Consider the following 121,896-nt stretch of genomic DNA (forward strand, 5'->3'; position numbering starts at 1 on the left):
ACTTCTATTTTGATAGGTTAATCTCTTGTTTGTGTTAGCAGGGAGGGTTTTGGCCAAGTTCCAGGGCGGGGAAAGTAGTACAATGTTACAATTGTTATGGGGAGTGCTTAATTAATGAACAATGTGTTATTAGTCTAAGTGTGATAATAATTCCAAGTTTCCCCCATTAGCCTGTCGGGTTTCCCTTATTTTCGTAGCCATTCAAATACTTCTTTTAATTAACTTGAGAAAACAGTCTGGAATAAACGACAATCATGGTGGCAGCCGAACTCCACTTCACCAAACTTAAAACGTAGAGGCGACATGTATGATTACGCCCCCTCCCCATACACACATTGGAGAACCAGTGATGCGTAGTTTCTACTAAAAAGGCTTCCTTGCTGGGATAATTGCGCCCTCTCTTGGCACAGCTTGAGGCCCACACTGTTTACAGATTTCAAGGTCTTAATTCATGGACTTGAACCCTTGGCCCCTTGTGATTAAATGGAAATATTTATTTTTTTACCATCTGTTATGTTTCTATTATTACGTGATGTCGTATAACTGTCCCATTTTGCTCTATTAGGTAGATAAAATTGTTTATCGTTAGATTTGTTTTGTATATAATTTGCATTTTTCCGTCTATAGGAGTCGGTGGTTGGGGAATTTAAAAATCATCCATCAGAACCTGCTACACTGAAATCACCGAATGCTATGAATTGCCTGGAGGTGATTCTGTGTACGACAAGGCAACCTTCATCAGTGACGTGGAAAGTCGGCCTTTCTGGATCGAGTACAAAGGGGGCGTTGTCACTGTCACAAAGGGGAGCGGCGGAAGCTTTCATGAAATGGGACGCTGATTTGCACCTCATGAAGGCGCACGGTCTTGTATACGTTGGAATTTTGTACTTACGAAAAAACATCGGCTGTCGGACATTCTATCAGTTTTGCCCATAAATTTGCAAATCAATTAAAGAACTGCCTCTAATAATTGTTTTATTTATACATTGTGGCCTCATCAATTACAAAACTGCTTTCTATGAGGGCTCTGATACGATTTTGAACATAATTAATTAATTGGTTAATTAATTAATTAAAACAAGGGGTATAAACACTGTAAAACACAGAGCACAACTAAATCTAGCAAGTAAAATGTAAAAGGTAATACATTAAAATGACTAGGTATTACAAAACACCATACAAAACACTAGCATTCCCTCCGCCCAGGAGTTAAAATACAAAATAAGTATATTTTAAAATAAAAATGTGAGATGAAACATGGAGTAAAATACGGAAAACAAAAACGAAAACAAAAAGAGAAAAAAGATAAATATCTTCAAATATCACGTGACAAAATAACTCGGACGAAACTGGTAAATACGTTAAAACTCACTAAAACTCTACAACCGACTTGCCAGATAAATACCTAGCGCTCACCCCAGAACTCACATCCAGGACCTGCTTGGACCGCTTTCCAGGACACCATTGTGAGCCCGATGTAAACCACTGAATATGTGAAGTTTACAAATACATAAACAATCTTAGTCCATCATATCTCAAGTTACCCTTTGACAAACCATGTCACCCTGCTGATACGTGTGCCAAGACAAACGGATCATTACATCTGTCCACTGCTCCCAAGACCAATGCTGCCAAACTTTTCAGTACCTTTGGACTATGGGTTGGAACAAACTTACAACTGTTCAGAGAGGCAAAAACGCTTAACAAACCTCTCCTTAATTAATTAAAATCTTTTACATGTTGTCTACCTGTCCCAAATACAATGTAATTTCTTTAATATAAGTAGTATTTTCTATACTGTAATATTGTTTTATTAGGTTTTCTATGCACTTTCATTAAAAATTTGTCGGAATAGACATTTTCACCTACTTGACTAAATGTAATCAATACCACCACTTGTGGACCGCCTTGGCCACGGTGATCGCGTATATCTTTATGGGTAGCTTCAACCATGTGCATGGATATTTTCTTGGTAGTAGTATCAACGTGATTAGACCAGGACATTTATTCATCAAGAGTAACTCCAAGATATTTAAACAAATAAACTCTTTCAATGGGTTAATCACCTAAGACAACCTGCACGTGGGAAAATGTTGGTAATCTTGGACGACAGCCAAAAATCCTTTTTTTTATTCACATTAATTGTCAGTTTGTGGCTCATCAACCATTGCACTAAAGACCATTCTTCGTGTCATAATTAATGTTATCGGGAGATGTGTCGTCAAACATTATCATAGTGGCACTGAGATACACGAGGGCAAACTTTTAATGAAAACAATGAAGAGACGGGGGCCGGGAACGGAACCCTGCGGAATCCCAACATCCAATTTCATTCAGATGTAGCACCATCGATCTGCGTGGCCTGCATTCTTCATGAAAGGTAAGATTCAAATCATTTTAGTTCTTATCCTCTGACTCTATTTTCATAGTTTAGACAAAAGAATCTTATAGTAAACTGTGTCGAATGCTTTCTTAAGATCTAAAAATTAGCATCCGTTAACTTCCCATTGTTCATAATTATTGTTAAGGATGTGATCAGTGATATCTAAGACTGCTGTTTGAGTGGAGTGACAGGTTCTAAAGTCTGATTGCTCAAACCTAAAAAAATCAGTTCTTGTTAGGAAATGTGAAGAGCTGATCGTTTACTGCTCTTTCAAGAAGATTTTCAGGTTTGGGCAAGTATTTTTTAGACGGCCGCTCGTTTTGCTGTTTGATGGTGTATTATTTACCTCACAAATCTCTGTCTCTCTATAGGCGACACAACTACTCGACACGACGGCACGACAGCTCCTTTGCATTAGAGAGTTTCGGCAGAAACCCGCCGCGCGCACCCTAAACGTGAAGTCGAGATTTCGCTGCCGACGTCATCCATTCATGCCCACCAATTTTGCGGTGTGACGGCCACGGACACGTTTAGACGCAAAGAGGAGTTGTTCCACGTACGTATTGTGTTTATGTAGTTTTTAACATTTCTCTAGCATTTGTACCAACTGACAAAGATTTTTCTGACAGTTTAAGTGCTGTAGGTTGTTAGCCTGTGGAAAAGAAAGAGAAAAAGTACAGAATTCATGCTTCATCACTCGCCCACAAGCGTACTGATCGCGCTGTCGCCTTCTTGCCATTACGTTTGTACACACACGAAGTGTCACGTCATACTTCGCATCGTGCCGTCACCTATCGCGTCGTGCTGTCTTACGTACTTTCCATGTTGCATTTTTCTGCCTAAACGTCACTCCTCCCGTCGCCTGTCGCGTCGCAGAGTCATGCTTCGCGTCGTATGTCGTGTCGTGCGTCGCGTCACAAATTACATCGCCTGACGCGACGCAGGACACGAGTCGACGCTCGATGTGTGGACGCCGAAATACCCATCCGAGAGAAGAGGGAAGACTATTCCATACATAATGCTTTCTACGTAAAGGGTTCCAATACTTGTCAAAATTCTCAGCCACTTTTCTGCTTTCCCATTAAGGGACCCGTGGCTCGTACTTTTTCCAAGGTAAGTGCAATCTGCTTGCCACGCATAACTTAATTGCCATCGTTGTTGAAAGGTTAATCCACTGATTTGAAACGAGCCATTCAAACAGATTCGACAACAAAGGACGAATCGCTAAACATTTTAATCCACGTTTAACCCTTTCAGCGCCCCCTTCCGCTGTTCCTACAGCGAATGTCTATGATTTTGTACATTTCCATAGGAAATGTCCAATGTCTCCAAACTGACACATTCGCTGTAGAAACCCATGTAAATGTCCAATATTCAACTTCACTGTCATAAAATTTCTTCTTTTCCCTTGCATCGGCTTCAGTTCAAGTATAGAATATGTGAAAAAGTGACAATGCGCCGCGTACCCACGCTAACTAATTATTGCACATCGAGGGGAAATTTTACCTTTTACGGAAGCATGCTCGGAACGTGAGACGCAAAGGTATACAAGACATTCATGTGGCTAAGGTCAAGGGATAAAATAACGTTACAGGCTATAGTAAGTGTTCAGGATAGGGAAGGGGGGGGGTTCCAGTGTCATCGGTCGGTTGACTGTCTAGCTTGAGTACAATTCATGACAAAATATGTAGGTTCCATTTTTTTATCCGATTTTGGTTGGATTACGGATCGGTCTTGTACATGAATATGAATGTACAAGAACTCTACGTGTACTTTTATGCAGGTGTACATGCTGCTGAAGGTGAGGCACAGGCGTTCACATGGCTTGGTTCACGGGATAAATGAACGTTCTTTACGAGTACTGTATGTGCTCAAGGTTGGGAGCTCTCTTTTGGGGGGATGCGTATACCATCAGCTGCCTGAAAAAAACAACAACAACAACAACAACAGCAGTACGGCTGAAAAAAGTGCCAAGTCCGGAGGGGTCAGGGAGGAAGTTCCTTTCTCTCTAGACCTGGGAAAAGAGACGGATTTTATTCATCTCATTTTTGATTTCATTTTATTTTTATTGAGTGAAAAAGGTCGTTTCTAGAAAAGACCCATGACCCGAAAAGGCCACTGAGTTCGTCGCCTGAGGCTTATTTCTTCGCTTTGTTTTGCTTTCTTTTGAAGGCCGTTTCGTCTCATTTCATGCGTGACGTTCACACAGGCATCTCACGCATCTTTTATATGAAGGCCTTTGATACAGTTTGACATGACTGGTTATTGTAGCATTAAGTTTTACTAAGTAATAGAATCCCATTCATTAACACAGGAAAGCAGGGGGGCGTCCTCGCATAAAGTAAACGCCTCGTGTGCCAGAGAGGTTGAACTGCAACGTTCTATGCAGCAGATCGGCTTAAAAGTTGATTGTCGAACAAATAATATCTAGCGCAGAATCAAAATAAAACAATACACAGAAGGTGGATCGCACCTTTTTAAACCCTCCTTTATTTTGGACATAATCAGCTCTGAGAATTTAGACTGGATTAGAAATCACAATTAAGTAAATAGTCTTTATCATAACATGAGTGCTATCCAGTGGCAAGTACAAAAATTCTCATGATTACAAGGCACCTGTTTGAGGTCGTTGAATTTAACGCCAGTAACTATGGAGCCCTGTGTTGAGGCAGGAGTTGGGGGCAAGATAGGTTGGTAGAACGATTCATCTTCGCTTGTCCTCTACGGTGGTTACAAAGCGCTGAGAAGAGAAAATTAAATTTGAAAAAATGTGGAGGAAATACTTCGCGGTCATGGACATGCAAAGCATCTGCTGTCCTAATCCACTCTCGAACTTTTAGCACACTTGAAAAATAGTCTTGACCACGTTTTGGGGCAAAATTCAGCTATCGTTTTCATTCTAAACCTTGGACACTTGTCAGAATTTTCCCCCCAGATCTATTATACCGTACGTCTGGGTTATGGTTAGAACGAACTAACTGATCCCAACAACCTTTGTTCAAAAAATCTCTGAAAACATCTTTTTACCAAATATTTTTATTAATTGTTCGTATTTTAATGTAAACGCCTCTTTGTTATGCATTGTCTGAATTTGTAGTTTTATTTTTAATGTATTAAAGTGAGCGTCGTTTGTATTGATATATTGTAAAGTGCCTTAGAGCCCATTGGGATGAGGGCGCTATATAGAAATTTTAATCTAATAATGTGATCATTAACTCTGTACACATGTAGACAATTAAACAACGGAATTCCAACATCGTTGACTGTCTTTATATCATAATATGGTGTAACGTGTCGTCCCAGTATAGTTACCCATACCGGAATTGAAAATCTCCCAGAACTGGTAAAGCGAATCAAATTCACTTTAATTTGTGTAATTCTCTTTTTATGCGGAAATGTTAGTGCGCCGTAATGCCAGTTTATTCGCATTCTTTGTGCATTTGTTACTCCCACAGAGGTGTTTTATTGGAATTCATTTGAAAGAATACGCGGGTTAAAAACCTGTAGACGACCAGTTTGCCATTGCCCTCAGTGCCCGTGTACACTCTGTATGTGCTTTTAAAAAGGGGGATGGGCAGGGTTGAGCAAGGACCTCCGTGTCGTCTTCTCCTCATCGCTGGACCATTTCTGAGGCCGACACTGCTGTGGGACCGTCGATGCTTGAGAGTTGTGGCTCCATGACGAGGCTAAATTCCTGGCTTCTACGCCGACCTACCTACGTGTGGCCCGACAGCTGCGTTCCTTTCGCCAGGACACTGGCTGGGCGGGGCTCTTCCTGACTTTTGGGGGCTCTTTAAGGTATAAAGCTAATTATACTCGCCAAATATAATTTGCCTCGTTCTGACCATAGAAATATTTTTGTCTGTTATTCACGGTATTTTGCGTGAAACGTTTAACTTACAAAGAAACTGGATTTCCTGTGCTTTCATTCACTGCTTTGCTGATTTAAACTTATAAATTAAATTCACTTTAAATTATTTCCTTTGGCTTCTTTTCCCATATTTCTAGCGTCCTCGTTTCCGTCTTTTAATTTCTGTCTGCCACACGCTCGCCGCACGTAAAAGTGTTCGACTTTTACCCCCCATCTTCTATGTATACTTACAACTCTGGTGATAATGTGATGTCATCAAACTGGGAATCAATACAGCCCACTAATTTGTAACTGTAACAAACACTGTCCCTCTGGTTTGTAAACATTTTAGACACACACTTATAACTTAAAATGTCTCTAATCAGGATAGTGTCAAGGTATCTTCGCGCGGGGAACGAGGTGTTAGCGCTTTAGTAATGGGAGACCCTGAGACGCTGTGGAACCTTTCTTATGCAACGAATTTGCCTATTAGTTACACTACAATTACTGTAACTAGTCATGAGTGTGACACGCGGTATGTCCACACATAGATGTCCAGACTGGTTTTAAAACAGGGGTTTATCCTCTTAAGTAATGGGGTATTAATTCGGGTTTGGAAAATGAGGAACTCTTGAGTCTTGTAGTGCACAGTTCTACAAAAACGAAAGCCGCGCTGGGTCAACTTACTGACTAGAGCTGGGCTGGCGTGCTAATTATCAGCGAATATGCAGTGTCCTTGATTTTCAAAGCCATTACAAGTTCCACAACAAGTTGACCATGCACGTCGATGTACCTTGATCAACTACATTATCTGTCTCTGAGTTGTCACTTGTTGCTGTCCGTGCTTGTGGCCCTGTGAAAAATGTGCGCGCACGTTACCCCTTTTCAGACTCGTTGAAGAAGAATCACTTGATGGCCCATTTGGTTGGCTTTCTTGGCATGCACTGTTTTAATGGTACTCTTCCCTTGAATTGGACCATGGTCTCGTCTGGAACAAGGTTTTGGCCAGATCTGTAATGACGAAGAAAAGAAGTATATATTGTCTGAAAAAAAATCGAGGGACCTTTACCATTGTCACGAGTAGGCCTATCGTCCATACTTTGGAAAAATGAGGGTACTGTGGTAGCCCTACATGTATGGCATTTTTACGTGGAAATACAACTAATTGCCTCGAGGAAACCGATTTGTCGGCTTACAAAATTTCATTCTCCTTTACAGAACTTACCCTTTCTAAATCACCGCAGTTTACATTTGTCTGTGGAGCGCAAAATGGTAGGCGTGGATTTTTAAACCCTCTAATTAACTAGCCATGCAGAATATGCCTTCACTGAGCAACCATGTCAGAACAAAGTGGCTCAACTACAAATAACATCAATTCCAATTTAAACACACAGTTCCAAAAGTCTTCAGAAATTGGAATATTGTGCATTGGGGTTGCACTGTTTATTGGAAGCTTTTGCTGTTTGACACAAGCCAGGTGTGTGTTAATTTGCAACAGCTATCACCCTAGCCTGTCTTGTCCATAACATTTGTTGAAGCTACGAAAAGAATTGCCACAGTGGCATAAATTCCTAACATAAATTGGGACGGGGGATATACGTGATTGCACCCATGAACTACACCAGGAACGAACCATTGTTTTGGACAATTAAGGCACAAACTGTACGAAACAACGAAATATGTATCGGGTTCACCAGTAAATACGTTGAAAATTATAGGCATTGTTGTCCACATCACTGGCATCGCCAGCACAAGTGGAAGACATGTCAGATGCGCTATCCACCAGCAATTCTTGCAAAATTTCTTCATTTTCTATGCTTCGGCTGCAGTATTCGATATTACTCGAATGTGTGATAAAAATGGTAATGCACTGCACACTAACGCTAACACTACTAAAAAATATTAGAGTAACATTTTGATTTCATGGTATGTGTTGAATGTTTCCACTTCAAGAGGTATTAATGTTTTATTAAGCTAATTGCAGGTGAACCTGGACCTAAGACTGTCTTAATGTTCACGTGGAGTGCTGCTTTGAATGGATACTTTATTAATACCGTGACATAATTGTGCTCCTTTTTTAGTCGTCTAGGCCCCTATATAGTATCTGACGACACTGCCTGTCGTCAGACAATCAATCACGAATGGATGTTAATGTGAGGGCGTCCTTACGTCTTAGAAAAACTTTCTGGCTGGATGGCTCCAAGGGGTTGAAATTCTTAGTGCTCATTTGGCACTGTGGGATAGAAAGGGTGGCCATATTTTGTGCCTTTTTGGCACAGTGGTACCCTTGCAAAGGGCTTTGCTTTTATTCCGATAATCTCAAGGCCGGGAGAAGGCAATTCTGTCCATCCAAGTCCTTGGATCTCCCGACCAAGATTTTTAAGAATCTGGCATGCATGAAAACCTACTCATTATCACTACAACGTTTCTACTCAATCACACATACAGTTTTGTTTAGCCATTTGAAGATCAATGCGGTCAATGCCACGGGCATGTCAGCCGACGTGCATCGACCACATCATTAGAAAAGTATACTTTCTTAAATAAACTGAATTAGTAGGCAGCACTGAAAGAAACAATTGTTTCTGATTTACACAAAGTTGATTTCAAAATGGCTGCAAGATATTTAGCTGGAATGCTAATGTACAATGTACAGCGAATATTTGAATGTTGCGGGCCTTGTATTTGCTAACGATAAAGAAATCTCTCTTTTTGGGAGGGGAATTTTATACTATTGGCCGGCTTACAAAAGAAGTAAGACTAACAAAAAGTGGCCCGTCCAGAGGACATAGGGAGCAGGTTTCTTTCGAGATCTGTTTTTTCCCATTTTCACGTTAAGGTGTTAAAAGCAATAAAGCATTTAATAAACAGTGCTTTCACCTGGACTCGGTTGCGGGTTCTTTCGCTGGCGAAACAAGGCTGTCGTAAGTAAAAAAAAATTCTTTTGACCCTGCGCCGATCAATGACCCGAATACGCTACTTGGCCCACTGCCTGAGGCTGATTATCCGCTTTGTTTTGCTTTCTTTTGGGGCCGTTTTGTCCGGTTTTCATGCGTGACGTCCGTACCATCATTTCACGCATCTTCTATATGAAGGTATCGTGCGTCGATAACTCTTGATGTCGTTGAACGGGCCTTGACTACCCTTGCATTTTTGCAGGCTTTGAGTGAGGAAAAAAGTATCGACCTCGACCGGTATACGAACAAGGTCTATAGTTTGAATCTTATTACCGAAAGTATCTCCAATGCCAGAGATCGTCCTGATCATCCTGACGCCAGTAGATCATCGTGACTTGAGTGGTCATTGTAGTACGTGTACTCGTCGATTACTGAAACCTCATTTGAATCACGTGAGGGGGCGTTTGAACATAAAGAAAGGCCTTTGTGTATTAAAGAAAGGATGCATTGGAATGTGCTGTCTTGCAGGTCGGCTTAAAAGTGGATTGGGCAAATAATATCTAGGGCTGTATCAAAAGTAAACGATTAATACTGTAACATCACGCTGTTTTCTTCACGATCGCAAAATAATGGAAAATAAGCAACCAGAGAGACAGTTTTTGAGATCTATTAAAAAATAACGCAGAATGTGACAAGAGGCAGTTGAAGGGGATGCTAATTAAGAAGACTGAACTTACAGAAACCAAACTCCGCAGCAGTGCAGGCCTGCTGGTACACCTACCAATGACTAAGATAATGAAAAGAACCTCACACAGACCACGCCCAGTCCCAAGTCCACACTGGGTTGTGGTTGTTTGTTTTAATGCATCATCATCCTCAGAGGCCATTCTTGCTTCTCTAGGAGGGTTCGATGCTAGATTCCATTGGTCCACCAGCTTCATGCTCTCCTAGCTGCCGTAGTCACCAGTTACCGCGTTGTCTGAATAGTACGATTCAACCTTTCATCCAGTCCACCAGACATCTGATGGTGAGGAATTGTGCCAGTTTTATAAATTCTAAGTAACTGACATATTGACTGAAATACTTGATCAAAACGTATGTTCTCTGGCACACCGAATTGTGTGAAATAACCAGTGATATTTGGACATCAAACACTTCATGTCATTTACTTGCTGATCATTAAGACATGTTGAACTTCTCTGAACAAAACAAAATTTGCACCAAAGGACATAAAAATACATAGAGATGGATAGATGGATGCCTTAACTTTACACTTGACATTATTATAGATATGATCATTTTTGCCGAATTTACACAGGACCCCATCAGCTTCCATCCACAATGCACCACGGTAAACATTGCGTTACGTCATTATGTTGTAGGTCTACTGTTGTTACAGGGACTTGCAAGCAGTTATACGGCAACGTAGTCAACCATACAGTGAGGTTGTCAACTTTACACGTGAGTTAGACAGTCAGGTGACAAATTCAATGAATGAAGGTTCGTCCAATACATGGCCATGTCAAATGTCCAATCCCTACACACTCCAGCCTGTTGTCACTAAACACATCCCCTCGATGTCTGAAAGGAATTCCTAAGATACCAATATAACAATGACCAACACAAAGGCGGGAGGGGGGGGCTCCCTCTGTCCTGTAGTTTGCGTCATATAGTAAAATTCATCGCTGTCTGAAAATCTTTAAGCTCTGTGTAAACTAAAAAAACACCGCCCTCAATAGATACTATTTGCAAATTTAAAGCTCGAAGGCTATTTTGACGAAAACTGGCCTTGAAACCCAGCCAGTTGTTCATTTTCAGTGTCCTCAGATGAGCATCTGATTGCACCTTACAGTGAAATTTTCGGAGGCAGTATGTACAATTAGTTTTTGTCAACATTTTTGACAAAACTTCGGTCGTAAGTAAGTTGGTCTTTCATGAAGGCTATTTGCAATTTACTTCCTATTAACGTATACAAGAATATGACCTTATAAATGTTAAACTCTGTACAAACTATATGGAATCCTGCTGTCGTGTTTCGCGTATGCGCAGACACAGGCTTTACGAATTCCTGTTGATGTTTTATTGTTGGTCTATGGACCGAGGAAGAAATTAGAATTAGGAGATTTCGCCACAATACGTTATCCTTCTCTCTAGTCACAATGATATACCTGCCTGGGGAAATACTCATAAAACCTACCTCGACAGATTATTTGTGATTGGACTCGGAAGAAATCCTTCAGTTCAAGAAATGGTTCTAGCTTAAACGATCACTCTGCCCCGTTATTTGTTAAAAATAATACTTCACGATCTGTAAATATCCCTTGTGTGCTCTCGTGTATAATTTAAAAAAATCTCTGTCTCCCAACGTAAACCCTCATTCTGTTCCAAACACTGATATCCATAATAATGACACTGGGTCATCCAACAAGCCTCACCTCAATAAAGTTGGATTTTTAAAGTTTTTCTTGCTATTTTGTTTTATTCAAAACATATGTAATCTCACACCAGTTTCAGAAATTAACAGATCTAGAGTAGAGAACAGGACCAGCGGTATATGACGAATTTCACCCAGCGAATAAGTTATTTGAGTTGTTAAGTTCAGGGAAACGTTACAGAGTAATTATGTGTAATACATAACGGTTTAGAAGAAGCTTTTATCCAACTGCAGTCAGGGGACTGAATGATACCAAGTAATTTGTTATTTTGCTAGTTTCGAGTGTTATACAAATTAACTCCTTTTATTGCTTAATTATTTATTGTTATAAATATGTATTTCTTAAATTTCAGTACTCATTGTATTTCAATGCACGAGAGGCGAGGCAATTTGTATTGTACACGTATGTATATAAATAGCAATAAACCAATAATAATAAAAATAATAATACAAAACTGCTGCAAACTGCTTGCTGACTACAATGACCTAAAATACAAATACTCAAAATATGGATGGCCTGACGTTTCGATCCTAGCAAAATCTGTTCTACTAGGATCGAAACGTCAGGCCCCCCATACTTGAGTTTTATTGTTCAAAGAGCTTTAAGGATCCAGGCTGGAGTACGTGTACAATTAGGTTATTCCAAAATTACCAACAATCTGCCCATACATACATGATATCTGACTGTATATAAACATTTCACCAAATATACCGTACATACCAGGTTGGTTAATATTTCAACTAATGGCAACTAATAGTAACAGTATGTGTTCTCCAGCCTATGGACAGATAAACAGGCGAGAGACAGATGAACACAAAGCACGTAAATAGCTGTAAGGCAGTAATCAAGGCCGCTATTATCCCTATTATAATGTTTTAGCATGTAATTAGAGAGTAAGGTTTAAGTTTTCTTGTGAAGCTATGAAGAAGTGGATAATGATTTAGGAGAATAATCCAGACTATTCCAATATTTAGTGCCACGTTGGATAACGCTGTTCCTGGACAAGGAACTTCTACAAACGCTAACATGAAGTTTGTTACCAGCTGTACTGCGAGTATTACAGGAATTAATATTTGGGGTTAATGTAGAACATGAATAAAACATGCACGTAATGCATGATTCATATGTTAATGTATAAATTTGCCTAAGTTGAGATAATACAAGTCAGTGAGTTTTAATAGTTTCAAATTGGGTCCAGTGTGTGTTCAAGAAGCCCAATTCTTGCAATTACCTTCATTGCTCGTTTCTGTGGAGTAAGTAGTCTATTGCATTTAGGAGTCGGACTACCCCAAGTCAGTGTTGAGACATTCAAATACGGTAAAATAAAAGCGTTACATCTATACGTTTTGGTAATATGCTACTGCGAAGACACTGACTGTTCATACTAGGCCTACCAATATTTTTAAAAAGATTTTTCAACTGTAATGTAGCCAAAATGCCTTTGCCAAGTTAGATTTTCATCAATTTGTGTTCCCAAATATATGGTGTTCTCTACTCGTTTGAGAGTAGTATCATTTAAAAGTTTTCCCTCCATGTCAGTTGCCATTTTTTTCACCAGTGATGCACAACGTGGTGATTTTGTATCCCCACCCTACTTTTATTTCTTTGAACATAGATGCTGTTCTAAATAGTTTTAGAATCATTCGCGGGTGTCCTATGCACCCTGTAACCATGAAATCCGCGGAGAAACCACAGGGAAAGGTAGTAAGCTTTGAACCAACAGCTGTTCTATCTTTCAGTAAAAAGCCACATGGAATAGCCTCAGGCTTAAGTATGACCTATTCGGTATATCCAGCACGATATGTGGGAAGGGGGGACCCCCTAATGTGAAGCACAAGCTGTACACCCTTAGGCTATTGTGCCTACTGCAACCCCTGGAAATCTGAGATGAATTCTAAAGATTCCGTCATCACAAAAGAAGACACAATAGAGGGGGGGTCTTTGCATGAAATGATACTCTGCTGCCAAGGTATGTCTAGAATTACCACGTTAACGTGCCTAGAAGGCCACAAAGCTTCAAAGAGGCCCGAAAGCGTTTACAGAGTTAGGTCGTTTATGGGTCACAGACAGGGCCTGGGCCAGCCAGGCAGCCCTTGTAGAAACAGTTCTTTGATATCTGCAGATGCAAGATATTTGTACACATACCCATGGGAATTGGCCAGACTCTCGTTGGAGTGTATTTTTTTCTGGGTAAGGGGGAAGCCCCCACATTTACGGCGACGGAACAAGGCTGTCAAGCATGAACAGATGTAGGAATAGAGGGAGGTCATTGAAGTTGGCCTTATTATTTTTTTTATCAACTATTTAGCAAAAACTGTTTCTCAAAAATCACCACATGCCTCAGCCCAGGGAAAAAAATTTAAACTTTTCCCACGCGTATTCAACTATTTAAAGTATGAAAAATAAGCCTGAACCTGAAGCAGAAAGCGATTTCGAGCACTTTGAAAATCATGAGAATATCAGAAGCACAATCGTTATTTGAAATAAACAATTACGTTACGTTTTATGCATTAATTGTGATGGTATCTAGAACTTAACGTAAACTTTAATAATACACTGTGGGTATTAGCACGTTCCTGCCCAAAGATATAAATTCTCATCTAACCGCTAACTTTGTACACAAATATAGTCAGGATAACTTTTTAAACAAATTGCAGACATCATCATTGATTGTCATAATTGGACGTCATAATTTGGTCTTATAATGTCGTCCCAGTATGCCATTAGTTACCCATACACGCTTTTACCTGTTCCTAGAATTGGTGGTGTCAGTAATATCTACTGTTTTTTGTGCAGCTCAGTTTTACAGAATAGTATAAGAGTTTGGTCAGCCATCTTTATGCGTGGATTTTTCCACTCTGCTTACGTGATTTTTTTTAAAAACGGTAATCAATATAAACTACCCGTTTCCCGTCTAGATTGAAGACATATCAAACACAAGCTAATAAATTTATAAAATGAGAAGGAGGGCGTCAAGGATTCTTCGCGCGAGGAACGAGGTGTTAGCGCTTTAGTAATGTAAGACGAGTTGTGTATTTAACCGTTGTACTGTGTATATATATAATACATGCATTAAACATATATTTTTTTTCCAAACAACACTGAACACGAATTCGTGAAGACAGCTCTCATGCACCTACGGCCACGCAAGACTTCAATTTGTACCACTCCGTTCTTGGGGTTGAACCGGAACTGAACGACATAAGAATGGAACTTTCTCGCCAGGCACATCAACTATTCGGTACTCCTGTTCGCTACGGTTGTCGCCATGAAAATAATCCACGATATTAGGCCCACGTCTAGAGTCTAGCTCGCGAAGAAATATCATAGGAATAGTGCACAGCAAGTGTACCGCACCAACTGCATACACAAGGTAAACCGGGTCAAAGAGCCACACGGCAACGAGAGGTCCTGCAAGGCTCGCTGCTGCCATCCCCGTGTTGGTTATAGCAAACAACAGTCCAGACACTGCGGCGTAGCGGTTAGCAGCGAGTGTAAAGCACATGAATGTTAGTAGTAAACGGGTTCCACTCGCGGTAAAGAAATGCACAAACAAGGCAAAACCAGCCCAGTACATTTCACGACACGAATTCAGGAATATCAGAGTCAATCCTGCGGGACACAGCGTTAAAATCCCATAAATCCACGATCGACCTCTGAAGACAGGAAGGATGCATGAGCTGAAAATACTACTAGACACAATTGCTAGACCAAACAAACCGAATACGAGTGATATAGTTGATAGGTCAGCCCCAAAGGTAGATTTCATCCATACTGCCACGGATGGTTCAAGGGACGTCCTTCCTATGTCAGCAACAAAAAAACACAGTGCTATGTTGATGATTTGCAGGTCGCCAAAGACCCTCCATCGCAAGGTATCGCCGCCCTGAAATACTACGCTGTGTGTGGTTTTGCTTTCTTCAGAAGGCTTACTTGACAAATGAAGATTTTTGGTTCGGAAAGTTATCAAAACGCCACTAATTAGCATAAGTGTCATGGGTATAAAGATGAGAAGCACGCGGCATTCCATTAATTTGTACAGCTCTCCAGTAAGGAGTCCAGCAAAATACGTGAATGATATCCTGGCCATTGCCAGTGCCAGGATACTCCTAAACTCTTTCGATGACTTATCATACATGCATTGTATCCTAGCAAATCCAATTGGTTGGATACAGGCACTGGCTATTCCTTGAAGCAGACGACCAACTGATACAATTACAATAGTTGTGTTGAAAAGTCCGTAAATGAGGCACTTTAATGTGGAAAGAAGTAACCCAAACAAAAGAACGGCATCAAATCCACATCTATCGGCTGCCAGGCCGGCAATGGGAGAACACATCAGTTCCAGGAAACCAGTAGAGACAAAAATGCCAGCGGCTGCGATGCTCGCATGTGTTTCTGTCTCGGCAGTAGTGTTCGCGGAGACAACTGAATTGCGGGCGGCTCGATGAGTGGACGCCCAATCCCAATCCGAAAGAAGAGGGAAGACTGCTCCGTTCAAGGCACTTTCGAGGTAGAGAGCTCCAATACTTGTCAAAATTCTGAGCCACCTTTCTGCTTGTCCATTGCAGCAATCCATGACTGCTGAGGACTTCAGGATCAGGCAAACACAAAGAATAACAACTGTCCTGTGTTATCCAGGAGTTCTGTTGGTGCACTGTAGTTACATGGCCATAGATGTTAAGGCTATAAGAATTTCTGAAACGCCTGATTGGTCCTGTTGAACGGTATAGCTTTTGACGTTGAATGGAGTTGATCAATACCGTGGCAAACTTTTTCCAAGGTTAGCGCAGGCTGCTTGCCGCCAACAACTTTTCATCGTTTCTGGGGGATTGATTTGCTGATTTGTAACAAACAATTTCAACATGGAATTGATGACAAAGGAGGAATACTGCATAACTGATTCCTCGTCATGCTCCGAATCCCCGTTTAACCCTTTCAGACTACAGCTCCACAAGAAAGGTAACTACCAGCTCACCACCATAAAAGGGGTACATTTGCCCTGTGACAGATTCGAAGCATTACCATGCACTGTGTGTTACACCAATACTTACACGGGGGGACACAGTCAGATATATGAAGTTGACGGGACAAGGGATATATAGTTTTAAGCGTCAAACAGAATTTACATAAACTGACCTCCTGACCCCATGCTAAACCACACTTACCTCATCCTTATGACTTTGTAAGTCTGTGCATAAGACTTAGTTTTGAGGGGGGTTGACTTCCTCAGTCCCCCATGGAGGAAGGACACAGAAGGAGTTACAACTCTGGCACATCAAAGTGCTCGATGATCATCTCCGCCCGGTCAGACGAACAATTCAAAAATTCCAAAAATGCCTGAGTACTGCCTCGGCTTAACCGGACAAGTGAGGCCAGTAATATCGTAGCAATATTTGTGGTGTTTACTTTGGAATTAAGTACAACCTATCGCAGTGACCAGGAAACAGAAAGAAAAAAATATCTAACATTAGATTTACTTTTGTCGTTTTTAATAATTTTTTTAATGATATGATGCCCTTTTCCATTATCCATGCATATGTTTGTCATTTTACTTTGTCAATCCAAAACATCAGTTTTCAAAGTCTTTGTACGAATTTGGCTAAGACTGATCAACAACATGTTGAACATAACATCACAGGATAGTTAAGTTCAAGAAAAACAAAATGCGCTGTTTCATCACAGGGAGTTAGCACTAGATCTCATAAAATACCATAAAATGATTCAAATAAAACTCAAAATCTTACAAACAGCTTGGCTATTAATTCCCAGAAGAAGTCCAGAAGAAAAAGTTCGACAAGGGCAACAACTGCTCATGAACACTTCGGGTACACAACCTAATTAAAGCAACTGCGCAAGCACAAAATTTGATGTTGTTGTCAGATCATATCAAGCACCAACAATGGCATGAATATTTAACTTCCCATACTGTAGTACACAACGTTTTAGGGATGCAGATTACCAACAAAAAATTGCGGCGATGATCATGGGGTACAAAGGGGGAGTAGTATTCTAAATGATGATCCTAGACCAAAATTTTCTCCTATACCAACCCGACTAAAAAAGTGACATTTCCAGAAAATTAAAAGTAAAAACACAAAAACCACCCCTACCTTCCACCTCCCTCCTATACCTACACAACCCACTCAAATCAACTCCAACCAACCCTGAAACACACCCACAACACCCCACATCGCACACCTCACAACTCACTCGTGTTTTGAGTTATCGGTGCTGGGTAACGCGATAAAAACGTATGCATTATTGAGCTCGCTCAAAGAACTTGTGATTACTCGGCGGGTGGTGTTAATATTATCACTTTAAATAAATGATTTTCTAATTTAAACACTGTTAACGACAAGTATGTCAATAGCCCGAAACCAAATGTTGTCATATTGCCATAAATGTAGAGAAAAACGTTCCAAGTGTCTTAATTGTAAACATGGAATTTATAAATATAAATGCCCAGAGTGTCACCCCGTTTGCTCACATGGAAAAACAAAACAAAGACACAACGATTGTCATGAAGCTCTGTTTTGTAAACATCTAAAATATATTTCGGAATATTATTTCTCTAGGCCTAAAGTGGTATCGGTTTAAATAAATAACTTTAATGAATAGAGTTATAAAAAAACGATGACAACCAAAACATATATTGTAGTTGTTGACCACGAATTTCACAAACAAAATTGTAAAGACCAAACGTCATATATGGGTCTTTTGATCCAATAAATCTCGTTAAAGAAGAACTTATAACAAAAAGGAATACTTATGTAACGCAATGCTTTTCACCTATATATTATCGATACAAAGACGAAAAAATGCAAGCTTTTCATTGTGATACCTAAGACGACATGCTATGGCATTCTACCCAAAAGCCATTGAACATAACTGGTTATCAAATATGTTGTCATTTGGACAAAGAAATAGACGTCTTACATCAAATTAACGAACAAGTGTATACATTTATTGGTAAACAATCAAAAGATGTCATTCCCTCTAATCTTATCAATGCAAGCAAAAATATATTAATGAAGCAAGAAAAAATTGATCATGTTTTAAAGCCTGTATACTCATTTAGTAAAAATGGGCACAAATGTATGTATATAAAATTAAACACAAAAGACACAAAAATATATTAATACTCTCACTACTATCTTAGATGGAAACGAAAATCCAATCCCAAAGAAAGACCTATATGTGTATAACGGTATACGATGCGAGGCAAAATCTTTGATAAGTATCAGTGACATCTATTATGTAAAACATGGATCAATGTCTTATGGAGCAAGTATAAGAGTTAAAGCTGAGATGATTATTTTAGATTTGCTGGGAAGCTGAAACATACCTAATGATGATGAAATGAAAATTATTGAACTGATGGAGGAAAGAGATACACCTAGAAATGTTGGAGAAGCCAAAAGAATCTTGAATGAAAGTAACGAAATTAACGAAAACGATGAAGAAGAATATTAAGAGTACACTTTGCATCCATGAGCTAAAACATTAACTTACTTAGGATAACGTAAAATTACTTTTCTATCTCGCATTGAGGTAGAAAACTGATACTTGATAAATAGATATTTTATAAATAAGATTATAAAGTGATATATAAAAATGAACAAAATTTTAATACCGTAGAAAATTAGATCAGGGTCTCAAGACAGTCTCAAGCAATACATCGAAGATTTCAACGTAAACTTACCACCACCCAGAAATCGAAATATGCGTCGTTATTTCAAAAAAGACATCTTCAAAGCGATTCAAGATCACCTAAAAGATTATACAATATCACGAGATGTAAAAAGAAGATCTCAAACGACTCGTTGAAACACACGGTTTAACAGTTACACCCACGGGGCGAAACAATCGATCTACAAGACCCGATTACCTACGTGTGGTTAAATCTTATTTAGATTATGCCCAAGATTTTGCAAGAGTCGATCTAAATTACAACATCAAGATTTAAAAATAGTAGCGTCAATTTTGAATTTAAAACTAGACAAATAGTTTCAGACGTTTTACAACTATTACAACAAAGTAATACGCGACAAAATCGTAGCAACGTGGAAAGAAATCGCTGAGCGTCGTCAAATTAAAATTGTGGATTTTTTTTTTAATCCAGAACGCGGACCCGATGACGACCGAGACAAAAGTTAACAACATACATTTAATACAGAGTACACCATTGTATCGAGAAATGCCTCGTTAAACCAAATTATGCTTGAGCACAGAGACAACTTTATCGAACAAATTGAGCGTTTTGTCAATAAAGGTTCGGGGTATATCGTAGATAAAATAAATACATTTACATCAACATTGTTAGGTATGGTGACATTAGTGGAAGCAGTTATATAGAACTGAACAAATTTGTTAAAACGCCCACAAGCCGTGATTAATATCCAAACTGAAGACGAACAATGCGTACGATGGTGTCTGCGGGCTGCTTTGGGTAGCTACACCCGACACGTGTTACATTGACTCAAAGATAAAGCAGACTTTAAGATACACGAAGAAAGAACAACGACTTATACCGATGACGACGGTCTTGAATTTACGGGTATCGATTTTCCCACACCGTTGTCGCAGATATGGCGCATCGAAAAACAAAACGACATTACGCTCAACGTATTAGGATACGAACACCCCGAGGCAGGAGAAAAATAAGAAGACTTAATGAAGAACGAAGAGAATTTTATTTTATTTTATTTACAGCTTTCGAAAAACTTTGCACCGGAACAAACTTCACGTGGACCTGCTTTATATCACGGAAGAAACACAATCTGTTATTGTTGAAACAGGTTGCTTGCCGAAACCAGTCGTTAAAAGTCACTATTGTTGGATCACGGATAAATCAAGACTTTTGGGGGGAAAATCAACAACACGGCAAGATAAAATACATTTGTGATCGTTGCAATTCACACTTTTATAAGCAAGCTGACTTAGACAAACATTTTAAAGAGTGTAAAGGCGAAGGAAGTTCCGCTTGTTTTGTTGAAATGCCAGGAAATTTATATGGTAAAGAATTTCCCACATTAGTTTTTGAAAATTATACACTCAAACAAAAAACTCCGTTTGTGATTAATGCCAATTTTGAATCGATCTTAGTTAAAACGAACGACAAATCAAAGCCACAAAAACACGTCGCTTGCGTTTTTTATTATACTGTAATACGATGCGACAACCGTAAAACCGCCGAAAAGCTTTATCGAGGGCCAAACGCGAGTCGGGTATTTGTCCCAAGTCCCATGAAAGAAACCAAAAAATTAACGACATTTTTGCAAAACTCACACCCGAAGAAGAACGACAATACAATTATGCCAGAAAGTGTTGGATATGCGTACAACACATTAGTTACAACAAATACGAATGTTGGTGTGATGACCCAAGTAAGGCAGAAGGTGACGATCGGTGCTAAAATATATTAAACGTTTTTCAAAAAATCCCAAAGTTAGAGATCACTGTCACGTCACGGGTGTCTTCAGAGGCGCGGCGCATTCTTATTGCAACTTACAACTCCAAGTGGTGCCTGACGAAACGCCGATTCCCGTGATACTCGATAATTTGGAAAATTATGACGCGCATCTCATTATGCAAGGAGCGGCCACGTTTGAAGGCAATCTTTGCACAGACTTAGTTTCTTGTATTCCTAAAAACAGTGAAAAATACATCTCGTTTAGTCTTGCTCGACTTCGATTTACAAACTCGTATCATTTTATGGCATCGTCGTTAGTAACATCTTCAAAGCGTGACCAAAAGACAAACTCGATCACATCGATAAACTTGATCAAAACGGTTTGCTTTTACAGAAAGGAGTGTACCCGTACGAGTACATGGACTCTTTTGAAAAATTTACCGAAACGCATCATCCACCGTCAAAAAGTGTTTTATAGCTCGCTCAAACGGTCAAGCGTTGCTAACGAAGAATACACCTGCGCTCAACGAGTGTGGGCAACATTTGGATGTAAAACATTAGGTGATTATCACAATCTATATATCAAAACGGACACTTTGCTTTTAGTGGACGTGTTTCTGAAATACATGATATGATAGTTATAGGCTCGATCCCTCAAAGTACTACACGTCTCCAGTACTTTTTTTCGGACGCGTTGTTAAAACACAGTCGAGTTGAACTCGAGCTGAACTCGAGCTATTAACGGACATCGACAAGCATTTGTTTTTTGAAAAAGCTAAACGAGGAGGTATCTCGAGCGTAGGAGGTAAACGTTATGTCAAAGCCATAACGAGCACTTGTCTGATTACGACCCTAGCCAACCAACGAGTTACATACTTTATTTGGATGCAAACAATCTTTACGGATGGGCCATGAGTCAGTATTTGCCATTTTCAAACTTTAAATGGGTTGAAAAATAAGAAGTTTTGACACGGAATACATTCTCAATTTAGACCCCATGGGTCACTATGGGTATACGCTCGACGTCGTAGTTACATTACAAAGAAATTACAAAGAATACGGACCTTCGTAAACAAGCAAACCATCGTTTCAACCAAGATTTTTTTAAACTCGCTAATAATGCGGTAGGCCTATATGGCAAACGATGGAAAACGTTCGCAAACGTTGTAAGGCAAAAATAATGCGCGACAACAACAATCATGACGTCGTAAGGTTTAAATGCATGGTGAATAAACCCAGTTTTAAGAAAGTTATCCATTTCAAAGAATGTGACATGAGTTATATCGAAATGATGAAAACCAAAGTCGTACTCAATAAACCAATTGATGCGGGGCTTGCGATACTGGAACTGTCCAAGATGTGAATGTCCAATTTTATTACAAAACGCTAAAGTGTCGTTATAACGACCGATTACGTTTGTTGTACACCGACACCGTTGGTTAACTCGTTGAAATAAAAACCGACAGCATCGATAAAGACCTCTTGGACTTGCGCGACCAGTTTGATTTTAGTAATTACCCGATGGATCACAAGTTACACGACCCTAAAAACAAAAAAGTCATCGGTAATTTAAAAAAAGACGAATTTGGTGGGGCAAGCATATCCGAAGCCAGTTGTATACGTCCCAAGATGTATTCGATCAAACTCAAAGACAGGACAAACGTTAAAAAACCACAGGTGTCACAAAGGTCGTAACTGAACGAGACCTACAACACGAGTCTTACAAGGACTGCCTGTGTACTAAATTAACATTTACAAAAGAGAAACACAAAGCACAAAATGTTATGAACCAAACAGGTAAAAGATTAATTTTAATTAATTTAATTAAATTAATTGTAAATTAATTGTAACTAACCCCCCCCCATTCTTCACCTTAATTGGTTCCCGGCTGCAAGGTTTGTCGATTTGTACGATTATTTGAGGGTACCACTTTAGCCTAGCAGTCCAACCAGCCCTCTCTTCCCGCCTGGTGGTCGACCTAATTCCTGAGAACATAGTCGTGCTTAAACGCGGGAAAGAAGCCCCGTACTCGAGTTTGAGTTTGGTATTGTAATGTAAAAAAAATGAGACATAAATCACCGCCACTCTGGTTGCTAATCGCAGAGCCACACTGGAAATGAATGTCCGTTTTGAATCTTGAAAGGATGAGCAATTCACACTCAATGTAATCTCTTATTAAACGTTGCTGTGCCGAAGTATAGTTGTAACTTATGGAAAGCGGCTTTGTAAAGGCACATTAATTGTGTGAATAAAGAAATTGTGGCCCTTCATCAACTCTCTGTGTCCAACTTTACTGTCCCTGTTCGTCGAGGCTGTTGTATGTACTGCAGCTCAGGCAGTAAACTGCAGCCTGAACGGGACGGCATCATCGGCCTCCTAAGGCTAGACCGCTCCCTGGTGTGGGCTGGCCCGACCGGGTATCGGACTCCAAGGCTGAGTTCGGGCGGCTTGTTCCTGTATGTTCACGAACAGTTCGGTTTGTTGTTCGTGGGTCGGCCGCTCGAACGCCGGGAAGAAACAAATAACATGCAACACGGCGGCGTCCATGTACGTTACTCGAGACTTAAGTTTTGGATGGGTTGAAATCTTTTCTGTATAAACAGGAATATTCATTTCTGTGTTACGGAAAATAATTAATGTTAATGTTGCAAAACGTCCCATTGTCTACATGGTCTATGGCTTTGGAAGCCACCTCTCCACTTTTTGCAGCTATTCAAATATCAAAATCTCACGAGTTTTTCCGTGTGTTCCTGTTAAACCCTGACGAGGAGGTGGTGTGGGATCCTGTTCTGCGAACAATGTTCTTGAGTCGTGTTCCCGCCGTTCGAGTGCGAGAAAAAGAAATCCGTGTCAAGAACAGACCGCCCGAACTCGACCCAACGTTATTGTTGTCGTGACTGACTACACGAGTACGCCTCGCTAAGGATTTTACGTCATCGTACGAATGTCCATCACGATTTTATTCGAATATCATCAAAAATATACTATGTTCAGCCATTAACAGAAACAGAAACTTGGTTCAAATTAAGGTTCAATGTTCAGCCACTGACGACACCAAACAGCAGTAAGACTGAATAACTGATACATCGATAGGTAGGATCGCTCGTAAACGGTCCAGATACCAGACTGTGTAAGTCACTTCGTTGAAATAAAACAGCGTTGTCTACACGATATTTTCACAAAGTGACCTATCTCGATGCGTCAGTCCGTGAAATGGAAATTTTTAATTTCCGAGAGGTAAGCCAACATTTTTCCTTACTACGTGTTTGGGTGTCTGTGTAGGGGGAGGGGGGCAATAGCCCCCCCCCAAAGGAAAAAAATGGGGCGAAGGGGATATGCGCCCACACCCAGGATTTAACACGCCAAAAAAAAAAAAAAAAAAAACCACCCTGGACTTGTAACGCCTTTGTATGAAATAAAAGCAAACTAGCCCCACAAATAGGGCTGTGGTGGCTCTCTTTTACAATTTGTCTCATATCTGTCGCCACCACAGCCCTACTTCAAGGCATGTCTTAAATGTCTGAAATCCAAACTGAAGGATTGTCACATACTTTGAATCCTAATATCTTCCGAAATGAGAATGACTCGACAATTTTACTTACGTTACGGTTGCGTATTCCTCAGAGTTTGGACTTTTATATGAGCACCCTAAAGCTTTCCAAAGCCGTATATTTTCTGATGTATTCCGATGTTAATTTTGCAAAACTTACCATTGTCTTTGGAAGCCATCTCTCTACTTTTGCAGCTGTTTAAAAATCAAAGTCTCACGAGTTTTTCCGTGTGTTCCTGTAAAACCCTGACGAGGAGGTGGTGTGTGATCCTGTTCCGAGAACAGTGTTCTTGAGTCGTGTTCGCGCCGTTCGAGCGCCAAGAACAGGCCGCTCGAACTCCACCAGTGTGATGGTGATTCGCCTGGTATAGCGCCCTCTTGTGGCAGCGTGTTACACCGTGCCTCTACCCATGGTTCAAACCAAAGATTGTATAGCGCGGCGCTATACAATCTTTGGTTAAAACCATCTTGAACCAAGGCCCTTTTCCAATACTCGACTTGGGCTCCGTTCAGGCTTCGTTCCTAAAACCAATCCCCGGTTGTGGGCATGAAGTGTTTAAATTAAATTGAATTACTGTAATTTCTAGCTCTTTTTCATCTTATTTGATGTTCTCTGGCACTATTAGTCTAATTACTGCACTTAAAGCTTCAAAGTCAGCCAGTTAAAAACAGTTGAAGCCTTCGACGGAGCCGAATTGAGTATTGGAAAACGGCCCATGACTTACGATTACGCGGATTTCACCAGGCTGCCCAAATTACTCGGCTGAGGCTTGGCGCATGGAGTTACGCACGAGAAGTCTGGTTGTGGCTGCAGCAACTTCCCGTTGATTTTTATGTTATGTTGAGCCGAAGCCAGGTCATCCGGGTGGCTAATAATAGGATCATACGCAAGTCAACCGTCATCAGCTCATGACCCAGCTGCTGCCGTTTGACTCATTGGCGCAAGATCTCATTGGCTTAGAAACAGACAAATGTACCGATTCGACCAATCATCAAGCGCGACAGTATTGCAACACGATTGCACCATTGATCTTCATTATAACATGTATCAATGCGCGATCATAGCAATGATCGCGTCCATGAAAAAATGGCGTCGGCACAGGAGAGCCAGAGAAAACGGAGGAGACACTGTTCAGAGGTGGGAGATGTAATTAAATTTCAACCGGAGGAAAATCCTAAATGGCGTAAAGAGGAAGATAATGTTCCACCAGTGGATGACATGGTAAGGGAGATTGTAGGATTCCAAGCGAAGTGGAATCTTATGAAGGAAAAATGCAACGCTGATGTTGGGTCTGTGCAGAGACAATTCCTAGACAAATTTATCTTTCACTGCAACAAGGAAGAGGGCCGCGGTTGCGGTACTTTGGAGGACACTCAAGAGTGTCTGGCCTCGAAAAAGGACTATTCCGACTTGTCAGATAAAGAAAAAGAAACAGTGGACTTGAAAAATGCCTACGAATACTTGCTAGATGTAAAGGAAAAAGAAACGGACACAAAATCTCATGGCATGATTGAGGAATCCATGCTGAGAGGTGCACACAAAATCATCCTCAAAAGTGCACCCAAGAATCCACATCTCACTGAACCGGGGCAATACAGTGACAAACAGCGGTATACAACTTATAAAGGAGAGAAACATGAATACCAAATGCCAGACGACATGCACAGAGTCGTTAATAATATTTTAGACAGGTTTAACTCTCTGTTTGAAGAATCACAGAGTAGACTTGCAAAGTCCGATTCCCAAGGAAGCCAGACAGATGAAGCAGATGCCATCTCCCAAGGAAGCCAGACGGGTGAAGCAGAGGATTCTGAGCAGCTTTTTGACAACACATTTAAGCTGCTGAAAACTTGCAGTTGGCTGGTGTTTGAGATGCTTGACCTGCACCCGTTTGGAGATGGCAATGGGAGACTTTGTCGTTTGCTCTGCAGCTACGTGCTGTCCACCTGCACTCCTTTCCCCACACCCATCTACAACATCTGGAGTGCGTCCTCCAAAGATGACTACAAGGATGCCCTCGTGGAAGCAAGGAAGTCGGAAGCTCGTCATCCTCAGGCACTGGCCACCATGATCATCGAATGCAGCTGGTATGGTTGGAAAGAGTTCCTCAAACGTTTTCCAGAGGTGGACACTGATGAGAAGCCAGGAAATGATGCATCTTGCCCAGACATACCAGAGCAGGAGGGGCAAAGCCTTGAAGTTGAAGATAGTTCACTGGCCTCCGTCATGTCCATGTAGGCCTTAGCCCCTAGCCTACATGTACATGAATACATGTCAAAAGGTTAGACCGTGAGAGTGACAAAAGCCTGCCTGAAATGAATTGAGCGTATTATGCACAACCTACAACATGCATGTACATGTTACGCCCCAACTATAACATCAGTCCCAACTGTAGTTGAGACCTTCCGAAGTTGGGCCCGTCCCAACTAGAGTGCTATAGTTGGGCTGGCCCACCTACAGCACAGAGGTCCAGTGTGCATGTGTCCAGCATGTGCCAAAGTCATCTTCATTGTTTACAGTTGTCATGTCATACTCATAGATGAAGTGCCATATTTCAGATGAATTGTGTCAAGTGTAAGATGCACTTGGTTCGGGTTGAGAAAATTTTTATAGAAATTTGTCAACAATAGTTGGGCCAGCCCAACTGCAGCACTACAGTTGGCATGGTTGGGACTGTCCCAACTGTACATGTACATGTAGTTGGGACAGATGCTATAGTTGGGGCGTGACGTCCATATATGTACCGGCTGTACTTCTACGGTAGGCCTACATGTAGCATACTAGCCTTGATTTACATGTGTACATTAGTATTCAAATATTTGTCCAGTTTGCGATCAGCCGTGTCAGCTGATGATGAGATTGATACATTTAAATGTACCGTAGTCATGTGATCAGGCAGAGGCTGCACAGCTGACCAACGGCATAAAACTGAAAACTTTGAAATTGTGTCCTTACATGTATGTACAGGACATGTACAGTACATGGAGCCTCGCAAATGTGCACAAATGCCCAGTCACTGGTGACCATGTAGTTTCTATATGGAACTCAAACATGCACAGGTTCAGTGTGTACACAGTAGGTTGCCAGCATTTAATTTGTATTTTACATGATCAAAGTCACTCTTTTAGAAGTTTTGAAAAATGACAGCCGAAATTGCATTTGGGTCCATTTTATGATGCCAAATCATCTATCAGTGTTTGTAGACAGGCCGCTTTGCTTCGTGCATTACATGTATGCTTTTAACTTGCTTGCTTGCCAAAAAAATGTTTCCTTTAAAGTGCTTGTGGTTTAATTTTATAGCTCCAGTACTAAAGTAAATGCAAATTGGTTTTTTTTTATGGGCAGTATCCTTTGTTAAACTCGTCTGTCCTCAATAACCTGTACGATGATTTAGAACTCTGTTAAAATGAATGACTTTCATGTAGTGGGTGGGGTTAACAAGTTTCCTGTCCCCCCTCAAGAGATGTGCCGTAATGTTGCAATCTAGCAAAATAACTTGAAATACATGTAAACACATGTAACCATCTATACTCAAGCCTTTTCACGCTTTGAGATTTTATTTATGCTTACTTGCATACTTACAATTGATCCTGTACCAAGTAAATGTACAATGATGTGCATGACATGTTACATGTATCAGAGGTGTCCTGATGAATTAAGCGTCAACTTTCTGACATACTGTATCCAAAGATTTGAAGATGTGTGACATTATTAGTTATCACACAAGCTCTAGTGGGACACAGATGCACTACATTATTGTGTTTCACAAGCATGAACGTGAGAAATAATTTACATGAACATGTATCTTCAAGTAAACTTGACTTGCAATGAAGATAATCAGTGGAAACGTGCCGGCTGCTTTAATTTTACAGTAAATTTTTGTAATGCATTTTACATCGAGTTCAGACAGCTCATTATGCGGGATTAACATGAACCTTGCAGTACAGTTGTATGCCACACTGTTGCCATGGATCGACCAATCAGAATTGGGAATTCAGGTTTGCCTGAAGATAATGTCTAATGTTACTCCGATTCTGCAATTTGTACATTTTACATCTTGTGTAGTGTTGTTTTTTTTACACAATGTACCTGAGACTGGCAATGTCCAAGTTACATGTGTATGTGCCAAAGGCGACATTACCAAATGCTGCCTAGCTCGTGTCTTTCACAATCAGCAGAATGTGTTGCATTAAGATGAGGCAGAGCAATACATGTACATTTACATATATTTGTGACCTAAATATCAGTTTACATGGAGTTATCAGGTCATGTCAATAGGTACAATGTAACAGACAAAATTTACTGAAGTACATGAATCTAAATATGACCAAACTATTTTTAACTTGGAATAGTAACTGTCTACTTTTATTTTTGTAAAAAGATTAGTATTCAGATAATAGATTTTGTACACCATATTATACACAGTTTATGAATAAAGAGACAGAGAGAATTATGGCTCATGGATTGCATTACTTGTATGAGGTTTTCAGTACAGTCGGCCAAAACCTAGTAATGGACCTCAATCATTGCTGACACTGGAAAGCATGTTATGGATGTACATTGTACATATACATGTACAGTATGTACCCCTAATGGTCCTCGATCCTCCAATTTCAGTAGGAAATACATTTATACCCCTGGGGTTAAGGTTAGTGATACAGTGGTTTGATTGTAATGAATGACGCTGCATACAAGGTTTTGCAAGAGAAGTGTACATGTACATTTCTGACTGCATTTTGGGGCCAAAAATGAACAAACTGCCAGAGATTTGGCATCAACTACACTACATGTAACGGGAAGGCTGCATGCCTCTTGATAGCATCTCTCGAGTGATGAAGTGTTCTGCATTACAAGACACTCCCTGAACAATTTGTCGCTGGTCTTTATTAGCAATGCAACCATGTTTCATTTTAAAATCCCTAACAAAACTAACTTCCCAAGTTTCCTGAGAAAGGGACTGAATTTGCGACCCGTCATGTCAGTGCCAAAGGGTCCTTGTTGAAAAATGTGTGATTTCTGAAGAAAACTCTGAAGCCCCAAATGGTTTTTATTATCTTATTATCACAAAGGGGTCAGAGTGGGCTTATTTCCATTGTGCCAATTACCTGTGCACATGAACCACAGAGGGCGCCCTGTGTCCCATCACAGGAACAATGGGACGGCACAATGGCTGAGTTTGGCCGGCTTGTTCTTGTACACGTATGCTCATGAACAGCTTGATTTGTTGTTCGTGGGTTGGCTGCTCGAAAACCGGGAACAAACAACTGGTTATTGCAGGCAGTTAGAGGTAAGCAACATGCAACGTGGCGTGGACATCCATGTACATTATTGGGCTGAATTCATTTCTGTGTTAAGGAAAAGAATTTGTTAATTTTACAAAACTTCCCATTGTCTCTAGCATTATAACTTGCCATCTCTCTGGTTTTTGCAGCTGTTCTAAAATCAAAATCTCACAAGTTTTTCCGTGTTCCTGTACAACCCTGACAAGGAGGTGGTGTGTGATCCTGTTCCAAGAACAGTGTTCTTGAGTCGAGTTCCCGCTGTTTGAACATTCGAATGAGAAACCCGTGTCAAGAACAGGCCGCTGGAACTCAACCTTTGAGTACACAGGACCATGCAAACCCAGACCATCTTCAGCTGCCAACAGCCTTCGATACATGTACATGTATGTTAAAGGCTGAACGTTACACGTTTTGTCAACACAATTGTTGCAGTTCCACACAAAATAACGATCCAAAAATGCCACAATAACTGTTATAGCCTCATTTTATGAAGTACTCCTCAGTGTCAGCTAAGTGAAATCAGGTCACCAGTCTAAATACAAACAGAGGGATAACACCTGTAACTGGTCCTTGTTCAATTTTACTTTTAATCTTAAAGAGCTATATGTAGGCCTTTTTGGACCTTAATGGGGGGTGTGGGAATTTTCCCCTTGACCCTAGCCTTCCCCAACCACACAGAATTAAACAGTAGTAAAGTGTTTAGTTCTGTGGGGAAAGGTCTGGTACCGGTAGGCCCATAGCAGCTGGCTTCTGCATTGGGTTTGGCATACCTCAGAAAAACAAAGTCCAACAGCCTCTGTGCACAAAGTCCCATATGGGTGTTTAACTTTGTGTGAATGGGGAAGGTTAGGGTTAAGAACTCAGGTCCATATGTACGAAAGACAAACTTCACAAAACCGCACAGTAGTTACATGCAACTGCTTGAGTGTCAGCTTGCCTGCTGCAGCTAACCATGTTTGCATACAAAGTAGAGCAAAACTCCAAAAGGCACAATGTATGCATGGTTTGAAGATACCAAGTACCTGAATGTCCACTTGCACATGCATTCATGGACTCCGCATTAACGTGTCAGTGCCCAAACACCAGAATGTCAAGTCAGTAGTACTATGTGCCATGAATACATGTAGTTTGGGCTGTGATGTTTGAAATTTCTCATTGTCTTGCCTATTTGGAACACACTATTTAAAATTATGTTCCACCTGTTTCGATACACTTTAAAAATGTACCGGTACGCAGTGGCATAAATTCCACACCCCTGGACGGTTTGAAAGTATTCACTGTATGAGAATGAGGATAAGGTACTCTAGAAATCAGAGGGAGATCTCTGTATCAAACATCCCCTGAATTTCAGAAAACTAATCTATCAACGTCCTCCCCACCAGCCCCTGAGGTGCCCCCATAGTCATCCCCACCGCCGTGCTTCAGCTTGTTGTCCAACTTGTTCTCCTCGGCCAGGTTCTTGAAGTGCTGCAGAGATAAGGCAACAGAGAGAATCCTGAAATCTTGGGGAATGCCTCGTTAGATGTACAGTCAGATTTGAGGAATGCAATATGGTCGATCCACAATGCATGTAGTGCGCCTTCAACAGTTTGCAACCCGATGACCAATCACAGTCCGCGAAATCTTTCAACCCAGTGCATGTTACGAAAGGGTCAAGAGATTTTGTGCACTGTGATTGGTCAACAGGTTGCAAACTCTTGGAGGCGCACTATTCTGAACTGCCCGTATCGACAGTGTTTCAGTTAAATCTACTGCACTTCAGATGCATGTCAAATACAAGGTCACATCGCAACTTAAGGCAAAAGTTACATGCGATGAACAATGGTAACAGAAACGCCTTTGCTGCACTTCATAGGAGTAGCTTGAGACTTGACCTTTAGACAACAGCTTTCAGGGCTGTACCCTAAGGCTTGGAATCTCCTATACGGGTTTTTGTCTGTATGCATACATACATTCCCATATAGACTTTCTGACGATTTGCAGAAGCAAGGGGTTGCCTTATAAACAATGTCCCCCACCAGTGATCTAAATGGAACGCGTACATGTACCTTGCAATTTTTCCAAGTGGGTCATAATCCATACAAAATTACCCAACCAACTTAACACAAGAGTAGGCCTACTGACCAGGGAAATGTAGTTTTCTGTAGTTCTGCATGGCAACTACACCGACACACGCATGCAAACCAACTTCAGCCAGTGGCGCAAACGGGATCTGTTACAGGCCGAGGGGGGGGGTGACGTGGACTTGATTTCACTCCCAAAAATAACTCATGATGCTCAACCACTCCCCTCCCCCTGCTGTGCCACAAGGTATGATATAGATGTCAATAAAAAATCCCTTGGGAGGAGAGGGTCAGGCTCGAATCCCCCCCTCCCCAGTTGGGTGTGCCACTGACTTCAGCCCATCAATATGTACATGTACATGCATGCAGACCTGACTAGTCCGCACAGTATAGAGACATCAGTTGGCCGGAATGGATTTCGGCGTCTCATGTTTTCTTTTAACGTAAATGAGCTTACTGTAGCCAGAGACCCGTAATACGTGTCTGGTGATTAGTCAAGATCTGGAGGTCAAGCGGGCGTCATCTTGCATAATTAATCAGTGATATCACGAGAGGCTTGTCAGCAAGTGAGTGTCTATCTGCCTTGAGCATAAGCACCCACTTACTGGTTGAAAAAAGCCACGTTGTTGAGGAGTGTTCATTCTGTCGGTTAGTGACGCGACCACAACGCATAGTCATCTGTAAACTAGCAAAGTGCAGTTCCCATCGAAGGAACCTCCGTTGCTAGGAAAATTGCGCCCTCTCTTGGCCGTCTCGGGGCTCCTTACACAGAGAGACTAGAATCTCACCTGAGAATTCTTGAACTCCGAGTAGAGCGTGAAGAGCACGTGGAGAGCCTGCACCCTGCTCTGGTAGACAGGGATGTCTAGGATGGCGCACACCATGTCCACGTACTGGTCCAGGTCGCAGGCCATGTCGGCCGTTGGCAGCCCCACGCGCTTCAACAGCTCCTCGAACTCTGGTGGCCACTCTTGCATCAGGGATTCGATGTCCGGCATCGTTCTGTTGAAAGAAAAATAGGGCAAAAAGTAAAAAAGTGTGCATCGGTGCAGTGCCAGAAAAGCACTGGCTAAGATGTCAACGACAGCTTGGGAAAAATTGACAGATCTAGGACTTGTATTTTAACCCCTTCACGGCGGGATTATTTTGACCGTGACTGCTGGGCTGTGGTATGCCCTGAATGGAGGGCTCTGTCCAGCAGCAGGCCCCATTAAACCAGCAGCTGCATGGTGAATAGACTGTTTGTGTGGTATGCACTAATCCTCACACAACGGTGCGGTAGAAGCAGTCCTCCGTAGCGAAGGGGTTAAACTAAACACTGTTGATACCTGCAAGGTAACATCGCAGTATGAAGAGAAATCCATGAAAAATCCAGAGAGGGTTTTAACAAGGCTTGGTAGGTCTCTCTCAAATGATGTCACTTCTGCAGATTGCCACACGCATCAGCATTTGGGACTTCATATTGTCATGAAGTGCGTTACCTGTGCCGTATTTCAAAAAGCATTCGGACAACACGCGTGCAAAATTGCACACAGTCATTCATAAACTGGAATTCTACAATATTCATAAATGCCTGGGACAATTTGGCCATTCCTATTGGTTGAGAGTCCATCACATGATCGGTCTTATAAACAATAAGCCATTTGCGGGTTAAATTTGAATAAAATCTGGTACACCGAGTTATTTGATTGCATAGAAACGTAACAATTTGAATTCCCCAGACTAAAGACACTGTTGCTATACTGTGTGATTCGGGGCAAGCTTTTGCATAGCAACCACCATCTCTGGAATGGACTGGTTCCTTTGTGCCCTTCTTATCCATTGAGCAGAGCGTGTTGTTGCAAGGCGTCTCTTATGTAACTAAGCAAAAGCTTGCCCTTAATTACGGGGTATAGCAACAGCGTTTTTAGTGTGGAGAATTCAAATTGCTATGAATCCGTGAAATTAAAGAACTCAGAGTACCAGATTTTATTCAAAGGTCACTCGCAAAAGGCTTACTGACAGAGCACCAGCCAGCTGTGTGCCACTTCATGCAGTATGGTACTATACATGCTCCATACAAGGAGACAGGTTACCACTATGCATGCGAAGAACATGCCATTACATGGTTAGAGGGTTTTTACAAATATAAAACGAAATTGTTCCAAAAACTGTTGGAAATTGTGTAAGTTTAAACTTGTTTTGACTATCCGACTCAAAAAGTGTTTATGAATGGGAATAACATGCGCTTGGCCCGTCTTAAACTAATGTTTTAGACTGGCTCAAGAGAATGGATACTGAAAATGCCTGCAGCTTGAACACTATCAGTTGTGTCCCTTCTCTTCAGCTGGTCTGAAATGACTGTTACTTGAAGACTGGCTCACACATACCGTACATGTACGAAGTCCCTTAAGGAAATACTCTGACTTTTGGGGGGCTTTTTACGAAAACCCTGAAGTGCTCTCAAATATATATATTTTCAAAACAAAAAAGAAAATTTCCAAGTATGTTTTTAGGAGATATATTTTGTCCGACTTTGTTCCTACTTCATAAAAAACCAACTCTGAAAAATACTCTTACTTTTTTGAAAAAATATACTTGACAGCACTATAGGACTTTTGTAGCTTTTACTAGCTAAGAACTTAAAAGGAATACATTTTCCATTAACGGGCTGTGATTATGCAGATCTTTCAACGGTTTCTTTGTGCAAACCTAAATGATTTAATGTCCTGAAAATTTGGCAATTTGGGGTTAAAAATCATGAAATCTACAAAAACCCTGAGAAATCACACACCCCACAGCATTATTCGGGGTGTAGTCTTTGAAGGAAGTCAGTGCATATCTCCGTCCATTCAAGACTTTTACATTACATGAATTGACAGATGAGCAGATAAAACTCAGCAATTTACTGGTTTATACTGACGCACAGTGAGTGACAGTGACACATGTACCGGTACACGTAGATTAATGTGGGTACACATAGGCCTTCCCCGTGTTACAGGGAAAATTTCGTGCACTATGCTGGTGGAACCCCATCAGGACTTTTTTGGTCCTCCTAAAGTCTGTATTTCAGCAAGTATGTTATCGCCCATAACCCAGTAACAAGCATGTGCATACACACGTGTGCTCCAAAACAACATACGGTAGGGAATGACACATCCACTTCATCCATTTGGGTCTGAAGCATCTTTATACTCATACCCCCTTTGTAACAAGGTCTTTAGGACTTGACTTTTACTCTGTTTCCACAAGCACGACAGGACCCTTTAAAAGGAAATTGTGAGGATTAGAAAGCAAAGAATACCAACACTCAGGATCAAAGGTTTCTTTGATATGAGCAAGATGCTGTCTTGGAAGGGCTCTCATCTCTGGGGATTCAAGTGGATCACTTTGGTTACACCTTACAACTTACTTGTTGTAGTGGACTGTCGGAGGCGGCTTGGAGCGGTGCAGGTTGCTGATGCTCTCGATCCAGTTCTGGACCAGCTTGGGGTTCTTGCTGGCCTCCTCGATGCTACGGACTTGGGCTGCCTTGGTGGTGGTCTGCTTGGAGATGGCCCGCAGTGTGAGGTCCAGCACCGTGGGGTCTGACTGCTTAGCGCAGGGCTCGTCTAGAACCGTCAGGCCGAGGGTGTCTGGCTGGCTGTCAGGCCGGGGGATCTGGAGGATTAGACAGATTTAAAAAGGACTGCAGTGTATGGTGTTAGATGGTCACGGGGTCCCACTGCTTGGTGCAAGGCTTGTCAAAGATCGCAGGGCCAAGGGGGGTCTCCCTGATGGTTAGGCTGGGGGATCGGGCAAAACAGATTCTGGGCTGTTTTCAAGCCCTCTTAGTCCATCAGTGAGCCAGTTCTATATTCTAACAGCGCATGCTCAGTACTAGGCTATTCAGCAACAGCTACGCACGCGTCTGTCCTCTCAGTATAACTATAGCCATATGCTGAGTTTGCTGACTCATGCGTGCACTTTGTTCCCGGAAGTCTTTGGCTTTTTGAAATACCACACTGGCTCCCTGACCCAGAGATGAGGTTATGTGCCACATATGTACCTTAATGAAGGCATCGATGTCTCCCACGGCTGGAATGTAGTCAGGAATGAACGGCTTCAGTTTGTGCTCCAGCTCTATGGTCTGAGGTGTGTAGCGAGTGATATACTGGAACAGTTCCTTGATGTCAGAGCTGACGGGCAGGTTCTCGTACTCAGCTGGATCGTATGCTCTGCAAGGACGAATTTTTTTCAAAATTCTGTCAGAAATTACTTTGTCATCAAGAGCAGTTATACAATCAACACCACGTTTTTGAATCGAGACAATCATTGTCGTAGTCAATATCAATATGAATCCTATTTATCACCACAAACACTACCATCACCTCCACAAACACATTCAACACTGTCTTGCATAATGCATGTAGCATAACGTCCACCACCACACCCTTATCACCAACGTCATCCCAATCATACCATCACCAGCATCCTACTTGAAAATCAGGACCACCATTATATTATCACCATCACCATATATTATCACCATCACCATATATTATCACCATCACCATATATTATCATCATCACCATATATTATCACCATCACTATATATTATCACCATCACTATATATTACCACCATATATTATCACCATCACCATACATGTATATTATCATTATCACCATTTTCGACACCAGCTTACGATCACAAACAAGAATTCCATTACTCTAATCATCAATTGCATCAAAACCATCACCACCAACAAATCTGTCATCAGCACCACCATAACCAACACTGTCACCTGGCCGCCACCACAATTGCCTACATGCACATCATCCATCATTATCCCTATCTTTGCCACTACTATTGTCACCACCTGCACCATAACCTCAATGACTACCGGAACAACCACATTCTGCCCCACCATCACCATGATCATCACCATTGCCACCCCGTACAATAACCGTTGCCAACCCTTATCATACTGACCATACTATAACAACCATCACCACAATGACATTCACCGCTATAAACACTGTGACCGACATCACTTTCACCATCACCATGATCATCACCATTGCCACCCCGTACAAAAACCGTTGCCAACCCTTATCATACTGACCATACCATCACCACAATGACATTCACCGCTATAAACACTGTGACCGACATCACTTTCACCATCACCACCTTACCCCTCCAGAGCCATATTCCGCCCTTCTTCTTCTTCGTCGTCCTCCTCTGATGAATCGCTCCCGTCTTCATCGTCATCATCATCTTCATCGTTCTCGTCATCATCAGATGGCACCTGCTGCCTTACAGAAAAAGCCACATTATTCTACAGTTGTAGCTTCCGTTGCTTTCTCAATAGGCAAATGTATTCCTGATCAACATCACACTTTGTTTACATCAGGTTCAATGTTCAGCCACTGACGACACCAAACAGCACTAAGACTGAATAACTGATACATCGATAGGTAGGATCGTAAACTGTCCAGATACCAGATTGTGTAAGTCACTTGAAATAAAACAGCGTTGTCTACACGTTAATTTCACGAAGTGACCTATCTTGATGCGTCAGTCCTTGAAATGGAAATTTTTAATTTCCGAGAGGTAAGCCAACATTTTTCCTTACTACGTGTTTGGGTGTGTGGGGGGAGGGGGGCAATAGCCCCCCCCCAAAAAAAATTGGGGCGAAGGGGATATGCGCCCACACCCAGGATTTAACACGCCCAAAAAAAAACCACCCTGGACTTGTAACGCCTTTGTATGAAATAAAAGCAAACTAGCCCCACAAATAGGGCTGTAGTGGCTCTCTTTTACAATTTGTCTCTTATCTGTCGCCACCACAGCCCTACTTCAAGGCATGTCTTAAATGTCTGAAATCCAAACTGAAGGATTGTCACATACTTTGAATCCTAATATCTTCCGACAATTTTACTTACGTTACGGTTGCGTATTCCTCAGAGTTTGGACTTTTATATGAGCACCCTGAAGCTTTCCAAAGCCGTATATTTTCTGATGTATTCCGATGTTAATTTTGCAAAACTTACCATTGTCTATGGCTTTGGAAGCCATCTCTCTACTTTTTGCAGCTGTTTAAAAATCAAAATCTCACGAGTTTTTCCGTGTGTTCCTGTAAAACCCTGACGAGGAGGTGGTGTGTGATCCTGTTCCGAGAACAGTGTTCTTGAGTCGTGTTCGCGCCGTTCGAGCGTCAAGAACAGGCCGCTCGAACTCCAACAGCGTGATGGTGATTCGGCTGGTATAACGCCCTCTTGTGGCATCGTGTTACACCGTGCCTCTACCCGGTACCACCCATGGTTAAAACCATCTTGAACAAAGGCCCTTTTCCAATACTCGACTTGGGCTCCGTTAAGGCTTCGTTCCCAAAACCAATCCCCGGTTGTGGGCATGAAGTGTTTAAATTAAATTGAATTACTGTAATTTCTGGCTCTCTTGCATCTTATTTGATGTTCCGTGGCACTATTAGACTAATTACTGCGCTTACAGCTTCAAAGTCTGCGAGGCAATCTGATTTTTTACTCACACGGTCTCGGGAGCGGACTATTCCATTGAGTCCGTTCTCATTTTTCAGGGTTGCAGAGCCCTGAGTCCGTCCTAAAGGTATATTAATTAAAAACCAGTTGAAGCCTGAGACGGAGCCAAAGTTGAGTATTGGAAAACGGCCCATGACTAAGGCTTGCCCGAATTACTCGGCTGAGGCTTGGCGCATGGAGTTACGCACGAGAAGTCTGGTTGTGGCTGCAGCCACTTCCCGTTGATTTTTATGTTATGTTGAGCCGAAGCCAAGTCATCCGGACACAGCTAATAATAGGATCATACGCTGCAACCGTCATCAGTTCATGACCCACCTGCCGTTTGACTCATTGGCGCAAGATCTCATTGGCTTAGAAACAGACGAATGCACCGATTCAACCAATCATCAAGCGCGGCAGTATTGCAACACGATGGCATCTATTGATCTCCATTGTAACATGTATCATATCAATGCGCAATCATTGCAATGATCGCGTCCATGAAAAAATGGCGTCGGGACGGGAGAGCCAGAGAAAACGGAGGAGACACTGTGCAGAGGTGGGAGATGTAATTAAATTTCGACCAGAGGAAAATCCTAAATGGCGTACAGAGGGAGATAGTGTTCCACCAGTGGATGACATGGTAAGGGAGATTGTAGGATTCCAAGCGAAGTGGAATCTTGTGAAGGAAAAATGCAACGCTGATGTTGGGTCTGTTCAGAAAGAATTCCTACACAAATTTATCTTTCACTGCAACAAGGAAGAGAACCGCGGTTGTGATACTTTGGAGGAAACTCAAAAGTGTCTGACCTCGAAAAAGGACTATTCTGATTTGTCAGATAAAGAAAAAGAAACAGTGGACTTGAAAAATGCCTACGAATACTTGCTAGATGTAAAGGAAAAGGAAACGGACACAAAATGTCATGGCATGATTGAGGAATCCATGCTGAGAGGTGCACACAAATTCATCCTCGGACATGTCAAAAGTGTGCCCAAGACTTCAGGTCTCACTGAACCCGGGCAATACAGTAAAAATCAGCGGTATACAACTTTTAGAGGAGAGACACATGAATACCAAATGCCAGAGGACATGCACAATGCCGTTAATGTTATTTTAGACAGGTTTAACTCTCTGTTCAAAGAATCACAGTGTGGACTTGCAAAGTCCGATTCCCAAGGAAGCCAGACAGACGAAGCAGAGGATTGTGAGCAGCTTTCTGACAACATGCTTAAGCTGCTGAAAACTTGCAGTTGGCTGGTGTTTGAGATGCTTGACCTGCACCCGTTTGGAGATGGCAATGGGAGACTTTGTCGTTTGCTCTGCAGCTACGTGCTGTCCACCTGCACCCCTTTCCCCACGCCCGTCTACAACATCTGGAGCAAGTCCTCCAAAGATAACTACAAGGATGCTCTCGTGGAGGCTAGGAATTTGATTCCCCATTATCCCCGGGCATTGGCCACCATGATCATCGAATGCAGCTGGTACGGTTGGAAAGAGTTCCTCAAACATTTTCCAGAGGTGGACACTGATGAGAATCCTGGAAATGATGCATCGTGCCCAGACATACCAGAGCAGGAGAGGCAAAGCCTTGAAGTTGAAGATAGTTCACTGGCCTCCGTCATGTCCATGTAGGCCTTAGCCCCTAGCCTACATGTACATGGATACATGTCAAAAGGTTAGACCGTGAGAGAGACAAAAGCCTGCCTGAAATGAATTGAGCATGTTATGCACAACCTACAACATACATGTACATGTTACGCCCCAACTATAACATCAGTCCCAACTGTAGTTGAGACCGTCCGAAGTTGGGCCCGTCCCAACTAGAGTGCTATAGTTGGGCTTGCCAAACTATAGCACAGAGGTCCAGTGTGCATGTGTCCAGCATGTGACAAAGTCATGCTCATAGATGAAGTACCATATTTTAGATGAAATGTGGCAAGTATAAGATGCACTTGGTTCGGGTTGAGAAAATTTTTATAGAAATTTGTCAACAGTAGTTGGGCCAGCCCAACTGCAGCACTACAGTTGGGACTGTCCCAACTGTACATGTACATGTAGTTGGGACAGATGCTATAGTTGGGGAGTAACATCCATACATGTACCTGCTGTACTTCTACGGTAGGCCTAGCATACTAGCCTTGATTTACATGTGTACATTAGTATTCGAATATTTGTCTATTTTGCGATCGGCCGTGTCAGCTGATGATAAGATTGATACATTTAAATATACCGTAGTCATGTGATCAGGCAGAGGCTGCATAGCTGACCAACGGCATAAAACTGAAAACTTTGAAATGATGTCCTTACATGTATGTACAGGACATGTACATGGAGCCTCACTGGAGGTAATTATACATATATTATATGGTTTTACAGCACAAATGTGCACAAATGCCCACAGGCACTGGTGAGCCTGTAGTTTCTACATGGAACACAAACATGCACAGGTTCAGTGTGTACACAGTAGGTTGTCAGCACAAAATGACCCAGGGTCTTTTGTGCAGTCCTCTTCACTGCATTTGGTTGACTGCACAATGATGCACATGGAACAGCGAAGCACAGTTGTTGGGCAGCACAAAAGTGCAATCTGATATTCCTGTGAGGGACTGTTAGTGCAGTGCACAACACAACACAACACAGCTGTGCTTCTTTGAGGTGTTTACCAAGTGACCCAAAGAGTGACTTCCACATAGGAGGGTTAAATAGCAAATTAGGGATTTGAAAGGGGGCTACTATTATTACTGACTACTGGATACAGCCAAGCAAGACTTTTTGGTCATGCTCTTCCTATATGTACATGTACCCTCTGAGGCCCCACACAGGTGACGATCATTTTCTTGAAAAAATACAGAGAACTTTGTCGGTACATGTACTAGTACTGTGCATGTACATTAGAAAATTCAGGGGTCACTGAAAACAATGACGCATAAAACATGGGGCAGAGCTTTTGCTATAATTGAAAGGACATGGATCATCACTAATGTGGATTTTCCCCAAATACATGTATCTACAGATATGTACATGTATATGGCAGGTTCCTCAAAATATAGACCATTAGATAATGTTCAATTTTGGGGGTTCATTTTTCCTGAAGTGAACAGCAGTGAATTAATTTCCAATGTCTGATGTAATGAGGGAAGTCATGGCTGATGTCTGGAACAATGATGACTGTGTCAACCTTTCAACTTAATTGGAGTTAATTAATTAAAGTCTCAAACGTTAGCAATTTTGAGGGACATGAACTCCCTGTTAAAATCCGAGCAAACAGAATTTACTGAGGAGTGATAATCCTCGAGGATATTTTACACAGAATTATATGTGGTGAAAGGTGTTAATATTTACACATATTAAAACCATATCATGAAATTAAAAAGTACAGTACCTCTCACAATTAATCGGGTTCCGAAATAACCGGAAAAATGAAAATCCCACATGGAATTTTCGAGCACTACATGTGACAGCATTTTGGCATTCTGGAACGTTGTGCAGTTTCTGTCAAAATTATTGAACGTGATCAAAATTCTTTCAAATATGACGTTCGCAACGACATATTGTACTCATTATAAATTTTGGATGCAGCCAAACTTAAAGATAATTTTTCGTGGTCGAAATATACAAGACCTGGCAAATATGTTGGTATAGTGAGAGTGATTATAAACGGTAAGAGAATGAAGAGAGACAAACTTTTCTCATCATTTTCCGTCAATTTTGTACTCTTTTTTTTGTGGCTTACATTTTTTAAAAGTTATTTCTTAGGTCCTTTAAATACATCAGTCAAAAAATATACTGAATTCTCCTTCTTGTTGAGAGAAGTTTAGAAATCAAGTCCTCTGGTGTAAACACTTTGACGTAAAAATTTAAATGAATACATCTCCATTTGATTTGCACTGGTAGCTAACCAAATGTCCACCAGAAGTACATATTATGCCTAATTATCCCCATATAATCATTTTTTATAAATCTGAAGGTGCTAATTTGTATTTTACATGATCAAAGTCATTCTTTTAGAAGTTTTGAAAAATGACAGCCGAAATTGCATTTTGGTCCATTTTATGATGCCAAATCATCTATCAGTGTTTGTAGACAGGCCGCTTTGCTTCGTGCGTTACATGTATGCTTTTAACTTGCTTGCTTGCCAAAATAATGTTTTCTTTAAAGTGCTTGTGGTTTAGTTTTATAGCTCCAGTACTAAAGTAAATGCAAATTGGTTTTTTATGGGCAGTATCCTTTGTTAAATTCATCAGTCCTCAATAACCTGTACGATGATTTAGAACTCTGTTAAAATGAATGACTTTTATGTAGTGGGTGGGGTTAACAAGTTTCCTGTCCCCCCCAAGAGATGTGCCGTAATGTTGCAATGTAGTAAAATAACTTGAAATACATGTAAACACATGTAACCATCTATACACTAGCCTTTTCACGCTTTGAGATTTTATTTATGCTTACTTGCATACTCAGATACAATTGACTCTGTACCCAGTAAATGTACGGTGATGTGCATGACATGTTACATGTATCAGAGGTGTCCTGATGAATTAAGCTTCAACTTTCTGACATACCGTATCCAAAGATTTGAAGATGTGTTACATTATTAGTTATCACACTAGATGCACTACATTATTGTGTTCCACAAGCGTGAACGTGATAAGTCATTTACATGAACATGTACATGTATCTTCAAGTAAACTTGACTTGCAACGAAGATAATTAGTGGAAACGTGCCGGCTGCTTTGATTTTACAGTAAATTTTGCAGCCGTGCAATGCATTTTACATCGAGTTCAAACAGCTCATTATGTGGGTTTAACATGAACCTTGCAGTACAGTTGTATGCCACACTGTTGCCATGGATCGACCAATCAGAATTGGGAATTCAGGTTTGCCTGAAGATAATGTCCAATGTTACTCTGATTCTGCAATTTGTACATTTTACATCTTCTTGTGTAGTGTTGTTTTTTTTACACAATGTACATGAGATTGGCAATGTCCAAGTTACATGTACATGTGCCAAAGGTGACATTACCAAATGCTGCCTAACTCGTGTCTTTCACAGTCAGCAGAATGTGTTCCATTAAGATGAGGCAGAGCAATACATGTACATTTACATATATTTGTGACCTAAATATCAGTTTACATGTAATCAGGTCATGTCAATAGGTACAATGTAACAGACAAAATTTACTGAAGTACATGTATCTAAATATGACCAAACTATTTTTAACTTGGAATAGTAACTGTCTACTTTTGTAATTTTTTTAAAAAGATTTTACTCGGACTAGTACTCAGATAATAGATTTTGTACACCATATTATATTCAGTTTATGAATAAAGAGACAGAGAGAATTACGGCTCTTGGATTGCATTACTTGTATGAGGTTTTCAGTACAAACAGTCGGCCAAAACCTGGTAATGGACCTCATTCATTGCAAACACTGGAAAGCACATTATGGATGTACATTGTACATATACATGTACAGTATGTACCGCTAATGGTCCTCGATCCTCCAATTTCAGTAGGAAATACATTTATACCCCTGGGGTTAAGGTTAGTGATACAGTGTTTTGATTGTAATGAATGACGCTGCATACAAGGTTTTGCAAGAGAAGTGTACATGTACATTTCTGACTGCATTTTGGGGCCAAAAATGAACAAACTGCCAGAGATTTGGCATCAACTACACTACATGTAACAGGAAGGCTGCATGCCTCTTGATAGCATCTCTCGAGTGATGAAGTGTTCTGCATTACAAGACACTCCCTGAACAATTTGTCGCTGGTCTTTATTAGCAATGCAACCATGTTTCATTTTAAAATCCCCAACAAAACTAACTTCCCAAGATTCCTGAGAAAGGGACTGAATGTGCAACCCGTCATGTCAGTGCCAAAGGGTCCTTGTTGAAAAATGTGTGATTTCTGAAGAAAATCCTGAAGCCCTAGGCCTCTTCAATGGTTTTTATCATCTTATTACATGTACATGTATCACAAAGGGGTCAGAGTGGGCTTATTTCCATTGTGCCAATTACATGTACCTGTGCACATGAACCACAGAGGGCGCCCTGCGTCCCATCACAGGAACAATGGGACGGCACAATGGCTGAGTTTGGGCGGCTTGTTCTTGTACACGTATGTTCACCAACAGCTCGATTTGTTGTTCGTGGGTTGGCTGCTCGAATGCCAGGAACAAACAACTGGTTATTGCAGGCAGTTAGAGGTAAGCAACATGCAACGTGGCGTGGGCATCCATGTACATTATTCGGCTGAATTCATTTCTGTGTTACGGAAAAGAATTTATGTTAATTTTACAAAACTTCCCATTGTCTCTAGCATTATAACTTACCATCTCTCTGGTTTTTGCAGCTGTTCAAAAATCAAAATCTCACAAGTTTTTCCGTGTTCCTGTACAACCCTGACAAGGAGGTGGTGTGTGATTCTGTTCCAAGAACAGTGTTCTTGAGTCGAGTTCCCACTGTTTGAACGTTCGAATGAGAAACCCGTGTCAAGAACAGGCCGCTGGAACTCAACCTTTGAGTAAACAGGACCATGCAAACCCAGACCATCTTCAGCTGCCGACAGCCTTCGATACATGTACATGTATGTTAAAGGCTGAACGTTACATGTTTTGTCAACACAATTGTTGCAGTTCCACACAAAATAACGATCCAAAAATGCCACAGTAACTGTTATAGCTTCATTTTATGAAGTACTCCTCAGTGTCAGCTAAGTGAAATCAGGTCACCAGTCTAAATACAAACAGAGGGATAACACGTGTAACTGGTCCTTGCTCAATTTTACTTTTAATCTTAAAGAGCTATATGTAGGCCTTTTTGGACCTTAATGGGGGGTGTGGGAATTTTCCCCTTGACCCTAGCCTTCCCCAACCACACAGAATTAAACAGTAGTAAAGTGTTTAGTTCTGTGGGGAAAGGTCTGGTACCAGTAGGCCCATAGCAGCTGGCTTCTGCATTGGGTTTGGCATACATGTACCTCGGAAAAACAAAGTCCAACAGCCTCTGTGGAGAGTCTGTGCACAAAGTCCCATATGGGTGTTTAACTTTGTGTGAATGGGGAAGGTTAGGGTTAAGAACTCGGGTCCATATGTACGACAGACTAACATCACGAAACCGCACAGTAGTTACATGCAACTGCTTGAGTGCCAGCTTGCCTGCTGCAGCCAACCATGTTTGCATACAAAGTAGATCAAAACTCCAAAAGGCACAATGTATGCACGGTTTGAAGATACAAAGTACCTGGATGTCCACTTGCACATGCATTCATGGACTCCGCATTAACGTGTCAGTGCCCAAACACCAGAATGTCAAGTCAGTAGTACTATGTGCCATGAATACATGTAGTTTGGGCTGTGATGTTTGAAATTTCTCATTGTCTTGCCTATTTGGAACACATTATTTAAAATTATGTTCCACCCTGTTTCAATACACTTTAAAAATGTACCGGTACGCAGTGGCATAAATTCCACACCCCTGGACGGTTTGAAAGTATTCACTGCATGAGAATGAGGATAAGGTACTCTAGATATCAGAGGGAGATCTCTGTATCAAACATCCCCTGAATTTCAGAAAACTAATCTATCAACGTCCTCCCCACCAGCCCCTGAGGTGCCCCCATAGTCATCCCCATCGCCGTGCTTCAGCTTGTTGTCCAACTTGTTCTCCTCGGCCAGGTTCTTGAAGTGCTGCAGAGATAAGGCAACAGAGAGAATCCTGAAATCTTGGGGAGTGCCTCGTTAGATGTACAGTCAGATTTGAGGAATGCAATATGGTCGATCCACAGTGCATGTAGTGCGCCTTTAACAGTTTGCAGCCCGATGACCAATCACAGTCCGCGAAATCTTTCAACCCAGTGCATGTTACGAAAGGGTCAAGAGATTTTGTGCACTGTGATTGGTCAACAGGTTGCAAACTCTTGGAGGCGCACTATTCTGAACTGCCCGTATCGACAGTGTTTCAGTTAAATCTACTGCACTTCGGATGCATGTCAAATACAAGGTCACATCGCAACTTAAGGCAAAAGTTACATGCGATGAACAATGGTAACAGAAACGCCTTCATAGGAGTAGCTTGAGACTTGACCTTTAGACAACAGCTTTCAGGGCTGTACCCTAAGGCTTGGAATCTCCTATACGGGTTTTTGTCTGTATGCATACATGCATTCCCATATAGACTTTCTGACGATTTGCAGAAGCAAGGGGTTGCCTTATAAACAATGTCCCCCACCAGTGATCTAAATGGAACGCGTACATGTACCTTGCAATTTTTCCAAGTGGGTCATAATCCATACAAAATTACCCAACCAACTTAACACAAGAGTAGGCCTACTGACCAGGGAAATGTAGTTTTCTGCAGTTCTGCATGGCAACTACACTGACACACGCATGCAAACCAACTTCAGCCAGTGGCGCAAACGGGATCTGTTACAGGCCGAGGGGGGGGTGACGTGGACTTGATTTCACTCCCAAAATAACTCATGATGCTCAACCACTCCCCTCCCCCTGCTGTGCCACAAGGTATGATATAGATGTCAATAAAAAATCCCTTGGGAGGAGAGGGTCAGGCTCGAATCCCCCCCTCCCCAGTTGGGTGTGCCACTGACTTCAGCCCATCAATATGTACATGTACATGCATGCAGACCTGACTAGTCCGCACAGTATAGAGACATCAGTTGGCCGGAATTGATTTCGGTGTCTCATGTTTTCTTTTAACATAAATGAGCTTACTGTAGCCAGAGACCCGTAATACGTGTCTGGTGATTAGTCAAGATCTGGAGGTCAAGCGGGCGTCATCTTGCATAATTAATCAGTGATATCACGAGAGGCTTGTCAGCAAGTGAGTGTCTATCTGCCTTGAGCATAAGCACCCACTTACTGGTTGAAAAGAGCCATGTTGTTGAGGAGTGTTCATTCTGTTGATAAATGACACGACCACAACGCATAGTCATCTGTAAACTAGCAAAGTGCAGTTCCGATCAAAGGAACCTCCGTTGCTAGGAAAATTGCGCCCTCTCTTGGCCCGCTCAGGGCTCATTACACAGAGAGACCAGAGTCTCACCTGAGAATTCTTGAACTCCGAGTAGAGCGTGAAGAGCACGTGGAGAGCCTGCACCCTGCTCTGGTAGACGGGGATGTCTAGGATGGCGCACACCATGTCCACGTACTGGTCCAGGTCGCAGGCCATGTCGGCCGTTGGCAGCCCCACGCGCTTCAACAGCTCCTCAAACTCTGGTGGCCACTCTTGCATCAGGGATTCGATGTCCGGCATCGTTCTGTTGAAAGAAAAATAGGGCAAAAAAGTAATAAAGTGTGCATCGGTGCAGTGCCAGAAAAGCACTGGCTAAGATGTCAACGACAGCTTAGGGAAAATTGACAGATCTAGGACTTGTATTTTAACCCCTTCACGGTGGGATTATTTTGACCGAGACTGCTGGGCTGTGGTATGCCCTGAGTGGAGGGCTTTGTCCAGCAGCAGGCCACATTGAACCAGCAGCTGCATGGTGAATAGACTGTATGTGTGGTATGCACTAATCCTCACACAAAGGTGCGGTAGTAGCAGTCCTCCGTAGCGAAGGGGTTAAACTAAACACTGTTGATACCTGCAAGGTAACATCGCAGTATGAAGAGAAATCCATGAAAAATCCAGGGAGGGTTTTCCAAGTATGTTTTTAGGAGATATATTTTGTCCGACTTTGTTTCTACTTCATAAAAACCAACTCTGAAAAAACACTTCCTTTTTGGAAAAAATATACTTGACAGCACTATAGGACTTTTGTAGCTTTTACTAGCTAAGAACTTAGAAGGAATACATTGTCCCTAAATTGTAATTATGCGGATCTTTCAACAGTTTCTTTGTGCAAACCTACATGTAAAATGATTTAATGTCCTGAAAATTTCACAATTTGGGGTTAAAAATCCTGAAATCTACAAAAACCCTGAGAAATCACACACCCCACAGCATTATTCGGGGTGTAGTCTTTGAAGGAAGTCAGTGCATATCTCCGTCCATTCAAGACTTTTACATTACATGAATTGACAGATGAGCAGATAAAACTCAGCAATTTACTGGTTTATACTGATGCACAGTGAATGACAGTGACACATGTACCGGTACACGTAGATTAATGTGGGTACACATAGGCTTTCCCCGTGTTACAGGGAAAATTTGCACTATGCTGGTGGAAACGGAGTTGCGGGGAAGAAATTTGCCATCAGGACTTTTTTGGTCCTCCTAAAATCTGTATTTCAGCAAGTACGTTATCGTCCATAACCCAGTAACAAGCATGTGCATACACACGTGTGCTCCAAAACAACATACGGTAGGGAATGACACATCCACTTCATCCATTTGTGTCCGAAGCAACTCTATACTCATACCCAAGGTCTTTAGGACTTGACTTTTACTCTGTTTCCACAAGCACGACAGGACCCTTTAAAAGGAAATTATGAGGATTAGAAAGCAAAGAATACCAACACTCAGGATCGGAGGTTTCTTTGATATGAGCAAGATGCTGTCTTGGAAGGGCTCTCATCTCTGGGGATTCAAGTGGATCACTTTGGTTACACCTTACAACTTACTTGTTGTAGTGGACTGTCGGAGGCGGCTTGGAGCGGTGCAGGTTGCTGATGCTCTCGATCCAGTTCTGGACCAGCTTGGGGTTCTTGCTGGCCTCCTCGATGCTACGGACTTGGGCTGCCTTGGTGGTGGTCTGCTTGGAGATGGCCCGCAGTGTGAGGTCCAGCACCGTGGGGTCTGACTGCTTAGCGCAGGGCTCGTCTAGAACCGTCAGGCCGAGGGTGTCTGGCTGGCTGTCAGGCCGGGGGATCTGGAGGATTAGACAGATTTAAAAAGGACTGCAGTGTATGGTGTTAGATGGTCACGGGGTCCCACTGCTTGGTGCAAGGCTTGTCAAAGATCGCAGGGCCAAGGGGGGTCTCCCTGATGGTTAGGCTGGGGGATCAGGCAAAACAGATTCTGGGTTGTTTTCAAGCCCTCTTAGTCCATCAGTGAGCCAGTTCTATATTCTAACAGCGCATGCTCAGTACTAGGCTATTCAGCAACAGCTACGCACGCGTCTGTCCTCTCAGTATAACTATAGCCATATGCTGAGTTTGCTGACTCATGCGTGCACTTTGTTCCCGGAAGTCTTTGGCTTTTTGAAATACCACACTGGCTCCCTGACCCAGAGATGAGGTTATGTGCCACATATGTACCTTAATGAAGGCATCGATGTCTCCGACGGCTGGAATGTAGTCAGGAATGAACGGCTTCAGTTTGTGCTCCAGCTCTATGGTCTGAGGCGTGTAGCGAGTGATATACTGGAACAGTTCCTTGGTGTCAGAGCTGACGGGCAGGTTCTCATACTCAGCTGGATCATATGCTCTGCAAGGACGAATTTTTTTCAAAATTCTGTCAGAAATTACTTTGTCATCAAGAGCAGTTATACAATCAACACCACATTTGTGAATCAAGACAATCATTGTCGTAGTCAGTATCAATATGAATCCTATTTATTGCCACAAACACTACCATCACCTCCACAAACACATTCAACACTGTCTTGCATAATGCATGTAGCATAACGTCCACCACCACACCCTTATCACCAACGTCATCCCAATCATACCATCACCAGCATCCTACTTGAAAATCAGGACCACCATTATATTATCACCATCACCATATATTATCACCATCATCATATATTACCACCATATATTATCACCATCACCATACATGTATATTATCATTATCACCATTTTCAACACCAGCTTACGATCACAAACAAGAATTCCATTACTCTAATCATCAATTGCATCAAAAGCATCACCACCAACAAATCTGTCATCAGCACCACCATAACCAACACTGTCACCTGGCCGCCACCACAACTGCCTACATGCACATCATCCATCATTATCCCTATCTTTGCCACTACTATTGTCACCACCTGCACCATAACCTCAATGACTACCGGAACAACCACATTCTGCCCCACCATCACCATGATCATCACCATTGCCACCCCGTACAATAACCGTTGCCAACCCTTATCATACTGACCATACCATCACCACAATGACATTCACCGCTATAAACACTGTGACCGACATCACTTTCACCATCACCACCTTACCCCTCCAGAGCCATATTCCGCCCTTCTTCTTCTTCGTCGTCCTCCTCTGATGAATCGCTCCCGTCTTCATCGTCATCATCATCTTCATCGTCCTCGTCATCATCAGATGGCACCTGCTGCCTTACAGGAGCCTGCCGCTGCTGGGGAGCCTGGGCAATGGGCTAACGAGCCAAAGAAAAAGCCCCATTATTCTTCAGTTGTAGCTTCCGTTGCTCTCTCAATAGGCAAATGTATTCCTGATCAATATCACACTTTGTTTACATCCGTGCTTTCCTATGGGAGCCAGGTGGGACAACAGATGTGAAGTACCACAGGAAAGCTTGCATGTAAACAAGGCGCGACTTCGTCAGTATGCAGGTTAATCAGGGACGAGATTGATCAATGATAAAACTAGCTGAAAACAGCCGAAAAAAGGCACAAATTTAAGCTGAACTGTGAAAATCTCCTACACCTTTGTACACAGTCAGTGAGGAAAAAAAGCTGAAATCCAAAACAAAAAAAACTGAAATCAGCTAAAAAGCTGAGAAATCTCACCCCTGGTCTATTAATAACTAGAGGCTACTGTTTGGCTCAATTATAACAGCAAGGGTGAGACTAGAATCAGTGCAAGTCACCCATAGCAGGACTACCAGTAGCTACACACAATGCAGGATGGCTGGTCTCATATATCACCTCATTGACTATTGTATCATTTATTTGGAAATGAACCATACCCTGCATAAGCAGCAGGTGCATGACTGGTTCTCAATGCTTGGTTCATGTAATTCTGCACTTAAGCATAATCGCGGGCACAGAAATACATACAGGGCTCGTGTACCTACATGTGTTAGCAGTCACTCACAAAATGTGAGTTATCATGGGGGGTATTTCATTCAAAACAAAAAGGAAAACAAAACGAAACATAAAAACACTTGTTTGAATGGGGTGAGATTGGAAAGTCCTACATTTGCATTGGTAACTTAGAGGAAAAGGACTACATTCAAATCACTGCTTGGGATCCAAGTAAGTGCAGCAGTTCAAATTTTGCCAATGGCACTTGCAAGCCAAATGGTTAGAACACAGGAGCCATATACGAGACCAACCTCTGGCCGAGTATACCCTCAAAATGTGACCACTCCTTCACACTGTGGAAAGAATGCATCCATCGCCAAACAAGAACTCACAGTGAAAAACAACCAGTGAGCAATTAGCAATTACACAGGTGCAGAAGTCTAGGAGCCCAAACTTGATTGTCTGCTGTCTGGTACCACTTGCATACTTACGGTACATGTACATTTGTACATATGTATTATCACTTCCAAAAGTACCCTACTTTTCAGCTCTGCTAGTTACATAACTACATGTACATGTATATGCAAAAGCTACAGAGTACATAAGGGTGCTGTGCCTCTGAAGTGGAGAAAATACCAAAGAGATAGCAACTGCTGGTGCCGGTACAACTGCAGAAAGATATTTACACTGCATGGAACTTTGTGGAAATCCTTGGGCAATTAGAACATACAGGTCTAGAATGCTCTGGAAATTGTAGGGTTTCTGGTAACATTTGAAAGGTGCCAGCCACACACAAGATCAGTTGAAACACACAGATTGCCACTCATCACTCAAACCGTGAATATTCATGTTATGCTAATGTACATGTGTACCTGGGCGGGGCTTATCATTTGAGCTATTTGATAAGATTCATCCAGATCCTTACGAGACAGCCATTGGGAAAATTGGAAACAGGAAATGATTTTACAACAAACATGCAGCAACATGAACAAGGAGGAGAATTACCAAGTACATGTACAACACTGTCTGGTACCACGCGTACTAAACAAAAATGTTGCATACAGTCAAGCAATGACAAAAGGATACCGGTACCTAACATGTGATCTCTACTAAACTTGGTTCAGTATCTTAACAGTTCTCACATGGATGGGTACGTGTGCAGTGCAATGTAAAAGAAAGGTATCTGGTATTCCTCAACTGTCAGTTTCTAAATCTTGTGAACATGAATTTGTAGGACAGGTGGCATTGTTGGCACTTGTGCCAAAAAAGGAAAATCTCACTTGAGTGTGAGTCTGTCCCAAGATCTCATGTTTGCTAACGCAACAACGGCCACTGAGCTTTTTGTCTCTGGCTTCGCCTTGGGCCCAAGGACCATACATGTACTCCAGGCCCTAACTCATCTTTGGTTTTACACAGAACAACCTTGGTTACAACAGCACAATACACATGTATACTGGTATAGATGGTTGGCATGGCTATTATCTTGAAGGCCAGTGCTTTCGTTCCACAGGGCATGCACAAAGGAAGAAAAGAACTGCCCTGTAAGATGGCTACTGCGTAAAGCCTCTATACCGGCCTTAGCAATACCTGTATACCTGTGCCTCTATAAGGATACAAGGATGGCTTACGTATTAAACTACTACCTGTAATTGTGCCTTGATGTACTCTTCAAAATCGGGTACCTACATTTACATGTACCCGTAGATCAGGCCCCACACCAGAAGACAGAGACACACCCAATGTTTGACAAATTATACAATATTGACTGGTCAATACGGGCGATTCACAATAGTGCGCCTCCAAAGGTTTGCAACGCGTTGGCCAATCACAATGCGCGAAATTTGTCGACCCTTTCCAAACGCGCATTGGGACGAAAAATTTCGTGCATTGCGATTGGCCAATGCGTTGCAAACTCTTGGAGGTGCACTACTGTGAAACGCCAGTATTGAAACATGTCAAACCCCAAGATATACAGGACATGTATGTAACAGAGGGCTCAGAGATTGAAAATTGCAGAGATCCTAACTGTCCCATACTTTCAGCTACATGTACATGTACCAAGTCTGAGCAGGTTGGTGCAGGTGCAATGTACAGTGTACACTTATTACCTTTGCAGGTTCATCCATATCCTTAAGTGTAGAGGAAAAGGAGAGAGAACAAAGAAACTGTGCTGGGATTTTTTTTTTCAAGGGTGGACAGCTCTGGGAAGGAGGGTATGATTTAGTGAGGGATGGTTAGAGTATGAGGATAGTTGGTGAGGGGGATGATTAGCTTTGGGGATGGTTATGGCAATGGGGAGTAATGAGGGAGATGGGATTGTTTGCAGGGAAGGTCTAGTACAGTGTAGTTGGAAATGATGTCCAGGAGAAGATGGCGGATCGGGGAGATTGTTGTGAAATGTCCGTATGTTGTTTTACATGCAAACTAATGAGATTATTGTGTGGCCCTTCATTGACTGATGAGGACACTGTACATGTACAGTACATTATATGTGAACACTGCTATGAACAGGCATAAACACATGAGGCTGGAACCGGGATGCCCTGCACATGCAGGTACGTGTACATCATACCGGTAGGTGCTGTTAGTAATCAGAGTCGGCCATGCATTTCTCTGTTACTATGGCGGGGGGTGGGGTATACACAAATCCCCTTGGGCATTTGTTGAGTGCATTGTGCCATGCACACTCAGGGAGGCAATCAATGCTTGACACTGCAGATAGCTGATTCTACACGCAGGTAGTGAGAGCATTGTATATTAAAGTAAGTAAATACTGTACACTGACACAGGAGTGGGACTGGAAATCCAGTGTGGGTGATTTTTGTGCACTTTCAGTGAGCATGAGTAACCAAGAAAGGCCATGGCTTCTTGATTCCTTGCGTCTGAATCCCAGAGAAGACTGGAGCAGAAGAAGTTTTGTTTTTCCAAATTTAAATGCAACTGGTTTGATTAACGCGTAGATTGAGTTGGAGTGCACTGTGACAACCATTTCAAGTTTGGTTTAGCTGAATTCTCGAGGGGTTTGGAATGTTCACCCAAGCTAGAATAAATTCTGTCCAGGCTCGAGTGTCAAAATTTCAAATAAAGTCACAGAGAATGTGCAGCTCATGGTAATGAAACACTGCCTGACTCTGACAGCTTCCCAATGGACAGGCCTAGGTGATGCACATACATGTAGTCTGGATCTAGATCGGTTAATACAAGTCCATTTTTACCTTAGTTTCCATGGGACCCTGTTCAAAATCGTCATCTGTGTTGTCATCCATTGAGCCTGGTGAGGATATGCCCCGGACGCCACTGGTGTGCGGACCGCTCCCACGGGCTGGAGATGAGAAAAGTCAGTCAAGTTTAGTGGCAAAACCCTCTGGCAAGATGGGTGATAATGCACCTGACAGAGTACCAAGTTGCCTGGGGCAAACTGAGGCAAATCCATGCCCAGATACACTGAGAGTGAGAGAAAGAGAGTAATATTGTACCCGAGTTTACAAGGTTGTTTAGGGTAGGGAATAAACACTTATCTCCCTGGAATGATCCCTGGACTATGTGGACTGAACAGAAGTGATTTACAGGGAAGGAATCTGGACACAGAAAAGACTGAGCTATACAGTACCTGGGAGAGTACCAGGCTGTCTGGGGCTGGGTGTGTACTGAGATGCAACTTCCTCAGCGTCTGGGATCTCTAAGGATTCATCATAGGGTTGGTTGCTCACAAGTTTTGTCTGGAGGCAAAATAAGACAAGAAACAATGTTTTTCGGTACAAATTGTATGCAGGCTCGAGCAAGCTCATAGATGTACTGTATACAGAACAATGGCTCTAATGACTTGACTGCCAGAAAATTTGATAAATATCATCCTTTACTTTCTAACAGACAGGCCCCTAACGTTTAAAAAGCTTTGTTCCTGCCGAAAAGGCCTACGACCATGCCTAAAAAGGCTAAAGACAAGTTGTGTACAAAATCCTAGCAACCAGACACGCCTGCTGCATGCTGCACGCTAAAAATCGCTAATCACTTCCAAAAGTCGAAGCCTCTGTGAACACCAAAAACGTTTGAATTTTTACTGAGAAAACGCTTTATAACTTAGTTTCACCCTAGGCAAAAATCAAGCGTTAAAAAGTCAAATAATTGTGTAAAAATTGTCTTACACCTCGATTCTCTTCGTCGGAATCATCCGCCATCAGACCGTTGTCAGAAAGAATGCGGGTGCAATTGATTGGTCTGTTGACTACCGCAACTCGTCGTTGCATAAGTAGCATTGAGGAAAGAAGTCTATCCCAGGTTAACTTTAACACTCGTGTTCAAAAAAGCACCTGGACTGTTCTGCAATCAAGGTTGAAACAGTGCAGACGACGTGGAAACCAGACTATTATCAGTCTCTTTATTTTTCTTGGTCAAATTTTTGCGAGAGAACTTGGCTACGGCTGGTGAGAATACATGCATGTACATGTACATGCATAATGCCTATAGAACCGCCAGGGACGTACATGTACATGTAGAGCGGCAACATTGATTTCCCGTCAGCCATAGCCGAAATCGTTTTACACCGTAGGTACTCTGCGAAGCTCAGCACAATACGTATAAACGTGCACTATGGTACGGCAGTGAACCAGTGAATTTGGTAACCGAGTTCTACACCTGAACATCATTCATGTCATAGCGGTAAAATTGACGAATCGTCTCTGAATCAGCATTGAATGTTTGTCTTTATCACAGTAATGAATAATAATAATGTGTTTTATCATGTGGACTTTGCACTGCTGAAGCATAATCCTGCCCCTTAACAACAGCAAGCTGTGGGGGAGATGGCCCAGAAGCAGCACAGATCTCTTTTAAACGCAGGTACGTTTCTGGATTTTCTAAGCCCGACGTCCGGGAATAGCAGAGATCGGCGCAGCTCGCAGCCGGCGACAACCCTCGATTCTCCGGCTAATCAGTCCGACCTGAGCCCGGACAGCGCCTCCAATTTGTCGGGGACTTTGACTACACATTCACCGAATGGGGTTGAACATGGCGAGGACGCTGTCTTGGCTTTGACCTCAGGTGAAATACCGGGACCCTCGACATCAACAACCAATCCACCACCCCCACGAGCTTCGCAATCCTCGTCTACATGTACAACAGAAACACAAGCAGCGGGCCAGAGAGAGGCTTTGTCCCCTGCCACAGGCAATAAAGGCGAAGGAGACAGCCCTACATCCGGTTCGGTTTCAACCGGTGGTCGGTCGGAACAACAATCTACGAGCGGCACAACGGGGTCAGGGAACAGAAATTGTGCAAGTTCGGGTCCAGTTGTAGTGATTGTTGGGCAAGATTCGAAAGAAAGCGAGAGGTAGGCCTAAAAGGCTGAATTAAGTTGCGGTATAATTTACAAATGACAAACTTAAATACTTGTAAAGTTAGAGAAAGCACCTGTAGGCTAAGCATGACAGGCTACATGTACATACATGTACTGTAGGTACCGAGGTACATGAAGGACCCATGCGTAAAACTAGCATGACTACGGCTTATTCCCAGGGAAAAAATGTTGCATCCTGACTCCACTTCAGCATTTGTGTACAAATTCTATGGGGAGTGAAGAGAATTTTCTAACTTCCCAACAACATTGGTAAATGTTTCTCAGTCCAGAAGTTGTGTCTTTCCAGCATTTCTGTAATGACTGACTTTTATTGAGATGATATATGATGAGAAAAGTGGAGTCAGGAGGCAACATTTTTTCCATTCCCAGAATTAGGGCCTAGGGCAGTATGAGGCACAATACTGGGAGAAATTACCTAGATCCATTGTTTGCCCCCTAGAGCGTATATCTGGATTTACCGTATGAGGAAAATTTATTTTTGCCGAATTTCAAAAATTTTGTTGATTTTCAGGTGGTACATGTATAGCATGAATTATTGAATTGTTTTCACTTGATCATGTTGATAGTGTCGTCGTGACGTCACGAGTTGTGGGATGCAAATGACCGTACAGTGTCATCGTGATGTCATGAGTTGTGGGATGCAAATGACCGTACGGTGTATGTTCTTTCAAGTCAGCTGTATTTATGTCAAAGTCAAAATGGACCAACACAAAAAATAGTAGGCTAATATTCTAAATTTAATAGTAAATCACTTTACGTCCTCATGACAGCACTTCAGTAATAGACTATCAATTTTTATGTTTTTTAATAGTTGGAACTTGCGGAGTATTTGTAATAAAATTCATTATTTGTTATGACATTGTGACATCACTAAAAATTCCAAACACTAAGCATGTTGTCATCAACAGTGTAATCACGGAAGTTCTTGCTGAAAGTTTTTTGAAAACACAGTGAACATGTACCGATTGTTTCTCAAAAAGAGTGTAAAAAGAAAAATGAAGGTAACATTTTTAAAAATCACAAATCCACGTTTACGATAATGTTATTGTTATGCCCCAACTATAGCATAAGTCCCAACTATAGCTGGGACAGTCCCAACTGTAGTGCTGCAGTTAGGCTGGCCCAACTATTGTTGACCAGTGTCCGTGGGAGATGTTTCAACATTATCCAAGTCAATGTGTGACACAATTCATCAAAAATGTGGCACTTAGCCCTATGACCAATGACATGACATTTGTAAACAATATGACTTTGTCACATGCTGGGCACATCATGCACACAGGGCCTCTCTGCTGTAGTTGGACTGGCCCAACTGTAGCACTCTAGTTGGGACGGGCCCAACTGCATGTGCATAGTTGGGACTGATGCTATAGTTATCATTAATATAATAATATAACATTATCATATCTACACACGTACATGTACGCTGTATGTGTACATGTACAGTACCCGTATAATTATCATGACATCATCCCATTTTTCACACACACTGTACCCGGTACATGTAACAAATCTTGGTTTTGGCCCAGTACTGAACATGCCAAGTTTCATCTGTCTGACGTGTAGTTCTTGAGATGACTTTGTAAGTGTGTCATATGACCTACATGTATGATGACATCGTTGTGACATCACTGACTGTTCTGGGACAGTTAAATTCTTTGCTTTGACTAAAAACATTTTCTGAGAAATGTTCTGGAGCTCACCATTTCTTTCTGTAAAATTGATTTCAATTTTTTCACAACTGTACACTGTAATTAATTCTCGGTGAAAGCAGGCAGTACATCCATCCCTAATCGTTCAGGCAAATATTAGTTAAACTGGTTGCATACAATGGGACATTACACAACCACATGGATTTAATTACAAGGGTACACTGACCATGAGCGCTGATAAATTATGGGCGTGTGTACATGTACATGTGTACGGACATGTGCACATGTACATCTCTGCATCATACATACTACACACGTACATGTACACTGTATGTGTACATGTACAGTACCCATATAATGTACGTGCATACATGTACATGTACGTGTGCAGTAATTTCTGCACCGTACCGGTAGTTGGGGGACATGTACGTGTACTCTTGATTGTTCACTTACATGTACATGTATTTTCTGGGGACTGAAAACGTTATGGCATGTATGGGACAAAGAAATTGCCCCCACAACTCGGTCCAAATTTGCCTAACAAAAGAACTTCAAGTCCCCTTAACAAGTTGAGTGCCCACCCAGAGAGGCCTACCGGTACATGTACGTGTACACACACATGTACATGTGTGTGTGATGATGAGTTGGCAATGCATGGGTACATGTACATGCAGTCACTGTACAATACCAGTACATTGTGTACATGTACAGTACTACATGTACATACAATATACGTGTACATGTACGTACCGGTTCACTCTTACATCATGTACATGTACGGTACATGCAGGTCCAATTGAGCTACAAACCCATGTACATTGTATGTGTAAGTTTACTGTTTGTTGTAACCATGTTGTAACTGCACTGCTGTAGTTACAGCAAACGCTATACCAGAAAGTGTAGTACTGTACATGTACATACACATGCCATGCACATGTTTGCATGGCACCATGCATGTTGCTGAATGTGCAAACATTTGGCAGCTTCCAGTACATGCACGGTACGTTCCACAATACATGTAGCTGGACATTCGAAGCAAATGGATGTGCCCTGTTCTTCTAGCAAAAGTGAAAGTGTTTCTGGTGTCACTTTCTGAAAACTGGAAGCACAGGAAATTTGATCAGAGGTCACAAGTTAGGGGTCAGGTTCGCTTTGGCACCAAGCACAGGTACTGTAAGTTATGAACTGGATTTAACATAAATTTGTATTTGAAGCAAGTAGTGATGAGCTGAATGAGTAAGTTGTAAAGCATTTCAATGTACAGGTATATGTGTATTATGTTGTTTAATTAAATGCAAAATTATGGTACATGTACATGTACCATACATGTACATGTGTACTGGTACAGTGCATTAACATACATGGAGGCCAAGTTGAAATCCAAGTCTTGATTCTTTTGTTTGGTGTATAGATGCCATGGTTTTGGAATCTAAAGCATTTTGACAAAGGAGGAGGATTGATCAGCATACATGTACAGTACATGTTCATGTACGATATGTACAAGTACATGTCCATGTACATGTACCCATATACAAAATGTACATGTACATGTATGTACCGTATAGAAATCAACATTACAGGCATGGCATGTGACTTCAGAAAGTTGATGTCATCACAAGTATCAATGATGATCTAAGGCCACCTGCGCATACACTGTACGGTACATACATGTACATGTACATGTACACATATGTACTTGTAACAACATGCAAGTTGGCATTGCATGCATTACAGGTAAAGACATGTGGATGATACTTTATATACATGTACCTGTACCTGTACATGCACTGTAACAGTACATGTACAAGGGATGTTACGTAATCATTGTCCATTCAGACTCCATTGCGTGCATGCTGGTCAAATCCGTTCAGACTCCATTGCATGGCTGGTCAAATTATCACAGGGTGGGGCTTTATGGATTACATGTAGAAGCATCAATTACCCAACGTGCACATGTGTAATTTTGCATGAAGTCATTTTTGGAATTTTTTTTCACATTGCACTAGAGTCTGTAGATTTTAAATGGTTGGTACCAATACAAGAAGAATGTACATGTACCTATAAGTCCAGTCATCAAAGTCATCATTTTGTAATGATCTCCCTTTGCCAGAATGCCAGAAGAACATGTTGTACACAATGTCGTACTTCATTTATGTACCTTCCACCTGTTAACATGTACCGGTATTTGTACTGTACCGTCACGGTACATGGGCATGCACAATGGCAAGAAACAAGAATTTACTCGTCACGTGTTTCCTTCATGGCCTTGGAAATGATTGCTTTATCTGTATCCTTCACACTCGCTGCACATGTACAGTGTACTTTCATTTTACCATACATGTACATGTTCATGAACTGGTACATGTACATGTTTGTACATGTGTACACGTACATGCACTGTATACTACTGTACATATACATGTACATGTGATTGCTTTTTCTTCGTTACCAAGGCTTACAAGTGCATACATGTACATACAGTACATGTACACTCTAAAATGTACCGGTACTTTGTACATGTACTGCCATTTAAGACTGTAAATCCGCATAATGTGCATGTATACATTATCCGGTACATGTACAGACTTACGGGTTGTATAGCAAAAATCAGGTTTGTCTTAAACCCAAATGGTGAAAAGTATAATTTGCACCAAAAAAAAGATACTGGTACATGTATAGCTCCTACATGCACATGCACTACATGGACGGTATCGTACATCATTTGGACGGGTACACCATACATGTATATGGTCATACAGTATCATAAGACGACTTTACAGTGTATCATGGGAGTTCCTCTTTATACATATGTACGGTATACATGTATATATATATGCAAGCGTATATCATTGGCTTTTCCACAATCCGCAGGAAAGACCTCCTTTTTTCAGATCTTTTCTTCCTCTCATTAATATTCTTCACCTCAAAATCACTTTCACTTTGTATGGTTTTTCTGGAACCATTCTGTGGTCACTCTGCAATCTTGCATCTTCAAAGGGGTCAAACAATGACCCATACATGTATGCACAAGTTTGTGAACTAAAATCTGAACTAGTATCAGTGTTCAAAATAAAAACTGCATGGGTTCTATTTTTTTTAACAACCAAAACTGTAAGTACTCTTCATGTTCAAGGTGCACTCTATACATGTACACTGTACAGCTGTACGTGTACATGTGTACGTTGTGTAGGGCATTTCTGGTCTGCACTGGTACAGTGTACATGTGCACAAATTACTACAATGTCATGTACATGTACAGGTACTGTACCTACAACTGTACACGTACATGTACGGTACATGTACTGCAACAATGGCACATCAGCTCTCACCCGATCCTTCCCTTGCACCTCATTCCATTGCTCACAAAATCGTTTTGGGAAAAAAAAAACTGATGAAGCTTACGGGTACATGTACATGTACATACCGGTATACACTGTACTTCTACTTGTCATGTGACTCAGAATCACAAGTGCTGTACACCAGTGAATGCAACGTGGCAGTCAGTTACATGTACACCTGTACATGTACATGTATGTACCGGGTAACATTATATTGCGTATAAACCAATCAGCTTTCCTCCTATCCATTCTTTCTCTCCCCCCGCCCAACCGTGCACACTGCTACATGTGCATACAGTATGTACATGTACCTGTGCAGTTTTACACTGAATTAACTTAAATGTATGTATTTATTCAAGTTTATGTTTATACAATTATTTATTTATTTACAAGTAATTTGGATTTGTTCCCCTCTTTTTTTTATCCGTAAGTCAGTTTTTATTATTACCTCATGATACCTGTTTATTCAGGCTGGTATGGTCTTTGACACAGAACGTGTGTACATGCAAGAACCCGTTTGTAACCACCCGTCTTTTTTCTTGCGCCGATTGATTGGGGAAGGGGTGCACTTCAGCTTGGGGCGGATGGGCCTACAGGTACATATATCATGTATAAGTACCGGTACATGTACAAGTAATGTGATGAATTAAGTTTGTCATGTTTGTGCAGAGTGGCGCAACCTTTGATGCACAATTTACATGCACATGTGCATGTTGGGTACGTGATGTACATGTACATGTAACGTTAAGTACCGGTACATGGACATGTGCACTTTGGACAGTATTGCAGTGTGTACATGTACATACATGTACATACAGTAGTGTTTGACTTGTAAACATGTACAATAGGACAAACTACAAGCTCACAGGTACAATGTACATAGTGTTAGACTCTGACACTGTTGCACTTTTCATTGTGTTTCACTACACAAACATGCAACGCACGCTTTTACTGATAGATTTTGCCTTTGTTGCAGTAAACTGCAATAGTTGAACAGAAAGCCAACTACACGGTAGCACAACGCAGTAGCAATAATGTTGGAATTGCCCCTTCCTTTCTTCAGTCAAGAAGAGTCCCTGGATGCTTTGGTTGTGGAAGGAGAGGAGGGCGGTGCCATGACAACTGTCACCATGCCGCCTGTCAAGCAAACCAGTGAGGGGATGTTGCGGGACAAAGATACGTAAGTGTGCCCCAAAAAGTGCTTGTCTCTGAAATCTCATCTACATGTACGCTTTTAGAATGACATGGCAAGTGAAACGGAGTGAGAGAGTAAAATAATAATCAAGAAAGAAAAACACTTACCATGCAGCACTTCTACGTGTTGAGTTGGTGCGGGATATGGTAACCTACATGTAGGGAATACATACACCGTACATGTATAGTGGATTTTTAAAAAATGTTGCAGACCATGTACATTTGTTGTACCATGTATAGCCACTAAAAAGTAGAGAAATTTTTTTCTTTGTAATGTGCTGTGGTATATGTAAGTCTTGCCGAATGTGCATGAGACATTGGTACCGTATGCGACTGAAGCCCACAGCCTGCAAAATGTTGCCATTGGGGTGTCACCGACTACTTGTAAGTTTCTGCGCTTTGCAGTGCTGCACGTATTTATTGGAATATTGAATTCAATTGAATTTAAACAGATATTGAATGCTCACTGTGTCAGGAGAGATATTTCAAAAAGCAACCAAAAGTGAGATGCATTTTGCCACGATTTCCCAAACACGAACATGCCAAAAGTCTGGAATGAATACTTAATAGCAAATATGTATATGTACTGGTACCAGTACATGTACATTGTACAGAACAAACTTTATGATTGAACAACTTGAAAAGTGAGATATGCTGTACTTATTCAAACATTCTGTCAACAGTGTCAATTTGAATTTTTATTAACTGCATGCATTACCCGTATTTACCTGTAGTATTAAGGAAGTGAGGAAGGGGCTTGTTGCACAACATCTGAATTAATCCTCTGTCACATGATTGATTGATTGTCTATTGCCATGAGTTCTATTCGCACCAGTGCATGTTGGTTCGGTGCCCAGTAGCCTGTGGCAGGTTGATTACACAGTACTGTAATGTGTTAAAAATTGCAAAATATGACCAAAAACAGGAAAACACCTTTCCCATGAATTGCCGAGAGATGAAGACATCTCTCAACTCATATTCATGTACGGTATGCATGCATTTACATGTAAATTAAAAAAAGGAAAACAAAATCCGTTGGGAAAAGTACCGTAAGGCATTGGAAGTGGACAGTACCAGTACATCTTGTAGGCGACACAATGATGATAAAGTGAGGAGTGACGATGAGCAGGATCTGCTGGTACATGTACCGGTACATGCTCAGGCATTGTATAGTACCGTACATGTATGTACAAAAGTACATGTGCATGTATATGTACATGTACATGGTTAATCCTTCCAGTACCCCGGTCTTATACAGTGTAGTTAAGCAGTTTTCTGAATCTTGATCTCCCAAAACCTGCACGGTACATGTAGGCCGACGACATACACTAAGTCAGAGTGCATACATTGCTACATGTACTTTCTGACACATGTTAGAGGGTATCCCTTCACCTACATGTACAGTGAAGTGTCCATCGGGACAAATGATCTTAAAATCTTCATTATTTCCTTTTACCATGTTTACAATGGTATGTAACATGTACATGTAGATGTACGGTACAGTACATGATACTGCAGTTGTTGACAGAAGATTAACCAGTGTTGTGTTGAAGTGTTGGTACTGTTAACAAGTGTTACCCGGTATGTACATGCGTGGACATGGATGTCATGCCAGTTACATGTATGTGATAACGGTACATGTATTAATTTGCAGAGTACCAGTCAAAGATAATGTACGTACATGCTAGTACAATGTACCGGTACTAGGACCAGTGCGGTAACTTTGAACATGTTAAAGTACGAGTACTGATATGTGTACCTGCACTTTTCAAAGAATCCTCCGATTCTTTAAATATTTGTACTGATAACAGGTGTCATGTGTTCCCAAATAGACACTTTGTACCAAATTTAGCTCACAATTGAGCACGCAATCTTTCACCCAAGAGCATCAACTTAGAAAATAATATATACTTGTACATGTACCTGTCCATTGTGCATGTATACACGATAATTAAAAGTGTGCTTGAAGTTTACATGTACATGATGTGAATATCGTACAGGAAAAGGTGACAATTGTGAATGATATTTATACACATACGTGTACATGTACATGTACATGTACACGGTGTCCCAGAAAAAAAACCCAAACCCTGAGGAAAGAGGTGAATGTGCCCAAACCTTGAGATATAATTATAATGTATAACCCTAACAGCCCTGAATCCTCCAATTTTAATGTGATTTTACACACACCCTAGGGAGTCAGGGATAAGGATCTCCGAAAAGTAGAAGCTTGTATTCTTTCTAATGATACCTTGATGGTATCCCTCCTGTCATGCATGACTGAACACCATTCTCTTGAAAATGGGGCATCCGAACTCAGTTGTAACACTTTGGATAAACCAGTGAATGATTGTGTTCCGCGTGACATAACGGGTCTGTTTCCACTTGGGTTTTCTGATGACATGTCACTTTCTGTGGTCACATGGTTATTGGAAAAAGTCAATACATGTAAATGTCATTCACATACACTGTACATGACAACATGTGGATACATCTGCAGTACATGTGCATGCATCTGTACACGTGCACATGTGCAGTGCACATGTTGGGCGTCCATCCAAGTCGATTCAGCTGAGCAGTTACAATGTACATGTATAACACTCAATTCTGTTAGATTCCCTTGAGAGCGCTATACATGTAAGGGGAATCTACCTGTCTACTGTAATTCAGCTGTTTGGTGTTCAGTGTTAGTCTCCTGACCTCCACCATGGCCAGCTCTGGTTTCACCTGTCGCTTTGTATTTAGCTGAAAACCGAGAAACATACAGGTACTACCTTGAAATTTTAATGGTGTCTTCCTCAAGTTATCCTCTGGATATTCCAGAGAATTAAAGTGCTTTTGTCTCAGACTGTTTTTCCTCCGCTTTCCATATTCAGAGATGCCCATGTTTGAAACCACAGAAAACAAAAACTTCCTGATGTCTACATGAACGTACTCAAATACTACAGTACTTAATGAAGAAAGCTTGCAAAAGTATTTCCCCACTACCAGAGAAAATCTGTGAAAATCTTTTCCCACTTGTGAAAAAAAAGTGTGAAAATCTTTTCTCACGTGTGGGAAAATCAGTGAAAACCTTTTCCTACTTATGGGAAAATCTGTGAAAATCTTTTCCCATTTGTGGGAAAAATCGTGAAAATATTTTCCCACTTCCAGGTACATTGTGAAAACATGAAATTTTCACAGTGACTAATGCTTTTTCTGGGATTTTTAAGGATTTTTGTGCCAGTAGAACGGCAAGGTAGAACGCCACGGTGGAGATCCCCGACCGGCATACGGTTGCTACATGTACATGTGTAACACTGTTTGAAGTGTACGGTAATATCTCTCTGAAAATGACTTTTTCCCTCAAAACGCAAATGCATCCAATATTTGTTTCTTTCCCGATTGCCTGAGTTATTGAACACAATATAACAGACACAGTTGAATGAGTCTGCCCATAGAATGCACTTTTTTCATGTGTTCAAACATTGGACAGAAAATGACTAGCACTTACCGGTACGACCTGTACACGTGCATGTGGTCAGGTGGTTGTGCAACATCCTTTGGTCATGCACAAACAGCACAGATGTGCACAGTAAATGCAAGGGTACAGGTGTACATGTACGTACATGGTACTGATACATGTATGCATGTGTACAGTACGTTAATACCTGCATTGGACTCGTACATGTACATGTACCTTCTGTACATGTACATGTGAATACATTTGTACCGTACACAGTTGGAAAAAACTGGTATTGTCTGAATCTCTCAGCCATGGAAAAATTATCATGAGGAGATTAAACATTGCATCACTTTCAAAGGCAAATAGATGACAAAGCTGCACACGCTGATCTGTCATACATGTAACTAAAAGGGCATTGCTCTGTCAACTGTCTGATGATTACCATGGTTACAGTACAGACACAGTACTGGTACACTGTACATAACCTCTGTCTGGATCTGGGTCGGTCCAGTTACATGTAATCTTTAACTACACTGTACATACAATGTTCATGGAGCAAATGTACGGTAATTATACATACGTGTGGATTTGTAGGCCAGTTCAGAGCTCAACTAGGCTGCTGTTCTTAGCCTGACAAATGACAGTGAATCATTGGTCAGAGTGTGAAAGGATGGATCCAGAAGATCACAGGGGAGGGGGGGAGAATTGGGAAATTTGCCAATATGCATCAATTTACCCATGGAGGTACATGTACATGTACTACCTGTACCTGAGGGATACCGGTTACCAGCCGGTACACAGGCACATGTACAGTACATAATACACGTAACGTGTACCGGTACATACCGGGTACATGTACCGGTATCTTTAGGGTACTTTGCATATTAGGGCGTTTTACTGTATACATGCTTTTGGAAGGATTGCAAATGAAATAAAAAAATTAAAATGGGATGCTGTCACTATACAGGTACTTGGCAGTAATGCAATCCAAGAATACGTATTACCAGTACATGTAACCGGTAACCGGTACATGTGCTGTACCTGTACGTGTACTTAAAGTAATTTACTTCAGTGCACTTTTGATCAGTCACCAATTTTGGGGGTACAAAAATGTACATTTACGTACATGTACCGGTACTTGTTTTGTCATGCAAGTTGGATGTTCCACTTCTTTGGTGTTTGGCCGCTAATACCGTTCCGGTACATGTACCGTACCGGTGCGTGATAAGTGAAGAAGAAAACAGTTTCAATTTTATTGTTTAGTCACTGATGTACTGTACCGGTAGTCACCACCCACTTGATGCCGTTTTGTACCAGCATTTGGCCAGTTGTTGAAATTTTCCATGTGTAAATGTATGTATGTGTCACCACGATCACACATTCAACCAATAGCAAGGCACTTTGAATTATGTACGTGCACATTACTCATTACTGAGTTCTTGGTTTTATGGCACCGCACTCCCTACCGTTGTTGAGCGCTGGTGACTCCTCCCCCGTTACCATGGTTGTCCACTGATAGTCTGATACCGGGTGTGTTTGCTACATACATAGGGTACATCTACAAGTACACAGTAGATGTGCAAAATACAAAGTGTCGAGTAGCCTCGCCGGTGTTAGATGTGCACGTGGGTATACATGTACCGGTACATGTACCCCGAAGGAGATGGTTTGATCGAGTTGTTGGTAAATCTGTGCATTGCATGAATGATGCCCAGGAGAGGAACAGTAGGCCGAGTTTGATTCTTGGAAAGAAGAAAGATAAGAGCAGCATTACGCATTTAGCATGTCTGGTTCCTTTTCTTGGAAGCATGCTACAAGATACACAGTTGGTAAAGTGTACCAGCGCATGAACCGGTACAGGTAAGTACATGTACATGTACATTGTAGGGTAACCATGTACATGTACATACATGTACACCCATACATGTACTTCAATTATCTAGGGATTTATGCATTGAATATACCCGTACTAGGATGTGTGACATTTTAGAGATCAAATGCTTTATTCTTAGAATTCATAATTACATGTAGTGTTTAATTGGTTAGTTAAAAATTACTGCATTGATAAGATGCAACAGTTTGACGCTTAAGCACTTCCTGCCGGCGACCCGTTTTCGAGTACATAAACTGGGAGCCCGGAACTGGGACAAAAGAGTTGGGCCTTATAACAAAAGACCGTGCTCAGCACAAAAGACTGAGCTGCTGGGCATTTTTTTGCTCTCAATAATGGAGAAAATCCAGCCTTGTTTTAAAACAGTACACCACGGTTTGAGGCATTTAGAGCAAGCAGATTACAACTTTCAAACTTATGATTACCCACCTCCGCCCCATCTCCACCTTGTGGTAAGCACAATGTACATGTACATGTACATGTACCTTGTGCGAAGGGAATCTTGGTATTGTCACAAATCAATGTCCACAGGAGCCATTCCTCCCAGTGGTACAGTTTGGGGAATTGTATACTGCATGAACTTCAGTTGTCGTGGCACATTTGAAACAGTTTTAGCTGGGAATTTGGCAGACACTGTCTACAGACACCATCATAATGGCCAATACATTTATTTGACCATTTACAGAGCTGCTCTAGTATACAATGAAGGCACTATGACAGTAATTACAATGCTTTGTGACTGGCACTCCAATGGCTCCATCACCAAGGTTGAAAAAGCCCTACAATCCATTAGACTGGTTCCCAGTTTCAGCTGCATGGGACGCTGATCTATTACTCCCCCGGCCAGTTACATGTTCATTCATACACGTATTGTACCAGTAGCCACCAGTTCTCATTGGTGACAAGAGGCAGGGGGAAAATTAACTATACATGTAGATACACTTGTGGTTTGCCAAAGTGTGACATCATTTACAAACATACGTGTGGAACCAGAAAATTAAAAGCCAATGGTGTACTGTATGCGCACGTCTTGCGCCAATGCCTTTTACACACATACATGTACCGGTAATTGTGCGAGTGACGTATTCACTTGTACAGTACATGCACATGTATGTACATATGTACATGTACATTGTACATGTACAGTACATGTAGGTACATGTACATGTACATGCATATGTACCGGTATGCTGGCTACAATGTACATGTACATGTATATGTACTTACAGTACATGTACATGTAACATGTGTTTGCCTACCGGTATTTAGTACATGTGTGTACATATAGTATACTGGTAATGCTTGCAGTTGAATTGACCCTACATGTACAAGTGTACATGTATACATGCATACATTACTCACCATTTCTGCATGATTATAGTGTACATGTACATACCGGTATCATGTGCCAACAAGTCGTGATTTAATAGCCTGAAGTCAGCTTTACTGAATGAAAAGTATGCATTGGTTGCCAGTAATGATAAAAGCTCTGTTTTCATGGATGTCATGTAACGGTATGGTTTGTTTCCTTGAAAGTTTTATTTAACCTGTTGCTCTTTTTGTGCATGTGGTTCACATTTAATTTTTACTTTGTTTCAAATGTTTGTTTCTTTTCCTTCAGAAAGCGAAGTACCAGTTTCAAACAGTCCATTTTCCGAAGGTGTGTTGTTGATTAACAGTATTTCTTTCATTGTTATTGTTTGCATGAGTGAATGAACTTGTAAACCCTACCAGTAACAATTGTTCAAGTGTTCTGCATGCCTTACTGAATCCTCCAAATTCCATTGACTTTGACATGTCACCCTCATTTATGGTAGTCTTTGATCATTAAAATAATTAAGTTTGTTGCAAGCTCTGTTGTAAAGACAGGATAGTGCATGGTGGTACAAGTGCATGTACATGTAAGAGGACGCACATGCTACTCAAGTTATTCCTGCCAGTAATTCCATGTACATGTACATGTACCCTGTACATGTACGTACAGTGTACATGTAAGCCTCGTTCACAGGCATACATGTACCGATATATGCAAGTGATGAAGTTGTCCCCACAAATTTCACAGAATGTTTTCTATTGAACACCACTAACCTTGCTTTTCTTCCTCCCCTCTCTGTGCCTTTCCCTGGCTGTGTTTATGTGCCTCCCGTCGTGGTGTTTTTGGTTTTTTTTTACCGGATGTGGCTCTGTATAGGAGTTCCAGGCAAGCTAAAGAACGTCAAAGCAGTGAGTTGACCTCGAGGGAGCCTCTGTCCAGTGAAAGTGAAGTAGACAGTGGCAATAAGTGAGTGTTCCTTGGAACAGGAAAAAAAGGGTTTCAACATTTTTCTGTGGTCCCCCATTTCTCTTATGGTACCTGTACCTGTGCTCCCAATCCAGCATATACTGTAGCCCAGCCTAACCTAATCCATCAACTCAACGTAACCCAACCTAACCCGATCCAAACCAACCCAACCTAACCCAACCCAATCCAAACCAACCCAACCCAACCCAATCCAACCCAATCCAAACCAACCTAACCCAACATAACCCAACCCAAACCAACCCAACCCAATCCAACCCAACCCAACCCAACCTAACCCAACCTGCCAACCCCAAACAACCCATCTGTGTGATGCAAACTTTAACCCACCTTTGTCTTACATGGCCCAATTAACCCTAACCCCCTGTAATTATTAGAACCTGCTAAGCTTCAACAGTCCTTGTACGAACAACAACACCACAACCGGCTAATAGGTCAGCAGGGTTTGATTGACTTTGAGTATGGATAGTCCATGCAATACTAGGGTGATAACACCATAACCCAGGCACAGTCCAACCAGTGCCCAGTGCACAGTACCACTGACAAGTTGCTGCAGGGAACCACCCTTGTACATGTATGTTCTCACTTGAGTAAAATCCTACATCACAACCCCAGGCCTTTGTTCCTCGATCCAGTAAAGTTCCATGAAGCCAACAGCATAAGCAGTGCTGATGAACCAGCCAAACTTGACCAAACCTATCGGCACTGGTGATGTTGGTCGTTTATTGGCTTAGGATACGCTTTATTAACACATACATGTATGGGTAATTCCAGAAATTAGGGGTCCATTTTTTTTCGTGTCCGTGTTACATTTGACATGCGATTTTGTAAGTTCAGAACACATTCTCTAATTTCCAGAAGTGATGAATTAACGCAAATTATCTGCCAAACAAATTATAATAGTTTGAAAACAATTTCGGTGATATTTCCATGTCAAATACCCGGTAACAAAGGTCAGATGTACATATAACAGGGACACAAAAACGTCACACTTTTGGACCCCTAATTTCTGGAACTACCCATTAACATGTAGATCTATTCAGCTTTGTCCAATCCTCCTTGTTTTGGTCACTTTCTTCCCCCTTTCTACCCAAACAGGGCTAAGTCTTCCAACTGTGGTATGATTTTACACACACCTTTAGAGGGTTAGAATTAAGCTACAGTAGATGTTGTTTGTGCCCACTTCCAGTGTGTGAAACAGCAGAACAAAAATCAGCCAAAAACAAACCAAAAACTGACCCTTGCCCACTGTCCAACCCCATCACAAGGTTTTGGAGCATTTTAGGGAAGTGGAATTTATGCCCAATACGTGTATACTTAACCGGTACAATATTACGTGCACTGTAGGGCTACAGCCCTCGTGAAAATTAACATACATTTTCATGTGCCATTGATGCATGTTTCTTCATGTTCTTGGCAATCTTGCATTGGGTGTGGGTGAAAGGCATTCTTATAAGTCTCCCTTGGATGAGAGCAGAGAGGGACAAGATGATGCCTCATCTCCAAAGGCTTTTTCTTGCCTTCCACAGTGCCACAGCTGCTCCTAATCAACCCTCCCCCATCCATGTTTCCCGATCCTGTCCGTCCGAGCTTCCGCTCTTGGACCAAGCGCAGCAGCAACAGCAGCACCTGGGCTTTGAGACGTCCGGCTCTTCCGTTGGCTCACCTACCGAGAAGGTGTCCCCTACGGGCAAGGAGGACAAGTCGCCCAAGCCTGTCAAGAGGAACAGCAGCAAGAAATCCCCATGGTACACGGTAAGCTTATGCTTGGTTTTTATAGTCGTTGACATACAAAAATGGACATGTAGCAGGAGTTGAGGACACACCCTTGGCCAGTGTTGAGGTGGAGTCTGTCACAAGTCCATCTCAAGTCCCTTCATAGTTCAAGTTACAAGCCCGTTCATGATACCAGTCATAAATAAGAGGATGAACAGTGACATCCATGTACTTGAACATGTCTGTGAAGAAGTTCTCAGTTCTTTTTACAGTTCCTTCTTGAAGGAACTTTCTTTTGAATACACTGTAGCTTATGACTTGTGATGGCTCTGTGATGTTCTTGCAAGGATTTGAGATGAAATGTCTTTTGCAGTCGTTTAACCCTCACAGTTTATTTTGGACCATCTCACAGCTGGGGGGGTTCAGAAAAAAGTAGTTAAAATTCATCATGATCAATCACACAAGAGCACCTCTGTATGTATTTAAGTTTCAGATCGTGCTAGTATTCATGACACACAAGCATTTTTTCCCAGAACATTTCAATATGAAATGCAAATAATGGTATAACATATTGGTACCTGTCAAAAACTTCATGATGACTAAAAGTGATCTTGAAGTTTTTGTGTCATTAATGTGTGAAAGAAAAGCAGTGCCAAATGTTAAATGAGAGTGCAGTCACTGCTGTTAAAATGTTGGGAAGTGCATAGCGCCCTCAACAGTTGAAACGTGGAACCAATGAGCCAGATCTTTTAACTAGTGATATTGGTACATTATTATGATTAGGCACCAGCAAAGGTGTCACCATTCCACTGCGCAGTGGTCATGTGATGTAACAAGCATGGCCGGTTACAACACATGAATTACAATCGATTCATCTGTAAACAAAAATTTCAATGTTTAATTATTTATTTCTATCTTTGCTCTTTACTGCCAGGTGCTGTCAGCTTCCTACAAGTCCAAGTCAGAGGAATTCCGCAAGTACTTCAAAAACATTCACAACAGTGAAAAACTTATTGCAGGTTGGTGCCATTCTCCCGCCCTATCAAAAGGGACCTTTGACCTTGGTTTTATCAATTGAGACCAGACTTGTATTATGAGTCACAAAATATTGAGTCCAAGTCCGAGTCACATCTCTCGATTCCTAGTCACATTTCAATTCTGAGTCCAAGTCCTGAGTCATCTGGGTTGAGCCCGAGTCCAAGTCATTAAAAATATGACGCGAGTCTGAGTCACGAGTCACACAAGTCTGTTGGAGACTGCTGGGATTTTTTTTCTAGTTTTTATGCCTCAGTTTTTGATAGTAGAGACTTGCTTCAATTCTGAAACTCAGCAGTTTTGAGGGCAGATTTTCTTGCAAAATACAGGATTCTCACACAACACAGCACGTGTTGTACATATGTATATCTTGGCCGATTAGAACACCCAGCACTCTTAAGGGGTTTAGGTGTTCTGGCAGGTTTATTTGGACTTTCCATCATAAGTAAAATAAAACAGGTGCAGTTTCATGCACACGTAGCCTATGGAATAGTGTCATCTTTCACCCAGACTTCTCAGTGCCATTTTCCAACTGTTCTCCCCAACAGATTACTCCTGTGCCTTGCAGAAGGACATCCTGGTGCAAGGGAGGATGTACGTCACCGAGAATTGGCTCTGTTTCTACGCCAACATCTTCAAGTGGGAAACCCTGGTCAGTTCCTTAAACTTCCTCCAGACGTTTGTTCTATAACTCTTTGTATTACGGGGGTTGTGTGATACTGACCTTGAAATCCAGGTTGAGCCCTCCAGCCTTCAGTGTGTACATTGTTATTTACATACTGAGACTGTCGTTGCTGGTTTCAAGTCAGTTTCATGCTAATAATTGTCTAACAGAGATATTGAGCAGACTGTAGACCTTCTTAAAAGAGTCTTGAGTCTTTACATGACGTGGGTCATCCTAGAATTTGGGGTCCATTTTTTGTCCTGTGGGTTGTCTGATTTTGTAATCATAAACCCATTCTTTTACTGGTAGGTTCCAAGAGTGATTAAATAATGCCAAAAAAAAAGGAAGTAAATTTCAGCGACATCACCGTGTCAAATTAGACCGGTCTCGTGTCAAAATATCAATAATCGCATTGTTTTAAAATTGTGTTTAGATGCAATTATGTCTTTGAATCCCTTATTTATCTCTGTAAGACCATTTGTATTACAACCTGTATGGCTGTAAAGATTATTATAATAAAACACTTTTATAATTAGAATAAACGGGGCCACCCAAATGTCACACTTTTGATGTGTACACTCAGGCAACATTCTTTGTTAAAAAGCCACTCTCTGTTGTTCACCAGAGTGTGAAATCAATCTCTTGTTTTCGTTTTGGTTGCAGCTTACTATTAGACTGAAGGACATCACTGCCATCACCAAAGAGAGGACGATGCGACTGATACCAAATGCGGTGCAGATAGCAACCGAAAGCGAGAAGGTACACATTATGGGGCAGTATCAAACTATTCAAGGGCAGTAGTGAACTATACACCAAAAGGTTTCAGTCACTGAGGGCAATATTAGGATATTTGTTGCCCGATTCATCAAAACTGGATTTGTCTGGGTATTGCTTCAAGTGAAACAGAAAGTTATGGGGGGACATTTTTTCTTCATTCAAAAAATAGTTTTCAACGCTATCATGCCTGTGTCCTAAAAAATATTTAACAATATTGTGAAAGACTCTGCAGAAGGAATACAGCTTGGTATACAAATGCCTTAAGCATGGCAAATTAATTTCCTTTTCTGATAACCAGATGATGATCTAGAGAGGTTTTAAATCCTGGGCCGAATTTCACGGTGCTGCTTTAACAGCAGAAAAGTCGTGCTAACTTTGGCAGAAAAATTTGTTGAGCATGCTTGGTGTGGTTGTGCTAAAGGTTGCGGGCACATAGAAATTTCTATTGTTACGGCATCTCAAAGTTTAAGCAAATGTTCCTCCAAGGTTAGCATATCTTGGGCTGTGCTTACGGTCTCCATGAAATACGCGGAGCCTCTGTAAGCTTGAAATGGTGTGCTGAGCAGCGGCGTAAAATTGAGCCCAGGTGGATAAACTGAGCCCTTTTTGTTCTAAACCGATTGTTAATCCCACAAAGGTGCTCAGTCCATCTTTATCGTGTGGATGCTTACAGTTCCTTAACCACTTCATGCCGGGGCATTTTTCAATGTTGATGATGCTGGGCCGGCATGACTATCATTTTGTCCGTTTTCAAAATCCTTCAAAAATTCATCATTCCGTTTAACGGTCATATATAGCCGCACCAAGTAATCTTCAGGCACCACTCTAAGTTGACAGGTGACCTTCATTGACGCCCGAGTATTTCAGCCAGGCCAGCAGGCCAAAGCATACGTCTCCGATCCCGGAGTCCCCGGCAGGAAGTGGTTAAAACCCTAACAGTCCCAAATCCTCCAATTTCAATACAATTTTACATACACCCTAGGGGGTTAGGGTTAAAAGAAAACCTAGCAGCATGTCCCTGGGGGGAGGGGTGCCAAGTTAGTCCCTCTGCCTGCCCCTCTCGGTACCCCACTTCCACCCTCCCGTGCCTTCTCATTTCTTTCATACCGGTACCTTTATTTTGGACATCAAGTCCACATGTACGGTACAACTGCAGTCTGTCTTACTTTTGCCCTTTTCTTTCTCTGCAGCATTTCTTTACCTCCTTTATATCCAGGGACCGGACTTTTCTGCTTCTCTTCAAGGTGTGGCAGAATGCCCTGCTGGATCAGGTAACGAGGGGGCTTTGGTCTTCATCAACACTCAAACTTATAATGTGGTAACAACTGATGTAATTTACCTGTTATAAAGCTAATTTCACTTGTATAGACTAATCCCACTGGACACCATAGCTGCCGTGGCACCGCACTCGCGCGCACATTCTTCCACTTGGGGCAAGCATTTAGCACCCTATTGGTCAAAGAGGCATGTAACATGTGTGTACCTTACAAACTCTCCATGAGCGTTGTGCCACCGCAGTAATGGCTTCTAATTATGGTCGCCAAATTACACTACAGAGGTACTGGCGAATTTTCTATGTAACTGATCGTTTCCCCATACCAATCCTGTCCCATCTCTCCAGAAAATGCCCCCTTCAGAATACTGGATGCGGGTGCACAGCAACTACGGCACCAACCTGGGGCTGGCAGCAGACGAGCTGCCGGGGGACTACGTTTGCCCCGACTTTTCTCCAGACGATACAGAGATTGGCGAGATGGGCGAGTTTGACGAGTCCAAGAGCCAGGGGACGGAAGGGATGGAGGAAGAAGACGATGATGATGAGGAGGAAGAGGTATTGTAGGAGAGTTAGCGTATCTTGGCCTTTTTTTCCCACTTTAAATGTGCCGGCACAGATGCCAGCCATCCGGCAATTGTTGGAATTACAGCTTCTTCGTATTTGGGGGGAAAACCTTCCAACTTTTGGTATTTTGGGGGTTGGAACGACCATTTTTTCAACACATGGGAACTTAATGCACAGAATTTGAAAAGACTCAGTGTTTCCCTATCTCCCCATGCCACAGTAACCTGCACAATGATTGGATTTACACAGACATGTAGTGTGGGGCATTGTGTAAGCAATGTCCTTTGAAATATATATATTTTTAGACATTTCAATCTGTGAGGAACTAATTTTGTTGATTCCCATGCAAATTGGGTTCCCCTTACATAGCCAGAGAAGGAATGCAGTTATGATGTACATCCTGGTGGAATATTAATGCACGGGGGTCGTCTTGCATTTCACAGCTGGACAGTGCATTAAGTTTTGACTGACAACCGTGTCAAAATCAAAGTTGAAAGGGGTGAAAAAATAGAATTCATGCATGCAAGCGTGAAAAATAACATCAGCTGTCACTAGCCAGAACCAACATACAGTAGTGGATATTTTGTGTCAAACTAACACTGCAGATAAATTACAAAAGACTGATAGATAGCCCAGAAAGCACAGTGCCTCCTGTGCAGTCATATTATTGTAGGGTGATTCCAGTGTGACATTTTTGTGTACCTATTACATCTGACCTTTGACATGGTTTTTCAGATCAGACATATTTTGAAATGTGCTTTTTCCCCTCCTCTGTTTGTGGTGACCACAGGTTGACAATGAAGAGCTGGAAACACTTGAGGGGTCAGAGGTTGAGGGTCAACGCCTCACCATTTCCGGCGACACAGGGGGTACACCTGATGTCCCAGCTTCAAAAGCGTTGGATGAGGAAGGTGAAGAAGGGTCAAGGGTCAAAAGCCTCAGGATATGGGCATTTCACAGTGTTGTGCACCACCAAGAGTTTGCCACAGAAAGGCCATTTTCAAGTTTATGGTCAAGAAAAACATGGCTGACTTGCCGCGATTTGCTTTTGACCAAATGTGAATGGACAACTTGACGAAATGTTTGATTTATCGGGGCATTGGTTACGTCACAAAAATCTACCAACTTGATTAACACCGATATTCAACAAATACTTTGAAATCTTCAACCCAGACCGAATTAATTGGGACCAGTTCAAGTTTCGCACGCACAGCTTAGCTGATGAATAAAACTTCGTTGACCAGTTTCCCGCAGGGCTCTGTGAAAAGGGCTTCTTCATGGCAACTTCTCGGTGGTGCACTGAGTTGTGAATCCCCTGTATTATATTGATTAATATGTGCGATTGAACAGAAAATTTGACTTTAAAGGGATTTGAACCAGGGACCTCCAAGAGAGCTAAGCTAGCACTCAATCGATGGCTATCCAGCCTCGCATTAGAATTTTACCTCTGAGACAGTTAGGGATTTCAAAGATGAGGCTACTCAAGAACGAAATGTACAAGTACATATATAACGTCAGGCCAGCTCGGATATATTCAGTTCATGAGAGTCAATATTTGATGTATGCACACTATGATGTTCTCGAATGACCTACTGCGCACTTCATTTTTAGTATGTGCTGTTTGCATGCCAAGCTGACTCATTGTCAGTTCTGTTGCTTTTGAGGTACCCACAAGCATCCCTTAAAGTTTGTAAGTCCAATGCATGAAGTTTTTCCTAGGATAAGAGGAGAAAACTCAGAAAAGTTCTTTCTTTTACCTGTAATGTTTCTCCGTTTCCAATCTTATGTGCTCTTGTCAAACTCTTGCTGTCCGTGCTGAGAAAACTTTTTTTCCCCCCTAATATAATTAAGGTGAGGTCCAGTCATTGGAGCCAAATCCCTTGCATCCAGAAGCCAAGGAGTATATGAACTCGTACTTCAACGTGACGGTGGACAAGTTCTTTGCAGCGCTGTACAAGAAGGAACACCCCTTCTACAGGAATTTCCTGCTCCACAGAAAGCATACTGGTAAGCTCTCATCGCTTAACACCCAAGGAGACATTCTTGCCACAGACCTTGCTTTAATCTTTCGAAACCCTCCACTGTACAGAAAGCCCAAGGCATCGTTTTGTCCTTCATCTGTCAAGAGGTTCCAAGTACCTCGCTGAAAGATAGTGGCTGGGCTTTCTACCTTCTTTGATCCTTCAAAAGCCTTCAAAACTTTCTAATGGAAAGGATCTTAGATAAGACTTGAAGGTTTTCACGGTGAAAGAACTATGTGAGTAAAACAATTGCGGTTACACCATGGATCAATCTCTTTCTTGAGTATGTGTGGTTCTGAGAAGAACCGGGGAAAGGATCTTGGAAGGCAGGGATAAATAAAGGCATTTGTTTGCTCAGCGTAACCAATGCACAGCCTTGTGTGCGCATAGCACAAGGCAGTTTCAGCCCTTGCATTCTGAGCGTAAGTTTCCTTCCAATGAGAGAATTAGTCTGCCTGATCACAGCCCAGTGTTACGCCTGAACTGTACTTGGCAGTTTGAACCCATGTATTTGAGTGCAGCTTTCTTCCAGTCGGCTGCACGTGCCAGTGCCCCAGCACAGAGGATGGTACGTTGAGTGATACAGCAGCTCATCAGCAGTGGGAGGTTACATTGGAAGTTGGCGGGGGGAGGGGAAATCTATCCAGTGTATTTTTTTTGCTGTTTTGGCATTTCTTGGTTCGTAAGGCAGGTACGGTGTCTACTGCTATGCTTTGCCAGACATGAAAAGTCCACGCTGTAAACACTGAGCATTTGAGTTGTTCCGGATGAGTAGTTGAGCAAAGGTTAATATGGGTGACTCACAATGCAGTGCACCTCCAAGAGGTTGTCATGAAGAGGCCTTTTTACACTGCATTATGGGATAGATAATCGATAAAGTCTCATTCGCAAATTGCGCTGTGCACGGAAAACTTAAATTTTTTCTGTATGTTATTTATCTTGGTTGCAAATTCGAAATTGCTTATTGCGAATGGGTGGATGTCAAAATGGTGGATTTTATGTAGTGCACGGAATGCCTCAATCAATCAAATATCCCCAAATTGCATACCAAGTGAGCTTAATTGCAGTAGCCTGTCTACCGTAAACTTGAAAAGTGGTCTGTCTGCGGCAAACTCTTGGTGGCGCTCTTTATTTTCTGTATTTTAAATCGCCCGTGTTGACATGAGCATGATGTTCAGTTATTTGTCATGTGAGTGGGAAGGGTCTTATGACATTAATTTGGTTTCAACTGGTTCTTGGTTGTCATGCCAACCACATTGGTCTTGATATAGTGCCCTCTGCCATTTCTCTGATGCACTTCTTCCTCTGTTTTTTTGTTGTCATGACATCAGATATTGACATCGGTGAATGGGAGCAGAGTGAGGAGAGGGACGTCAGGAGCGTATCGTACACATTCCACTTGAACAACACCGTGGGGCCAAAGTCGTGTGGTGTGGAGGAGCGTCAAGTAAGTATCCCGGATAACGACAATGATCAGGACAGTGGTGACAATGATGTGCCCTTTGCAGAGAGCATGGCGGCCGGTGATAAAGGAAGCATTTGAAAAGCTTAAATGCACACAGACAGACGTAGGCTTGACAAAGGGGCCTGGGTGACTCACAAAGGGCAAAGGTCACTTTCTGCAAAGAAACAGGTTACCAGCCAAATGCCCATACAAAGTGTATACCTGAAACTGGTCCTCCACTCATGTCTGAGAACTGCTTTTAGAGAAAGGCTTTTCACAATGGTGTCTCTACCTGCTTGGGAAATAATGTGGTGCTTTATTTTTTCAGCGGGTCAGATTATCTCTACATCTGCATGGTTCATGATGTCCTGGCCATTAAAACATTTAATGGCGTAACTTACATGTATTAATAGGTATTTCCTCTCATATGATAATATTTGTTCATTTTTTTGACAGATATTTTTCAAAAACTGGAGTCGGCCCGGCCACAGCTACGTGATCAACCTGGAAGTTTGGCAGAAGGGGGTCCCCTATGCCGATTATTTTTACACTGAGGCACGGATGGTGATCACCAGGGTTTCCAGTTCTAGCTGCCACGTGAGGTGAGAAATTTTGGCTTTAGAGGTCGTTGTGGTTGATCGTGGTGGTGATGACGGTGATGGGGTTGTGTGAAATGACGGTGGTGGTGGAGGTTACTTTGGTGCTGGTTATAGTGGTGATGGTCACGGAGGTGAGTGAAGCACTGGGAGAGGGACGTTTCCTTGTTTTGCCTAATCGAAGGTGAACCACTCTGATACCATGAGGGAAACTCTCCACAAGAGAGAGCGGCCCAATTTCCAGTGCCTTCTTGCTGTGTACATCTCAACACCTTCCCCAGCTTCTGATCTGTTAAATCCTTTGGCAAAACAATTGCCTGTGATCCTTGAATTCACTGGTACTACTTTGGTGTGCTGAAGCATGAAGTGCCATACAGGATAGTACAATGCACATGCTCCGTGCAGCACTTGCACTTTGAAGGGTTAAAGCAATAGTAGCCTAATCCTATTGACCCAAGATGATCGGTGTAAACAAACGGTCAGGCCAGAAGGGCAGTGCTCTTTCCAAGTTCGAGCCTCCCAGCTCAGAAGCTCTCTAGTGGGAGGTGGACAGCATGCAGAGGGAAACCTTTGCTATTAAGGTGTCTACCATAAAATAAGATGCCTCAGGGAGCTACTCCTATGACAAAATATTTTTGAAAAATACTTTGGAGCGGCTGAACAGACTGTCACCACAATTATACATTTACAACATGACTTTTTCTATAATATGTATTAGGGTAACGGCCCATCTCGTCTACAAGAAGTCACCGTGGGGACCCATCAGAAGCTTCATTGAAAGGAACTCGGAGAGTGGCATCAAAGTCAAGCACGTTGAACTAGGTGGGAATTCGTTAGCCTGCTCTGTGTTTTGTGGAGCAGCGTGGTGCCAAATAGCATCTGTGGTACGAACCTGCAGGCAGGCTGACTTGGCACACCTTGGCATATCTTGGCATCTGCATGATGGGGGGGTGGTGGATTGTGGATGGGGGTGGGGGTTTTGGCAGGCGTGTAGCATGCGATGTCGTGGGAAATGCTTGTGACGCATGGATGTGGGGTTAGGGGTCCGAATCCAGCTTTTGGGTGCGTACATGTTGTGACCTTGAGCAAGCCACTGCATCCAACTTGTTGTCTCGTCCTGTGAGGTTGCATAGGAGCTAAGGTGGTTTGAGGGATGATAAAGGCATAATGAACCATGATCAGGTCCCTGAATAATTGCCCCATGTCAAAATTATTACTTTGAACTGGACATGACATGGTGATTCCGCCACAACCGTAATGTCTCAAGAGGTAGCACAGGAGATGTACAAGGTATAAGGACTATTTTGACAGCAGCACATTTTCATGGGCAGTGGACTTAGTGTCAGATAGTAATGTGATTGGACCCATGCATGTCCTTGCTCAGTGTTGCAAGTATGTCATTTGCCTTCCGAGGAAAACAAAATGTGGATGGAATTTCAACGCTTGATTTCCCAGTGTTGGAAATTTGGACGTTTGTGAGGTTTTACGTTTTTTTCATAGTTGATCTCTCCTCCCTACTCTCGTCATATTTTTTCCTTTTGCAGACCCAAAACAGAAAAAATACCAGATCCCGACCAGAACTTTCAACCACTTTTCCTTTCAGACACATACGTCAGACAGCATTTGGAAAGCAGGAAGCCGGCTAAAGATGCCACCAAGAAGGCAAGGAAGAGGAAACTGGCAGGCATGGCTATCAAGGAAGACAAGGAGGAGTTGGCCCGGCCCATCAGGAGGATGGATTCGATGCCAGTAATTAACACCAAATCAAGTGAGCTCAGCAAACTACACTCCAAAAGTGATTTAGCAATATTATGGATCTGATTTTGTAAGCTGTTACCAAAAGTTACAGCTGTGGCTATCTTCAGTATGCTTACCCGTGCAAGTGATTTCATAAGCTGCAGCCAAAACGTTATGGCTACAGCTAGCCATGACATATGTACCTATGGAGGGAAGGTCATAAACTTCATTTAGAAGTTCTTGCTGTGGCTAACTTTAACTTGTGTTTGAATGGATATGAGTTCATGAACCACATTCAAAGGTTATGGCTGTGGTGAGCAATATACATATACACCCATGGAAGTGATTTTGTGAACGGTATCCAATTGTTATGGCTGTGGCTGCCTGTGACAGGTGGGCCCATAGATGCATGTCCTTGCCACAGCTAGTTGATCCAGACATGGCTTATTATGCTCTGTTTGTGTTTGGCACTTAAACTTGAATCAAAGTGTAGTTTGTCAGACTTTCAAAATGTCCAGAACTTCAGAAGTGCTGACTACAAATGGAAGAATTGAGTGAACAACTTTGCAAAGTGGGGGTTTTAAAATCGAAGTGTTCTTTGATTTCATTCTCAGTTTTGAGAATTTAGTACCTCATGTACATGCAGGTCGTTTGTAAAAATTCTAAAATCTCTCCAATTATAGCCAATGCTGACTAAATAAAAAGGGGGGAAAATCATTTTGATGACCTTTGATTTTAGTGCTAGAACCATTCCATATTTGAGCTACGTAGGATGGTCAATTCCGATTTTTCTCATGTGGCACTTGTCCTAGGGCTTTTGACTTTGAATAATAACAAAAGTTATTATTTTTTAACAGAAGCCTTGTATCGTGTACCAGTTCTATGTGTTTTGCTTCTTCTTTTCTCAGCGTTATTAGCAAAATATCTACCTCCTTGGCTTCGGACAGATTCCCGAAACATCATGCTGCTCATATGTATATTGTAAGTACCATTTGAGGGTCGTTAGTACTTTTGACAACATGTAATTAGTGTACAAATAATAGTGGAGGTTCCCACGTTTATGGAAGATCCAAGAAATAAAAGTTGTCTCGGAAAGTCATGGAAAATTGGCCAGTAGACACAAAAGTCATGGAAAAGTCAGGGAACTCAAGATCATGCAAGGGTTCTTTTTAATGGGCCACATTTGATGTGATAGCGGAATAATAATAAATATGATAAATTTACCGCCTATCCTTGCCAATAGTAGTGGCTATCGCTGTCTTCCAGTTCACGTACATGTAACCGGTATCGATGTTTGGACCACACACAACGTGACTCCAAATCCTAATAATGATCAATTTTTTCAGTGCCTGCTTTACGTGCCCAGGACAAGTTTGAATGGAACGTATTTTGTTTCCTCACAGCTTAACTCTCCTGTCAATAGTCAACGTGTCATTGTTTCTGCAACTACAAACCCTAGAGCAGCTAGCAGTCAGAACCGATCATGAATGGTCAGCAGGGAGTTTTGCAGACAGATTCAAGTGAGTGTCGTTTCAAGGGTACAGAGAGTTCTGTTTAACGTAATCTTGACTTAGCCTCTTTAATCTTCTGAATTTGCAAAACTTTAACATGTTAACTTCATGGCCAACGCATCGCAAGTTTGGTTTTTGCTGACTTTGCAGAGGCTATAGGCAGTGAGTACTTTTGCTGATTGGTAACAGTGGAAATCTCACTACCCAAGAAATCATTGGCTCTGGGAAAGCACTGGGTCTTTTCAACTTGTTAGTACTTACCGTATATTTCATTATGTTGCAGTGTGTTACTTTGTTTTCATTTCCGGCTGAAGGTGCTGAGGCGGTTTGGGTTTATAAGAGTACCAAAATGAGTACGTCACATGCACATGTGTACGTGTAAAAGGCATTGGCGCCAGAACCTGCACATTAACTAACAGGCACCTATCCCATTTGCTGCACTTCCTGGTTCAAAATCACACTTCTATACGTGAATCTACACAGGTTTTATAGCATATTTCTTGGCTTGGCTCCGGCAAAAGGAAATCCCAGATCCGGCATCGGGGAAAGGAACAAAATAAATTATTTTATCGTCACTGGGGGAAAACTCTCAGATGCATTGGAGTGGTTGCATATTTGCCATGCAAAATCAGTGGTCAAGTACTGTACTCTGTCTGTACCAAAACATATATATACATGTACATGGTGTTAACCACTTGCTGCCGGGGAATCCTGTTTGAGCACCATGGGTTTTATAGGCAGAGCCGGGGTGCCCGAAATGGGACAAAAGAGCTGGCCTATGTAACAGAAGACCGTACTCGGAACAAAAAACTTGCTGCTGGGAATTGCCATCTTTTTTCTGTTTTTAAACAGTATACCAATGTTTTAGGCATAGCTTGCCCGCTGACTAGCACCACGGACAAAAGTGCTCCAGGGCTGCATGCTAATCCAACTGGGTTTGAAAAGACGCCACTCGCATTCACTGGGGACAAAGGAAATAATGCAACACCTCACAATGCTGGGCTCTCTTTACAGGGCGGCAGGCCTTGCTGAAATATTCAGGAGTCAATGAAGGTTACCTCTCAGCTTATAGCAGCCACCAAACAGTCATTCGTGTGGGTGTAAACATCCATTAAAAGAAATGTTGAAAATTTGAAGAATTTTGAAAACTAAAAATATTGAAAAATACCCATATGTGTGCACTGCATTTTAAAAAAGCACCCGGCAGCATGTGGTTAATACAGCAAAGATGTGGGCGTATCTGGTTTTTTTCCTCTGTGAACCAAAGAAAGCTATCTGGAGAAGGATTCATATCTCATTTATACCGTCATTTGCAACAGTTTAAGATCACCTGGAATTATTTGGTATTCCTGTCATTGGTCCAGCATTACATTGTCTCATTGAATGACTTACAGTGGTGCATAACGTCAGTTTAACGCTGTATACTAGTACATGTACCTATTTGAATGAATCGTTTTGCAAAGGCAGGTCTTATATGATGTTTTGTCCGTAAGGCATCTTGGGTTAAAAAAAAGCAAGTGGAAGTAATCAGAAATAAAGGAGGGCAGACTAAATATTAGACTATTAACATTTCAAATTAGGGAAATGTAGTCAAATAGGTGTTTAATTAAGACACAAAGGTTACACACTGAAAATAAACATAAGTTGCCATGATTGATTGGTTTAAGTTTGGTTTTTCTTCAGGTTAATGTGTTTTGTATGGGTGGTCCTCGCCTTCTGCAATTGACTGTACATGTACGGGTACATGTATAACTGATTAAAGATCTTTGCGGTGCACTTCCAAATGGATGAACCAGCCCAGTCACTGGCCTCTACAGGGTTGCTAGTTCTTAGGCTGAAGCCTGATTTCAGGCTTTTTCTTCTGAAATAAATGGCTAACTTCAGGCCTTCACCATGTTACATTGAAGCGTCCCTGGACAAGAGCCTGTCTTAGTAACCCTGGACTTTACGATGGTCAATAGCATTGTTCCTCTCCGCACCGCTGCATTTCGTGACTTTTCTGATGTGAAATACTCATTTCCCCCCGCATTTTACATTTTCTTTTACAGAGATGTTCCCCAAACCAAAGAAGAGTGGTCAGTTTTACTCCAGAAGCAGTTATATTACCACGAGTTAGAGATGGAACGGTGGCGTGAGGTGCTAGGACTCTGCATCGAACTCATGAAAAAGGTATAAACCTCAGGAAAGATAGCTGCATCTCACAACAAGGGCTTTGCCATGTGAAAAAAAGCATGATGGTATACTTGGTTAGCAAAGTGGTCTACCTCGCATCCTTGGGTATTGCGTACAGAGCATCTCATATTTCAGACAGGGCCCCCTCATGAGAAAGTTGGGGCGTGGCTCAGTGCAAGGTGCACCTCATGAGGCGAGATGTTGTATGCCTGAAAAGAGCATTGCACCTCATGAGAAATTAGCATTGTTTACCCTATGAAGTCATGCTCCTTGGTAAAAGTGGTATGGCAACTCAGTGGTGTGGTTTACATTGTGAACAGTATGTAACTTCACAGGAACGTGTTTGTCTTTCCCCTTAGGGAGTTTTATTTTCCCCTCTTGGCGTTTCATGGAAAAGGCAAACGACCTCCAGAAATTTGCATCATCGAATCAATCCTGCCAAAACTTCTTGAAAAAAGTGGTTAAGTTAGTGAGAAATCTTCACCAATTTGGATCCTCTGATTGTTGTATCATTTCACAGATGGAACTGACATTACAAGAACTCCACACGGGCATCAAACCCACCAGGATACCAGACTTGGACAAGGTCCTCCAGCACATGAAGGAGGGGGCTCATGACCCTGAAGAGTGACCGTGTACTCGTACCTCGGGGAGAGAAATTGTACGACAGCAAGCTTGGGTGAGAGGGTTTGGGAATACTTTGTAAATGGTGAACAGATAGCATTGTGGGCTGCACTGCCCAAAGGGAGGATCTGCAGATGACACTGTGTGGCCTAAACAAGAATACCAGTGATGGACAAGTGTGAGTGACACTCAACGTGCATGGCCAAATTTTCAACATGATGTGCACATATGTGTATGATTTTCACTTTTAAAAGAGCTGCATAGGTGCCGAAGTGCATGTCACGTTCTATATGGACATGTGTGTGCAGTGGTTCTCAAGTGAATGACACCAAGTACGTGTGACTAAATTTCCAGCAGAATGTGTACAAATATAGGATCTTACTCAGACGGGAAGCCACCCTTGACCATGTGCTGAAATGCCTTTCGGTACGGTTCCTCAACGCTGAGAGTGCCATTATGCAGAAAGGTTAAACGCCAACCCAGTGTCGGTTGGAGCAAGAAAGAGGACTGATTCTTAAATCAATGCAAGGCAACTGAAACAAAGTTGATCTTTGGCAAGAGCTTCTCCCTGAGATTCCAGGATGTTCTCATACAGAGTCAACTCTGATGACATTCTTCGAGTGTTTGCCACTGACGTGCAGTCAGTGCCCAGATGTTATCAACAGCTACGATTAACATGTTAAAAGTGGCCGACACAATGCAGTAGAACCCTGTTTCTCCACATCTGCTGGTGATCTCGTTGATGTGTATCGGTGGTGAAAAACTGGAGCTTCGGACCAGAGAAACCTGGCCCATTCGTCTTTTTTATAAAGAGGAATAGAATATGGTTATATTTTTATTTCTTACGATTAATTCCCATTCAATGAGCAGGAGTTTTATAATTTGATACATTTTTACTCGAGTGGGGTGTCATCCCGGCATACACCCCCCCTGGGGATTCAACTCAGACGATACATAATCGTTACGAAATAGTGATACCAAATACACTTAGTCTCCAAATATAGACATTCCCTCCGTAACAATGCAGTTGTCATGGAACTGTCATCAGAGAGGTTGTTGATTGCTGAATGACGTCTATGTCATGACTATTTAAAAAGATAAAATTTCTTTCAAAAGAGGCAAATTTCCGAGACCTGTTTTAAAAATTGCTTTCACACCCCTCTGAGGCCAGGTCGTTTTGTCCATACATTGTCAGGAGAGAGTAGGGGAGTCAGGTTGGTGTGGTGGCTCTCTCCCTAGCCTTCCACCTCTGCAGCCCCGGGGTTTGAATCCCAACCAGGCCGACATGTGGATTGGGCTTTCAGTCCCTGCCTCATTTCACGGGTGTCCGTGGCATGTTTACCTGGGTTTTTCCTCCCACCTCTAAATCACAAAGAAGCGATCAGAAATCAACAGCCTCATTTAATCAGACAGGTAATAAGGTACGTGTACTCTTGTAAACTTATTCTGATACTTTTTTCCAAGCAAAACCAAAATTGAGAGAGAAACTTCAGGGTTAATGTTTTTTCCAGGATGGTAGGCTGTGTCACCTTTATTGTCAAAACTGAAAACACCAAGGTTTTACATTGATCGTTCCGCTGCCCCAAAGGATTGCTTTGTAGCTGTGGACAAGCCTACCATGACAACTGGTACTCCAAGAGATGCTCCTGAGACCAAAAATTGAAGATGTACCATTTTCAGATTGGCCTAGAATATCATTTTTAAATGGTGCTGCCTAGTGAATTGATGTTGAATAGGTTGGCAGTGTCTGACTAATTGGGCTGTGGCTTAAACTTACACAAATGTGTATGATAGTTGATGATAGTGGCTGCAGCGACTATCCACAGTATTGTATGTAATTTGAAGCCACAGCCAAGTAACTTGGGCTCTGCCTATTTGTTTTCATATTTAAACACTCTGATCAAGACATGGTAAAGTTTATACCTATATAGGGACATTTCCAAAACCTGTGTGTGGTTCTAAGCTTCAGGTGCGAGCCCAATTTTAAGGTGTTGGACACCTGGCTTTAAAGACTTCCTGGGAAAATTAGGGATTGTCAGATCCTGTAGGCATGATAGTACGTTTTTCAAGTCTGTTACTTGATGTGCTGTAGCATTTAGTATTGTTTCAACTTGCACCTTCCCAATCTTCTTCCCACTGGCATTTTCCTGACATGAGGCGATATTTTGGAATGTCATGATACAGTTTGAACATTCTAGGCTTCTAGTTGTGATGGGATCTCACAAAAGTCCTGTGTAGGTTCTTTATTCCAGGTATTTCGCTTTGGAAAGGGAAAACTGAGCAGTTAGTTTGGCGATATCTCTGGTTTGGCTTCTGGATGAAAACGGGCATTGCGCTGAAACTTTGCTTGGTGGTAGCATCAAGGAGTGAAGGTGTGCAGTATCATCATATGACTGTTGGCCTCGAGCTACATCAAGAGAGGGCACTATTTTCTCAGCTGTGGAGGCTCCTCTGTAGGCAGTGGCGTAACCACTGGGGGGGATGTGCCCCCTAAATTCCCGTATGGCCCCGCCCCCGAAAAAAGGGATGAATGTATATTGAACAAGGCTAACAAAAGCTTGCCCCCAAAACCACACCACTGAAAGCTGTCCCCCCCCAGTAAAATCCTAGGTACGCCACTGACCGTAGGGCATTGCAGTGGTCGAAAACCTGGAGGATTCCAGTGGATTTGGAGCAAGGAGCCCGCGTGCAAGATGCTGTCCCAGGGGCCTTCAGCTTCAAACCGAGCAGTTACTTGCGACTGACTTTGGTAGGTTGGGTCGATTACAGTTACGAAGGCACCGACGAAGCCAGAGCACTGTCAGCGATACCAAAGCCACAGACGGGGGCCGTCTCGGTACATAGCCCCGACTGCACCGTACAGATAATTATGAATGAAATAATGTGCAAATTAATGTGTATAATTCAAGACATTTTTCCTGGCAGACTCACCACTGTAAGACACAGCCATTTCAAATCTTCCAAGAATTCTTTCCTTTCATGCAAAAAATGTTTATTTTACTTTAAAAAAGTTACAGTTAAAAAAAAAGGACAGGAGAAATTGAAACTATGTTTAAATCACCATTGCGGTTTTCTTGAAAGGTATTTATTAAGAGATTATATCCGTAAATTTGTTATATACTTTGTACAGTGTAATACCCACTTTAAAAAATAAAACCGCTCTGTAGATTAATTGTCGTGCTACGGTACACTAAATGCATAATGCACACATGATATTGTCTAGTGTTAGCACATTGTGGTCTAGTGTAATAGCAGTTTTAAGCAGCTAAAGATTGATGTTTCCTGGAATGGTAATTTTGGGCTCAGAGCTGATGTCCATGGGCATGATGACAAGGATTTGTTTGCCAGTTTGCGAAGTAGTTTTAACCAGTAGCAATGGAGGGGGGTATATGTCGGTTTCCCTAGGAAATTGCTGATTTCCCTCCCCTTTCATATGTTTTCATTACTTTTGCTTTAAAAAAATGTTAGATGGGGGATAAGCCCAAGTTGACGAAAGTTGAGTGGTAATGACGTGACCAAAACTACTTGTGACCCGTCAAGACAAAATGAGCGTCAAGCTGCACCAACTAAATTTGAAGGGAGTTTCAGTTATTCTGTTTTGTAATATTTTTGATGATCTTAAGAGGATCAGATTTTTTTACACTCATTGTCTTGACACTGACGATAGCATTATTTTTGCTCGATCAGAAATGTTGAAACTCTCGGAAACAAAGACGCAAAGCTGCCGGAATAATGTCGCATTTGAGTCACTCTTCGTTTTACTAATGGTAAACTCTTTTTCTATTGGATTAAAAATACCAATATCTCAATTTCCAAAAAATCTGACTTTCAGCTCATTTTGTCGCGACAAGTCAGGATTGTGTGTGCCCTTTCATATATGCAATATCAAAGACGCTTTACGAGACTGTGTGTGATGCAGCAGCTTATGATGTACTGGTTTCGTGTTTCGTAGGCTGAATTGTCAGAGATGCAGCCTAAGCAGATTTCACAGGTGCAAATGTACAGGTGCAAATGTACAGGTGCAAATGTACAGGTTGAACTTCGTATGTAGAGTTATTACTGAGTTATTACTGAGTTCATGTTTTGGCAGGCGGTACCGTTTCACTTTGGGGGAAAAACAGTCAGTTTAGGGCTGGCCCTAAATTTTGTTCGACAAAGTCTATGGCACACTGTGGATATTTTCTTGTGTTTTAAGCAGAGTGCAAAAGAGGACGACTAGCCGTGAGTTGGAAAACCAGGCAATCGGTAAGGTTGCAAAAGAAACGCAAAGTCAGATGCTGGACAGGGTCCGAAAATGCAATGGCTTGGCATCCCCGAACTATATTGAGGCGTCCGGGGGTAAGGTCCCCCGGTAACATGTTTTGAAAAGGACATCAAAGTCTTCAATATGGTTTCCCCAAAGACAAATCCAAAACTTCTGTATTTTGCTTGTTTAAAGAGTAAAATTCTCTGCGTACGCCCTCACTGGACACGCTAATCATATTATTTACACAATCCTTTTCTCATGTTTGCACTCAGCGTTGCATCTCCCAGAAGTATGTCCGCTTCGCCATCTTTGAGGTGCAGTCTATTGAACGTTTCTGGTGGAAATAAGGGACTTTCCTTGTACAATAAAAACGACCTCCACAGGGTGAGAGTATCCGAGAACAAACCGCGGCCTCTGCGAAGCAATACTTTTCAGCTGGAGTTTGTGGTACTAATTCCGATGGTTTTTTTTTTTTGGGGGGGGCAAAGCCTGCAGCAAACAGATGTTCCTTTCATATCTGGCTGCATTTATGTTTATACACCTTTGTATAGTGTGTTTTGTATTTATGTATTTTTCTTAATGGCGGAATCATTTATATGAATCAATCGCCCTAAACCCATCCTACCACCGGAATAACTACCGTATGTAACTTACCGTGTGTGGTATCCATTACCAAGCACTGAGCAGATATCTGTACAATATTGCCTTGATAATACCAGAACAATAGTAGATATATTATGCACCTGAAACTGTAGCCAGTATTTTGTATTGGTTAGAAAATTAGTTTCTTAAAAAGGTGGTCTCCAGTTTTCATTTGAGACCTTTGTGCAATTCAATTAAGATTTTCATTTTAGGCAAATGGTTTTACGTTGGCAGTGATTCGACAGTAATCGACACCAATCGACAGTGGTTTTCAGCAGGGTATAAGATGTAGTTGGTATAAAATAGAATAATTATTGAATTGTGGGCTATCAAGATGTTTAACGGCGTAGTTTCCGTGACTCTTAGAAATTGCGCTGAAACTGACGTCATACACAAATCGTCATTACGGGATGGTTTTTATTTATGACAATGAATAATTTAAAATATGTGATTTATTCATATGTTCTAAGCAGCGTTTCAAAACGTGAAAATGAGGAATGGAACCCCAGAAGATCTGGCACCACTCTCATTTGATAAATTACATCGAGTATGATAGATTCAGGGGACCTGATCAAAAATAGCTTCCTTTATGCATAAGGTCTTCGAAGAATACTGTTACAACGCCCAAGACATTAATAATGCATTTCGTTTTATTTTCTGCATATTGATGGTGGATGTTGCAACTCTACATTTGAGGCCAATATCAAGACGATACGAGACCAGATAAAGTCAAATTAAATGTATAATATATGAATTGTTACGATAAACGTAAAGGATTGGGTATGGAAATGTAAAGAAGTTTTGTAAATACGATTGTCAGAAGTTGAGAAAATATTCAATAAAATGCTACGATTTGCTTTTTTTTACAGGCAGTTTGTGATTTGAGTACATAAACGGGTTAAGTCGTGCCTTAAGCAAACTGTGTGGTTAATTCAACACAAACCCTGTCGTTAACAGTTTCCCTGAAGTGCCAACCAGTAATGTTGTGTTTTATATTACCCATCCAATCCCCTGATAGAACGAGAATGTCGAAGAGGTTTATTACTCGAGGGATTTTACATGAACAACTCAATACGAGGTCCTCACCGCCGTTTTTCTTTCCATTCAAAGCAATACAATCCTTATGAGAAACGAGCGAGCAATAGTACTTTCATACCTTAGGGATCAGCTATTTGATAAATCAGCTCTATGATATGGAAACTGTGTGAACATAAAAGCTTTCGGGACGGCGGCATTGATTTACGATATCACAAATGCGAAACAGGCGCCTTTGGAGAGCTCACGTGAGTGAAAATGGTAAGCTGACGTCAGGGGTGACGAATACTGATGGTTCTTGCAAAGAACATTGGAATTTGACAGAAAAATAACACTCGCGTCTAGGAGCACGGACGGAATCTGATTGGAGCCCAGATCGATGGTTAAAAGGTCGAAATACTGATACTATTTAACGCATTACTTCAAACTTCCCAAAAGGAATCCTGTAATATTCCCAAAGCAATTGTCAGGGTGAAAAAAGTACATGTATGTGTACTTTCTTCTCGTAAGAAAGCTGATACATGTATGTGTACTTTCTTCTCGTAAGAAAGCTGATACATGTATGTGTACTTTCTTCTCGTAAGAAAGCTGATACTTAGAATCATTTCTAGCGACTAATTTAGTGTGTCACCCTGTTGACTTTGGTCATTAAGGAAGCCATTGATATTTGAACTAGGCCTACTCGGGTTCAAACACACAGTTCGATTTATTAGGGCTATGGCTAAAGTAAGTAGTAAAACACGAGCTGTGGGAAGTGGCTTCATCCGTTGCTGGTCAGTGGTTTACGTAGCTGCGCACATTACACCCAGGCGCAGCCATGTCAAGTTGGCACAGTTCTAGTATCTACACAGTACGCATGCCCAAATTAGCTGGCTGTACAATGTCGTCATGCTCTTTCACCTAGCTCCATCTCAGGATTGTTTTGTATTACTATTTATCAAGCCACATGCCACATTTCTTCATCATCTCCATCTTCTTGTCGTGCCCCGGGATCCAGGTTGCGTGGAACACGACAGCCTCGCTCATGTCGAAACACGTGTTGTTACGCGTGGCGTATAGTCTACCACCTGGGAAGTTCTTGTCCAGTAGATGTCGTATCCTCAGCCTCGGGACTTTCTTTTTTCTAATGATTTGATTCAGAATGGCTTGGTCTTGCTCGTGTTTAGTCTGCGTTTCCATGGCCCGAATCCATGTCTTGAGCAACTGCACTGTCCGTTCTGTAGGCCTGTAGTACATGCAACCACCATTGTAAGGACCCCATTTGGGGGAATCCCGAATCAAGGCAACGTCAAAATCACCTTCAAAGTAAGGAAACGGGTCTCGGAACCAGTAAGTGTCCACATCCACGAAGAACAAATCAAACCCTTGCTGTATGAATCCCAACACATACTTTGCTCTACGATTGATGAAGTTCACGTACTCGTTTGTCCCGAAGTCGATGGCCGCTCCTTTGGAAGGTAGCTCGCCCGACTCTGGTTTGATAACGTGCAGTCCTGGGTACATTTTGTCACCGGTCTCTGAAAGCACACGAAACGCCTCCTCGTCTTCGGCAACTATCGTCATGTTTGCGGGAGCACCCGTTTGAACAATGCTCCTCAGGACATTCTCGGTGAAATCCAGGAATCCGGAGTTGGTTGTTGTCAGGACGACTCTTCTCTGAGGTGTAGAATGGCTGCTGCTCCCCGAGGCCGGCGCATGCGCAGGAGACTTACTACGCGAGCTCCCGCTATCCAATAGGTCCTGATGTGGGTTGACACGTGGGTTACCATTGGCTGGTTGATGGGCGGCTGTTGGGCCTGTGAAACCATCACTGACAGATGATATGACGGGCAGACGGGGAGTCTCCATGCTGTCAAGTCGGGGATTTTTGCGATCCGTAACCAATGGCTCGGATGTTGCAATTGTCCTGGGATTCCAAGGGTGAAGCCGCTGTACTTGCTTTGCTGGGGGGAAAGTGCCATATTTCATTATCATGTAAGCAGTGTTCAAAGCCAGGCCTGCATCTGCAACGCATACATGTACGCTCTGACTGAAGCTGTTGAGACAAGTAGGCCTATATTGTTTTTCAAAGTCGGGAAGTTAATTTTCATGAAATGCCCCCACAACGAAGCTTTCACAAAATTGGTAGGCCCATTAAACATCAGCCACCACATAGTAACGCTTGGTCTGAAATTTGAAACGTGGCATACACAGTGTCGCTCAGCAAGGAGCAGAGTAAAATGATTTGCACATGTACACGATTTCATGCACAGGGACCTGATAATAGCGACCCCGCCCCAAACTATATAAATGGATTGAATGCTTGAAGACTGACTTGGACCCACAACTGCGAGCCCTTCAATTTTGGCCACCTAGTGCCGAGTAGTTTAAGGGCTACCATCGACACCAATTCGTCATCATCATAATTATGATGCTTGTTTAGAAGGAGAGTTAGTCGGCCCTGGTAAAATGGTTTAGAACGAATACAATGTTCGAAAAGGCTGATTTCTTTCGGATTCTGACACTTACTGCTGAAAATGATGACCACAAGAACAGCGCACGCAGCTAAGCTGAGACGTGTTTTCCCGCTCAATAGTTTCTTCATTTGGCTTCGCTGGGCACACACTGTGAGCGGAAAGACAAGGACAGAATAATAACGCTGGCCCGGTAACACCTCTTATGTAACCTTAATACTTTGCGATGTGGAATGGGAGAGATGTAAATAGTTCCTGGGGGAGACATTAATCGATTTCATGTTGACAACTTGCTGTTTAGCTTTACTCCTTGAATGCGATTGCAAAGAAATGTAGAGATCCGGGCTTTGTGTTGTCTCGTGTGACAGATTCTGATGGGATACAATATCATAGGCTCTAGCAAAATCCAAGACGGATGAATTTGAATGCAAACGATGGGACAGTTCACTCCTACAGAAAAAGTCCTTCCGTTTTTTAAGAAAGGAACAGGGATCCGGCTGACCATCACAATCAGTGACAAGTTTCTATTTAGGGAAATTATACATACCCTCACTGCGTCTCTTATTTTTTTTACAATGACTTTCCCATCAGCCTCCAGGACCATTACATGTAGAAAAGAGAGTGGTACGTTTTTTTGTTGACCATGTCCCATGCACGTCGTTCAGCCATTTTGGTAATGGACAAGGGAAAAAGGTGCCAGTAACCTACCTGTTGATTTGGCCAAGTTATGTTTCCATTCCTCCTGCAGCCAACGAGTAATCCCAACTATGTACACCCCGCCACACGTAAAGACGCGGTGCTGGATGGATGTGTCCTACCATGGTTCTAGATGTACTGCGCTGTCAGTTTAGTCCACTCCTTTTCAACAGGATTGCCGATCAATAAAGTCATTGATAGCGCCATTGTTCGGTGATATTGCGGAATGACCTCAAGAAGTGGACCGCTTAGTCTTTGTTCAAGACGCTATGGCCGAAAGACGAACCCTGATACTCACGCCCGTTATAGCTTTTTCAACAAAATAAATAAATAAATAAATCGTATAATGACCACACAAGGAGATGTTACATATATATAAATCTAGTACACGTTAAATCGCGAAATCTATTGACGACTTTTAAATGTCGCGATTGTAAATTTAGTTTTACGCTTGTTCGAAGACAAAATTAAAATATTAATCTCTTGGCAGGTTGCGCAGAGTTGAAATAACTGTATCTAGGAAAACGTGCAGGATTCTGCAAACAACTGCATACATTTGCCATCTGGTGACCATTTCATTAACTCTTGTATCCACATCTATAAAAAATCTTCCAAAACTACCTAAGTTTATCTAAGTGTAAATATGAAATGAATTTTCGAGAATAGGTCTTGTACGTGGAGTATTATCCTTCGATAAATGACCTCTTGGTTAGGCCTTTTGCAGTTTCTGTGCTAGCTCAACTGCATTAACCTAGGACCGATGGTGCCGGAAGTGAAAGGTCGTTCATGAAATTTATTTTTACCAATCTCCGGTGTCATTTCCAAAACAGTGCTTGAGGAACACAAAGGTAACATTCCAACATGAGTGTTCCATGGGATTGTTTTAGTCAGGAATTATTCTTCCAAAAATATTGAACGTGATAGGATGGCCTCATGTAAAATCCCCATATGCGGACCGTGCAAGGGCTCCCAAAGCTTGATGAGTGATTTGTTGTTACTTTCGGGCTCTATTCTGTCGGCAGCCTTGTTCTGATTGGTCCACATTTATGACGTCACCGGCAATACCCGTCAATATAGCTATATAAACCAGTCCAATAATAATGCCTATACACCAGTGAGCTCTCTGTCAAAACACATACGGCCAATGACACTGGTGGCCCGACTCGATCACAATGTACAGCATTTTCACGTTATTAATCCGACTGTAGAGTCGGAGTGTTCTTATACGTGGCGCACCACGATACCTTAAATTTTGTGTTGAAAAACGTCAAATTCCCTGACTTGGTGCACTTAAAAAAAAAATCAGAAAATCTCACACTGACATTTAAAAAGTTCTTCAAAGTCCTTGTTCTTTTGGTATTCATATTTTGTAAATGTGTGTCATAAAACACATTAGGTACTGGCATAATGCGGCCATGCACTTACATACTTGTCTATTGCGGTGGCTCTGAAGGGACATTCCCAAGAGTCGAAATTAACTTCAATTTTCAAGTCAGAACTCACGACTTGCCGCAAGTCGCACACTATAGACGTCAATATTTTTGACCCGGACAGCAAATCAGGAACTTCGGACGTGAATAGTAACGTCAATATTCGCGAAGTGGGGCATTAAGTGGTGAATTTCTGGGACAATTTTGAGGTCGATATTGATGATTGGTGAGTTTTCGTCAGAGCAACCATAGTTTAAGTCCCCTCAGGTCTGTGGGTGACCAAAATTTGCCATGTTTCCTTTGACCTCGGAAAATAAAAATGTTAGACCCTCTTGGCCACTTGGAGTATCCCAGGGCGAATAGACGTGCACTCGTGACCATCTGTACCATTGATCTATGCATAATGGGCCGAGTTTGGGGGCAGACATGAATTTTTGCAAAGCTTAATTGTTAGCGGGCTTAAATTTGTTGGTAAACGTTAAAGCTGCATGGAGCTGTTTGGACAACTCTGGCAATATTTCGAGAATATTCACCAATGGATGCCAAATGATTGAGTGCTCTTTTCCTCGAAGCCACACGCTGGGTGTAAATCCCCGGGATATGGAATATCCCTGGGGATTTTCTGTGGTGAAAATTTGTTGATTGCGAAGACTTTTCGGAATTCCCAACAACTGAAACATTCAGTAGCACTAAAAAGGGAGATCATAAACAAAAAAAGTCATTAATATGCCTGTCTAGTGTAAGATCCCACAGGAATGTAATAAATTTACAGATGTACATGTAGAGCATGATCTAAACCTCCCTGTAGAGTATAATATCATCATGTTGTCAGCATCCGTCCACCTTTTAAAATTTCCAATTTCCAGGGCCGGACAAGTCATTCCTCACCCCCCATCTCCCCGCAATTTCAGGCACAAATTTACGTTTGCCACTGCGCTATGTTTCACATCGGAGAAGAAAGGGAATTAAGCATACCTGTTGATTTCGTGCAGGTTCCGTGGTCGGTGGTGTAGGCCTACGCTAAACGAACATGGAATCTTGGCGACTTCATTTTTTTTCCCCTCCTGCGATGGTTCAGGCATGAATGAACGAGAGGCCTTGCTCTGTGCCTTGCTCTAAGGCTCGACACGGCGGGCGGACTTAAGCTGTTGTTGAGAGCTTCTCAACAATGGCAGCGAGTGCTCGCTGAGACCCGTAGGCCTAGTTTGATTACGTAATGGACTCTTCAGTCTCTGACCCTTAGTCTTGATGCAAGACGCAGATTTTCAATAGTGCAACCGAAACTCATATCAAGAAAAACGGCACTGTTACACACATAGCACTATCACACGCCCGTAGATGTCTTGGCCGGTGTTGTATGATAATTCTGTGACAAATGAACCCCTTCTCTTCTTCTGTGTTGAATGAATCTTGGGAATCCCTTTCAAATCTTAGGGGACACAGTATAGACGCAATGGCCCATTGGGTGTAGGCCTATAACTCATGCAACACACAGCGAGTCCCCTTTTCCATCTAATGTGCTTGGTACCTGTTTTGTTTCATTTGACTCAAGCATAAAACTCAACTTGGGCTTACACCCTGACAGAACGACCGTGGCCATAGAGTCCGTTTTATAATCCTGGTGGTGCTTAGGCTGTGGTGATTAAGTCATATTGATGGGGAATCATGATAACTCATGAGCAGTTTGATAAGTGCAAGTTTTTTTCATTTGAATTTGGGAAAGGGCCAACTTGTCGAAACGCTATCCAGAGACTATCCTTTTAAATCCAGGAAGTTTCCCCCAAATTCTGTCGTCCTCCCTTTTGCGGAACCGATCATATTTGAAGGGTACTTGTCTATGTTTTATTTCTTTCCTCATTTGTACCATTTTGGGACAGACCCTACAAACGTTTGCTCTTATGGGAAGTAAATTATATTAATTTATAAAGAAAAAAGGTTTCAACTCAAACTTTAATGTCCTCCTCTCATTATGCTGATGCTGCAATCTTCAATTCAAAGCATATTTCACTGAGATAGATTGAAAGGGGTTAGAGCACCCACGTCGATACTTCCCCGCGAGTGTCTCTGTGCACTATTCAAACAGCCAGCCCAGATCGTACTGTAAAATGTGTAACAACTTTAAAACAATCACAAGGCAGGAACAAAGACATCATGCTGCTATATTTAATAGAATTGAATTCCCATCCAAGTGAAACCAAAATCACTGAGTCTCAAAGAGAGAATCCGCAAGTGCAGTGACAAGTTTATCGCTTCAGATACGTTTGTAAACTGAAGGCATCTAAACACTTAAATCAACATCCTTATTCTTAATTCATCCACTACTTTCAGTTAAAAACATAAATTATTTTGTCAGTAGAAAAAGTAGTACATATGCGAATCCAAATAACTATAAACATCCACATTCCCATCATTATTCGAAATCCACAAATCACCGAACATACAGTTCCTATAATGTCAAAATGTATTAACCCTGACACTTCTCAGTCCTCCAACAGGTGAAGGATTGAGGAGGGTTAGGGTTAACGTCCCAATTCAAATCATAACTTTTCAAGCCAAAATTTGTTTAACCCGCAAATATGTTTTTCTAATCTATACTAGAAGTACTAATAATTTTCCAAGTTATTAGTCATTATGTACGATAATCCAAACCATTTTTCTCAATCCAACTATTGAATACATTCATCTATTCAACAGGTGTTTCCTGAATCTCTCATCTGGTCTACTCTCCAGGGGATTATTCTGGACCTGCATTACACAAATAACAAACTGACAAATCCAGAAAACATTACTAAAAATAGTAGTTGCAGCCAATTGCACAGGCCTCCTAATCTTAAGTGGACTTGCAGTTTCTCATTCTCAAAACCTTTTGGGGTCGCACCCGGTCCCAAGAATAACAACTGGGATTGCGTCACAGCGTGAGACCGGAAGATTCGTAGGAAAAGTATTCATAAAAGGTAAACTAAATGGTTTGTCCGTGACTGTGATTAGGCCTATTCAGTGGTATGCATCATTAGATCGTCTTATCCTCCTGATCACTGTTTATATCAGCAGAAGATTGACAATGACAATTAGCATCACTTCAACCAACAGAAACAAGTTACCGGTAAAAAAATATCAACCCGTACATTCATCTCTGTAAAGCACTGTATTCATGAGTTAGTAGTCCCTGTAATGCCCGACAAATCTACATAAGATAACCTGTATTAACATACCGCCCTAGACCTTGATTAACACTGGGTGTTATGTTTTCCAAACATTCCTTACAAAGGAAAGACAAATAAAAAAATCCTGAAAAAACGGTAGTAGGATGCCCTACTTCTGTAACTACACTATTGTCTATTGACATCAGCCATACCGTTATACAGTAGATGCTGTCATGGGTTTGGGTGGATGCAGCAGTTTCACGTATATAATAAGACAGTCCAGATCTGTCATTCATGTAATAGTCGACACCAATTGGGCTGGAATTAGGCCTATATCCTAGGTTGAATAGCAGTTGAACACGGTGTTAGTATGACACCCTTGAAATCTACACAGGGTTTTCATGGCTGCCGTGTTGCAAGCCAGTACTAATTTGTTTAACACGGTATGCACAGGGAAGTCTGCATTGCAATTAATGATTGGAACCATTTGCCATATGTAGTAATATAGGTTTCCCGGCCAATTTTGACACAAATCCGCCCATTGTCGTCAATACGCATCCATTTTCGCACAGACGCTACGGTTTTGTTTGTGTTGGGGTTTCTTTTTCCCTCTTCTGAAATTCAAATCCGTTTTTGTGCAAACAATTTGTTAGCTTTGCCGTTCAGTTTTGTTTCCATCATTCCACTTCGGTGGGCATTCAAAACTACACTCTCACCATTCTTCAGTGTAATCTCTGCTACTTTTTTCCAATAGGTGCAGTTAAATTAAAACTTATCGACGCATGTAAGATCTTTTCCCGCGTGTGATTTTTCTGTATTATTTACAGTAAATCTATTTCGCATTCTGAGTGTTCAGTTTAGAAGTATTGGAGCGGTTAATGCCCTTGATATTCTATTGCAAGTCGTTTTGTATGATACCATTGTTCCCTAATTATTTTTCGATGATTGTGAATGATTCCTTTGTATTCCTTATTCTGTGTTTGTATACTATCTACGCCAATTTTCCTGAGTCAAATCAGTAAGGTTTTGTTTTGCTCTTTTTGTGTGAACAGATGCAGTTCTTTTTGTGTTTCGTACCATTACCATGTACGTATAACGTTAGCAAAAGATCGTGGGAAAAATTCAGGAGAAACCTTAAAAAACGTAAAGGAAAACAAAAAAGACATCAAACCTTGTTTACAGGCCTTTTTGGCGTCATTGCCTGTTCCCTGTCTACGAACCCTGCTTTTCTGTAAGAACCCATCCGCTACAGTTTTTGTATAAAATCATGTTGACAAACAGCGGTCTCACGATCCACCTTTCAAATTGCCATACACCTTTTTTCCTTGGAAATAAGATTTTTATACAGGATCCCAAAGCCCTAATCACTGGAACGAATTTGAATTAACACAAGGGAAACAAGATTGCTCATAGACTAAATCCAATACCTTCTGTTGAAGTGGGTCCTATGATAAATTGAACTGTTTGCTGAAATTTGCCGGAAAAATCCCCTCCAACGCCCAATTAAAATTGTTCAGTGTTTATTTTGAAGTGTACTGAAATAAGAGCTGTCGTGTACTCATGGCTCCTTACAGGGTCCCACTGTCGCCTGCTCAACTGTCACTTCACACAGCGGCTGCTGGCTGACTCTCAACAGAGGCATATCCAGGATGACAAACCTGGCCGTCAAAGGAGGGTCGCAAACGACGTCCACAGCAGACCTGCTTAGTTGGGCTTGTTCAACGGTCAGAGCAGAGCCGCACACGGCGTTATGAAGCCCATTGGAGCTGGTCCCGCCACGCACCACAGCACCGGTCAAACGATCGCCTGTTAATAGACACTTAAGTTGGTCATTTTCCAGACCCCAACTTCGTGAATGTCCATTTCACTCGCCTGTGCCTCATTCACTTACCATTTCACACGTAACATCGATAGTGAAAGAACAATTACTCACTTGTGCATTCCCCTCGTTTCAAAATGACGATTTTCCGAATGCAGTATTCACTTGTGAGCTCAACCTGCACCTGTGGTGTCGTGGCGCTTTCTGCGAAAAAAAAAAACGGAATTGAGAAACAAACAAAAGGACTGGGAATAAGCAGGCGCAGTCCCAATATCATTTGAAACGAGATATGGGACGGAGAGAACCCCCCTGCCTTTGTGTTGGTCATTGTTTGATTAGGATCTCAGGAATTCTTCGAAGACTTCTGGGGGGATGTGTTAGGTAACAATAGTCTAGAGTGTGTATTGGGATTGGACAGGTAAGGAGCGGGGGTACCCCTCCATCCCATATCTTGCCTGGTATACCCAATATACGTAATTTCCTTTGCCAGCGAAAAAAATGCATTATAAACGCCACAAACCCCTCTTAAGCTTAGCCGATGTTTGTGTTCATAAAATGTGACCAACTCACTAATTTCGCAGAGAGTGCCTTCATAACCTGGAGAGCATATGCACTTGAAACCGCCTCCTTCGTAATCTACGCAGACGCCGTTCATGCATGGATCAGTGGTACATTCCTTGGAGCCTACAACTAAAAGAGAAAATGACGTAAGACCTTGTTTCCAAATTATTCAGCTGTAGCCGGAATACACGTATGAATACTGAAACCGCCAGCTAGCGACTAATTGCGATTTCCCATACACCTTTTATGGTTTTTATACTGACAACTGAGTGATGCGGACGGGACCTAGTCATCGTGGTGTTCTGAGCATTTATTGTAGTGCACCACCAAGTGTGTGCCCAGGGGTCAGTTTCTCACGCGAAATTTGATTCTCAACAAGCATTTCAGTCGTCTGATACAATGATATTATGGTATCAGCCAATCACGAACGAACCCCCAAACAGTGAAAACAATACCAGCAAAGGCTTCTCACTGCAAAAATGTAAAGCAAAGTTAATAACGAAGGACTTGAATGAGCTGTAACAAACAACTTATGAGTAAATTGTAGGAAGTCATTGGCAGATTCTACCACACGTCTAGGAAGTGAAAAAAAAAAAGAAAAAAAAATAGAAAAAAGAGAATCTCGCCTCCATGCGACAAGTTGTCTGGTAGCACAAAAAATCCACTGTGGAACCCACATCGTAGACATCTGTTGGTTGGTTTGTGTGTATTTTTTGGATGTAACTTTTTTAAGGAACCATTCTGCTTTTGTATACGGTTCTTGTATTACTTAGGTAAAGACACATTATAGAGTGTTTTCGCCAGACCATTTCAACCCTAATACCACGACATACAAGGAACCCCGGCTACGAGTGTCACTGAATAACTACCTTATGCTGACTAACAAGGATTCAACATCTACAAAAGGCCGGAATGTTTCAAAGTAAATTTGTATAGCGTGAGCATGCCAGAAGGGCAATGTACATCACAAACTGACAGGATGTTGGCCAGCCATTTGCTGGATATTCGTCCGTCTACATGCAGCACTGGATTGGAGCATACCAAGAAGGCTACAAAAGCACGATTTCCACTGAAGTTTTGCTCCATTTGTGTAACGGGTGGGGAAAGGCATTGTAAATGGCCAAGCACGATTTCAAGGTGATCACCGATGCAAATGGCTAAAGGTATGTGAAGAAAGTCAAGGACTCAGTGAAAAAAAAATCACCGGAAGGACAACAACCATGCCACATTAGACAGTGCCGGATATGAGGCCTGTGAAGTTATGCGGGTGTACTGTCCGCCGTCAAGGATGTCAGACCAATATCTGCAGTTAGTCAAAGATTAAACGTCTGAAGACAAAAAACAAGATAAAAAAAAGAAAACAAAAACCGGACAATGAGCCACACCTTGTCCTGAATTTTAAGAGAAACCCAGTTGTTTAGAATAACAAGAGCACTATCGTAGCATAAGGGGCATTTTTGTTGCTGATACAATCTCCTTTAGATATAATGGACACGTTGAAGTGCTTGGTAGCCGTACATACAGGTCCTTTTGCCAGTTCTGAGCATGCGCGCATTACCTTGAAAAGGACCAGTATATCTGCTTGCACCAGCATCTCAGGGTCTCCCACTACGGCCCATCAACGCCATTCAGGAAAGAATACAACCGTTATCCCCCCTGAAATGAATGTGAAAACCTGGGGATAATCAAATTCTGAACCGAACTGACTTGTTTCGCATAGGACGCCCTCATATCCTGAGTCACATTGGCAGCGGAAACCGTTCACTTCGTCCTCACAGACGCCATTCCGACAAGGGCTGCTGTCGCACTCATTGATACCTTCACACAATCGAGATAAAAAAAAGAAGGCATAGGCCTAAGCTGTTCAAACTTCTAAAGCTAAAACCGTCTGATTTTAGGATAATTGAGTACACCTTTGGTGATTGGAAAGTAGTCACAGCAATTTAACCCTAACAGTCTCACGTCCTCCAATTTCAGTACGATTTTAAACACACCATAAGGGATTAGGGTTTTAATGCCACCAACTGACCAGTTTCACACAGGTTTCCCTTATAACCTACAACACACGTGCAGGAGAATCCACTAACGCCATCTGTACATCTTAAAACACTGAAGAGTTTCATACAAAAGTCCAGTGAGGCCTACTGGTCGATACCATTTACGCAAGTGGCGCCATTCTGACAAGGATTGCTGCCGCACTCGGCAATATCTGAGTCAAATATAAAATCAATACTTCATCCCTGAAAAAAATGTGGTCTTTAAGCGAATGTGAAGCACACTGTGGCCCAAGTTGCATGCAGACGGCTTAAATAGCAAACAGATAATCTTTCAAGCAAACTGGCATTCTTGGATTCGACCGTTTTTGTGTGAAACAAACAGTTTTGTCTATGTCTCGTTATTGCCAATCTTATTTAACGATAGACCAGATTTCCAGAACACGTTACCTCTTGTGGTCACTTAAAGAGTGAAGTCAATTAAGTTAAAATTCGTCACAGACTGGTGAAATACAACGTTACTTTGAGGCGAAATGTGTACTTCAGGAAACTCTAACAGTTATTTTGTTGAAGAGTCACTTGGTTTACCACCAAACAAATATTCAGAAATTGTTTTGTAATATGTTGGTATTAGAACATCCTCTAAGCTGACGACTCTCCCAATTACCACAAGTGGAAAATTTTTGCCTACCCGTATCGCAGAGTGGGCCAGTAAAGCAAGCACATCTGCAAGATATCTCATTAATACCATCCTCGCAAATTAAATTTCTTTTATCTGGACGTGACGCACCAGTCGCACTATTCTGACAGGGATTGCTCCTCTCACTCTCATAAAATAATGTCTGTACTATAGACAAGACCGTAAACTAGACAGAGCGCATCATTGTACTCAACAATTTTATCTTTATTGAGTGTACATGGGCAACAGTGAAATCTTTCACAACTGTACTTGATGCAACCCACCAGTTTTGCATAGTGGCGCAGGAAAGCCGGCAGCACATCAGCAGGAATTCTCATAAATACCATCCTTACAAGTTCCGTTCTTTTGAGAGGAATTGCTTTCCCTCTACATTATCTGGATTATAAACAAGACATAACTCCACATGTCGCCCTCAGATGTTTCAGTTTTGAAAATCAAGCTCTCTAAACGAAGTTGACGTAACCCACCAGTCTCACAAAAAGTGCCTGTGAAGCCAGCAGCACATGTACAAGAAACCTTGTTGATACCATCCACGCAAGTGGCGCCATTTTGACAGGGACTGCTTTCACACTCGTCAACATCTGGATTGTAGACAATACATCAATCCAGATGTGAGCTTACACATAAATGTATTGTCTTTAGAATAGTAAATCTAGATTAACTTGACGCAACACACCTGTTTCGCAGAGAGTGCCAGTAAAGCCTTCAGCACATGCACAAGAAACCTCGTTGATACCGTCCACACAAGTTGCACCATTTTGACAGGGGTTACTTTCACACTCATCAATATCTAGATTATAGACAAAACAAAAGCAACGGATAAAGTCCCTCGCAGGTACAAATCTTGACTGTCATTAACGCCTGAATCCTATGAAACTCACCTGTTTGGCAGAGAGGGCCAGTAAAGCCTTCAGCACATGCACAAGAAACCTCGTTGATATCGTCTACACAAGTTGCACCATTTTGACAGGGGTTACTTTCACACTCATCAATATCTAGATTATAGAAAAGACCAAAAAAAAAAATAAAGTCCCTTGCAGGTAAAGATCTTGACAGTCATTAACACATGAATCCTATCAAACTCACCTGTTTGGCAGAGAGGGCCATAAAAGCCTTCAGCACATGCACAAGAAACCTCGTTGATACCGTCCTCACAAGTTGCACCATTTTGACAGGGGTTACTTTCACACTCATCAATATCTAGATTATAGACAAGACAAAAGCAACGGATAAAGTTCCTCACAGGTACAAATCTTGACTGTTATTAACGCCTGAATCCTATGAAACTCACCTGTTTCGCAGAAAGGGCCATAAAAGCCTTCAGCACATGCACAAGAAACCTCGTTGATATCGTCTACACAAGTTGCACCATTTTGACAGGGGTTACTTTCACACTCATCAATATCTAGATTATAGACAAGACCAAAAAAAAAAAATAAAGTCCCTTGCAGGTAAAGATCTTGACAGTCATTAACACATGAATCCTATGAAACTCACCTGTTTCGCAGAAAGGGCCATAAAAGCCTTCAGCACATGCACAAGAAACCTCGTTGATACCGTCTACACAAGTTGCGCCATTTTGACACGGATCACACTCATCAATATCCACATTATAAACAAGACAAACACAAAGAATAAAGTCCCTCGCAGGTAAAAATCTTGACAGTCATTAACACATGAATCCTATGAAACTCACCTGTTTGGCAGAGAGGGCCATAAAAGCCTTCAGCACATGCACAAGAAACCTCGTTGATACCGTCCTCACAAGATGCGCCATTTTGACAGGGGTTACTTTCACACTCATCAATATCTAGATTATAGACAAGACAAAAGAGGATAAAGTCCCTTGCAGGTAAAGATCTTGACAGTCATTAACGCCTGAATCCTATGAAACGTACCTGTTTGGCAGAGAGGGCCAGTAAAGCCTTCAGCACATGCACAAGAAACCTCGTTGATACCGTCCTCACAAGTTGCGCCATTTTGACAGGGGTTACTTTCACACTCATCAATATCTAGATTATAGACAAGACAAAAGAGGATAAAGTCCCTCGCAGGTAAAAATCGTGACCGTCATTAACGCCTGAATCCTATGAACCTCACGTGCTTCGCAGAGATGGTAGTAAAGCCTTCAGCACATGCACAAGAAACCTCGTTGATACCGTCTACACAAGTTGCGCCATTTTGACACGGATCACACTCATCAATATCCACATTATAGACAAGACAAACACAAAGAATAAAGTCCCTCGCAGGTAAAAATCTTGACAGTCATTAACGCCTGAATCCTATGAAACTCACCTGTTTCGCAGAGAGGGCCAGTAAAGCCTTCAGCACATGCACAAGAAACCTCGTTGATACCGTCTACACAAGTTGCGCCATTTTGACAGGGATTACTTTCACACTCATCAATATCTAGATTATAGACAAGACAAAAGCAACGGATAAAATCCCTCCCAGGTACAAATCTTGACAGTCATTAACGCCTGAATCCTATGAAACTCACCTGTTTCGCAGAGAGGGCCATAAAAGCCTTCAGCACATGCACAAGAAACCTCGTTGATACCGTCCTCACAAGTTGCACCATTTTGACAGGGGTTACTTTCACACTCATCAATATCTAGATTATAGACAAGACAAAAGCAACGGATAAAGTTCCTCACAGGTAAAAATCTTGACTGTCATTAACGCCTGAATCCTATGAAACTCACCTGTTTCGCAGAAAGGGCCATAAAAGCCTTCAGCACATGCACAAGAAACCTCGTTGATACCGTCCACACAAGTTGCACCATTTTGACAGGGGTTACTTTCACACTCATCAATATCTAGATTATAGACAAAACAAAAGCAACGGATAAAGTCCCTCGCAGGTAAAAATTTTGACCGTCATTAACGCCTGAATCCTATGAAACGTACCTGTTTGGCAGAGAGGGCCAGTAAAGCCTTCAGCACATGCACAAGAAACCTCGTTGATACCGTCCACACAAGTTGCACCATTTTGACAGGGGTTACTTTCACACTCATCAATATCTAGATTATAGACAAGACAAAAGCAACGGATAAAGTCCCTTGCAGGTAAAATTCTTGACTGTCATTAACGCTTGAATCCTATGAAACTCACCTGTTTTGCAGAGAGGGCCTGTAAAGCCTTCAGCACATGCACAAGACACCTCGTTGATACCGTCCTCACAAGTTGCGCCATTTTGACAGGGGTTACTTTCACACTCATCAATATCTAGATTATAGACAAGACAAAAGCAACGGATAAAGTCCCTTGCAGGTAAAATTCTTGACTGTCATTAACGCTTGAATCCTATGAAACTCACCTGTTTTGCAGAGATGGTAGTAAAGCCTTCAGCACATGCACAAGAAACCTCGTTGATACCGTCCACACAAGTTGTGCCATTTTGACACGGATCACACTCATCAATATCCACATTATAAACAAGACAAACACAAAGAATAAAGTCCCTCGCAGGTAAAAATCTTGACAGTCATTAACGCCTGAATCCTATGAAACTCACCTGTTTCGCAGAGAGGGCCATAAAAGCCTTCAGCACATGCACAAGACACCTCGTTGATACCGTCCTCACAAGTTGCGCCATTTTGACAGGGATTACTTTCACACTCATCAATATCTAGATTATAGAAAAGACCAAAAAAAAAAAGAAAAAAAGAATAAAGTCCCTCGCAGGTAAAGATTTTGACAGTCATTAACACATGAATCCTATCAAACTCACCTGTTTGGCAGAGAGGGCCAGTAAAGCCTTCAGCACATGCACAAGAAACCTCGTTGATGCCGTCCACACAAGTTGCGTCATTTTTACAGGGATTACTTTCACACTCATCAATATCTAGATTACAGACAAGACAAAAAAGGATAAAGTCCCTCGCAGTTAAAAATTGTGACCGTCATTAACGCCTGTGTTCTATGAAACTCACCTGTTTGGCAGAGAAGGCCAGTAAAGCCTTTGGCACATGAACAAGAAACCTCGTTGATGCCGTCCACACAAGTTGCGCCATTTTGACAGGGGTTACTTTCACACTCATCAATATCTAGATTACAGACAAGACAAAAAAGGATAAAGTCCCTCGCAGGTAAAAATCGTGACCGTCATTAACGCCTGAATCCTATGAACCTCACGTGCTTCGCAGAGATGGTAGTAAAGCCTGCAGCACATGCACAAGAAACCTCGTTGATACCGTCTACACAAGTTGCACCATTTTGACATGGATCACACTCATCCATATCCACATTATAGACAAGACACACAAAGAATAAAGTCCCTCGCAGGTAAAAATCTTGACTGTCATTAACGCCTGAATCCTATGAAACTCACCTGTTTCGCAGAGAGGGCCATAAAAGCCTTCAGCACATGCACAAGAAACCTCGTTGATGCCGTCCACACAAGTTGCGCCATTTTGACAGGGGTTACTTTCACACTCATCAATATCTAGATTATAGACAAGACAAAAGCAACGGATAAAGTTCCTCACAGGTACAAATCTTGACTGTCATTAACGCCTGAATCCTATGAAACTCACCTGTTTCGCAGAGAGGGCCATAAAAGCCTTCAGCACATGCACAAGAAACCTCGTTGATACCGTCCTCACAAGTTGCGCCATTTTGACAGGGGTTACTTTCACACTCATCAATATCTAGATTACAGACAAGACAAAAGAGGATAAAGTCCCTCGCAGGTAAAAATCGTGACCGTCATTAACGCCTGAATCCTATGAACCTCCCGTGCTTCGCAGAGATGGTAGTAAAGCCTTCAGCACATGCACAAGACACCTCGTTGATACCGTCTACACAAGTTGCGCCATTTTGACACGGATCACACTCATCAATATCCATATTATAGACAAGACAAACACAAAGAATAAAGTCCCTCGCAGGTATAAATCTTGACAGTCATTAACGCCTGAATCCTATCAAACTCACCTGTTTTGCAGAGAGGGCCAGTAAAGCCTTCAGCACATGCACAAGAAACCTCGTTGATACCATCCTCACAAGTTGCACCATTTTTACAGGGGTTACTTTCACACTCATCAATATCTAGATTACAGACAAGACAAAAAAGGATAAAGTCCCTCGCAGGTAAAAATCTTGACAGTCATTAACGCCTGAACCCTATGGAACTCACCTGTTTCGCAGAGAGGGCCATAAAAGCCTTCAGCACATGCACAAGACACCTCGTTGATACCGTCCTCACAAGTTGCGCCATTTTGACAGGGGTTACTTTCACACTCGTTAATATCTAGATTATAGACAAGACATCGAACCAGATGTGAGATGACACAAAATGTATTGCCTGTAGAATCGGATGTCTGGATCAACTTGACGCAACACACTTGTTTCGCAGAGAAGGCCAATAAAGCCATCGGCACACATGAAGCAAGATATGGGACGGAGAGCACCCTCCCACCGTTGTCTTGGTTATTGTTTGATCAGAATCTGGAGAATTCTTTACAGACATCTAGAGGGAATGTGTTAGGTGACAATAATCGAGATTGTGTATAAGGATTGGTCATGGGGGGACCCCTCCGTCCATGGCAGGATTATCAGCACATGTACAAGAAACCTCGTTAATCCCGTCCACACAAGTCGCGCCATTTTGACAGGGATTACTTTCACACTCATCAATATCTAGATTATAGACTAGACAAAAACAACGGATACAGTCCCTCGCAGGTAAAAATCTTGACAGTCATTAACGCCTGAATCCTATGAAACTCACCTGTTTCGCAGAGAGGGCCAGTAAAGCCTGCAGCACATGCACAAGAAACCTCGTTGATACCGTCCACACAAGTTGCGCCATTTTGACAGGAATTACTTTCACACTCATCAATGTCTGGATTATAGACAAGATAAAAACAAAGGATAAAGTCCCTTGCAGGTAATAAAGCCACCAGCGCATGTACAAACAACCTCGTTTATACAGTCCACAAAAGTTGGACTTTTTGACAGGGACTGCTCTTGCACTCAATATCCATGTTTGAGTATTGACATTAATCATTAAATTTAGATGATGAAAATCCCTTGCTAAAAATAATTTTCAGTTTTATATAAAAGTCCTGAAAACTAACCCAACAACTGCATCAGACAAACATTTACTTTGCGTAAAATATTTAGGAATATCGTCCTTTGTCAAATTTAAATCAAACTCACCTATTTCGCAGAGAGAGCCTGTAAAGCCTGTAGCACACGTACAAGAAAAATCGCTAACACCATTCACGCAGGTGGCACCGTTCTGACAGGGACTGCTCTCACAGTTGTCGATACCTAAATAAAAAATTAAAGGTGAGTTGATGTTATCTAGGAAGTCACTATATGTATGGGAGGCGCTCTGTTATTCGCTGGTATTATTCTCTGCTAGTTATTAAAGAAATTGATGGGACTTTAACTAATACTAATACTTGCAAAAGGAGCATTACCGGAATGAACGCATGGGACATTACATCCTTTGACGAGTCCGGGAAATTTGCTAAAACTTCAATTCGACATCTACGTAATTGCGTTTTAATAGGTTGCACTCGTAGTAATCTATGTCTGCCGAAAATAATAAAACCTGACATCCAAGAATCAAAGTTAAAACTGCGTTTTTGTCCTTGATCGAATGCATTTTTAAACAAAACTCGGAATGAAGAATAACCCCCAAACAGCCCAGATGGAATATGCTTTACACATGTTATCAATATTACAAAAGAGTAAGAAACCCCCAACATGGACCATCTTGGGTTTGTTTCTTGAGTTTACCTGTACATTCTTCCATTGGTACCTCATACGCCTCTACTTCGCACAACGTTAACATCGCTCTCTTTGCCAGGTTTCCAATGGAAATATAGCGTGTCAACAACGGTTTCTCGCACTCCCTGACGATGGTTCCACCGGCCACGTTGGCCTCGGTATCGGTGACTCTGGAGCCACACGCCCGGTTTTGGCTTAGTCTAGTTAGTGTGCCAGCTCGTACAAGAGCACCTTTCAAACGTTCAGCTGAGTGGAAAAAACTAGAATTTATTTCATATAGTCAAAATAAGTTATTACAATTTAATACTGTAAATTATTATAATTTATTGTACATAGAATATTCGGTGCCCCTTTCACATGCAGATAAATGCTGTCCCTACATGAAGTGGATAGTAAACAGATAATCTGATAGTAATCAGAGGTAGTAATTGTACACGAATCCATCCGTTATTTACCTACATATTTTGTATTCATATTTTCTCTATCTATAGGCCTATAAACATTTTGATCTTTTGCATTTCATTTCCCCTTTTTGCCAAGTAAGTCATTTAATATAACCTTTTCCTTGCAATGTGTAAATATGATTTTCTGTTTTTAGCATTTGTATCATGTCCTGCAGCAGTGTGTCTTATCCTGGTTTCTTGTAAATTTTTAGATAGTCAAATGTTGTAGACGTATTAGTAACATTGAATATATGTCTTTTATTGATCCACAACCAGATGTAGGGCAGCAAGTCTACTGATAACAGTAATTGTACGGTTTAAGCCGCCCCTGGCCCCTGTCTGAGTACTGACCTGTGTTGTACTGTGTTAATTGGTCTGTTTTAACGAGATAAAACAAGTATCAATGAGCTGAACTCTTGGCTAACTGTCACAGTAGTCTCCCCGGTGAAGTGTCTCCCATTATTAATTAAATTAAGTAAATTAAACTCGTATTGCTCAGGGGACTAGATTCTTAACGTCACCAGAGGTTTTTTTAGAAGCCTCAAACTTACGGCAGCAATCCTCGCGGTTGAGTATTGTGACTTTGGCGATGCAGTGCTCTGTTCCAAGGTCCAATCTCCAAAACGGATTCCTCTGGAACCCTACGTCAACAAAAATAATAGTAGTTTGGACAATGGAACGTCGTCACGCAACATCCACTTTGACATCCACGTTGTATCCCAAAGAACTATGCTTTTCACTAGCTAACGTGTAAACTGATCACGGGCTTTGTACACAACGCATAAAGCTCTAGGAAACATTGTTTCTATCAGTAATAACAACCCAAAGTAGTATAAGACTGCCGAAGGGGATGGAGAACTGTCTTTCTTACGTGTACTCGAGCAAGACCCTTGCTGATAAATTGCCGCACGATTCCCATCAATTGCGTTCTTTGCCCTGCCTTTGCTGCCGAAAGTGGAAGACTGTTGTACCGCTTTACCAACGAGGCTCAGCTTTTGCATCCTGCCAGCTCCTTGAGGAAAACATTAACAGATACAAAATTCTTCAGATAAACGTTAAAACCGCGCACAGACAAGTCTTTTCCTCCAGCACCTTATCTGGAAGTATCTTCGAATATCTGTGTTGAAGAACATAATAAAAGGTGCCCACAGGGCAGCCTGCGTCCAACAGCACTCCCACGTCTGATTTTCTGATTTACAACACTTTTTGAGGATGTGGCTCTGTGGTGGAATTCGTTTAACGAGGAATGATATACTGGATCTAACCGGAATGGCTACACCAATGCCCAGGCTAGGCACATCCGTAGACCTTAGAGAAACTGTTAGAATATACGTATAGTCCTGGTAGATCGTTGATTATTAAAAACGTCAGTGCCATTACACGTTTTGTGAAAATGTGCTTTCAAAGAACGCAGAACAGGGGCGGTTTTGAACTAGAACGTTTCAAACCGGATAGGGTGGGGATGGGGAGGACCTGCCCTATCCTTAGCATACTTAGCATGGCGGGTACCTTCACTGCACTGCTCGATGGGCGATTACCAATTCTAACCTCGCAGAGCTCCAAGAGGGCTTCCTGTGCAGGGATTGTAACAAAGATGCGTCTCGCCTTTACAGGCGAGTCGCAGATGAACTCGATTGTCCCTGCCGGCGCAGCGGCCTGCTCGGCCGTCACAGGGTCATTTTGGGTCATTTTGTCCGCGAGACGTATCCCATTTAAAGGTTGGTTACATGTCAGTTGGTTTGTTACATTTTTACAGTATGCAATTTAGAATAAGACTGTGGATAAGTTGGCCTCATTATTTTTGCTGACAATGTTTCCCCCCCCCAAAAAAAAGCACTTGGTTGAATTCTCAGAAAGCTGACATTTTCTTGTCAAGGGGCAGGGGTAGTCTAGCATTACTGGCATTAATTATGGGACTAGTACTGCAGGTGGGATTTGTACTTGCCTTATTGGGAAAACATCCTTAGAAGTGAATGGAATCATCACATTGTCATTTGTTAAACCCCGGCTTTTGCATGTCCTATGCAACCCATCTGATTGGTGACCCACGCCGGACGACGCATGACGGGCGACGGAAAATGGCTTGTTTGGAACTGGTAAATGGCAGAATTGGGACACAACAAAAAGCAAAATGCGACGGACGACTGGTGACGGGCGACGGCAGATATGGAATTCCATACTTATCAGATGGCGGGAATTCTCACGTTCCAATGTCTTTCAGAATTTGTTCGCAGAGTATAATTCAGGCACTTCAATTTCTTTCTGCATATTATTTGACACAACGTGGACAAAGTATACCCGAGGAGTGCCCAGGTAAAAGAAAACAAGATCACGAAGAAGATGCTCTCCAGAAACATTTCGTTATGTATACTACACTGATTGTCGGGTATACATTCTTTTCAGGATTTTGTGAATGAAATTATAGTTTTACCATATTGCAGGGTTTCAACAAAATTCTCCTCGAAGGAAAGCATAACCATGACATTGAACCAATGGCTGATTGGATCGATTATTTTTCACTTCCAGTGTTTAGAATTTGCCCCTTTTCGCCCAGGGTGCTAATTTAAGTTTGAGGTTAGTATTCGTCTCATTGCTACTCATCTATGAAGCACAAATGATAAAGAAATACACAATTCCTGGCTTCTGACTTGCGCTCCTGAACAAAAATATTGACGAATGGAAGCACCACCAACGTGGGCTGAATAGCTCAGTTGGTAGAGCACCGGTACGGTATTCGGAAAATACAGGTCGTGGGTTGAAATCTCGCTCCGGTCCATTTGTTGGTGCAACTTTACAATCAACAAATATATTTTTAAGCTTTATTGTACGTGTCCCTTCTCTAAGCAGGCATCCTGGACGGCTGTGAGTAAACGCCTTCAATGGCGCACCATCTTTGTCCTACTCTCATTGTAAAATTCACGGTTTCTCTGCATCCTGTGAAATCCTCTCACAGAAGGAATTCGTAATCCCTTACGAAACCTTGGTAATCCATAGCTCTGTCGCAGTGGATTACCAAGATTGCTTTGAGACTGACTTGCAGAGCGGCCACAGTTGTCCTCTGAACAGCTCTGCTTTGTTCTCTGCACCCTGCCCAGGACGAAGGACACAAGCTCCTCCCGCCTCCAGAAAACACGCTGTAGTTTAGACCATTCGAATTCCTTCAATGATCGAAATGGGCCAAACAGCGAATGAAAGAAAGATATCAACGTCCTCCGGCAAGAAAGGGACAGAGGTTTTTATTTGGCGCTCGGGATGGTTCCATCTAATTTAACCGACCAATGTATGACTTGTAACATGAGAAAACATCTCGTTCGACAAAAAAGCGAAAGTATAGAAACTGCTTGGTTCATGAAAAAGACAGGCACCCAGACCAGCTAAAATGGAAACCCTGGAAAGTCCTTGACGTGAACTTTTGCATATCTAACTAGCTAAAAAGCAGACAGTAATTTAAGAATTAGGAGTGCCTGAGTTTTCAGAATTTGGAGGGGCATGCACAGACTCACCATTTGAACCGTCCGTGCTGAGGGAGCGCTCCAACAGCATCAAATCCCGATACAACAATTCATCCATCTGGATGGGGAAAGAAAGCACAAAACACGCACGCATTTCTTTTACATGCACATTAAACAAAACCACTCGGTTTACATAATTGAACTGTACAGTTGCCGTGATGTGTATTGTGTTCTTTTATCAATACAATGGAGGAAAGCGTGTAACGTCATTGACGACCTGACCACAGGCCAGTTTTTCCTCAGTGCACCTTCAAAGATGGACTACTTTTCTTTCACTCAACCGGCCCGAGCAGCAGAACCGGCTTTAGGATCAGTCCAAACTTACACATACACGTCAAACATAACCAAAGCAATTTCTGCAATCATGGACAATGGAAGGTTGGATACCAAGCGCTTCAAAGATTAAAGGAGGACTTATCGACGTACTGAGTGCTTATATAGGCCTACTGTAGGAAAAAAAGGAAAAAACAGAAAAAAAGAAGAGAAAGAATCCCCAAACTAACGGACGCTCTACATAGGTTTATTGGTGATGTTTGAATTCAGTTTAACATAATGGATTGCTTAGTGGGGTCTGCTCTTCTGACGTCACATACAGGTGGCTGCTCAAACTATTAACGGTTTCGGAAAAAAAAAGGAAAAACGTAATGCAAAATTCAAGAAAAAAATCGAAATCCCACGCAGCTTTCAGAACACCGGGTAATAATACAAGTGCTTCCATTAATACTAATTAAAAATACAGCCATGTTTAAAAGTAATAAGACAGTTTAGTTGTCCATATAAAACACATTCCGATGAATCAAACCATCCACAAATAGCTGATATTTCAGCAAACTTTGTCCGCCCATACAATTGTAGACAAAATGACAGTTGTCTAGAGACACATCGCCATGTTCCTCGTGGGGTATGGTATTTATATGTGAGAATGTACACTGCAAAAACTCGGCGTTAAATTTAACACTCCATGTGTTGACAGAGGACTGCACCAAAACCTTTTACTGGTGTTAAACATTTTGATGTTATCTGGTGTTACTTTTAACACCCTCCAGTGCATTGTTACACTAATTGGTGTGCAAAGTAACACCGACGGTGTTAAAGTAACACCCTATGGCGTTGTCATCTGATAACACCAAAAAGTGTGGATTTTAACACCACAGTTATTACACGGGTGTAATTTTGGAGGTATGCTGGATTACGTTCAGAACTGTACGACTTATACAAACCTTACAGATGGCCATTAAACTGCCATAAACACATATTGACTGTTTTGATTGTGCCAACTTACCTTTCCATCACAGGTATTTGTGCTACCAAATTTCACACATAGTTTGGGAAGTAGTGTTGGATGTGATATTGGATAATCGGAAGAGAATCACATACAAGGGTGTTGTCTTTCCATTTTGGTTGGGCAATCACACCCAGGCTGTTCACAGCAAAGGTTGGTGCATGCAGGAGTCGGAAACAACTTTGCAGACGTTTTCGTGGAGAAGGAGTAGTTGTTGATGGCTGACCGCGAGACTAAAGAACATCCTTTCAGCATGCTTGTATGTTAAGATGGCCACGACTGTAACTTAACCAATATTGCTGCCTGAACAAGTAAAATATTACAATTTTTGGATTTTTTTGAGATGCCAGTTCAACCTACTGGATAATTTCCTATGGGATGCCGAGAATGTAAATGAAGGATCCCACAAAAGTCAATACATTCTTTTTGAAAAGTGGTATAATTCGAGTTTAAGGTTAGAGTGGTCCACGTGCACATCACTGAGATCACCGGTGGCAAAAGAAAACTGTCCTAACCGTTTCCTCGAAACGGGTGGTTTCACTAGAACCGTGTGGCTGTTTTTTATTTTGTTTAATTTTAAACCTCATTACAACTTCATTTAAACCTACCTCTTGTTCAACTTCACGCATTAGTGCCAAGCTAGCACGGCTCAAAGCCAGCACTACGAGTAGAGAAATCATTCTTGTAGCGGGATCCATGGCTTCTCAGCTGGACGTTTCCCCTGCAAATACTTTGGCAAAGAATATCACACACGTATGTTGCCTTTCTGAACTGAGCTCTGCTTTTTGTTCATGGCCGTACAATGAGCGCCAGTGAGCTTTTGTGATGGACGCTAGACGTCCGCTGTCGGACATCTGTTGTTATTTGTTATTCAGTGATCTCCTGTAATCAAATATGCAGTAGCCTTTTTGGTTAGTAAACCTCAGTGAGCTTCTCTAGGCCTGTAAAAAAATCATGACATTCTTGCACCCGGGGTTTATTTCAAGAGAAACTGACACCCATAAACGTGGAGCCCGCACGAAAATAAAGGCCTTCCCGGCCTGTTGGATGCCAGTTTGGAAAGATTCATGGTAGAATGTACGCTGAATTGATGAAAAGACTCAGAGAATCAGCTCCAAAGCTCGCAATGAGGAAACAAGACCCTGGAACAGTCCTTGGAGTCAGTACCCTGTCGGTATATAATAACAGGATTTATTATACCCAGCAAGAAATGAGACCGAGGGGTACCCCCTCCAACATGTCCAATCCCTATACACATTCCAGACTATTGTTACTTAACACATCCCCCCAAGATGTCTGAAAGGAATTCCCCAGATTCCTGCGAGACAATGACCAACACAAAGCAGGGGGGGGGTTCTCTCCGTCTCATACCTTGCTGCATGTGGGATTTATTCCGCCACTCTCCATTGAGATCCTTTGAAGGAAATTTCTATGGACCCAGACAACGTACAAGCGTGGCCAGAGTACAGTTTCGGGGGACAATTTGGACTCTTATTTTCTGGAGCCTGGCACTACACGGGTTAGGTCATAGTTGAAACACTGACCATGGCAGGCTATAAACATACCCTTTTTCTCTTTAGTTTGAGCAGGAATGGGGTTGGGGGACAAGGACACAAGCTTTTAGTAGAGGGGGAAGCTTGTACCCATACCGCACCTAAATAGTTACGAGACTGCCCAGAAGCACTTTGGTGAGACAAACTCTTCAAAAATGTCTCGTATGACCTTCCTGAAAATATGCCAGCAGTTGCATTTAAAGAATGTTGTCTAATAAATTAAGGGGAAAATGTTTTTGATCAGATGCTGTAGATCCAGATATAACCTAATCAGGAAACTCCAAAAAGTTCGCTCATCACCGGTCTGAATTAAAGAAAAAAAGGATCTGCACTCTCTATGGTCATACCGACCCTTACAAACAGACATCAACGCCCCACAGAGCACGTCTAAGGAAAACATGTATGTTTTTATTTTATCTGTTCAAGTAAACATGGAAGCATCCGAATCAAACGCAGTGTCATTTTTCTTTAGAGTTCAATTATAACAAGCTAAAAAGGGCTTTTTTCTGTTCGTGCCAAGATGCGTATGCAGAATGTAGATTGCGTCATTCAGGGAAAATGGGGAGAACGAAGGGAACCCCTGCCCTGTGTTCGTTGTGGATAAACCCTTTTGCATGGCAAACAATGCACGACGTACATATTTTGCCTACTCTTCAGGGGATAATTATACCAATCCATTACTCAAAGGAGAGGAAACATTGTCAAACCCAGAATACATCACTAATAATATAAGTGGCAGCCCAGTGTTATTGCCTTCTAATCTTAAGTGGATATGAAATGTCCCATTCTCAAAACCGTTTGGGGTCGTACGCGGTCTTCGAAATCGTTCCAAGGTACGATCTATGATCAACTGAGAGAAATTGTGTCGCACAGCGAGACTTGAACATTCCTACGAAAAATGTTTATATCAAGTAATCTAAATAGTTAGTCCGTGATTGTTTTAATTTAGGTTTTTTTTTACATTTTATCTCTCTGGTTACTGTTTATATGAGCAGAAAACTCCCTCGGACAATTATTATCACTTAAAATAAGAGAAACATATTAATAGCCATTAATATATCAACCCAGACAGCCATTTCTACAAAGCGCCGTCTGTGTGTGTTATTAGTTCTTTGATGATCGACAAATCTCCAGAAATGAAGCTGTATTTATATCCTGCCCTGTTGACCACGATTAACACCACGAGCCAATTAGGTTAGATTAGTGGCTATCAACAGGCCTACCACAAGAATGCAGTATTAACACCAACTTACTAACATAGCACTTAAGTAATTTATAATTAGAACCATCTACCTTGTGTAGTAAAACAACGCCTCATTAAGTTGTCCGTTTTCACTTTGAAGAAAGACTTTTTTGACTTTTCAAGTGGAAACTTTATTTCATTCCATTGAAATGAACAAAAATACAAAAAGTTACAAGAAATTAGAATATTTAAAGATAAAAGATTTGTTTTAACATAACTGAAAAAAACAGAAGAATGTACTATTAAAGAGATACAATATAACCGATAACAACTGTTAACAGTTGGAATTATTACAATCGGCAAGAAGACAGGTAGGGTGAACAAAAGAGAAAAACAGCAGCAGCAAAATTTAGTCAGGAACATTGTACAATACATGGAAGGAAATATACACTATTGACAAATTAACTAATGAAAATATTCTATGTGGCTCAGGGAGGGTTACTGGAAGGAGAGGTGGAGGGCCTGCGTCACGAGGCAGAGGAACCACGGCCCATATCTCGCCGAGGCAAGCTGCAGCCCCAGACTCAGGCCGGGCTGAGAGAGGGGAGGTGGGAGAAGGGGCGGAGTGGGCCACCGGCGTCTCTGGACGTGGGCAATTCTGCCGACTGCCGTGGCCAAGCTCCTGGAAGGGAGAGGGGAGGGGGATCGAACAGTGATTAGATGAGCCATGTTATCGTACGATTGACCACAGTAAACAGAGAGTCGTAAATATCATTTATCACAGGATTTGATAACAAAGAAAAAGACATTTAAATAAGGTTGAAAACAGATCACGTGAAAAATACAAATGAAGAATGAATACAAACAAGAAGTTACTGAACAACACACATACAATTTGCACAAATGTATGAACAGTATAATAGGTAAGTGAGACGGAAAGGAACATTTAACGATAAGTAACAAAAACTAATGAGAAACCAAACTTACAAAGTATAATTAGATTCATAGAAACAGATAAACAATGAAGAAAAAACTCGAGGGTCTCACCCGGAAGTAGAGGTATCGCACCACATTTCGTTTGCGCGAACAGCCACTTCCGGGGATACCCATTAAACATGGTAAAGAAATTCACGAGAAAAAATACAAACTTTGGGCATAAAAGATTGCATTGAGAAAATTAAGACACAAAACATGATGAAACATGACTTTATGACACACTGAATACAAACCGAAGTATAATCCGAATCGAAGTTTATGAAGTATAATAGATGTCACTCAAACACAATTTATGACAAGAAGCAATAGGGTAAGAAAGGCCCGCGTCACGGGACGGTGGGATCCCCTCGCCCGACAAAGCGAGCAGCCGACCCGGACTTGAGGCGTTAGGAAGAAAAAAGCAAGAAGACAGTGATTAGATCAGCCATGTTATGTTGTTGTTAACTACTGTAAAAAGAGAGTTGTTTATATACCATTTTTTGAAAAACAGATCAAGAGAGGAGTTCAAGCGGTGATAGTGATATTCGATGACGATTTTTGATTTTAGGCGGTGGGACCAGACGAGAAGAGGATCGGAAAAGGCAGTAGGGCGATAGGACCAGTAGACGACATTTTTAAGGCTGACGATGAGATAATGTTCGAGTTTGACCGCGTCCCGGTCCCAACTGCTGGCGTTTGGGATCAGGATCAAGTAGAGGTCAAAGTTGAGACGGAGATCGGGAAGCAGACGGGAGAGCAGGGTATGTAGTAGGTTGAGGGCTGCTTGGATGGCAGGGCACAGGATGAAGAGGTGGACGACAGTTCCTTCCTCTCCGCACTATCCGCAGGAGGGGGAGATGTCGGAGTTGAGATGAT

General features: G+C 41.9%; 7 protein-coding genes across 41 annotated transcripts; 3 read left to right on the forward strand and 4 right to left on the reverse strand.

The window, feature by feature from the left end:
• Positions 1 to 25,583: 25,583 nt before the first annotated feature.
• Positions 25,584 to 28,981, forward strand: LOC147797593 (uncharacterized). The gene has a single exon (XM_087142690.1). The coding sequence runs from the start codon at positions 25,618 to 25,620 to the stop codon at positions 26,767 to 26,769; it is 1,152 nt and encodes a 383-aa protein (XP_086998816.1). The 5' UTR covers positions 25,584 to 25,617; the 3' UTR covers positions 26,770 to 28,981.
• Positions 28,050 to 38,036, reverse strand: LOC147797594 (intraflagellar transport protein 46 homolog). 2 transcript variants are annotated; one of them, XM_087142694.1, is made up of 6 exons: positions 37,894 to 38,036; positions 37,036 to 37,151; positions 35,904 to 36,072; positions 35,268 to 35,515; positions 32,665 to 32,878; positions 28,050 to 31,280 (listed from the first exon to the last, which is right to left on the reverse strand). In XM_087142694.1, exons 1-6 carry the CDS (start codon positions 37,894 to 37,896, stop codon positions 31,161 to 31,163), a joined length of 870 nt encoding a protein of 289 aa, XP_086998820.1. In that variant the 5' UTR covers positions 37,897 to 38,036; the 3' UTR covers positions 28,050 to 31,160. The 2 variants fall into 2 exon arrangements, with proteins under 2 accessions (XP_086998820.1, XP_086998821.1); XM_087142695.1 differs by having other exon boundaries at positions 37,036 to 37,155; positions 37,894 to 38,027.
• Positions 38,037 to 38,421: 385 nt separating this feature from the next.
• Positions 38,422 to 43,721, forward strand: LOC147797595 (fido domain-containing protein DDB_G0283145-like). Its single transcript, XM_087142691.1, has 2 exons — positions 38,422 to 39,022; positions 39,522 to 43,721. Exon 2 carries the CDS (start codon positions 39,605 to 39,607, stop codon positions 40,010 to 40,012), a length of 408 nt encoding a protein of 135 aa, XP_086998817.1. The 5' UTR covers positions 38,422 to 39,022; positions 39,522 to 39,604; the 3' UTR covers positions 40,013 to 43,721.
• On the reverse strand, positions 42,775 to 55,589 carry LOC110984321 (intraflagellar transport protein 46 homolog). Of its 3 annotated transcripts, none has more exons than XM_087142688.1 (9): positions 55,439 to 55,589; positions 54,904 to 55,012; positions 54,509 to 54,615; positions 52,166 to 52,213; positions 50,523 to 50,683; positions 49,600 to 49,768; positions 48,964 to 49,211; positions 47,444 to 47,657; positions 42,775 to 46,071 (listed from the first exon to the last, which is right to left on the reverse strand). In XM_087142688.1, exons 1-9 carry the CDS (start codon positions 55,547 to 55,549, stop codon positions 45,952 to 45,954), a joined length of 1,287 nt encoding a protein of 428 aa, XP_086998814.1. In that variant the 5' UTR covers positions 55,550 to 55,589; the 3' UTR covers positions 42,775 to 45,951. The 3 variants fall into 3 exon arrangements, with proteins under 3 accessions (XP_086998814.1, XP_022100062.2, XP_022100064.2); XM_022244370.2 differs by lacking the exon at positions 52,166 to 52,213 and adding an exon at positions 53,402 to 53,422; XM_022244372.2 differs by lacking the exon at positions 52,166 to 52,213.
• Positions 55,590 to 55,905: 316 nt separating this feature from the next.
• LOC110984320 (protein Aster-B-like) lies at positions 55,906 to 92,359 on the forward strand. Of its 8 annotated transcripts, XM_022244364.2 has the most exons (21): positions 55,908 to 56,622; positions 62,703 to 62,819; positions 69,791 to 69,829; positions 70,361 to 70,450; positions 71,998 to 72,223; positions 73,119 to 73,203; positions 73,768 to 73,871; positions 74,547 to 74,642; positions 75,851 to 75,931; positions 76,282 to 76,491; positions 77,291 to 77,411; positions 78,352 to 78,507; positions 79,853 to 79,968; positions 80,422 to 80,567; positions 81,280 to 81,383; positions 82,165 to 82,329; positions 83,207 to 83,279; positions 83,702 to 83,818; positions 85,858 to 85,978; positions 86,502 to 86,660; positions 91,124 to 92,359. In XM_022244364.2, exons 1-20 carry the CDS (start codon positions 56,096 to 56,098, stop codon positions 86,610 to 86,612), a joined length of 2,805 nt encoding a protein of 934 aa, XP_022100056.2. In that variant the 5' UTR covers positions 55,908 to 56,095; the 3' UTR covers positions 86,613 to 86,660; positions 91,124 to 92,359. The 8 variants fall into 8 exon arrangements, with proteins under 8 accessions (XP_086998811.1, XP_022100058.2, XP_022100056.2 ...); XM_022244363.2 differs by having other exon boundaries at positions 55,909 to 56,622; positions 86,502 to 92,359; XM_087142686.1 differs by lacking the exon at positions 55,908 to 56,622 and adding an exon at positions 59,330 to 59,469 and having other exon boundaries at positions 86,502 to 92,359.
• A 760-nt stretch (positions 92,360 to 93,119) lies between these two features.
• On the reverse strand, positions 93,120 to 98,280 carry LOC110984323 (uncharacterized). 2 transcript variants are annotated; one of them, XM_087142693.1, is made up of 3 exons: positions 98,083 to 98,280; positions 95,037 to 95,132; positions 93,120 to 94,471 (listed from the first exon to the last, which is right to left on the reverse strand). In XM_087142693.1, exons 2-3 carry the CDS (start codon positions 95,110 to 95,112, stop codon positions 93,459 to 93,461), a joined length of 1,089 nt encoding a protein of 362 aa, XP_086998819.1. In that variant the 5' UTR covers positions 95,113 to 95,132; positions 98,083 to 98,280; the 3' UTR covers positions 93,120 to 93,458. The 2 variants fall into 2 exon arrangements, with proteins under 2 accessions (XP_086998819.1, XP_086998818.1); XM_087142692.1 differs by lacking the exon at positions 98,083 to 98,280 and adding an exon at positions 95,690 to 96,077.
• Positions 98,281 to 99,256: 976 nt separating this feature from the next.
• Positions 99,257 to 118,406, reverse strand: LOC110984340 (uncharacterized). 24 transcript variants are annotated; one of them, XM_087142667.1, is made up of 30 exons: positions 117,918 to 118,405; positions 116,019 to 116,085; positions 113,387 to 113,527; positions 113,067 to 113,156; positions 112,082 to 112,318; positions 111,494 to 111,607; positions 111,063 to 111,176; positions 110,469 to 110,582; positions 110,267 to 110,380; positions 109,867 to 109,980; positions 109,662 to 109,775; positions 109,264 to 109,377; positions 109,062 to 109,175; positions 108,846 to 108,959; positions 108,443 to 108,556; positions 108,238 to 108,351; positions 108,033 to 108,146; positions 107,828 to 107,941; positions 107,623 to 107,736; positions 107,272 to 107,336; positions 106,822 to 106,870; positions 106,616 to 106,729; positions 106,411 to 106,524; positions 106,206 to 106,319; positions 106,001 to 106,114; positions 105,792 to 105,905; positions 104,338 to 104,448; positions 102,640 to 102,759; positions 102,184 to 102,273; positions 99,257 to 102,056 (listed from the first exon to the last, which is right to left on the reverse strand). In XM_087142667.1, exons 1-30 carry the CDS (start codon positions 118,005 to 118,007, stop codon positions 101,809 to 101,811), a joined length of 3,474 nt encoding a protein of 1,157 aa, XP_086998793.1. In that variant the 5' UTR covers positions 118,008 to 118,405; the 3' UTR covers positions 99,257 to 101,808. The 24 variants fall into 24 exon arrangements, with proteins under 24 accessions (XP_086998793.1, XP_086998786.1, XP_086998796.1 ...); XM_087142660.1 differs by lacking the exon at positions 106,822 to 106,870 and adding an exon at positions 107,021 to 107,134 and having other exon boundaries at positions 107,223 to 107,336; XM_087142670.1 differs by lacking the exons at positions 106,822 to 106,870; positions 107,828 to 107,941 and adding an exon at positions 107,021 to 107,134 and having other exon boundaries at positions 107,223 to 107,336; positions 117,918 to 118,406.
• Positions 118,407 to 121,896: the final 3,490 nt, after the last annotated feature.

The sequence above is a fragment of the Acanthaster planci genome, linkage group LG10 (assembly GCF_054643075.1).
Source record: "Acanthaster planci isolate LZ-2023a linkage group LG10, COTS_SCS, whole genome shotgun sequence".
Lineage (NCBI taxonomy): Eukaryota > Metazoa > Echinodermata > Asteroidea > Valvatida > Acanthasteridae > Acanthaster > Acanthaster planci.

What these genes read in the sequence shown, in the direction of transcription:
- LOC110984340 (XM_087142660.1), bottom strand. Translation starts at nt 118,007, where the DNA reads ATGGATCCCGCTACAAGAATGATTTCTCTACTCGTAGTGCTGGCTTTG. An exon ending in TGGCCCTCTCTGCGAAACAG is followed by an intron (nt 109,378 to 109,661) that starts GTGAGTTTCATA and finishes TCTGTAATCTAG; the next exon opens with ATATTGATGAGTGTGAAAGT. An exon ending in TGGCCCTCTCTGCCAAACAG is followed by an intron (nt 108,147 to 108,237) that starts GTACGTTTCATA and finishes TCTATAATCTAG; the next exon opens with ATATTGATGAGTGTGAAAGT.
- LOC110984320 (XM_022244364.2), top strand. Translation starts at nt 56,096, where the DNA reads ATGGCCCAGAAGCAGCACAGATCTCTTTTAAACGCAGGTACGTTTCTG. An exon ending in TCTTCAAGTGGGAAACCCTG is followed by an intron (nt 73,872 to 74,546) that starts GTCAGTTCCTTA and finishes TTTTGGTTGCAG; the next exon opens with CTTACTATTAGACTGAAGGA. An exon ending in AGTCAAGCACGTTGAACTAG is followed by an intron (nt 81,384 to 82,164) that starts GTGGGAATTCGT and finishes TTTTCCTTTCAG; the next exon opens with ACACATACGTCAGACAGCAT.
- LOC147797595 (XM_087142691.1), top strand. Translation starts at nt 39,605, where the DNA reads ATGCTTAAGCTGCTGAAAACTTGCAGTTGGCTGGTGTTTGAGATGCTT.
- LOC110984323 (XM_087142693.1), bottom strand. Translation starts at nt 95,112, where the DNA reads ATGAAGAAACTATTGAGCGGGAAAACACGTCTCAGCTTAGCTGCGTGC. An exon ending in TGTGGTCATCATTTTCAGCA is followed by an intron (nt 94,472 to 95,036) that starts GTAAGTGTCAGA and finishes CTTTCCCCCCAG; the next exon opens with CAAAGCAAGTACAGCGGCTT.
- LOC147797593 (XM_087142690.1), top strand. Translation starts at nt 25,618, where the DNA reads ATGGCGTCGGCACAGGAGAGCCAGAGAAAACGGAGGAGACACTGTTCA.
- LOC147797594 (XM_087142694.1), bottom strand. An exon ending in ACATCGATGCCTTCATTAAG is followed by an intron (nt 35,516 to 35,903) that starts GTACATATGTGG and finishes CTAATCCTCCAG; the next exon opens with ATCCCCCGGCCTGACAGCCA. An exon ending in CGGAGTTCAAGAATTCTCAG is followed by an intron (nt 31,281 to 32,664) that starts GTGAGATTCTAG and finishes TTATCTCTGCAG; the next exon opens with CACTTCAAGAACCTGGCCGA.
- LOC110984321 (XM_087142688.1), bottom strand. Translation starts at nt 55,549, where the DNA reads ATGCTACTTATGCAACGACGAGTTGCGGTAGTCAACAGACCAATCAAT. An exon ending in CGGAATATGGCTCTGGAGGG is followed by an intron (nt 49,769 to 50,522) that starts GTAAGGTGGTGA and finishes TCGTCCTTGCAG; the next exon opens with AGCATATGATCCAGCTGAGT. An exon ending in CGGAGTTCAAGAATTCTCAG is followed by an intron (nt 46,072 to 47,443) that starts GTGAGACTCTGG and finishes TTATCTCTGCAG; the next exon opens with CACTTCAAGAACCTGGCCGA.